Below are 144179 nucleotides of genomic sequence, written 5' to 3' on the forward strand. Positions count from 1 at the left end.
TACAGAAAGGACAATAAGGACCAAGGCTCCTATTTTGATGGAACTCATGTTTTGATGGAGGAGGCGGATAATTTTTAAAAGTAGATATAGTGGGCTTCCCTGGTGGCACAGTGGTTGAGAGTCCGCCTGCCGATGCAGGGGACGTGGGTTCGTGCCCCGGTCTGGGAAGATCCCACATGCCACGGAGCGGCTGGGCCCGTGAGCCATGGCCGCTGAGCCTGCGCGTCCGGAGCCTGTGCTCCGCAACGGGAGAGGCCACAGCAGTGAGAGGCCCGCGTACCGCAAAAAAAAAAAAAAAAGTAGATATAGTAAGATTTAAGGGGTCAGGTGGTGGTAACTGCTGTGAAGAGCATAAAGCAGGGGGAGGGTCATAGAAGGCAGTGAGCTGAGGGGTGGGGACAGGTGTGGTGCCATCTTTTGTAAGCTGTTTCTGGAAGGTCTGTTTTAAGTGACATTTAGGTAGACCCCTGAAGGCAATGAGGGGCTTCACAAAGCCAAGAAGAGAGCTTGTCTTCAAGCTGCTCCCTTTCAAGCCTGGGAGGCAAGGACTTCTTGGAAAGGTCCAGGATAACATACAGAAGCCGGCACTCAAAGAGTTCTCATCTGTTCTTAGTTTTGCATTCTTGCAGAAGCTACACATGAATTGATATCTTAACAAGTTTGCCGTCCTTCTCTTATAAACATCTTTAAGTTTTATTGAATTGTTGATTTACAATGTTATGTTAATTTCTGCTGTACAGCAAAGTGACTCAGTTACACATATATATACATATATATTTTTCATATTCTTTTCCTTTATGGTTTGTCCAGGATATTGAATATAGTTCCCTGTGCTATACAGTAGGACCTTGTTTATCCATCCTATATATAAAAGTTTGCCTCTGCGAATCCCCAACTTCCAGTCTTTTCCACTCCTGCCCCGCTTCCCCTTGGCAACCACAAGTCTGTTCTCTATGTCTGAGTCTTTTTTTGTTTCATAGATATGTTCATTTGTGTCGTATTTTAGATTCCACATATAAGTGATATCATATGGTATTTATCTTTTTCTTTGTCTTATTTCACTTAGTATGATCATCTCTAGGTCCATCCATGTTGCTGCAAATGGCATTATTTCTTTTTTATGGCTGAGTAATATTAAACATTTTTAATAGACAAGGCTAAATTTCAGATATGGTATTTACCCTCCTGTGGAGTGAGTCAGTCCTGTTTTATTTTCTTTTGCGGGGGGAGCTGGACTTTCTGCTTTACTCACAGGCCTCACAGAGCAAGCTTTCTCATTTGGTCGTTGGATGAGGGTGTGGTGTATGCCTTCGAGTTCTTTTCTTGGGTTATGATCACAGCTAGTGTTAAACTGCTACATGCTGCCTGATCCTACACGAGGATTTGGTCATCCACGTAAACGTGATGCTGTTGTGAGTTCACTTTTCTATTTAGGGAAGCATGTCAGCTAGGAGTCCCTCCACCTCATTTCCCAGACGCATGCGTGCTGAGCGAGTTGCCAAAATAGCCCTTTGAGTAAGTGGCAGCTTTAAAAACCATCCAGCTGCTGACTTCAAACTAGAAGGTCAGCGGAGGAAAGTGGAAGTTGGATTCTGAACGGTCAGGGTGCCCACAGAAATTTACTAGGGGTCGGGATTTGGGAGACTTGAACAACTAGACTGGGGCTTCTCCTTGGATTTCTTACTTGTTACCTATCTTTGTCTTCTCTCTTCGGACTTCAAGATGAATGTGCAGGCTTGCTCCAGGTGTGGGTACGGAGTATACCCTGCTGAGAAGATCAGCTGTCTAGACCAGGTCAGTAGACTTTTCTTGGCCTTTGGGAATCATAACAGACATGAGAAATTTATCTTCTCACATATAGCTTTATCTTCTCACATGTGGGTTTTTTTAAACCACCAAAATAAGATGCTTTCCCCACCTTTCTTCACTTCTACCCATTTCTAGCTACATCTCCTGTATTGCCTCAAAATTTTTTTTATTCATTTATGTATCGTAGCCGTGTGTGTGTGTTTTATCACCATTTTATCACTAAAGCTCATTTTTTTTACCCTGAAATATATTAAGAATCCTGAGTCTGAAAAAAAAAGGTAATTTTGCTAAATCTTTTCTGTTTGATTTCTAGATATGGCACAAAGCATGTTTTCACTGTGAAATTTGCAAGATGATGCTATCGGTTAATAACTTTGTGAGTCACCAGAAAAAGCCATACTGTCATGCGTAAGTGTTTGACGCCTCCTCCCACCACCTCTTGAGTTGTGTTTATCTTTTTTTTAACAAGCAGCCAACCGGAGGTTCAAATCACACACTCCAGGGTTAAATCCAAGAAATGCCTTCTCAAAAGTTTTTACTTCCATACAAACTTCCATACAATCATTACAGAGACCTAAGACGGGATTTTATGCAATGGACAGAAAGTTGAAAATTTCAGATTTCTTATAAGTAAAAGATCAAATCTATTCACTACAACCTCATGTCAAATGATTAAATATTGTGCAGAACAGTGTAATTTCCATGAATATGCATGAAGCTTTAAAACGTTTTCTCTTAAATAATTTCAGAATCCTTTTCTATTCCTTCAGAAAGTTTTTAAGTGATCATTTCTAGTTAAATTTGGTCTTTAAGTTAAATAGGTTGAATTTATTTGATTAGCCTTTGTTTTCTTTAAGACGCATTGCCTGGAAAATCTTGAATTTAGTTATTAGGTTTTATATTTTTGATTTAAAAAATGACTCCACCTTTAAGAATAGTCAGTCATCTTGGATAAAGTACAGTTCTAATTTTGGCTTATATCTACTTTTTGTAGCCATAACCCCAAGAACAACACTTTTACAAGTGTCTGTCACACTCCGTTAAATCTAAATGTGAGGAAATCTCCAGAGGCCATTTGTGGGGTAAGTTACTTAATTTTGAATTTCAAAATAGCCTTTAAAGAAGATTTCTTAGCTCAGGCACCTGTTAGGATTTTAAGTGTCTCTGCCTAGATGTGAACCTGCCCATTTTCTCCACATATACAAGCAAAGTATATTTAAGTAACAAATATTGCTATTTGCCCTACCACAACATAGAGGCCAGTACACAGGATAATCTAGCTTGAATATCTGAGATCCTTGAATCTATTTTAATCTCTCTGTGTCTGCCAGCTCTGGACAGCTTGATGCAATAGGCTGTGCATACACTAGGTGCTTAATACATAAAACAAAGTTTATATAGTTGGAAAGTATTACAAAAGCCTTTCCTTTCTTTCCCCATGATATTTTGGTACAGACATTGAAACCTCTGGTTCAGTACTCTTAAATCTCTCCTAATTCAGTAGTGTTTCAGTTTATTTGCAGTGTTTAAGATCTCTTTCTCTATGGGTAGCGGTAGGTCAAAGATATTTCTATTTGGAACTGATGTTTGGATAGACCAGGAGGCCATATTGATAAACCAACCTCTTTTGAAAAAACAACAGTAGAGTTTTGTCAAATAACTGTTGATTAAATGCTTGCATTTATTAAAATGATGAATCATTTCACTTCCCTCCCCCATGCTCCACAACAAGTTGTTTTTTGGGATGGAGCTAGCAGCTTTCTAAAATTAGAAAGTGACACACGAGGTGGAAGGCTCTCTAGTAATCTGCCTTCCTCATGTTACCTCACCTCATCCTGACTCTCCGGCCTGCCCAGGCCGTGTCCTCCTCAAGAAAATGGTTTAGATTGAGCTTATCATTATCCTGTCGCTCTCTACACAGACTGCCAAGTAGCTTATTTCACTAAATGCTTTGCACCAACTGTGAGTTTATTATTTTTACAAGCTTATATAGTATTTACTGTACAGTCAGTTCATTTAATACATTACAATCCAATAAAGTAAATACAATTATTATCCCATTCTACTGGTGAGGAAACTGAGGCTCAGAGAGTTGTTCATATATCATTGATTTCTAAGGATTAAAAAGCCTTAAGAATTCACAAGCCTAGATTACTGAGAAGGCGAATTCTTTTAGGATTTTGCTTTCGTCTCTGTTTGTTTGGTTTTCGTTGTTGTTTGTTTTCATCTCTTTTAGTCTAAGGGCAACTACACAAAATTACAATCAATACCGAATTTAGCTGTCAGTTCGATAGAGTGCCAGACACTCTTTGAGGCCCGTTATCTGTGTGATCTCACTTTTTCTTCACAAGAACCCTCTGTAATATTATCATATTACAGTTGGGGAGGCTGAGGCTCAGAGAGATTAAGTAACTTGCCCAGTTTTACCCGGCTAGTTCAATGGGCACAAATCCAGATCTTTCTCACTCTGGGACCTGTATCCTAAACTGCTCCATTAGTCTACTCCCATGTGCCTAGGGGGTGGCAAACTCTCTATGAGGAAAAAAAAATAGCACTTATTTATGTTTACAAACATCCAGATATTTCTGCAGTTCTGGGGCCAGAGTTTGACAGATTGAACACAAGGAGACGTACTTATACATCAGAGTACTATTTGTATTTATTACAAAAGATCCATAATATCTGTATCTTTCATCCTATGCGAGGTGTCAACTGGCATGGCCCCCTTATGCTCTTATGACAGGTCACACAGTATTTACCTTTTTTTGAGGTGGTAGTGGATTCGCTTTCTTTTTTTCTTTTTGTGGTACAAGGGCCTCCCACCGTTGTGGCCTCTCCCGTCGCGGAGCAACAGGCTCCAGACGTGCAGGCCCAGAGGCCATGGCTCACGGGCCCAGCCGCTCCGCGGCACGTGGGATTCTCCCGGACCGGGGCACGGACCCGTGTCCCCCGCATCGGCAGGCGGACCCCCAACCACTGCGCCACCAGGGAAGCCCAGTATTTACCTTTTTCTGAGGTGATAGCGGATTCACTTTCCTTTAACTTGTATGACAGGCCCAACCTGGAGCAAGATCATTGCTGGTTCTGTTTCCAGCCACAGACAGTGATGTGAGCTTCTCAGGAAGCCTGTGTGTGTGTATTTGTTCACATCTATGTAAACATATGTGTATGTGTATAAAAATGTATGTGTGCATGTGGGGAGTGTATGTATGTGTGTATGTAGGTATGAATATGTGTACACGTGTATACACATGTGTGTACATGGTCCATACGCATGTGTATGTATATGTACATGTGTATACATATCTGTGTGCACATCTGTGCAGGTGTGTGTATGTGTGTTATCTGTGTGTGGTGGGTGTGTGTTTACATGCATGTGTATGTACATGCATATGTGTGTACATGTGTATGTGTGTACACGCATATGTGTGGGTGTGTACATACATATGAGTGTGTACATGTGTGTGTGTGTGTGTGTGTGTGTGTGTGTGTGTGTGTACTGAACAATTGACTACTGAGACCCCTTTCTCCTCCTTTCCCACCAGGGAAAAAATCTAATGGACAAAAATGTCCGTTCTAGGCCCCGGATTTTTTTTTTTTTAATAAATTTATTTATTTGTTTATTTTTGGCCCTGTCGGGTCTTGTTACTACACACGGGTTTTCTCTAGTTGGAGCGAGCAGGGGCTACTCTTCATTGCAGTGCGAGGGCTTCTCATTGCGGTGGCTCCTCTTGTTGCGGAACACGGGCTCTAGGCACAAGGGCTTCAGTAGTTGTGGCACATGGGCTTAGTTGCTCCACAGCATGTGGGATCTTCCCAGACCAGGGCTCAAACCCGTGTTGCCTGCATTGGCAGGCAGATTCTTAACCACTGCACCACCAGGGAAGTCCCCAAGGCCCCAGATCTTATAACCATTCTAGGGAGTGTGGTGGATTACTTTCTTACTCCCTTTTCTTCTCTGAGAGACTTTGCCAATTGAATAAAGTACAGATTCATGGTGCACATGCTAAAATTTAAAAAAAGGAAAGAAAGGGATGCTTCAGTAATGGTGATGAAGGAGAAAAGTAAAGATTTTAAGTTGGCATTTGAAGCAGGCTGACATTTTTCTGGTTTTAAAATGTCATTCTTTAAAAAGTAAATGAATAAATAAATATTTACTAAGACAAAATTTCCTGTTTGGTAGATGTGAATGGAACTTTTAGCAAAATAGAGCATCTGGGTTCCCTTCTATTTGGAGAATGAACTTTAGCCCTTAATGCTTCCTTACCCCACTATTAACATTTATGGCTTTTTCTCTCTTCCTGCTTCCTCTGAATAATCACGAGTCCTGTGAAAGGTCTCTGGGGAGGCAGGCATGGCCCCCACCGCCACCCCCCGCCCCATGATGGATTTGTCCTGTGAGACGGGGCAGCAAATACGGCTTCCTGTTTATTTTGGTCATGTGATTCTGATTCCGTAAGTCAATGGCTCTCAAGGAGGGCAGTTTTGCCCCCCAGGTGATGTCTGGGTACTGTTTTGGGGGTCAGAACTGGGAAGGTAGGAATACTATTGGCATCTGGTGGATAGAGACCACCTATCCTGTTCAGCGTAGTGCCATGCACTAGACAGTCCCCCCCAACAAATAACGAACTGGCCCCAAATATCAGTGGAGCTGCCAACAAGAAACTTTGCCTTGAGTCTGTGTAATGTTTGTGGTAGTTTCTCAAAATCCAAGGGAAAAAACATGTTAAGATCTCTCAATTTATCTATTTTAAAGTATACATATTAGTGCAACGTTAAGCAAGCCCAGACAAAATGCCCTTGACAGGGAACTAGAATTCCTGGATTGTGAACCTGGCTCTGCTAAATCATTGAATGATTTCAATAAGTTCATTTCTCTTCTCTGAGCTTCTTTCCTCACCTGTAAAATTAATGAGTTAAACTTCAGCTTGTTAAAGTTGCAGGTTTCTGGGCCCCATCTTGGATCTCATACATTATAATATCTGGGTTTGGACTTAAGACCTGATTTTTTTCTTTTGTTGTTAGTTCCTTTTATGTTCTCCTTAAGAAATCTTTGCCTATTCCAAAGTCATGAAGATATTGTTAGATGTCAGTTCTCCTCAAATTGATCTACACATTCAATGCAATCCCAGCCAAAATCCTGGTGTTTTTCATAGAGATTGACAAACTGATTCTAAAATTGATACGTACATACAATGATTCTAGAATGGCCAAGAAGTCTTGAAGAACAAAATCAATGGACTTAGGTTACCAGATTTCTAGACCTACTATAAAAGTAGTAGTAATTAACTCAGCATACTATTGGTGTAAGAATAGACAGACAGGCCAGTAGAAAACAATACAACATCCAGAAATAGAGCTGCACATATGTGGTCACTTGAGTTACAACAAAGGCACCACTGCATTTCAATGTAGCAAGAATGATCTTTAAATAAATGGTACCGGTGTGATTGGACACTTGCGTCGAAAAAAATGAACCTTGATATCTACCTCATACATAAAAATTAACTCAAGGTGTGTTAGAGATCAAGATGTGAAAGGTGAAATTATAAAGCATAGGAGAACAGCTACATGAATTTGGGGAGCCAGCATTTAACAGGCTCCCTGGGTGTACACAGGCTAAAGTTAAGAACAACTGCTCTAATGTCTAGTGTTTTCTAAGCTGAACACTTGGTGTTGTGTGATTAGCTTGTAGAGATGCTGCCTTTTTTAATTGCACTGCTAAATAGAGCTTTGCACACAGCAGGTGCTTTCTATGTGCCCTCTGGCTGGTGGTGCAGATGAAGCTGTGGTGACATTGACAGCTGTGGCTTGTACTGCAGTTAAGATGCTTTGCATTTGAGACTTAGGATCCCCGCCCCAGTCTAGCTGTATATTATTTGTTTCCTTTCTCTTTTCTGATGGAAACATTACTGATAATATCTTCATTGTGCAGATCGATGACCAAGACGATGGCAAACGGTTTAAATCGTTTTTTCACTGGGACATGAAATCCAAGGATGGGGCGGCTGCACCTAACAGGCAACCATTGGTGGATGAGGTGAAGGAAGAGTTATAAATGGGTTCGGAAACAGAGAAAAGAATGACACACTATGCAAATGAAATGTATTATCGGTATTACTTCTAGAGGGCATTGGTTATACTTTCTCTTATCCAGTTTGTAATTCCAGCTGTCTGCAGAAGACCCAGCACCACCTCAGCCAGATCTGCTCCAGTCCAAGCTCACTGACTTCTCCCTTCCAACCACTGTGTTTCTGTCACTGGGATCAGCCACCAGGCTGGAAGCCAAGGCTGCCCTTTCTTCTTCTGACCCTTCACTCAGCTCCACCCCTTCCCTCCCATTTCACTGTCCCAGCTCTGAGCCCCATCATCTCCTGCCTGGACCTTTGTGAGCACCTTCCCTCTCCTGGGTTTGCCCCTCTCCAGCCTGTCATATGACATTGGTCACACACATCTTCCTGCTTGTCTCTGATTTACTCTTCCCATCACCTGAGAATTTGTGGTCATTCTCTATTGATAGCCTCATCATTTCAAAATTCCCCATTTGTTTTTAATGATCCACATAAAACAGTCCAAACAGTGCAAAGCTAACCCTTTGTCCACTATCTCCAATCCCAGTTCCTTCTGTAGAGGTACCCATTGTTGTCAGTCTTGTGGGTATCCTTCCAGACTCTCTCTCCTCATTTACAAATTAATATCTATATAATTTATTTTTTTGTTACTTACATTTATATATGACTACTGCCACTGATTGAAGGACCTTTAATGAGTTATTTAACCATTCTTTTCTTTGGCTTTCTTTAAGTTCAATTTTTAAGTGAACTTCAAAGAGTTCCTGATTCACAGGACTATTGTAAAAATTAACAGAGTATATAAACGTAAGGATCTTAGAACACTGGTTGGCACAACAAATGTCAGCTAGTATTTCTTATGGAAAATTATAGATGTATATTTCTATTGAAATGTATAATTTTGTTTTTCCATGAAACAATATGCATTGTTTTACAACTTGCATTTTTCGCTCAACAAATACCCTGGAGATGTTTGTATGTCAGCAACCTTTTAAGCTGTTGTAGGTGAGTAGATCATGGGTGCAATCATTAAGAGAGGATGTATCATGCTTTCTTATTGATGGGCAGGGTTATTCCCATTTTTTTTCTGTTATGAATTTGCAGTGAACACCTTTGTGCAAGACCTCTTTTGGACACAGTGAGAGTTTCTCTAGAATAGGTAATGGAAAATGAGGTTGCTAGATCAAGAGTCTGTGCCTTTTTAATTTTAGTAGACAAACTGTCAAATTTCTGTCTGTACATTAAAATGGCTGTACGTTTTATATTCCCACAGGCAGAGTATGAGAATACCCGTTTCCCACAGACTCAGCAACACTTGGTATTACCAGATAAAAGTTTTAACAACCTGTATTTTGTTGTTTGAATTTAAACTTCCCCGATCGGGAGTGTAGTTGAGCATATTTTCACATGTGAATTATCTGTCTTTCCAGATCGCCAAAAGATGGTCTGTGCAACTTGCCCCACCTCCAGCCCACTTGTTTCCTCATCCTTACTCCCAATTCCTGTCAAACCCACCTCTTCATGGTCTTTCACATGAAGCCTATCACTGCCTTCATGCTTTTATTCGTGGCAGTCCCCACTCCGAGAATTTATTCAACATATATGTATTGAGTATTATATGCCAGGCATAGTTCCAGGCTACTGGAACACATCAGTGCACAAAACAGATAAAAGTCCCTGCCTTTATGGAACTGACCTCCTAGAGTAGATGTTTTTCTTCTTCCCTTTGCCTCATCTGTTAACTGATCTTAGCCCTGGAGGACCAGCTCAAATTCCTGTCCAAAACAGGAGCCATCATATACAGATTGCTTTTTCAAAACTCTCACTATGTTTTATCTTCAATACAGTACGTTTAATCACAAAAATGTTCTCTAATAGCTCATTGTTTCATATATTAGGTTTTTTTTTGTCTTATTTTGCGGTACGCGGGCCTCTCACTGTTGGGGCCTCTCCCATTGCGGAGCACAGACTCCGGACGTGCAGGCTCAGCGGCCATGGCTCACGGGCCCAGCCGCTCCGCGGCATGTGGGATCTTCCCAGACCGGGGCACGAACCCGTGTCCCCTGCATCGGCAGGCGGACTCTCAACCACTGCACCACCAGGGAAGCCCCCATATGTTAGTTTTATCTCCATAGATAGGTCACAAGTATATTAAAAGAGAAACTTTGATTTCTTCTTTCTTTTTTGATTTTCTTTTCCTAGTGTTAACTGCCTAATCTAATGCTTGGCACGCAACAGGTGGCAGGTTTGTGAAGCTTGGCTGAATAGTGCTGACTAGTCTTAGGTGGCCTGTCCACAGCAACTCCCCGCTGCCCACTTGGTGCAGTAATGAGCAAAGAAATGTTAAGTTACATTTGGAACTCTTCTATGATATGAGTGAATCTCAGAAAGTTTGGTTATTTAGGATATTAGGTTATTTTCTAGTTTGAAAAAAAATGAACATTCTGGTTAGGTGAGACCTACCATAAAGCAAGAGGAGTTTATAGTTTTTAGAGAATGTCTACTTTTTCTATCTTATATTGACAATGTATGTCAATGTATGTATGTTGCCGGGAGGGTGGAGTAGGTAGGGGGATCTTACCAGGCAAATGTGTGGGGTGTGTGTTTGTATACATTTGTGTTTTTCCTCTATAGAGAGCCTATTGGACTGGATATGGGGAAGGGAATGCTTGGTGCCCAGGAGCTCTGCCAGACGCTGAAGTCGTAAGGATGGCTAAGGCTCAGAAGTCACTGGGTGAGGTAAGGGCCCTGGAAAGTTACTTTAGCAATTAGTTTGAATATTCCTTTATTTTAAGATTGTGGTAGACAGAATACTGGCCCTCCCCGAAAGATTCCCATGTCCTAATCCCTGGAACCTGCATACATGCTACTTTGCCTGGCCAAAGGGATGTTACAGATATGATTATGGTAAGGATTTTTCTTGTTTATTGAAGGATAGTTGATTTACAATGTTGTGTTAGTTTCTGACGTACAGCAAAGTAATTCAGTTATACATATGCATACGTTTATATGTATATACATATATTCTTTTTCAGATTCTTTTCCATTATAATTTATTACAAGATATTGAATATAGTTCCCTGTGCTATACAGTAGGACCTTGTTGTTTATCTATTTTATATATTACTATATATATCTGCTAAACCCAAACTCCTAATTAAGGTAAGGATAGGAAGATTATCCTGGATTATTAGGGTGGACCAAATGTAACAAGAGTCCTTATAAGGAGGGAGGCAGGAGGGTCAGAGTCAGAGAAAAGATGATGTGACAACAGAAGCAGAGGTCAAAAGTGTTTGGGGCCATAAGCCAAGGAACGCAGGCAGCCTCCAGAAGCTGGAAAAGGCAAAGAAATGGATTCTCCACAAGAGCCTCCAAACGGAATCAGCCCTGATGCCCTATTTTAGGTTTCTGACCTGTAGCACCATAAGAGAGATCTTAGTAGGTTTGCATCGTAGAAAAGGCAATTTTAGCCCAGATTATGGAAATCCTTAGTGATGCACACACAGTACCCTCTAGTCCTCTCCATACACCCAGGGCACCTGCCCTTTGAAGAAACCACTCTGGAAAATATTGCTAGTCTTTAGTAACTTTTCTTTAGCAAATGGAAAGAAGACAACAGAAACACAATTGCTAAGGTGGAAAACAGACCATCAGAGATACTCAAAAGTTAGGAGCAGAAAAGAGCAGACGTTTCACTCCCAGTGCTGTAGAACTGTCTCTAGTACCAGAAAGTCTTCTGCATAGTAATTGCTGCATTATTATACAAGTCTTTGAGTTAAAGGGCATCCCTTGGGTTGTGCCAGGTTCCACATAGTTTAATATAAACATTGAAGGAGAAACCCTTTGACCTGGGAAATATGCTTTCTTCAGCCTTGAAGGTGTTATTTAAATCACCAAGTGAATAGCATTTTCAAATTTATTCCAGGTGACTGAAATATTTTCCAAGTATCTTATACATCCAATTGCATTGGTTCTGATGATGCTTGCTATTGCAGTTTTATTCATTCTCATTGGATTTCATATTGGTTCTCATGCTGACATTGGTCTGACCAGCAGGAGTACACAGAAGACCATGAGGAACAGCGGGGCAAGGGCAGCTTTCCAGCCATGATCACACCTGCTCATCAAAGGGCCAAGATTGCCAACCAGCTGGCCAGCCAAGTGAGTGTCTTACTGCTTATTCACCACTGATTACGCTAATGTTTGTCATTAGTGAACCCCCGGGATTGATTCAGATGAAATCCAAAAGGAGGGTGCTTTGGGGCAGTAGGTACCACTAGTGTGATATTATGGAGAAAACTATGTTTTTATCTTTTCCCTATCATTCACTCTCTGTGCCTTGTTTGGGCCACATCTATCACATGGAGAGAAGACCATGTAGCTCACCACAAGACTGGACCAAATAATTTCTTGTGGTGGCGTTAGCATTAAGGACACTGATTTTTATTAAGTGGATGGTGGAACCTCCTGAAGAGTAGCACAACTTGCTGGTTAAGAGCTCAGATTTTAGAGCTGGAATGTTGGGATTTGAACCCTGGCTTTCTCACTTAGTACCTGTGGGACCATGAGCCAATTACTTAACCTTAATGTTCCTCAGCTGCTCTTCGGTAAAATGGGAAACATCATAGTCTTGCCTTATGTGATTGTTATGGAGATGAATGAATATTTGTTAACGTTTAGAAGTTCCTGGCACTCTCTTGGACTTAACACATGAGCATTGATGCTTTTTGGAGAGGAGCCCGTAGAACAAACCAGAAAGATTTGCCATATGTTTGTGTTGAGTGTTGCCCGATGGTGTAGCTTCAGGACAGCTGCAAGGAGAGGTCCTACAAAGGCTGTTGGGTGTGACCTTGACTCTATGCTGTCCCCTCACCAGGTGGATTACAAGAGAGGGCATGACGAACACATCTCCAGGTTCAGCACAGTGCTGGATACCCCTGAGCTTCTCCGGGCCAAGGCGGCGGGACAGCTTCAAAGTGATGTAAGAAATGATGGAGGCCAGATGCAGTGATTCTCGTTTAAGGTTCCCCATTCTTTCCTTACGTGGAGGAAGAGACAGGGAGAATGCAGGCGGCATCTCAATCCTGAGCGGGGGCCAGGAAGAACATTCTAAGGTCAAGGATGGTCAGGTCAGATTTGGCAGCTAGCACAGACCTTGCAAAAACTTTTCCTTAGAGAGAAAAGTTTACACGGTATTAGTAACAAACCAGGTATATCTGATTAATCTTAAATAAGTCTCTCCTTGTCACTGCAAATTGTAGAAGATCATTTCCAAAGAATTTCTTCCATTTGCCTTTTCATAGCCCAGTTGCTCCACGGCATACTAAGACTGGGAACTTAGTATTGCTCTGAGTGGGAAGTTTAAGCACTTCCCACTTGAATCCAGGTTCAGCTTAACAAGTGGCTTCCACTTGACTTGGGTTGAGAAGCCTCTTTCATCTCCCAGACTTGACTGGCAGCTCCTCGAGGGCAGAAGCCTTGTTGCTCTGCCTGGCCTCACCCCCGGTACACAGCAGGTGCTCACAAGTATGTGTCGAATTCTACACTGAGCATCTCCATGTATCAGGCAGTGAGCTGGGTATTGGGAATAAAATGGTAAATGAGATACACAGGGTCCATCAAGCTCTAAGCCAACTACATCGCGTGAGAGCTGGGACGGGAGATGTGCAGGGCGCTATGGGAGCCCTGAGCAGGGCTTCTCAGTCAGATTGCCTGGGAGATGGTGGGATGGTGGCACGTGATTCTAAATTTGTTTTCCTTTTCCAGGTGAGATACACAGAGGACTATAAACAACAGAGAGGGAAAGGCAGTTTTCCTGCTATGACCACACCTGCTTATCAGATAGCCAGAAGAGCCAATGAGCTTGCAAGCGATGTAAGTGTCCAGGGCAATGTTTGCATGGTGGGGAGGGAAGCAGAAATTTACCTGGGCCTGGCGAGTCCAACTTCCTGTCTCCTTGTCTCCGTTTTTTTGCACCGTGGATACAGGAAGTCGCTTTCCTACATAGTTTTCAATCAGTTTTACCAAGACAACGATCAGGCACTTTTATGTCTAAGACACATTCCCTAGATCCAAGCAGAAAAAAAACATTCCACAAGATATTCATTTTTACTGTTCTGACCCCTGTGCGTAAGAGGCTAACTTTATCCTTCCCCTTCAAATAGGTGAGGTACCATCAACAATATCAAAGAGAAACGAAGGGAATGGCTGGTCCAGCTGCTGGAGCTGAGGACACATTGACAAAGGAATATGTGGACCAGTATGGACAGGTACGTGATAAAATGACGTCCTGCGAGACCCTTTTCGATGGTCATTTCTCAGTTTGGCAGCCCTCTAGCCTGTGACACAGCCTATGACCATTTAATCAGGGGTTGGGCTGTGATTTTTCTTTGCCCTATTTGTGGAAGGTGGAATTTCCAAGCCTGAAAGTAGCAAACAAACAATTACACAGGGCTCAACTTGACTCACTTAGGAAAACAGATTCTAAGCACTTTTTCTTTCCTTTTTTAAAAATAAAGGACCTGTATCAAAATGGTGGGCTTGCCAGGAATAAAGCATCCTCATCTATTCATTGAAGAAAAGTCCCAAGGACGACGACTAGCTGTGTTTAACCTGTCACTGCATAGGCACAAAAGGGATCAAAATGCATGTCTTGAAAAATAGTGAGCACTTGACTGAGTAGCAGCATTCATTTTCTTAGAAAATGAATTTCTCGTCTAGGTTGCTAAATAAAGCAATATGCCAGAGAAAGTAACCCTTTTTCTCAATTTCACTTTTTAAATGAGCTGCATCTTGGCAGGATGTAAAAAGGTTGAGCGACAATTGCAGCTAATTTTATTTGCACGTCCCTCTGATTTTCTGGTACTAGACAGGTGTTGTAGGGGAAAAAGGGAACATTATTTTTTCATGGTTGTAAGTTAAAGAATGTTGGAAGACCAAGCGTGTGGCCGGAAGGGTGCATTCAGTGGGCTTGGGTGATATTTCTTTCTTAATTTGACAGTTGTTTAAACTTTTTGGCACTGGGTAGACTTTACAACCTATGTGACATTCAATATACATAATTTATAAAAGGAAACAAATAACTTATTTCTCTTCCTCAGAAAACCAAGTTGCTTATGTTGGGGATATATTCATGTGAAACTTAAAATGCACGTGAAGATAGGTTTTGACCCTTTTGCAAATGTCTATCTGAGCAAAAATGTTTGGCTTTGAATTTAAAAGGCCATTTTATTAAATTTCACGATAAGTCAGTTAAATGGTCTCTCAGTGCTTAAAACTCAATGAAAATACGTTTTTATTGGTTTCATGTTGTAAATATGTTGTTTAGAATGCTCAGGACAACTTTTAAAAGTCAGTTTAAAAAATATTTGGCTTCCATATTTAGCAAAAAGTATTTTGTTCTAAATTTGGACTATCCTATCTGCCACTAGTTGTGACACACGCATATCATTTCATGTGTGTATCTGGACCTGTCTATACACAGCGATGAAATGTAACTTCGTAGTACCATAGTGGAACCTTGATTATTAGGACATTTTGATTGAAGTTTCCAATCATGATAATGACAAATACAAGAATCAAAGTGGGTGTCATTCGATAGCACTGCCAGCAGCTGTCAGTCAAGAGGACTCCGTATCCTGTGGCATTTCACTGTGATTTACTGTGACTCACCAGGGCGAGAGTAGGAGGGAGTGATAGAGAAGCAGGCGGACAGTCAGATACACTATAAATATCTGTAGTGCCTAAAAGACCAAGCAATTCATTCTTCTTTTTGTTTTTAAATAAATTTATTTTATTTATTTATTTTTGGCTGCGTTGGGTCTTCACTGCTGCGCGCGGGCTTTCTCTAGTTGCGGGGAGCGGGGGCTACTCTTCGTTGCGGTGCGCGGGCTTCTCGTTGTGGTGGCTCCTCTTGTTGCGGAGCATGGGCTGTAGGTGTGCAGCCTTCAGTAGTTGTAGCTCGCGGGCTCTAGAGTGCAGGCTCAGTAGTTGTGGCGCACGGGCTTAGTTGATGCACGGCATGTGGGATCCTCCCGGTCCAGGGCTCGAACCCGTGTCCCCTGCATTGGCAGGCGGATTCTTAACCACTGTGCCACCAGGGAAATCCCCATTTTTCTTTTTAATGAGTAGCTTTTTACGTTAATGGACTATACCGTGTAATCTATTATTTGTAACCTGTCAACTCCCCAATAGGATTAAGGGTCTCAAAAAGATTTACATACACAATATATATTCACATAAGCACAGAAGTTAAAATGAAGCTACAAGCCAACTCCAAACCGTAAAGCAGAATGGGCAAAAGGAGGTTACCAAAGAATTTGAGAGTCTTTGTTGTTATTATCTTTTTCACTTACTACGTTTGGCCCAGAACATTCTGGCAGCCAAGCATAAAGGAGCACTCAGGCTAAACAGTTGTCATTATTGGATGAAAAGGAAGCCTGGACATTCTAATTTGACCCAACTATTTCATTTAAGAGAGTATGTGTGCTAGACTCTGAACCATGATGCTGGAGCAGGGAAGGCCCCTGCTTTGGAGGAGGCCGGAGAGAGATGGAGTCATGAGCCCAAGGGGGCACACTAAGGGCTGTTCCAGATTTGTGGGAACACAGATGAGGAAGCAGCTGATTCTGCCTGGGGTGGGGCTGGGAGTGAGGGAGGAGTTCCCTGGAGAGAAGGTAGCATCTGACGGAGTCTTGAAGTACCTCTGGTTGCTGGGGAAGTTTTACACTAGTAACGTGATGACAGTCCCGTGAGAGAGAAGGTTCTCCTTTGTGGGAGAGCCTGGGTGATGGGAGGAGGAGGAAGGAAGAAATTAAGACTCAGATTGTTAATACTTAGTCTGAAATATATATTTGGTCCCAGCTGAGATCGTCTTATTGCAGTGTGAAGTCTTTTCAGCCAAATTACAAAACTTCAAATAGTTACATAATATCTCTTTCTTGGTAAATGAAATGAATCCATCACTGCGGGAGACAGTATGTGGAATATCAAGGTGTCTTTGCATAGATCTGCTAAGGGGCCTGAGAACGGTGGCATTCGAGACTACTGGAAGACAGAAGGACTTTCCAGGTGTCATTTAAGAAATGAATACTGCAAAATACATGAGCCTAGGAGACTCACAGAGTATCTTGATTTGTCTGACGGAAATGATGATGCTAACGATAACAGTTACCATTTATTTAGTGCTGACTGTGTGCTGCGTCTACCTCTAGTGTCTACCACCTTAACGACCACGCGCTACTGCTCTTAGGGGTGATCACAGGAATTTCCAAGGTGGGCGGGCCTCCATGGGAACAGGCTGTAGGAGAGATCATTGCTAATCCCCCACCCATCCCAGGAGGGGAGCATTACTGATGAAACTTTTTGACTGACCCAGCAGGATTACTCAGAAGAGTACGGCGAGCGCAGAGGAAAGGGCAGCTTCCCGGCCATGATCACCCCGGCTTATCAGAATGCCAAGAAAGCCAACGAACTCGCTAGTGATGTAAGTGCCACATTGGGACGACCCACAGAGTCACGGAAGAAGGAGAAATGAGACTTTGAAGGCTGTGCTTACTGAAACCTACGTACAGTTCAATTTATCAGAGCTGAGTCAAAGCAGAATGTTAGCCCTCAATTCCCATCCAAATTCCCGACATCTGCATTTTTAGCTCATGCTGTTAGGTCACATTTATCTGCTTCAAAGGAGATTGACGTGGACACAAGCCACACAGCTTACTTGAAGCCAGCTGAAACAAGTGCACATACCGGCCCAGCTAGATAAGCTGGGGTTCGGAGAGTCTTTGCAAAATAACCCATCTTAGAAATTGAGCGCTTCAGAGGAATAGCTGATTAAAATAAACCGTATGATTATCAAACTCGGTGTAACCCAGTTGATAAAATGATTTTTATTTGCAGAATGTTAGCCGGTTGGCAGTCCTTGAAAGAGAAGCTATAATTAAACTTGGTAAAGTGACAAGCTCACTGCAGATCTTACACCAACTTGAACTTGGTCTATAATCAGAAGCCCAGCATCCATGTCATACCCCCTTTGCCCTTCTCCTTTACTTTGTTACTATTCAGTTATTACCCATTTCCTTAGAAGAGTGCACTTTGCCCTGAGAGGGGAAGTAAAGGACACATTCATCACTGGAGGCTGGATGAGAAATGATTGTTAAAACCAAGGGCAGAATGGGTTTTGGATTATACCTTTAGGTATGATCATTTTGAGACCTTTCTTCATGCAGAATTAGAATGTAAAGTGTAAAAAATGTGAAAGGGGGCAGTAAAATGTTAATATAAAAGGGACTAAGTGGTTTATGGACTTCAGTGGAGGAAAAACCCATGTGATTATTTTTTCCTCCAGAAAATTCTATTAAATAAATGTTGACATGAAATGTGAAGTAAGCGTGGAGTAACTTCTCTCATGGAGCATGAAAACAACAACTCCAGATGCTCTGTGTGCTTCTTTCAGATAAAATACAGGCAGGACTTCAATAAGATGAAGGGAGCCGCACATTATCATTCCCTCCCAGCCCAAGACAACTTGGTTCTTAAGCGGGCTCAGAGCGTGAACAAGCTTGTGAGTGAGGTACGTATGGGGACATTTTCACCTGTGTGCTGTCACCTCCTTTATCTCCGACAGACAGTGAAGGGGCGACCCAAGAATGAAAAGTTCCGTGTAACACCACATAAACTACACATGAGTTACCAGTTCCCAAAGAACTAATAGTCCGTAAAAAGCAATTCACAAGAGAGCCTAGGATCAAACTAATTAAATCCTTCTCTGATGGTTCAAAAGTTTCTTCCCAGAATTCTCACAGGGCTACAGATATTCCAGAGTTCCCAGCAATAGATTTCTAGTTGCCAGAATACTGGAGGAGACAAGCTTTATAACAATATGTCATTCTTATAGAGCGGAAAACAAAGATGGGAGCGTTTTGAACGTGGAACCTCCCTCATTCTCTCATTATTGTAGTCAGGTTTCTGAGAAGTTGTGTGTACCATGTGAATTCCCCTCGCCTTAGAGGCTGACCTGGCTGCCAGAGACTGTGTTTTGTTTGGCCTACCCAGTGGTTACGATTTTTATAATTGCTAAGACTGTTTGGCAAGGAAATCTCCCCTCTAGCTCCCCACATCCTTTTTAAGTCCTGGAGTTTCTTCATAGCAGCTTCTCTGTTTGCATTGCCTGTCGGGACCCTGCAGGCATTTGAGTTGTCAGCCTCTTGGCAGGCTATTCACAGGACTCACCTAGCAAGTTATCTGAAACTCAGAAAAGGATATGCAAATTTCCTAAAACATTTTTCTTCTCTAACCCCTAAGAGTCAGTCTTTTACCCCAACGTGTTCCTTAACCTGTGGTGCTCTAATTGCTCAGAATCACAAGGGTGACATTTCCTGGACCTCATCAGCAACCTCAGATACTTTGAAGTAGTAGATGGGTGCCGAGCCCTTGGAACCTGCATTTTAAACAAATATCCCACATGATTCTGATGCTGTAGGCCAGAGGTCAGCAAACTATGGCCTGAGTGCCAAATCCGGCCCGCAGCCTGTTTTTATAAATAAAGTTTTATTGAAACACATCATATTATCGCTGGCTGCTTTTGAGCTGCAAGAGTTGATATAAAGATGGGATGTTCCGCGAAGGGGCAAATATTTTCCGTCTGGTCATTTACAGAAAAAGTTTGCTGAAACTTGCTTTTGACTCAGAGAACGTTAGATCTAGATGGGATCTTTGCAATCTCTAGGCCCTCGCTTTGTCATAGGCTTGGAAAAGTAAAGTGTCTTGTTCTGGTTCAGATAGACTTTTAGGGACAGAACTAGAACCAGACCGCTGATAATGTAGTTCTACCCAGGAATAACACTGTTACCATTTTGACCTCTTTCTATGTGAATATATCATAAACTAATATATGGATATAAAAACATACATTTGTAGAATTAGAATTCAACGTATATACAGTTTTGTGTTCTTTTAAAATTTTATATCGTATTGTAAGCATTACAATGCATCTTGCATACTTTATTTTTTTATTTATTTATTTTTTGCGGTACGCGGGCCTCTCACTGTTGTGGCCTCTCCCGTTGCGGAGCACAGGCTCCGGACGCGCAGGCTCAGCGGCCATGGCTCACGGGCCCAGCCGCTCCGCGGCATGTGGGATCTTCCCGGACCAGGGCACAGACCCGTGTCCCCTGCATCGGCAGGCGGACTCTCAACCACTGCGCCCCCAGGGAAGCCCGCATCTTGCATACTTTAAAAGTTATATTCCCACCAAATGTTTTATAAGATATGATAACAAGTTGCATTTCCTTTGGTAAGCGGTCACAAGGGAACCTTCCATTTCCTTTTGCTCTTATGTTTATCTAGTAAGACAAACCAGCCAGGCCTCTATTAATGGTAACCACCCTTCAGCTGCCTTCTCCAGCTACCTGGGATGACTTGGAGTCTATTTAGTACCTGTGGCCTCACACCTTATATCTAGCTACCCAGGGGAGCTCAACTAGCCATTTAAAATTAGAAGACACTTTGCATCTGTGAGTGGTCCCATTTATTACACTCTTTTGTAAAGTAACATTTTTGGTTAAATTCTACTTAAGTATACATACAGAGAAGTGCATATATCATAAGTGTACAACAGGAAGAATTTCCACAAGTGGACACGTCTGTATAATTAGCACCCAGATCAAGAAACAGGACATGACCAGAAGTCCAGACACCTGTCCCCAAGAGTATCCACAAAATGGTTTCTAAAACCATTTTGCCATTTTTTTGAGCTATGTGAAATCTTAAAGTATTTACTCTTGAAAGGGGCTGTATATTTTTAATATTCAGAACCAAACTGATTATTTATCACTATTTGAAAGGAAAACACATATTGTTAACCTACAGTATCCTATGCCTGGTATTTTAAAATCTTGGGTTGAAAGTTTTCTAAAAATATCCCAAGTCGAGTCCTGGTGACATTTTCAAGAGTGACTTCGGGTTTGGTTCTCTTGTGCATCTGGTGTTTTGGTTTCCAAGGTGGAGTATAAGAAGGATCTGGAAAGTAGTAAAGGTCATAGTATCAACTACTGTGAAACACCTCAATGCAGGAATGTGAGCAAGATCTCAAAATTCACCAGTGCTTTGAGTTTATAATGCCTACACGTCTGTTTGGGCTTTTTTTTTTAACGACCTCAATTTCTAGGTCTCCTAAGAGACCAGTCTACGTGAATGTATCTGGGTGTCTTGGAGAAGCATGGCGTCTTAGGCACAAATACTATGAGTTTTGATAGAGATTGCCTGCTGGGGCTGGTCCATGGAGTGTTAAATCCCCTGGCATGCACCTGACCTTGAGCCCTCAGGACTGTACTTGTCCTCTTGCATCCTTCGTGTATAGTAGTATCTGGCTCCTACTGGTCAATGCTGGCGAGGGAGCCTGGCTGAGCATGCAACGTCCCCTCTCAACTTGACTTTGTGCTTCTTCAATTAGTACAAGATCTCAGTTAACCTGCACAGTCACCTAGGGAGCCAGGTGTTATTTCCCCATCTTACAGGTGAGCAGATATATGCTGGAGTGGCATTTGCAGATTTGGAAATTCTCAAAGTCTGGGGATGTATCCTTGAGAACATCAAGGACTGGTTTATATGATTTTACTTCTTTTTTTTTTTTTTGCCCTCATTTTTACTAATTCCAATTTTTTTCACAACTCACACGCACACACTGTATTTTATTTTTACAAGAGATAAATAAACTGACACCAAGCATTGTAAATGGATGACCGCAACAAAAGCAGCAATGATTGCAATTACCAAACACGAAACACGCTCATACTATGTCATGATATTGATGTTCAGTCCAGTAATCCTCCACTGTAACGGCTCCTTTACTTTGCAGAGAAAATCGATTTGTATATTTTTTCCTCTGAGTCCTTGTGGGATTTTTTTTTTTATTCAAACAGAAAGTCACAAAAATTATAATCATCCTCATCAGTTCACTCAGTCCCATGTAATTAATTTTTTTCATCTTGATCTTTTGTTAGCACTTTTATGAATTCATCAGTTTTCCATTAGAGCTCTGAAAATGCTTATGCATTCAGTTCAGCAGTACAGTCAGTTACCAAAAACCTATACTTTTCAGTCTTTTCCATGAATTCCTTGAAGATGAAACCCTTTTCTAGGAACATTTTTGCGAAAGCATCACAGTACACCCAGAACTGTCTGTAAACGACAAAAGACTTAAAAATGACCACGGTTAAAGATTTGATGAAAGTTCGTAATAATGCAATTGACAAGGAAATTTAGTTATTTCTGAGATATACATTTTAAAGTAATAACTAGAATTATGACTTATAACATTATACCAGAACATATAAGTTTTTTAGAAATTTCATGTAATGTCTGAAACATTTATATTAACATATTTCCATACAAATAACCCAGAGAAAGTTTAGTATTAGTTGGTTTTTTTTATAGTGCAGGTTCTTATTAGATTTTACTTCTGCTCAGCTGCTGCGTATAACAGTAGAATTTAAAATCACTTGGGACTTCGTGAGGCTCAGTAAGGAATGTCTTCTGCATAAATACCATGGTTAAGAGCACCAGCTTTGGAGCTGACGGACCTGGCTCCACAATTAGCCAAGTGGCCGACTCCGGGCACGTTAAGTTCTTGGAGCCATTTTTCCCTCTGTAAAATGGGAATGATAATAATTCCTCCCTCCTCATAGAGCGCTTGTGAAGATTAACAGAGATGAGTAGAACTGTGTCTGATGCAGAGTAATAGTATTCTGTTGGAATACTCTCAGTGCCTGGAAACTCCGTGGCCTCCCAGGGGAGGTGACTTTAATGTAGCTTCATTAGAAGCTACCCACCTTTTCTTGTTTATGACTTCTTGTCCTCCTGTTTTGTCCTTTGTTTGGTAAGCTGCACTTGGGACATAACATCGTTATTTCACATGGTTGCGGTAGTGACCAATGTGTCATGTATAAGTCACAGATTTTGGCAAAGCTGGGGTTTTATTCCTCATATATTTAGAACTGGAGGTAAGAGCATGCAGTGATGTGTACTAGCCCCCAGCATGGGGCTTGCATGCAGCCCCTGTACGATCAGTGCTTGTCCTTGGAAAGCTCCACACCTGTGCAATGGGTTTTCACATTGGAAAAATCTGGTATATTTACAACTGAAAATGTTAAAAAAAAAAAAAAAATCAGGTCCGTTTTGTGCCGTCTGGGTGCATCAGATCTTATGTTTTCTTGTGTGCTTGTCTCACCCGAACTTCTTGAATTTTAAGTTATTTTTTTTTAAGTTTGTCTTATTTTTAATTCAGAGACACACTGAATACTTAAATAGGTTCTATTTAATCATTTATGTTTTGGATTAGTGCATTCAGATGAGTAGTTTATCTTCAATGAGTTGGGGAGAGAATGCTTTTGTTGAAGGTTCTGTGTTCCCATGTAGAATAAATATAAAGAAGACTACCAGAACCACATGAGAGGCCACTATGAAGGAGTTGGGATGGACAGACGGATGCTCCATGCTCTGAAAGTTGGAAGCCTGGCAAGCAACGTGAGTCCTATTGTGAAGGGCCTGCAGGTGCTGGGGGTCTGTTGGTGTGGAGAGTGGTAGGGCACAAGGAATTCAGCCAATTCTTTTTCAACCTCCTTTTTAAAAAAATCAGTGTTTTGTTGTGTAGAGATTGACCCAAGAGTTTGTAAATGTTAATCAGTGCAACCAAGGCGAGGTAAAAAAAATCTTTGAAAAATTTTAAAAGCTTCAATTTATTAAACGCAACTTTCTCTGCTTTGAAGAGTACTTAGAACTATTGTGATTGATCCAGTGTGAGAAAAACTTTCAGTTTCTGAGAGATAAAGAGAAATGGATGAGCATAATTCTCGTGTGAAATGCTTCAGATTTCCAAAGCATTGCGATGTATTTAGAATTGGTTGGTTGGTTGGTTGATTGGTTCATTCATTCATTCAATCTTAGTGTTCATTGAAAACTTCCTGTATCCAGGCACTGCTCAAGATACTGGCATAACAAAATAGATCAGGACCCTCTTTTCCCAATAGCATGTGATCTATTCATCTCTCTTTGGCTTTGTCAATTCAGTTTACAGGTTTGCAAATGCCAAATTGTAAATCTTGGAGGTAAAGGACACTGAGAAGGAACTGATTTCATTATTAAAACATAAAAACATCAAAGTTCCTCTACTTGAGAATGTCAAATTTGACCTTTAAAAATTTTTTTAAATACTCTGAAGACTCTTGATTTTTCATTGATTTTCTGGGGGTTAGCCAAGAAGTTCTTTTGTTATATACTTGTCTGCAAATGCTTCTTTTTAACAAAAAACTACAAGGGGTTCCATGATTAATAAGAAATAAAATAAATGTGCTACAGATGACATTAACTAATTTTAGATTAATTAAGAAGAAGAATTCAAATTAATTAAAAACAAAAGTGTGAACATAATTTAATTTTCCTTAGAGGTGATGAAACTGAATTAATTTTGTTTCTGGTTATTTTTAAAAGATGCTTTCATGACATTCAAACAAGGTCAAAAGAGAGAGGGGACTAATTTCTCTTTTCTTGTTTTTTGCTTTGTGTTTCAGATTGCCTACAAGGCCAATTACAAACATAATGCTGTCGACTACAACTACCCAGCCACCCTTACTCCTTCCTATCAGACAACAATGAAACTGCTTCCCTTGAAAGACGTATGTCCTTTTCCAATCGTCCTTTCTGCTTTATTCCTGTCGCTTCCCTCCAGTAGAGTGATTCTTTGTTTTGGCTGCTTTGGGTCTTCGTTGCTGTGCACGGGCTTTCTCTAGTTGCAGTGAGCGGGGTCTACTCTTCGTTGTGGTGAGCGGGCTTCTCATTGCTGTGGCTTCTCTTGTTGCGAAGCACGGGCTCTAGGCATTCAGGCTTCAGTAGTTGTGGCTCACGGGCTCTAGAACGCAGGCTCAGTAGTTGTGGCGCACAGGCTTAGTTGCTCCGCAGCATGTGGGATCTTCCAGGACCAGGGATCGAATCTGTGTCGCCTTCATCGGCAGGCAGATTCCTAGGGAATCCGAGCCACCAGGGAAGTCCCAGTGGAGTGATTCTTAGGCAGGAAGATGGAAAGAAACAAGATACAACAGTTCATAGGAGATGGAAGGGACTGAGAAAGGGGAACTCTTTTCTGATAGGAAGTCCATATAATCTAAGAGTTTGGAAACTCTTAGATTTCCAACATAAGGCGGGGACAACTCTGGTTTCATCTTGAAAATATCCTAAGGTTCCATTTCACCTCTTAGAGTTTGGGGACTATGTCTGCTGCTGGGCACATTAAAGTAATTATTCCCTAACAATGATCATCTTTTTCTTTAAAGTTTTGGAGTGTGGTATGTTTAAGGACCAAAGGGAGTAAACTGAAATAGCTATAAGTTGAGAGGAAATGGTAACATTGACTTAAATTTTTTCCCCAGGAGCGCTCGGGAAATATGTGTGGAATGATATGTATCACTAATTTATTACAGCAGTGATTTTATTTATCTATAGTTTGGCTTGTCTCCAATGAAATATGTATAATTAATTACATTTGTTGTTTTCTAATTATAAGAATTTTACTACGTGTTTATTACAGAAAATTTAGATAATACAGAAATGTACAAAGAAAAAGGTAAATGTTATCTACTATTTTAAAAGTACATAAGGTGGTTTAGAACTGAGTTGGTATCATGGTTGTCAGTGAACGTTATCTCCAATCAATCAATAATTTAATGTATCATTCGACATGTTAATTGAATGCTCAGGGCTACTTTCCTTCACATTCCTTTGGGATCAGCACAGCTTCAGCAGCTGACTTGGGCTTTGCTATTGGTAGATCAGTCTCTGCATCTTTCCCTTTTGCTCAGAGTAGGAGCAGTGTCAGGTTCAGCCAGGCATCTCCAGCGTCTAACAGTTTACAGGACAAAGAAGGCCAATCGTTGGCAAATGATTGTTTGATGGGTGAAAGGGGCTTACCAAACGTGTGATAAGGCAGGGGATGGGAAGTAGAAGAATAGAAAGGGCCTACATTTTGCTTTTCCTTTTCCCAGAAAGTTTGCTCGAGTTGACTTATTCATTTCACCTTAATGAAATTCAAGGTCAAACTTGGCTACCAAAGCCAAGTTTCTCTTTTGGCTGCGTACGTTACCTGGGAAACTGGAGGGATCAAGTGCATCTTGTAAAATTTGAATGCCAATTTTCACAGTAGAATTCTAGAAAAAAATGCTTCATGGCGCAAACAAAACAGAGCGCTCTACAATTTTGTATTCCCACCATAACGTGACTTGCTGTTACGTTTGTCTGTATAAGACCGTGGATCAAACCAGGCACCTGGACTATAGTCAGCTCCTGGGGAAGTCGGAGAGGTGAATTAAACTAGGCTGGATTAGAAATATTAATTGGAACCAGAAGTAGTTTCCACACTGGCAACCCATGAGCCAGATCCAGGCTGCAGAGGTATTTTGTTCGGCGACACGGTGTTGAAAAAAACTTGGTTTTGAAGCAATATGTAGAAATTGTGAGAGTTCACATAGGGACTGTGGTCCTAGTTCCTGCATTGCAGCAATTGCCTGGGAACGAGTGGCAGCTGCTTTTATCACCTTCATCTCCTTTATTTTCCCGGCTCCCGTGTGAATTTGAATTTACCACCCTTAATGAAGGGACTTTAGTATTCAGGGAGTTTGGGGAATCCATTTACAAGAAGATTTGTGGTCTCTATTTCTGTCTGGTAGTCTTAAAGGTGGTCAAGTAGCTCTGAATTTAAATAAACAAGCACAGGTCCTTCATTAGAGAGCATTCCCTTCAGATGGATTTTATAAACACTAATAGCATTAAAAATGAGACTCTACCCTCAGCAAAGGGACCTTTCAGAAAGTAGACTGAAGCAATGACCAAGCATCCGTGATGTTGCAAAGATATAATTAACCATGCAGAGTGTTAATTATGTCCTGCAGAGGAAAGTAATTGTACTCTGCAACATACTTAATGTAACATTATCAGGAAGGAACGTGCCATTTAAAAAATACAGTTTTGTGACATTTTATCGTGCATAATTCTGAATTCTAATAGACTCTATTATGAGATGATAATTTTCCCTCTAACTTAATGCATTAGGAAGCTACTGTAGTATAATCTCGTTAATGATTAACATTGAAATGACTTCATATTTCCTAGTTTTCTTAAATACCCCGTGTCCAAAGCTCAGAATGTGCCAAACCTTTTCTCCTTGAATCATTAACTAAAAAGCTTGAAGCAATGCTGTCCTTTTTCTCCAAATCCAACAAAAGAGTCTGTGGCCCAGTATCTGGAACACTCTGCTTTTCCTAGATCTTGTTCTAGAAGCTAATTTGTAAGTCTTTTTTTTTTTTTTTTTTTTTTTTCTAATTTGTCAGTCAGAATCCATTTCCCTCTCTAAACAAAGTTAGCTCTGGCTATAGGGAACACCTGGCCCATCTGTAAGATAACAAGTAACAGTTCCAAGCACACCAGCTTTGGCAAACCACATTTATAGTGGGTAGACTGGGAGCCACTTTGGGAGGCCAACTGCTGGGATTTAAAACCTAACTCTGACACTAGCTGGGTGACCTTGAGCAAGTCACTTCAGGTCTCTGTGCCTCAGTTTTCATGTTGTGAGGTAGGGATAATAACAGTGCCCACCCCACAGAGTGGTTGGGAAGATTAGATGCATCAGTATGTGTAAAGCGCTTGAAATAGTGCCACGCACATAGTAAGTGCTATTTTTTAGCCATAATTATTATTAGCTGATGTTGGGACAGGCAAGAATGGAGTGAATACAAGGAAGAGATGCAGTATCAACTGGTCCTTGGGTCTGTTTCACTTGGGTCACTGGGTTTTAAAATATTGAACTATTTTTGAACCCATTACTATAATATTGAACCCATTTTCCAGCATTTAAAAAGTGTAAGAATTTACATAATAATATAGATTTCTGGTTTCTTTGGAGTAATTGGACTGTCTACTCTGAACCCCACTTTGATGCAGGATTACCATCTCCTAGAGCTGAGTGGTAGCTGCTGCCCTTCGCCCCAGTCCCCACCACTCCTTACTACTTCCCCAACAATGAGGCCAAACACTGACTAGTGCCAACCTAGTGCCATCCAGCTAGTGGTCTGTGACTCACTGAGGTGGGCTGTCACCCAGGGAGGTGACAGCAGTCAGATAGAATGGCAAAGACATCAGAGTCTAGTTTAGACAGACAGAAAACAGTAGGGAAATACAGTGCTGGCTGCAGTGCTACCCCTGTGAGGGCAGAGCCAGCTGCCAGAGGAGTATGGCCAGAGGCAGTAGGTGGAGGTGTGGACAGAGTTGGCAATAGCTAGTAGGGATGCAGGGAAGGGGTATGGAGGTCTTAGGCAGAAGCTAGGCCTAAAGAAGCTGCCACACTGTGTGGGATACTGGGAGAGGCCCTGGGCTTTGGACAATTAAACAGAGCCATGAAGACCGTGCATGGGGTGTTTGACGGTGATCTGACTGCTGCAAACAGAGAGAAAGCCTAATTGACTAAAGGGCCTAGACGGGAGCCTATAGGTTTTAAAACACCTTTCTCTGATTTAACGATGTGGATGAACACATTTTCCTCCGTTCACCAGCCATTTAGTTGACCTCTTTTATGAGCTGCCTGTTCAAGTCACTCAGTCTTCAGTGGACTGTTTTTCCATCTGTTGGCTTGGAGTGTCTTTTGGTCTCCAAATGGAATCTGATTCTTTCTCTGCTGATTTGAGAATCATGGCTCTGTAGGGCTGAGCGGGAGGGAGCTAAGTAAATCTTAGAGTAAAGTACAAATGACTTCTTGTGTCTCTTTGCCTCTTTTCACCCAGGTCAACTACAGGCAAAGCATTGACAAGCTGAAGTACAGCTCTGTGACCAACACCCCTCAGATTGTTCAAGCCAAAATCAACGCCCAGCAACTGAGTCATGTAAGTGACCTGCCCCTGCCCAGCTGGATATGGGGGACTTGTAATTGCTTTACAGGGTCTGGATATCTGGTTCCCCAAAGATTTGACTTTCATTGATGGTGACATGTGTCCTATTACAACCATGAGACGACTCTCTTTGATTTAAATGTTTTATTATACAAAATTTCAAATACATTCAAAAGTAGAAAGAATATCATAATGAATCACCAGGTACCCATCACTCAGCTCAACTACTATTAACTCATGGCCAGTCTTGCTTCTATATGCCCATCCACTTCCCCCCTCCATATTATTTTGAAGAAAATCTTAAGTATTGTATAATTTAATCTATAAATATTTTAGTACGAATCTCTAAAAGATATCAAGCTCCAAATAAGGTCCACACTTTGTGATTGGTTGATATGTCTTCAAGACTCTTTTCATCTTGAAGTTTTCCTCTTTATCACTTTTCTTTTCTTGCAAGTTGTTTGTTGAAGAACTTGAACTGTTTGTCCTATAACATTTCCCACATCTGAGCTTTGCTGACTGCATCCCATTGTGGACTTCATGTATTCCTCTGGCCTCCAAATGCCTGTAACATAGTAGTTGGATCTATAGGTTTGATCAGGTTCAGGTTTAATTTGGGGGCAAGACTGCTTCTCAGATGATGCTGTGTTCTTCCACTGAGAATCATATAATGTCTGGTTGGCTGTTTTTGTGTGTGATTTAAGATGGCTTTTATCCAATGGGGGCAGGCATTAGATAATTACTCTTTGAGTACCTACCCTGCACATAGCAAGAGGTTCAGAACTGCCGCAAGTTAAAAAAATAAGTTTCATACCCTCAAGTGCTTCAGAGAACAGTGGGTGAGGTAGCCACAGGGAAATTTTTTGCAAACTCATAACTTTGAGCATGCCTTTGAGTTGTCTGACTTTTCATTTGGTCTTCAATCTGTTAATTTAAAACACTCCTAAAATTACAGGCTTCCTTGTAAAAGGCCTTTTCCGGAAACTCCTTCTCGGCTACAGGCCTACAAAAAGAAAGTGAAGAAGAGAGTGTTCTCTCCAAAGTTCTCCTTCTGCCCATGTAAAAACCATGCACTTACCCTGCAGGTTTATTTTAAATCCAACAGGTGAATTACCGTGCTGACTATGAGAAAAATAAGTTGAATTACACATTGCCACAGGATGTACCTCAGCTGGTGAAGGCCAGAACCAATGCCGAATTGTTTAGTGAGGTAAGCGAGCAGCATCGGTGAGATCGTGGTGAGGGTTACTCACAGACGTGAAAATGAAGATGCAAGGATGGTCCAGCAAAACAGGGACCAGGGCCTATTCTGTCCGTGGAGAGGTTCATCAGAGGCGCCCATCAGGTTATAATTTTGAATTTTGCTGTCTCATGGCATGTGGTAGTTCACGGGGCTCCATGGATCCTAGCAATTGAATTCTCACTGTATACGCACATGTATGATGTGTGCTGGGACACACACACACACACACACACACACACACCCCTCATCATCAGTATCATTATCACCCTGATGACTTCTAGCTGGTGCTTTGCTGTGTGGGTAAAATTTAAGTTTTAAGAAGAGCAGTCTTAATCACCAGCTTCTTCCGGGAGTCACAACTAGGCTATGATTAGGCTTCTCATTCTAGATGGGATTTGTAGGGCAGGAGAACGTAGAAAGGAACTAACCTTGGATGGGGAGAGATCAATTAGGAGTTTGGGATTAACATATATACACACGACTATATATAGGATAGGTAAACAGTAGGGACCTACTGTATAGCACAGGGAACTATACTCAATATCTTGTAATAACCCATAATGGAAAAGAATATATACACACACACACACACATATACATCTAAATCACTTTTCTGTACACTTGAAACTGGCACAACATCGTAAATTAACTATACTTCAATAGAAAAAAATAAATAAGAAGGAATAACCTTTTCCATATGCTTATTCTGTGCTGGGCATTGGGATAGGCACTTTACATATGGAATTATTCAGTTGTTATAACCCCTTGGAGGCATTTACTACAGAGACACAGTTGGTGGCCTGGGCTTTGGTATCAGATAGAGAGAGTCAGGTGTTACTACCATGGCAATAATAATAACTTACATCTGTGTTGCACCTTACGTGCTTAGGTTATCTGTTTTCGTGTATACAATTTATTCTCACAGCCACCCTGAGACAGATAATATAATATTGTTTTTTCAAATGGTAAACTGAGGCCCAAAGAGGTAAAGTGATTTGTCCAAGGTCACATGATCAGGAAACAACAGCGCTAGGATGAACCCATGGGTCTTCTCTTTGCCCCCTCCCATTAGCACTGCCCCGCATGACCCTACAGTGAGGGGATCAACTGTGTTAATAATTGATGATATCACTTTGATAACAGCCAAAATTCTGGTCTGTAAACAGAAGAAGACTTTGTTATTGAAAAAACAAAATTCTGTTCAACTTTTGGCAGGACTCTGGATAGCGACTCCCATTCACCTGCGTTCTTGTTTGTCAGGTTAAGTACAAAGAAGGCTGGGAGAAGACAAAGGGGAAGGGATTTGAGATGAAGCTGGATGCCATGTCTCTGCTGGCCGCCAAAGCCTCCGGAGAGCTTGCTAGCAATGTAGGTTTTCTCTCATTAACTCAGAAATGCATGAGAAATTGTTCCGGTGAAACGTCAGTGGTCCCGCAGAAAAAAATAATGACTGTTAACATTGTAAACATCGCTATACTTTAATCTTCCACTGGGTTTGAGAAAGACTGGGAGGTGTTTTTTTAGATTTGTTCCCCTCGCACTTGTTAAACCATAGCCCCTTAGATGGCAAAGTTTCTCTCTCACAGTCGACTTTCCTCTTTCTCTCAAGATTAAATACAAAGAAGATTATGAAAAAGCAAAAGGCAAAGTCCTGGGAACTGCAGACACGAGGCTTCTGCACTCCCTGCAGGTTGCCAAGATGAGCAGTGAGGTAAACGCTTTTCTACCCCCCCGAAGCTTCACTGAGTGTTGTGCTGCTCTGAAAGTCTTCCCCCGGCCTGCTTCACCGGAGACTGTTATTTTTTCCACTTCCGCTTATAGTTTCTTTCCTGGCTTGCATGAGAAGCGTTTTCTCTTTCTTTATTTTGGCAAAGGATACTGTTCTTTTAAAGTAGATGAGAAGCATGTGATCCCTAAGGGTGACCGGCATCTACTGTCCACGGCACAAGGTGATCGGCCACATCTATTCACTCTGCGGGTGTTTACTAAACGACTACTGTGCGTGAGATACGGTGTGAGACACTGGGGCCGTAAGAACAAACAGCACATAACTGGTTCCTCCCTAATGGAGCTTAATTCTACTGGGAGAGTTAGACAGGAGGCATCCTGTTTATGGAGGTGACGTCCTGGATGAATCCTCTCGTCCGAACACACACGATATTCAAAATGTTTAGCCACCAACTGGGGCATCCAGGCTCCAACCACTCAGAATGACACTGCTTGTAAACAACTGTAATGGCTGGAGGTTAACTTTGGTAAATGTCACTTACCAGAAGCCTTTGGGGAAGGAAAGTTCTGCCAGAAGGTCAGACTTGGTTTCTAATTAAGACTTCGTTGTCAATGCCGAACAGGCAGAAAGGAAGCACGGGCATTGGTTTTCTGCTTTACGATGGCCTGCTCTAAGCTGTGAGGTCAGCTTATGCCGCTCTGATGATGCAGTCAGATATAATTACCTAATGAGTCATGAAGGACCCAGGGCTTGAAATAGAATAAGAGTGTTGGCATCTGGGTCACCATTGTGGTTGTGCCTACAGAACAAGCCCTATGATGTACACAGTCATGAAGCATTAGGCTTCAGTTTAGACAGAGAACAAATTGGTGTTTCCCATTTGCAGTTGGAGCAAATGGGGCCAAAAAAAGATGGACTTGCCCAAAGTCATATAGTAGTCAGTGGTAGTGGTGGAGGAGTGGAGAATTAGACCCTAGAACTCTTACTTACTGGCACCGTGCTGCTTCTACTGTACTACCTTTCCTCACCATCACACCATCACCACACCACCATCATTATCACCAGAAACACCATCACCACCATCATCACACCATCCATCCTCATTGCTAACATTTATCAAGTGTTTGCTCTATGCCATCCCTGCGCTAAGTGGGTTTGAGCTACTCTTTTGTTTACTTATCACAATAGCCCTCCAAGGAAATTGAGCCATTAGAGAGGTAATGTGACTTTCTAGAGGTCATCTAGCTGACAAAGGGCTGATCAGATTTGAACTCAAGCTTGGCTGGCCCTGGAGCCCAAGCTTTGTTATTTTGCCTCTTAAAGTTTCTACAGAAACCACGGGTAGAGCGTTCTCTTCCTGGAGCAACTGGGGAAAAAGAGTTAGGAGGCATTCCTCCCAGAGACAAAGTAGTGTGAGACCTCAGTTTCCAGGTGCCACCACCTTACAGAGCCAAGACTTGCATCACATCCTTTGGACAGACAGGTGCCATCATCCAGAGTGCCAGTTCCTCATGGAAACCTGGCCTACTTTCCGGTGTTTTCACATCACTCCTGCCAAGGCAGGCTTCACGTAATATAGCGTGTTTTGGTGCGTTCAAGGTTGAATACAAGAAAGGCTTCGAAAAGAGTAAGACCCACTTTCACCTCCCCATGGACATGGTCAACCTGAGGCACGCTAAGAAGGCCCAAGCGCTGGCCAGTGACCGGGGCTACAGGAAGAAGCTGCATGGATACACCACACTGCCTGAAGATATGAAGACTTGCTGGGCCAAGAAAGCCTATGGGCTGCAGAGTGAGGTGAGCCCTGGCCCTTTGCCAGCTCTCCCCACGCATCTCTTGCAACTGGATACAGTGACAATTTCAGAGTGATTTAGAACGTGTGCATGAGTCTATTAGGTGACTCAGAGGACTAAGAAGAATTTCTGGAGATGTGCCAGGCCCAGGGAGGATGGATGGGGAGGTAGAGATGGAGAATGAGTCAGGACGGTGGAGACTAAAGGGTGGAGGATTGGGGCTCAGAGCTATTGCGAAAGTCAAGATGTGTCGGTAACGGGATGAGCAAAGAGGAAGCAAGTGTTGAAAATGGTAAATCTGGTAAATGTTAAAAAGTACATCTGGGAAGTGTAGCAGGTTGGCAGATAAGATCCTTAGGCGAAAAGTCTGCAAAGCCCTCTCTTCGGTAAGGCAGTGAGGTGTTTCAGAGTTAAGGTAGAACAGCCTCTTCTGATTACAAGGTGAGCCAGTGGCTTCACCCCCAAGCAGAGCTCTGCTCGACTATAACAGAGCGGAGAGCAGCTCTTCCACAGAGACAGATACAGGATCGAGGGCTTTCCTAACTCGCCCATTAATTTCGCCCCATCTGCATCCACGTGTCTGATTAGAGCTTGGTTTTTCTCTTACAGCTGCAGTACAAGGCCGACCTCTCGTGGATGAAAGGCGTTGGGTGGCTGACGGAAGGCAGCCTCACTTTGGAGCAGGCCAAGAAGGCTGGGCAGCTGGTCAGCGAGGTAACCTGAGCCCAGACCCCCAGCTTCTAGTCTCTCTCAGCCCAAGTCACCACCGAGAGAGCCACCTTTCCCTCTGATTCCTCCCCCAGCCCCACGCTTATTTTGAGTGAGACTCAGAAGAGCACTTCTTCATTTTGCACGCATAGCACACCCTGAACTAACTTTCATACCCTTAAGCTTCCCGGGGAGGCATTTTGTAAGAAGCCAACTAAAAGTAGGAGTTGGATCCAAAGCCTCGTTCGGAACGGTTGTGATATACAGTTAGTCACGTAGGAAACATGTTTGTTGTGTAAGAAGTGTGTGATTCCTTCTGAATCAGAGAATCTGGTGTTTGGAGGTCGGCATTCTCATGGTGCGTGTGCCTTAAACTCACTGCAGACTTCGGGCAAGTCACTCAACACTGCCAATCCTCTTTCTCTCTTATAAAAATGAGAACGTTGGAAAGGATGCTCTACAAAGTCCCTGCGGCTCCAAGCCTGTGCTTCTCTTTATACCGTGTAGAGCTGGCGTTGGCAGCAGGCAGAGGAGGACTTTTGAAGGACATTTCTTTTGGAAATGGGACTATTGCGGGAGCTCTGTTTGGGATCTTCAAAGGGGTTTCTTATTTCGGTGCCAGGAAGGCTGAGTTGACATTTCTCTCGCGTATGGTAATAATAGTGACGATAACAGCTGCCATTTATGGACTGGTAATAATTATGTAACCACTGCTATCATTTATTGATGACTTTGAGTGTATTACATACCTGTTGTTCATTCGTTGCTCACATTTACTATTGCTATGTGAGTAGACACTAGTTTCTATTAATATCTCCATTTTACATTTGCAAGTTAGAGTGCATAAATAAGGAGGGTTCTCATTACTTAACTTCTCTGAGACCAACTGAAATCCAGGTGGAGCAAGCCGAACCCCATTTGACTTGGATGGGGTGCAGTAAGGGGACCTTCTGCCTTAGGAATGCCCGTTCCTGTCTCACTTCCTATACTGACTAATTTTCAAGCTCCTCAAGCTCCTTTGCCTTTTTCATGTCCCTGCTCTGCCCTGGGCAGGGTGGGTTCTTGGTTCCTCCCTACACACTTATGATTTGACCAATGCAGAGGCTGGGATGCCCGGGAATTTCCATCCATGGGAGGGGCACTGTGACTTCCTTCAATTACATAGGGAAGGAGTTTTCCCATTCAACACACTGGAATGAGAAAGAAAAAGTACAAGTCTCTTTGGAATATTTTTTGCAGATTCATTTTTTTCCCGAAGGGAAGAAATTTTGGAGTTTTCCATATTCCAGTCCCTATTTTGGGTTCGACTAGTATTGACAACCCTCTTGCTGACAGCACTGGGGGCTCTGCTCGTCTCTGATCTCCCCACCACGTGAAGCTTTTGCTTCCATAAGCCATTCTCAGCAGCTTCCTTTCCCATCAACTCTGGCAACTCCAACAGAAAAGCCAGAGGAACCAGCCTCCGGGAGGGACAAGAAGTCCCCGTGGGGGGACAGAATTAGCACATTCAAATTTTGCCAGTTGCACTGTGGCTGTGAGATGGCAACATGATGAAGACAAGCCCAGTGATCTGGCACACGGAGAGCTGGGAGGGCAAATCCCACCTTGCCACCCACCTGTTGAATGTGACTCTTGGTGTTGCCCTTCGTTAGAGCTGATACTTCCTGGGTCATCCTGATGGCACCGTGAATAACAGCGATGGCGAGCGTAGTGAACACTTACTCTGCCCAGGGACTCGACTCGTGGGAAGTGTGGCATTGAAGCCTCTGCACCACCCTCAGTGAAGCAGCTTCTAGTGTTTTCCACACTGTACAGTCCAAGCCCGAGTGGCTCAGGTGATCCAGTGATGTGCCCAAGGCCGTGAAGCCGAATAGGTAGACGGGAGATTTGGACCTTGGGATTCATGGTTGCAAAGTCCAAGTTCCCTCCACCTCGCTGTCCTATGTCAGATCTAGGTTTATAAAACGGATCCATCCCAGGGCTCATGGTAACATACAGGGTTCACAGAAGGGAAAATTCGAGTCCCCTTTCAGTAGTAGCAACTAAAACCAGCTCACCAGGGCTGGAAGTCTCAGGTCTGCATGGTCCTCTTTAAGCTATAGGACCAGCTGGAGCATCCCCCCTGGGGAAATGCTTGGGTCACAGAAGGTATGCGTGTGTATGCATGTGTGTGATGGTGGGGACAGCCCGATCCTAATGCCATGGGGTTCCTTTTCTTTGGAAACAGAAAAACTACAGGCAGAGGGTGGACGAGCTGAAGTTTACCAGTGTGGCCGACAGTTCCCAGATGGAGCACGCCAAGAGGAGCCAAGAGCTGCAGAGCGGGGTGAGTCCCAGGCTGCCCTTTCTCCACCGGGCTGCTGTGTCATGGGCCTGGGAACCTCTAGGGACAACAGCGGGTGCTGCCCATGCACGATCCAGGGACCGAAGAGCCTTTCCTTTAAATAGGCTGGACCCAGCTCTCTATGGGCTTCCAGGCCTCCCTGCCCCACCCCACTACACTTCTCCTCTGGTTGTTAAGGGCAGATGTCAACTGACATTATTCCTTTTCAGCTTTCAGTCTTTCCTAGTTCCTTCTTTCTTTCTCCTTCTTTTCTGTCTTATCAAAGACTCCATAATTCTGGAGCCAGGAGAGAGGAGGATAAAATTTGCTTGTGGGATGTGTGCATTTCATGCCCACTTGAGCTCAAATGTGGAAGGTGGGACAACGAAACACCACATGTTATTTACATGTTAGTGGTCAACAGCCGAACAGGTGTAGCTGCTACCATCTGGCCAGGACGTTCCTACCTTTCCTTCCTAGAGGTCCAGGTACACCTGCCAGAAAGCATGCAATCAGCATAATTCAGAGTCAGCAGGAAGCCACTGCATGGAAACTCAAGCTGGGGAGTGGGAGCGGGTGGAAGAGAGAAAGAGCAGGAGTGATATGGTTTCCACAGAGGAGATGTTCACTCATGTTGCCTTTTTGGTTACTGTTCACTTTCCAGGTGTCAGTACCTGTGGAAACATTAGGTTTGATTATGGGGTGCAGGTGACAGGGGATGCTTCTTATTTTTCCCACCTGGGGAGTCTGTGCTCATCTGAGCTCTCAGGTGGGTTACTTTTTGTGGCCATGGACACTGTGGATGGGAACAGCTTGGGGAAGTCGACGCCTCCTCAAGGGAAAGGTGTGAAAATGAAAACCTTAGAGGGGTCTCAGGTTGACGCCCCGGCTACATTCTCCTCCCAGCCCCTCACCGCTGCTGCTCCTTCCTGCATCACCTCTTCTGCGTTAATCCTCGCTTCCTGCACGCTGCCAGCAGCACCAGGTCTGGTTGGTCTGGTAGTGGACTTTCCACGTAAGACACAGGGAGCTGAGCGGCCAGCCACCTCCTCCCTTGCCTCCTGCTTCTGACCCGGTGCTCTCTCCCTACAGGTGGTCTACAAAGCAGGGCACGAGCAGTCTGTCCATCAGTACAGCATCAGCAAAGACGAGCCTCTCTTCCTACAGGCCCAAGCCAACGCTGCCAATCTCAGTGAGGTACAGCCAGAGGGAGTGAGCAGCCCAGGGCTCTGCTTCCCTGCGTGTAGGCGCCTGGTCCACAGAACCCACTGGCCATGTCGGTGTGTCTGTGTCAGCTGAGGCTGCGTACGTCTGGTCATTGTAAACAGCTCGTGACCAGTATCTTAGGGGGAGGGAAGACCAGCCTTTGGTAGGAATGAGCTGGTGGGAGATTTGAACCCCTGACTCTAGGATGGGGTAGGAGGAAGTGGTTATTCCGGGACTGGAGTTAAAACAGCGTTAAGAGGGGAGTAAATAAGAGCTCAGACATTAGCTTCAAACTGCCTGGGTTTGATCCTTGTTTCTAACACTTACTAGGTGTGCAAGCTTAACCAGTTTCTTCGCTCTTGGTTGTCCCAAAACGGGACATGAGGGCACTCCTAGTCTCCTCGACATTAGGTCGCCTTGAGGCTTCAGCGAGCTGATGTATGCAAAACACTCAGAGGAGCGTTCACAGGGCAGTTGTTCCTTAGATACGAAAGCTTGCACAGTTCCAGCTTTCCTTCTCTGTCTTCTAAGGAGGGGCCTTTCTTGGCTCTTCTGCTTGGCTCCCAGGTCTTTAGGGTCCTGATCCGAGGAATGGGTAGAGGGGAGAATTAGAAGGAGCAACAGAAGAAAGAACTTGAAATCTGGAGGTGGGGGGCAGGACAAAAAATGGGAGGAACAAAGAAAAGACCCACATGGACTAGAGGCTGGGCTCGGAAAGGAAAAGGGGTGCAGCTGGAGCAGCTGCTGGGCCGGTGGGGTGTGTGGACAGAGACGGAGAAGAGAATTTTCAGACATGCTGCTGTGTGTTGTGCAATGTTATTCCACCCGTGACAAGTCATTAAGACTTCCATGAAGACGCCTAGTATTTTCCAAGTCTTCTGGAGTTCAATTTCTGCCTCTTTTGGCCAAAGCCCTGTGTGGCAAGAGGCCTTAAGGCAGGAACAAGAAGGCCTGGTTGTATGCCAGTTACAGGTTTCTCTGGCTCTCAGGGTTTCTACAGAAGGATGTAATAGGTGTTTGCCTCTTGGAGAGGTCATTGAAGAGTCTAAGCGAAGCCCTCTCACATGAGGATGATCTCTTTTCTCCTAAATCCCCTTAGAAACTGTATAAGAGCAACTGGGAAAAGCAGAAGGCCAAAGGGTTTGAGCTGCGTCTTGACTCCTTGGCCTTCCTGGCAGCCAAAGCCAAGAGGGACCTGGCCAGCGAGGTAAGCCAGTCCCCAGCTTGTACTCGACACCACGAATCCTGACATTTACATCTGGGAGGGTCTGAAAGTGTCCTGGCAGGTTTTTAGTCTCTCTGAGCCTCAGGGTTCTAATGTGTAAGATGTAGATAAATATGACCACCTTGCAGTGATAATCGTTGAAGTGTCTGGTACGCTGCCTGCTGCACCCTGGTTTTTGGTAAGTCGTAACTGTTATGAGCAGTAGTTGTGTGAGTGGTAATCCAAATCACTCATTTCACAGATAAGCTGATGCCCAGAGACATTCCATGACTTTCTAAGGTTGCAGAGGCCTGCTGACGGTTAAGAGTACAGGCTCTGGTGTCGGATAGACTTGGGATAAAATCCCAACTCCATCACCTACCAGTTTGTGATTTGGGGCAGGTTGTTTAACCTTTCAAAATCTCAGTTAACTCATGGGTAAATTGGTAATTGCAAAACGGTTATGAGGAAATGAAATGAATTGAGGTACATTAAGTGTTCTGTAGTCCAGTGCTGTCTGTTATGAGTCTGATGTGAGATGAGGAGCCTAGGACAGAATGTAAGTCAAACTCTGCTTCCTTCATCGAGAAAGTCTTGCTTCCAGAAAAACCCCCAATATATATACATGTATATATATATATACATATATATACATTCTGTATCTATTGTGTATATATATATATATAGTACATATATATACAGAAAATATATCCGTAAATGTATATAGATATCAGCTGAACTAAACAGTGGCTTGGCAATGTGGTTGATTTCCGTTATGACACAAGCCTCTTATCTTATCAACTGGTAACATTTTACAAACCAGCACTTGTCTTCAGATGCACTTTGAGTGACACAGATTTATACCGTGCCTGGCTCATCGTAAGTGTTCAATAAATTGTGGCAGATATTAATACCGTTGTTCTTGCTGGCAGACTTGAGGGTAGAGCCCAAGTCTCCTGAAGGCCACGGTAATGATGATGTTGAAATGATGCCACACGCCAGTATTCTGTTACAGTTTTCAAAACACTTTTATATTTATTCTTTTTTCGGATCCTCATTACTTTTGGCCCAGTGCTTTTTCAGGCCAATGTGCTCCCTTTTGCTCCCCATAACTCCTAAATATTTATATGTACCTCAGTTGTCTTTAATTTGAGCTTCTTTCTGAAACAGCAGTTGTTGTCTTTTTCATTTTGTGATGACTTTCTATTTATAATATTCTCACTGTTACCAAAAAAGATTATAAAGTGGCTTTCATGAAGGCAACAGGCCACTTAAAAATAAACCCAGAAATACATAGAGACAAGATGGAATTTCACCAGGAAATTGAGAAGACTGTTCTATAGCTGAACTTTCAGTTTAGCTCTGAGCTTTCTGGCAGTCCAGGTGTAAAAGGAAATAATGAGTAGTAATATTTGTTTTCACTGTTTGATCAAAGGAAATACATCAGTTGTTCTAAGGAGGCAAGCTTTTTATGACACTAATTCTGATAGGATTCTGTTGTATGGCTTTGCTTTAACCTTCTTGCATGGCTTGATACTTAATTCCTTTAGGAGATGCTAATGTACCCCTGCTCTCTTCCTCTCATTTAGGTGAAGTACAAGGAGAACTATGAAAAGTCCAGAGGGAAACTCATTGGGGCTAAGGGTGCCCAGGGGGATTCGCAAATGAGCCACTCACTGCAAATGTCCAAGCTGCAGAGTGAACTGGAGTACAAGAAGGGATTCGAGGACACCAAATCCCAGTGCCACCTCCCCCTGGACATGATCCACCTCGTGCATGCCCGCAAGGCTCAGCACTTAGCCACAGACATAGGCTACAAGACGGCATCCCATCACTTTACAGCTTTGCCCACAGACATGAAAGTGGAATGGGCCAAGAAGGCTTACGGTTTACAGAGTGATGTAAGCTCTGTGTGTGGGTTTATGTGTGTGTGTGCTGGTGTTGGTGCCAGGGTTTTCCCAAACCCTTCAGGATGTCGTTTATTCTCTGAGATACCTGTTTCTGGATCCCTAAGTGGAAACATTTTAGCTTCCTAGTGCTTTAACTTTTACTCAAACTATGCCCATTTTAGATTCTATACTACCCCCCAAAATCATCCAGTTACTCCTTTCTTCTTGGAATTCTGATCTACATATGTTTTCCGTATTTCTTTTTCTTGCAGGGTGGTGGCGACAGTGGGGTGGGAGGCATGTATTTGTGACCTTAACTGTGGCCTGCTCTGGGAGAGCATCCCTGGTACTCATTCTAACGTTGGTAGTCCCATTTTTAGAAAGGGCACCTTGCTAGTCGTCAACAACCCTCTCCCCTTTCTCGTTATATTCTTTCATCTTCGGTTGACTCTTGCAAGAGAAAGTGGGTGAACCGAACAGGCAGGTCAGTTGCAACCAGACTGTCACACGTGGGCGTGGGGTGGAGGCAGCGCAGACACACCCTTCCAGGTAGAGCTCTTTCCGGATCGAGAGGTGATATGCTAGTTTTAGAGACGTGTCCACTTAAATGGCTTTCCATTAAAAGTACTCCTTCAATGGCAAGGGAAAAAATGAGAAATACCCCCCGCCCCGCACCGAGCTTCCTAAGAAGGAACTGGCACCGTGGGAAGCCTCGAATGTCTTGTGATATTCCCTCAAATAGCTCCCCACCTGGGTTCTGTTGTGAATTCTCATTTTCTTCTCCCCTGCATGTCATTTTAAACAAGAGACCAGGCAAAGCAGACAACGAGGACGGGCTTCTTCCGGAGGTCTGCGTGGCCTGTAATGAGGGATGCGGCTCATTTGGCTCCTGCGGCCCCACCCCCAATGGCGTCGGGCGGGGCCAAAGCCGCTGGCAGCAGGGCGGCTCCAATTAAGCGGGAAATTAATTTACATTTTGGAGCCCTACCTGTGACTGTGCAGAAATAGATAAGACAAAAGTGGCATCTAATTTGACTCAGCTGGCACCAAGGCGACATTGGGGAGCTGTTAACAGCCCTTTAAATGTCCGCACACCAACAATGGCCTGCCTTTTTTTTTTTCTTTCCTTTCTCCTTTGTCAGAACCAATACAGGGCAGATGTGAAGTGGATGAAAGGCACGGGCTGGGTCGCCACCGGGTCATTAAATGTGGAGCAGGCGAAGAAGGCAGGAGAACTCATTAGCGAGGTGAGATTCCCTGACAGCGTGCAGCAGGCCTGGCTGCATTAGGCGTGCGGCATTTCTGTATAAAATTAAAATAATTTCCACTCAAAAGGCAAAGAAGAAGGCAAAGCTACATGAAAGGCCTCAAAACCCAGACTAAGGCTGGTAATTAGAGGGAAACTACATACCAAACACACCCCAGTAGGGGCCCAGAGAGCCCTGGCCAAAACAAAGTGGGTGACAAATGATATTATGAATAATAATGACAATCAAACAGAGCTCAATTGCTACCCACCAACTTACCTTTTTAATGACGCAACACGGGACAGATGATAAAAAGATACATTTATTGCACCTAGAAAGCCCTTTTGTGACTTCACGCACGTTTTCTCCCTCTTTCTTTCTGCAGCAGGCAGTGTAAACAGTTTTTGAATATTCATGTGGTGTCGAACACGTGACACGGTTCTGGTTCTTTTTTGTTGGAGGGTCTCATTTCTATTTGAATCTCACTCCCGTCTACTTGCAGCCACCCTCGCTGGACCTGAAGACTTATGAAAGGAGCCCTTTCCTCGCATTTTAGGGCAGTATCCCTGAGCAGATCTTTTAAAGATTAGATCAGGGTTTCTCAACCTTGGCCCTGTGGACGTTTTGATAATTCTGTGCGGTGGGGCTGTCCTGGGCCTTGTGGGATGTTTGGCAGCATCCCTGGCCTCTACGCACTAGATGCTAATGGTACCGCTTCCCATTATACACATCACTTAGACTTCGAGATGATTCCTTCATGCATCAAAGTCTGGCATCCAAGGGATCTTTTTGGAACCATTTGTCCCATGGTGGTCTTAATCTTCTACCACATTTTGCAAACTTATTCAACAGATTTGCTTATCTTCCGTGCTTTATACTTAGTCCTCAAACTTCAGGAAGGCAAGACATCTTGCAGCAACTTTTCCCAACCATCTCATTCCAGTTTGGCACATTTCCAGTTTAGTGTCAAATTGGATTGGCCTCTAAATTTTCAGACAGAATGCCAGGCACCGTGAAAGAGCCACAAATGCACACACACCTGTCATTTAAAGCAGGAGTTAGCAAACCTTTTTTTGCAAAGGACCTGATGGTAAATATTTTTCATTTTGTGGGCCACACTGCTTCTGTTGTAACTGCTCACCTCTACCATTGTAGCATGATGCAGCCATAGACAATACGTAAATGAATGGGCACGACTGTGTTCTAATAAATCTTTATTTACAAAAACAGTTGATGGGTCAAATTCAGCTGGATATTGAACTGTCTTCTTAAGACAACCCAGTATACAAATATCCAACCCAATAAATAAGGAAGTGTTTCTAAAATAATTGTTTGATTGGAGAAAAGATATACTTCATAATCCCGTTAAGATAGCCACTGTTTTCAGTCTACTGGAACTGTAATTTAAAAAAAAAAAAAGGAATGAATTGAAGCATAATTTTCAGAATACTTCAAAATTGGGTATCTAGGACTTTGTTAGCATTTGTATTTCTTGTAATTTTTTTTTTGTTTTACTCAGCCTCTTTCAAACTGTATGATGACTCCTTTCAATAATAGCACCCTTTTTCTTATAACCCTTATAGAATTATTGTGTATGTTAACTGAACCGGTTTCTAAAGTGATTAGATAATGTACAGTCACTGACTTAAATGCAAGGGTTTTGACTCTGGTAGTCTCTGCCCAATTCTTCTGTGGAAGGAAAATAGAAAGCTTCAACTGATAAATGTAACTGTGAGTGTTCTTTCTTGCTTGGGAGACCCGAACTAAAATATGTAAACAACTGCAAGACAGTATTTGAAGGCTATATAAAAAAATCCTTTACTAAGTGTGTATCCTCTAGTATTTTACTGGTATAACCTAATTTTGAGATGTTTTCTTTGCACCAGGTAGAAATCCTTTAATGTTAATTGACACGAGGTTATTCTTAAATTGAAACAAATATTAACCTGAAGGCACCTAGGATATAAAGATGGAGGAAGCCGAATAATAATTATGTTCACAAATTCACTCTAATCTCAGACAACCTATGATTTTCTCTTTCAAATGGCATGAAAGAACAGCACAAAATTCACAGCTTTGATCTTTTTCTGCTCAACAGAAGAAGTACCGTCAGCATCCAGATGCTTTGAAGTTTACCAGTATTAAAGACACTCCGGAGATGGTCCAGGCCAGAATTAGTTACACCCAAGCAGTGGATGTAAGCGATAATGTATATACATTATGACTCTAAGAGTGGGCTCTTCTTTCAACCCTGCGATTGAAGCCCAGGGGTTCTTGGCTTGCTCCTTCTGTTGTTCTAAGGATGAAGGAGCTTCTTATCCTTTGTTGAGGGCTCACCTTAGTGGCGGGGCCTCCTCATCGGGATGTAGATGGGTGTTACTGCTGCTCTTAGGATACCAAGGAGGGCTCCACCACCCCACTGCCCCATGCTTTCACTCCTCCCCATTTGCATGTCTCCAGGATTTGTCTGTGGTCGAGGTCTTTTCCCCTCTCCTTTTGTTTTGAAGCATTGTTTTCGGACATGGGACTTCTGGGCGAAATTCTTGGTAATTATAACACCTAGGAATTAGAATGCCTAGGGCTTCTTGGGACACACGGCAGGAATTCTTGCTTTCCGAATTCTCCCAAAGACTTTGAAAAGGATTTGGGTCTGATTTATGTACATTAGACTAACTTTCGAGCCATTTCCCATACTCCCTTTATAAAATGAAGCCAAGATCTGGCCTTTTGCCCTCCCAGCGCAGGGTTCCTTGTAAACTAGACGGAATGATGAGGTCCTCTAAAAATTCATGTTAAGACATGGATTAGCCCTGGTCGGCTGGTTCTACTGAGAGGGGCCCCCAGGTCATTGCGCAGGGTGGACGTGCCTTTTAAATATCTTCAGACCATTTAACTTGCCATGAGGGAAATTGACAAAACTTGGTGGGGAGGGCTTTCAAAATGTCTCCCTTGCTTCCCAATTGACCAGATTATTCCTGTTGGGCCTTATTCGACAGGCATTCTGAGATGGCTTGAGTGCCTGTCAGAATATGTTATGGGATGATTTACAAACTTACGGGTTTAGAAATGTATAATTTCTTGACCATCACCCCTTCAGAAGCAAATTTAATTCTGAGAAACACAGATGGTCAAACAAGAACTTTTGTATGGAAAAAAAAAAAAAGAAAATAGCTGCTTTTTTCCTTATCCTAACCAACTCTAGGGGGCACTGCTGTGATACGTAGAAACTTGGACACATCTAATAAGATTTGGGATGGAAAAGCCTGGTTTAGAAACTTTCTCTGGTGGCAGATGCCAACTCCATGTGTCATTGCTAACTACTAGAATTATCATAAGCCCAGATAAGAGTTCTAGATGAATAGCACCCCAGACCCACCCAGGAAACGTTTATTAGCACAAGATTCCTTGAGGTGGCAGGAGGGGAGGAGGGTAGACGGTCCAGAGAAAATCTCGCCTGTGGAAGAGCCATTTTCTCTTGTGCCTGCTGAATTTTGATGTCCTTTCCTAGCTTATAGTTAATAACGAAATTACTAGATGTTAACCAGCCATCATTTTCTCATTTGACACCCATCTCAGCAGTGTGCTACAAGTGGAGTATTAACTGAGAGGGAAGTTTCAGCCTGTCATGTTCTGGGCTGGGAACTAGAACTCCGGAGGGAATGAAGTACATGTCACCGCGCTTAGCCGTACGAGCCAGGGAGAGGCAGGGCGCCCAAGATCTTGTCTCTGTGCTGAGATGGCAGCTGCAGTGCCCTTGTCTCCTGGAGTGTGACTTGGCTGACGGCTGTATGGGGGAGGCTTCTGGGTTTAATGCAAAACCTCTCTCCATCCACAGAGGTTATACAGGGAACAAGGAGAAAACATAAAGCATCATTACACACAGACAGCGGATCTCCCGGAAGTCCTGCTGGCCAAGCTGAATGCCATGAATATCAGTGAGGTGAGGCTGATGGAGGGGGCGGGGGCTGGTTTTAATTACTGGAGGTTCAGGGACCTGCACAGTTGTACTGCATCCCATGCTCAGAAGCGTCCTGTTCTTCCACACTTGGTTTAATGCTCTGCTGTCACCATGTTGAAATTTGTTGAGATTTCTGAACAAGGGGCCCTATGTTTTCCTTTGCACTGGGCCCTGCAAATTATGTAGCTGGTCCTGCAGAAGATTCAAGCTCATTGATAAGGATGAGACTAGGAAAACTTCCTGAGTGCAAAGGACATTTGTACTGAGGGGCTGGAATATGGGAGCATCGGAATATAGACATCCAGCCAAAGAGAGACTTGGGAGACTTAACTCTTCCCTTCCATCCTCCCTATCAGCACCCGCTTTCCTCTTCTTCAGTAGAGACAGTCGTTCATCTTTATTCTCCATCAAGAGCTGTGCCCACGCACCTCATGCCTGCTTCTTCCCATCAACTGCTGCTCAGAGCGATCTGGTTCTGACTCCAAAGCTCTTGCTTTTTAAACCCACCCCCATGGCTCTCCCCTCCAGGGGTGGACATAAGGCAGGATCCAACACTTTGTTGGTTTTTGCTAAGCCACAGTGATCTCTCACTGGGGGAAAAAAACTCCACAAGAAACCAGATTCTCGTTTTGATAATGGGAGTTCTGGAAACCACCAGGTCACGGGAGGGTCTTTATTGGTGTACATCTTCTCGACAGACGCGTTACAAGGAATCCTGGAGCAAACTTCGAGACGGTGGCTATAAACTGAGATTGGATGCCATTCCGTTCCAGGCGGCAAAGGCCTCTGGTGAAATCATAAGTGATGTAAGCCTCCACCTCCATTCCTAGGACAATGTTTAATACTCACCAATTTTTATTCCCTTTGCCCCTCACCCCTGCCTTCTTTTGCCTGTGGATAACATCCTCTGCTCTCCCAACTGACTGTGAGAAGGAACATGCCTTACAACAACAGCAAAAATCCCCCAGCCAGGGTACAAAGCTGATGCTGGACTGTAAATATGGACCCCCGGCAGATGAAATGCACCCTCCACCAAGCGCTTTCCTAAAGCAAGTCCACGTGAAGAGACTGTTAACAATGTACCCACCTTCCTCCAGTGTGGGCGGCCCAAGCGCTCTCATGTCCTGCCATTTCATATCCCAGCCCTTTAGTCATTGGGAGGCTTGCATATGAAAGAATAGGCCTTTTGACGACTCCCGCGCCTTTTCTTTTAACTCACCCAGTTACTGTCAAAAGAACAAAACATTTTCACCCAATACCCACCTCTTCCATTCCGTGTCCCTTGTCCTCGAGCTGTTACTCTCTCCCGCTCTCTTTCCCTTTAGTACAAATACAAAGAGGCATTTGAGAAAATGAAAGGGCAGATGCTCGGCTCCCGGAGCTTGGAAGATGATATCAGCCTTGCGCATTCAGTGTACGCGAGCTCTCTGCAGAGCCAAGTAAGTGGGAGAGAACGCAGTGGAGCTGGGGGCCCCCCACCTAATGACGCACAGCCGACAGATATCCTGTGTCCTTCCGGTTGAGGGTACTGGCTCTGTCCTAGCTAGCTAGGTGGCGTGGTCAGGTCCCTTGGCCCCTCTGGGTTTCAGCTTCTTCCTCAGTCAAGTGAGAGATAGGACTACTTGACCCCTTAGCTCCCTTCCAGGCTGGACATTCTAGGATTTTGACCAGTGACCACACATGGGGGCCTGTGGGCTGGATTTGGACTGCAGAGGTGTTCTGTTGGGTCTGCAGAGCGAATTAATCGCAAACCTTGCAAAACGGAAAACTTTACATAAAAGTTTGAGACTTCTGTGCAGAAGCCAGACCTGGATTCCTCAAGGCTACTGTTGAAGTTGATTACTGAGAGCCCCATTTAGAAGGGATCTGTACTCTCCTAGTCATGCAGCCAACCCCTCCGCCCCCCGCCTTCCTCCTTCACTCATTTATGCTACCTGTCTGGTCTCTGGTGGCATCTGAGTTTGCACCCCTTGATTTGATCCCCTGGGTGCTGGCACATGTGTGTATACAGTATCTCCTTGCCCATACGTGAGTTGGCTAATGGCTGTGATGAAATCGAATATGTGTCCAACATGTAGCAGAGGACTAAGCATTTTACATGCAGTGTCTCATTTAATCATCAGCTTATTTCTAGGAGCATCACTTGTTCATCCTGGTTACTGATAAGGAAACCTAGACTCTGAGTGTCTCAATCCCTTGCCCAAGGTCAGCTTGCAAGGGCCAGACTAGAACGCGCAGCCAGCTCGCCATCGCGTGCTCTTTCCACGGTTTCACACGTTCTCGTCTCTTTTGTTCTCTGCCTCAGTTTCCCTGTTTCTAACACTTCTCTCCGCTTTCGGTACTGGGGCGGGATTGGACATGAATTGTCCCTGGCTGTATGCTAGGGGTGGGGAGGGTGCGCGGAGGTGGGGGTCGGAGGTTAGGGACGAGTGGCTGGAGCTTGGAGGGCAGTGGGAAGGGTGGAGGAAGAGGCGGCGCTTATGTATCTGACTCCCCAGAAAGCCCAGAGTGAGCTTTGTGGACCATCAAACGCTCCTCCGAGGACTGGGGCAGAGCCTGAGGTCTGGAAATGGGCCTCTCCCTTCCTCCCTCAGGATGCATGTTGGGCTGTCGGGAATACCCACCCCTCAGAACTGGCTTTTCAAGCATCTGCCCACTGCTCCTGGCTCCCAGATTTACTGGGATGTCATATGATGTTTGAAGAAGCTCTCCGTTACCTAGCATGAGAGGAGAGCCCCTGGTGTCTCAGTCTGAACTTGAGAGGGTGATGGGGAGAAAGCGTGTGGAGCGGGCGACGGCTTAGCCATGTGTCTTCTTGCCTCTGGAAAATGGGAAGATCGAAGGACTTGAGCAAGGGAACCACTGACATTATATCTGTCCCTTGAACTTCCGTATTTTCCCCAAGTAGGGGAACCATGGGCCTTGATCATCCAAGAGCTGGAGATGGTGAGTGGCAGGACCTGGAGACGAGCCCTGCTTGTTAAGCCAGTCGCTGCAAGAAAGGAGCCCTGGCCCTGCCAGGAAAGCCTCCTGGGCTCACCTGGGACAATCACGTCGCATTGCTCTCCCTCATGGTCCCGATGCAAATGGCGGCTTTGAAATAGCTGCTCTTGATCTGTCTGCCCATCTAGGTGAATTACAGGAAAGACTTTGAACACTCAAAGGCACAGTTCCATCTGCCACTGGACATGGTAACACTGGTGCATGCCAAGAAGGCTCAGACCCTGGCCAGCGACCAGGACTACAGACACCCACTCCCCCAGTATACTTCCTTGGCCGAGGACCTGAGGCTCAGCTGTGCCAAGAAAGCTCACAGGTTGCAGAGTGAGGTAAGGGGACCGGGCCTCTCTCTCCAGGCTCTTTTCCTCTTAAATCTGACCGTGAGGCAGTGACCCACAAACTGCTGATGGCTCAGTGGGGCTTCCGGAGATGAGGAACCCCGTACCTGGGTTTTCTTTTAAAGCACCTACCCTGCTTGTTCCTGCCTAGCTCTTCATAAGCACAATTGCACGAATCTGTTAACAGCAACGACAGCAGTTTATTGAGTACTTCTGCTGAATTCCGAGCATTGTGTTTTCAGGCATTATCTCATTTAATCCTCCAAATGACCCTAGATCGGTACTCTTTATCCCCATTCTACAGAGAAGCTATAGTGAGTCTCAAAGAAGTTAAATAGCTCGTGCAAGATCATAAAACTATAAATGAGAAAGTGGGTGCTGGGACTCGGATGGTGTCCAAGGAAGACGCTTTCAAGGCTTATGGTTTTGCATGTTCAAGACTTGCCAACGGTGTTGCCTCTGGCCCCAGCTTGAGCTGGGGGTTCTTCTTGGTGCATCGTATGTTCCCGGGCCACCCAACTTCGGAAGAGGCCTGAGGTCTGCTGGGAGAGTTGCTCAGAGCCCCTTTGGAACTGACCCACTTCGGGCAGAGGGGAGTGTTGGGCAGAGGGCAGGGAAATAAGGGTCCCAGAGACCCTTCCTGAGTCCTCCCAAGGGGTCTTGGAGGCCTTCACGCCCCCCACCCCCACCCCAATGAGGGCATTTCTAGCTCATGCCACCTGTTTTCTGAAGCAGGCAGGCCCGGGAGCGTTGGGAAGCGTTGGAGGATTTCCTCACTCCCAAGGAGATACAGAAGGTGTCTTCCCAACAGGCAGCAGCCTCCTTTTTGGTACCCGCCTCATCTCCCAGCTTGCCACCACGTTTCCGTGCCGGGAGATTTGCAAGTAACCGGCCTCTGCTGGAAAATAAAACAGCCCCCCCAAAACCCGCTTTCTGGTTTGGCAGAGCCTGAGAGCTGAGCGGTGCTCAGATCCGGGTTACTGTTGTCCACTGGAGTTTTCCGCCTGTGTACAGCGTTTACTAAGTGACGTAAACTGTCAGGAACCCGACAGCAGGTGGAGGAACGAGGGAGCAGCCACGCTCAGCTCAAGGGCCCGTTTGTCACTTGAGCAGAGCCCTGGCTTCCCCTGCCTCTCGTTGCCATAGCAATTGGAAGGCAGCACGCACCGGGGCGCCTCGGTGGCCGAAGGGGAGCGAACTTGGGGCCCCCTTTAAACTGTCAGCCCAGACCCCTCAGGTACACACACCGCCTCCACCCACACAGACTCGGGCCTTCGCCAGATTATTCTGGATTCATTTATTAGTTCTTTCTTAACCCATGATTAATTAATGCCGCCTTCTGCTGCTGGGTTTTGTTTTGAAGACCCATTAAACCATTTCCACACTTGCCCCAAGACAGCTGACTTTCTAACCACAATCCGCTCCAGCGTTTATTTTTTGATAGCCCACATTAAAATAAAAATCCGCCAAGCATCCCTCTAACAGCTACGGAGACAAGTGACAGCAGAATTATTTTCTTCTGACCTACATTTTTGTCTCCCTAATGAGCATTTAAGTAAGAAGCGTGTGTGTATTTGCTGAGTGTGATGTATCTGGAGAGACTGCCTTGGCCTTGAGTTCTGATTACGATGCTGTCTGTTGTGGGTCCTTCCTCATTCTGCGAGCTTGGCTCTTCTGATTCCTCGTGTTGTTCCTTGTAGAATTTGTACCGGTCGGACCTGAACTTCATGCGAGGCGTTGCCTGTGTCATTCCAGGCACGTTAGACATTGAAGGGAGAAAGAGAGCATCTGAACTCATCAGTGAGGTAACCAGAGACCAGGACGGGTTGGGGGTGTCAAGTATATTCCACGGTAGAGGTTACACAACAATCTGTTTGTTTCTTACTAAAGCCAGTTAGATGCTACACTGTTAGCAGTGGTAGCTCACCCAGCCTCTCTCCTTACTCCCTTCTCCATTCAGACTGGATGCCGTTTAAGATAGCTTTGCAGATCTCGAGCCAGTTCCTACATTAACATATAAGAATTATTTGCTGGATCCTAAGATGTACTTTCCTAGGGTCCCTTTGAAGAGTGGCTTGTGGTACAATGAAAAGAGGGCGGGCTTTGGAGACACATGTAGTGACTGAAATTCCAGGCCAGTACTCATTTGCTGTGTGACCTCAAGCCAGTCAGTCACCTGCCCTCTCTGAGCCTCAACCTCTTAATCAGTCAAATGGGAATGCGCAGACCTCTCTCATTTGGTTTTTCTGAGGGTCAGCGCTAATCTAAGCCCTGTGCTTCTCTGGCGGCTGTATATGAAATGGTGGCTATAAGCTTGGTGATAACTTCTTGGTAAATTACCGAAGTCTGGAATTCTAAGCTCTTTGAACTCCCTGAGGAATCTTGCCCACCCCTGGGAGGGCTCTGGGATTTCCATTCACGGTAGATAGGCATAATGGAAGGCACCGCAAGCAAAAGGCGATCAGCATCCAGCCCGGGTGCCTCAGAATGGCTTACGCATTGATTAGAAGCTCTGAGCAAGCGGAATTGGCCTCACTGTGGGAGTTGAGATTTAATTTTGTGCTTTGCTTTTCCAATGAAATCTCTAAAGCGAGTGGTTTCTAAACCTCATGGTGCATCAGAATCCCCTTTGGAACTTAAACAAAGTACAGAGCCCACTGACGATTTCCTGAATCCCATCCCCTGGAGTGGCATACAGGCATGTGGATTATTTTAAGCCGCACGGTTGTTTCTGGTACCCCCCCCCCACCCCCGCCAAAGCTGAGGAGCCCAGGGTTTCCAGCGAGCAAAGGAAATTTGGGAGCAAAACGTGAATTTCTATAGTCGTGTTCACATTCGTAGCAAAGGACTAGATCTCCCTTTCCCATTGATAAGTATCTGATTCCATCCGTCCTCTCCTCTCTGCTGCTTCATCCCACTGGGTTCTGAGGTCACAAGAGCAGGGGACGGACTGGATTCTGGGCCACAGACTAGCAGCCTTTGCAAAACGAGGTTTTATAGCCAGTGCTTAATGAGCACGTTCTTCTGCTGCTTTTGCATCTTACCTTGTCTTCTTATTGCCTCTTGTGTGTGAGCTCAGAGTAAATATCGTCAGCATCCCCAGTCATTCAAGTACACGGCCGTGACAGACACTCCCAGCCTCACTCATGCAAAACTCAGCAACCAGATTACAAACGAGGTAAAATCTTCGGACGGCTTTGGGATGGGCTTTTTAAAAACTGCTGGATGGCTAAAAAAATATGTGTGACTATTTGTGGGATTGGCGGGGGTCGCGGGAAGGATGGGTGTTTGCATGGAAAGAAAAGAATGTCATTAGATGGAGCCTCAGCAGTTTCCAGAAGGAATAAAGGCCCAGGAGGAAATCTGGTTTAGTCTGTCGTCTCGCCCCCCCCAAATGTGGTCACGGACCGACGGCATCAGCATCCCCTGGGAGCTTGTTAGAAATACCAAACCTCAGGCCCCACCCCAGACCCACCGAATCCACACGGTCATCTAACAAGATCCTCACGGGTTTCCTGTGCACGTCAAAGTTGGAGACGTGCTGGTCTGCCATTCGTCTCTTCTGGCTGGGCACATGTTGGCTAATCATTTCTCCGCTGTCATTCTGATGATGATGACGGGAAAGATTTGTGGTTGTCCGGGGACAGTGATACAGTGTGATGTTTGCCAAACTTCTTAGTTCTCTGCTTCCTCTTCTCACTCACCACTTACCCAATTATCATTTTAATATTCTAGCAGAGGGGTGGGTCCCAGGGGAAAGAATCTCACTCCATAAAATCATCATTCCAGCTCTACGTCTTCTTAGTGGCCCTCTGACAAGTTTGAAATATCGAGTGAGCTTGGCAGAGAATGAAATTTCGTTTTTAAAATTCTCCTCCTGACTCTGACTTTTCAAAGTCAGTGGAGATTTGGGTATTTACACATTAGTTCCAAGCTTGGGATAAGAAAATCCAAAGGGCTGTGTAGCGTGACATGATCAAGTTAAAATTCCCACTGAACCTTTCTCGCCTGCTTTGTCGTTGGGGTGCTGAGGGGTAACAGTGCCTCCTGCAGTGGCCTCTGGGCCCTGGAGGACTCAGCAACCACAGATCCAGTTCTAATCATGAGAGCAGATGCTTTCACAACGGCTGAGGCCGTGCCGCGCGGCAGTGGTGTGAGTCTGCCCATGGGAGGATCCCGGGATTTTAGTAAAGGATGCAGACTGGGGTTTGGGAACCTCCCTTCCAACCGGCAGAGCTTCTCCTAAATTTCCCAGATCTTAGTATTGTCTTTACACTGTGTCCTCAGCAAAAAAAAAAAAAGTCTGCAATGGGAAGAACCACGATAGTATTCTTAAAGGTGTTTTTCTTCCCTCGGCCTATTATTGAGCAAAGTATAGGGAAGGGGGAAAATATGTTTTCTTTTACCCATCTTAGGTTGTCGGCTGGGGCTCTGTAACAAAAGATAGATTAACAAGAGAAAAGCATACAAATGTATATAATATAGGCTTTAGGTGGTGCAGGAGTCTTCACAAGGAAATGGAGTCCAGGAGGGAGGGACGGTTAAACCTGAGCGTTTTTATTCTAGGTTTGATGAAGAGTGGACAGTCGTGGGAAAATGTGTAGGGCAAAAGGGGGTGAGCTAAGGGCAGGGAACTGGGGGACACTTAGCGAGGTCTGTTTGCTCAAATGCCTCTCGGTCCTTCCGAGGTCAGAGATGAGCTTGTTCCTTCCCTGTGTCAGAGGGAGGGCAGCTCCCACAGGAGGGGAGAAGGTCAGAGAGAGGTCTTCCATCTCCTGCTGCTTCCAGGTTCCTTCAGCTTAAAATACGCACTATGCCAAGGTACCATATTTTGGGGTAACATGTCCTGAGCCCCATCACAAGCAACTTGCAGTTTTGTCCCCATTCCTTTCACAGCACTCAATTTGACTCATGAAGGACTATCTCTATTGAAAAAAAACATCTTCTCCAGGCTGAAGGTGTACCCATGACACAGCGAATGGCCTTTTACAAACGTATTTCCCAATTGCAAAGGAGGGAACTCCAGCCCTGCAGAAATGCACAGCACTTACCTTCTTGCCTTTTTTTTTTTTTTTTCCCCTGCCCAGCGCCTCTATAAAGCAGCAGGCGAGGACGCGAGACACCAGTACACAGTGACCCTGGGCCTGCCCGAGTTTGTCCGAGCGAAAACAAACGCAGCCAACCTGAGTGATGTAAGCCTTTCCCGTTGCTGAGGTTGAGATGTGCTCCAGGGCCACATGTGTCTGTGTCTGTGACGGGACCTAACAGTGACCCTGGTGACTTTCACAGAAACTTTAAACAATGTATCCTGTAGACACTCATGTGAAATATACCTTACACAGATGTGTTGATACCTGCGTGTCAGAGCCCACTTCCGAGAGGGTGCTAATGAGATTTTCTTTGCAAAATCGAAAGCTTTTGCTTGTCAGGAATTGATTCTGGAACACCACACTACAAATAAAAGGGGGTAGCATTTGTTCTTTGAGTCATGTAATTTTTTTTTTTTTTAAAGAAGATCTACATGTGTTCCTACCGTAGGCAAAATACAAGGAGTCTTGGCGGAATCTCCGTGTTCAAGGCTACAAGCTGACAATAGACGCCCTCCCCTTCCAGGCGGCTCGGGTCTCTGGAGATATAGCCAGTGATGTGAGTTGAATGATACGACCTTCCATCCGGCCTAATTTCTGTTAACTTCATGTAAAACAATGTCTACGGCTGATTTTCCTGAATTAAAGCAAATCTACCACCATGTGAGACAGGATGTCACCTGCAGAATATATTAGTCACGAATGAGATTCTTTGACGGAGAGAGGGAAAGAAAGGCCCTGTTAATCAGAAGCTAAATGCAGGCAAAAGTCTCTAGCAGGAAGAAGATTACGATTTATTTCTAATTGCAGTGTCTAGGCAACGATCTCCCCGTAATGTGTGAACTGTCCGTTTTCTAGCTCCACCCAGAATTAGAAAGAGAACTCGCGGTCGAGATTGTGATTCTGCTTCTCTGTCGTTTCCCGCGTCGGCGGTAGCATTTTCAGCTGTGTTTCAGCCACTCTGTTGATAGCATCCATAGCTTTGGGACATGAAGGTGACTTTCTGTTTCCCACAAACAAATCGCAGAAAATGTAGACTTCAAATAAATGGATCCTGTCTTTGGGGTTTGATGTTTTTACCAAGTGCAAGGGGATAAAGCACAAGTTTCTCTTTTACGCTTTTTGATAAATTCCTTTTGGGCACAGGACAAGTAAGGGGAGTGGGCCCCTCACTTTGGTTCTAAAGATCTGGTTTTAATTAGATGGGAGGAAGGGAGCAGTGTTTCTCCCCCAGGGAGGAAGCCGTGCTCTCAGGCCAGCCTCACTGTGGTTTTTCTTATAATCATCTCCTCCTAGTGTAAGAACAGGTGATTTTCTTACAGTCTGCAAGGAAAACGCATAAATGGAATGTAAGCGTCCCAAATGCCAGCCCCTGACTGCCTGGTCCCCCTCCTTCCAGTTTCTCTACAGGCACGACTTTGTGAAGGAGCGAGGGAGGCTGATCGGGGCCCAGAGTGTGAGAGACGACCCCCGGCTCCAGCACTGCCAGCGGATGGGCCGGCTGCAGAGTGAGCTTCAGTACAGGAGGGAGGCGGCGGGCAACAGAGCCCAGTGCCACCTGCCCATGGACATGGTGCCCCTGGTCCACGCCAGGAAGGCCCAGGCCCTGGCCAGCGACCGCGACTACAGGACACGGTGCCACGAATTCACGGCACTGCCCGAGGACCTGAAGATGGCCTGGGCCAAGAAAGCTCACGCCCTGCAGAGTGAGGTAGGGGTGGGGGGGGGGGGTCCGTGGATCACACATCAGTCCCCGACCTTCCTCCTCCCACCAGGCCTGCGTGTAAATCTCTGCTTCTTCCTTAGCCTTTCGGATCCCCCAAATGATTTGCTTGGTCTGTGCCATCTAGGTTGGAATGGTTGGAATTATTCAATCAATCAACAAATATTTGTTGAGCACCTACTATGTAGCAGGCATCCCTCAAGGCCCTGGGGATACCGCAGTCAACAAAAGAGTCTAAAAATACAACAGTCAACAAAAGAGTCTAAAAACTCCCGGGGTCATGGAGCTTCCGTTCTGTGGGAGGGAGATAAAGTATAAGTGAGGCGTGTAGTATGCCAGATGGAGACCAACAGAGCAGGGAAGTTGGGCAGGGGGGTGTGAGTGTGTGTGTGCGACTTAAAATGGGGGTCAGGGTAGCTCTCACTGCAAAAGTGACATTTGAACAAAGCCCCTGAGGGGCAGCAGCCTCAGCGTATTTGAGGCTGGAGTGAAGCAAGTGTGTGGGTGGGTGAAGAGGCTGTCGCAGGGGATGGGGATGGGGTCCGAGACAGAGGCTCAGGGCTAGACTGTGTGCAGTAGGCGTGGTGGTGAGGCGAGGAGAAGAATTGCCCCCAGAGCTGACACTCACTGGCTGCTTTGCCAGTACTGGCACCCTCGCTACCGCACTTTGGGGTGGGGGCCGTTGCTGCTCCTGTTTCACAGGCGAGGTCGCGTGGGAGGGGCCGAGGCAGGACTGGCTCCAGGGCCCACACTCCCAACCCTCCTGCCACCCGGTGCAGGGGAGTCACGCTTCCTACGAGGCAGGTGTGGACGCTGAGGCCCAGAGAGAGGAGGTCCTGGCCCACGCAAGGTCATCAAGCCTGTAGGTGGGTAGCACCAGCCACTGCCCCCGTGGTGGAAGGCTCTGGAGTCAGTCCCAGGCCCCTCCAAGCCTCGGCTCCCTCAGCCGGGCCGGGGCCGCGGTGAAAATGTGGTCACGGTCAGCACTTACCGGGCGCGTGCGCGTGGCAGGCTCTGCACCACACGGGCGTCCCTGTATCGTCTCCCCAGCCCCGTGGCTCCCCTAGGAGGAAGGCGCTCTCACGTTAGAGCAGAACTCAAGGGACTGTGGTCACATCAGTCCTTATCATCCATATCAGGGTTTCCCAGCTCAGGAGGCCCTTTTGACCTTTGGGGCCGGATGCTTTGTCGCGGGGTCCTGTCCTGTGCACTGCAGTGTCCCTGGCCTCTACCCTCTACATCCCACAGCACCCCCTTAGCGTGACAATCAAAAATGTCTCCAAATATTGCCAAATGCACCGGGGGACAAATCTGCACCCGACTGAGAACCTGGTTCTCAGTTGAGGGCTGGTCTATATGATGCACTGAGCACGGTGCCTTGTCTGCAGGAACACGCCAGTGGGTGTGAGCATTTCGGGCTATGTTCTCCACCAAGCCTTCCGACTCTGGGGGCCTTCAGAGAAGCGGCTGCTTCTAGTTTGGTTCTGTTGTAAACACCTAACGGATGATTGATTGTGAAACCGATGATGTGACTTAATGAACGTCAGGGTCATCTAATTATGCCTCGAGATTTGCTGGAACTGCAGTGTCGTGTTGGGCACCAACCAGCAGAGTGTAGAGCAGGGTGAGTTTATCGGTCCCCACTCAGGGCACGTGGTCACTGAAGCACAGCCCAGGACCCACTTAGAAAGCCCTCCGCTTGCTAGAAGGCCACCCTGAGGTCCACGAAGAACTCATAGCATGACTTGGTGCCCAGCCCGGGACCCTCTTGTCGGTGGCCTATTCCTGGGGAGAAGAGAAACCTCCTGGGACAGGACAGGTCCTGAGGAAGTTACAGAGGCCACCGGGGAGAGGTCGGGGCCCAAGCTGGAAGCTCAACTTCGTCACTCACTGGCAGTCCTTCCACGGCCACTTGGCTTTCTAGGCCTCCATGTCTCCACTGGAAAAGCAAAGAGGTTTGATTTAATTGGTGATCTCAGATTTCAGGATTCATAGATTAATGTTTTTTAAAATGCTGGCATCAACATAATGTCAGACTATTTAACTAAGTAAGGAACAATACCAAAAACCAAATCCTCCCTCAGGCTACCATTTATATCACTGTTACTTCTGAAAAGAAAGGATAGTCTAACACTAAAAAAAAGAAAAAAAAAAAAAGCCGAAGAGGAAGAACAAACTAAGACAGAGGATCCTTCCCAAGAAACGCTAGTTGGCAATCTTAGACTGACATTTTACCAAAAGGCAGATGTATTAGAATGACGTGTGCTGAGAAATTATTGCCTAATTGAAAAATGACTGTGTTGTGCTTCATGCATTGTTTTGAAACTTCAGGTTTGTTAAACTGGGGGGTCTTGGACTCTAAGGTGCTGTGAACAGTAGCCCCGCACAGTGTCCACAGATGGTTCTGAGGCTTTAGTCTTCTCAGAGTCATCGCTGAAAGTCCAATTCCATGTGGTTATGTTATAGCGAAAAGGAGACAGAGGCTTAATACGAGCTCACTCAGTTCAGCAGAATGTAGGGTAGGAACAGTAGCCCTCAGTAGCCTTCAGCCGTTTCTCCTGTCCTCTTCCGCCCAGGCCAGAAAGAATGCTGTGGGACTAGGGGCTCACCCCTGGGGAGAAGGTCCTCAAGGCCGTGATTGCTCAAGTCACGCTAACCTCAGGGATGTATCTGAGACGTGTGCTCCGCCCAGGCCACGCTCCACCACGAATCGGTGCTGGTTCAGTCACCTCTTAGTCTTTCCCAATCTGCCAGTGCACACTCCCTTCCGTGATCTCACGCAGGGGCTGCAGGGCATCCTGCAAAGAACAAGCAGGGACAAAGGGACGGTCCTGGCCCCGCCCTTTATGGCTACCCAGCCTCAGGAGACTCCTTAAGCTCTCCTAGCTTCAGTTTCCCCACCATCACAAACAACAACAACAATAAGAATACCTAAAAGGTATGGAATGCTTATCCTGGGTCAGGCGTTTGTTTAAATATCTTGCGCGAACCATGTCATGTAGTATCTAGGTAAGTACTGGCATTACTCCCATTTTTACAGTTGCGGTAACTAAGGCACCTGTAATCTTCAGTAACTTGCTTAGGGTCATAAGCCGGCAGGGAAATGATTTGCTCAAGACCATACGGCTAGTAAGAGGCAAAGTGGGGCTCTGGGCTCCCGACTCTGGGTTCGGTGCTCTCTGGCTCCCCCTGGTGGCTAGATTAGGAACCCAGGTGCCCTGGCTCCCGAGTGTTCTCTTAAGGACCACCCATGCAGCATCCCCACAGGACAGCAGCTGGTGACTCTTCTGAGAATCCGAACAAACATTTAAACCCCGACATTGTTCTGTAGATGGGAATAAGAGCTCGTCCTTTGAGAATGGCGCAAGGGCTGAATGAGATAATGAGTCTAAAGCAAACCACACCCTGTGCAAGGTAGTGGTTATGGTGATTCTTTTTAATATGACGAATATACCCCTTCCCCTGGCCGCCTCCTGGGTGCACCTGCTTATGTCATTCCTGTTAGAACTCAGGGGCTGAAAGCTGCAGCTCGTGTGTCTGCTGCACTGTGCTCCAGGATAGGGGTGCCGGGAAACCCCACGTGGGACTGCTCCGAAGGTGGCTTCTAGGCCTTCATATATACAAGGGCAAATAGTGAGGCTGCCATGCGGGGAAGCCAAATTCAGCTGGGCATCCTGAGAAGGTCTCTTATTATCTTAGAATCCTTCTTTGAAACGGTCTTTGGGCCGATTCTCCTCGACTCCCCTCCTCTCTCTCCCTGTTTTATCGTGAAGTCTGGGGCAGGCGTGTTGTTTTTAGGGTCTGCGTGAATAGTCAAAGCTGGGCTGGGAGCAGAAATATCAATAGACAATTCATTTATAAGAGAGTCTAAGGCGCAGTCAGATCTTTGGGGAACCTGCGTCTTGCCTTCTGACTCACCTGCGCTCGCACTGTTCAGCTCCACAAAAGGCAAGTTGAAAGCGTGCTCCCCCGCTTCATCTCACTTATGAAAGGAGCAAGGCCTGGCTGTGAAGAGGCCCTGTAGGATGATTCTCTCTAACTTAGAAATTTATCCAATTTTCTCTGTTCTTTATCAGAGTGGAAGGCAAAAGCTTTGCCGGTGTAGACTGAAAGATCGCGGTATAAAAAGCAATCTCCCTGACATGGGGTTTTGAAACGTGCTCTGGGACCTGAGTGATGTCTCCCTGCACCAGTTGGAAAGCAGAGTGGAATTTGCACAGGGGCCTCAACCAGCAGACAGTAGATCAGAAACGGACCCTCTTTGAGGCCAGCTGTGAGGGGCACTGTGATTCCTGAAATGAAAGAAAACTAAAAAGGCCGAAAAGGCTGATTTCAGGAGTGGGTGTTTTGCGTTACAGCAGAGCTTATATCTAAATTAGAGAAAGGCTAGCAACTTCGTTTAGATCCAAATTTCAGATTTCCTTAGAGAGTCTCCTTCCACCTTTAAAAATGCCTAATTTCCATACGGAGAGGAAGAAAAGCAACTGTCTCATCGTAGGTAATGGTGGGCAAATCAAAGAATGGTAATTAGATTTATCATTTTAGGGGACTCCTAATCAGACCCACTGTCTTTTGTTTTGTTTTGAAAATGTCAGAACTGAGTTCATTTGATGCCTTAAGTTTCCCTTTTATATACACAGGTGTTAAAGGCTGCAGGTTACATGGTCAGTACCTACTACGGACCCATTGTCTTAAAACCGCACTTACTATTTTCTCCCCAGAATCGATGCTGTACTCCTGCTCTTTTGAGTCCTTAAAAGGAAGAAGGTGGATAAACCTTAAGCCCATTTGTGCAATATAAGCAAATCATGAGTAGAAGCAGGAGAAGGGGTAAACCGAGGCATAGAAAGAGTAAAATGGCTTGCACGCCATTCGCCAGGTGTAGCCAGGTTTGTTCCAGTTTTGAGAGTCCCGCTGTAATCGTCTTCCCCTCCCCCCCACCACCGCAAGAAAAAAACAAATCTAACACATAGAGTGGCTTTTACCCCTCAGGACTCTCAGGTGTTTTCATGAGAACAGAGGGGTTGTCATGACCTTCAGGTATCACAGAGAGAAACTGAGTCACATTTTGGTACAGAGATTTGCTCCGAGTCACAGCAGGTTTGATCCAGAGCTCAAAGCCCTTTGATCAACTGAAAGTGTATAAAAACGTTTCTGTTTAGGCAGGCGGTCAATCGCCTCACTGCCAGAATGAAACAAAATGACGGGGGCTGATGTGTGGGCTGGGGTGTATATCTCAGGTCGTTCTTAGGGATCGTTCCCGCAGGTCAGTACCTTCTGCTTCAAATCCAGCCAGTTTACGGGTGGGACCTTCCTGTATCGTACACTGGACCCGTTATTTGATTCTGGACAGAGTGCACAAACTCAAACAGTTTGACTCGATGACATGCAGAACGCACCTCAATGAAGATGTTGAAATGTTGCGATGAAGCATTTTTACAAACGCCCCACAGTCTTCGACCCTCTCCTGATAAAAGCCAATGATTTTCTTCCTGCAGTTGCACTACAGATCAGACCTGATGGGCATGAAGGGGACAGGATGGCTGGCGCTGAGTTCCCCACAGATAGAGAGTGCAAAGAAAGCCGGAGAGCTCATCAGCGAGGTACCATTAATCTGACTCTACCACAGACGCAACCTGGCGTTTATGTCCTCCTGACGAGGGAAACTGCAGATGGACTGGAGATCCCAAGAGGGCCCCATGGCCACTGGACTCCTGATATTTCTCTGGGGCCATTTTCAGCCAAATCCCGAGACAGAACAAGATTTCCCTCCCAGTGAATTCACTTGCGGGGGAGTTAAAGGCATGTTCCAGTCGGGCAGTGAAAGAGGGGTGATGCATTAGAAGATTCTCAAGAGAGGCGTTAATGTACAATTGTGATCTAAGCTGGCCCATTATCTTTGGGGAGGCAGGGAGAGGGTTTGCCACCCATCTCCTGAGTTTACTCACAGAGTCCAGTGTCTGGGGGTCGTCTGACTTCAGAGGCTGTGAAAAGTTGCACAGAGATGGTTACGTTCACTGAACTCCCCGCCGTATTGATGACCTAGAGAGTCTTGCCCTGGGAGCTCGTTGAGGGTGCCACAGCTTTCTTCAGTTCCTTAATGACAGAACCTACTTTTATAGGGTCTGAGCAGGGCCACCTTGTTGCTGGATCCCTCCCTTTATTGAATTCCTTTATTGTGATAAGCTGTGGCATTTTGCAGCCTCTCTTTTCAAGAATGTAAATACCCGGAAAATGTTCCTTATCACAGAGGCAGCTTGGATCTCTTCCGTATGCTGGTGAGGTGCCCACCAAGAAGAGAGACGTGTTTTCCAATCACGTCATTGGCACATTTGGTACTGAGTAGATGGGGTGAAGCTGCACTCAGAAAAGTGCATGGTGTTTGATTGTTTCATGAGAATCTTGGTCCTTCTCTTATAGACCAAATACCGTAAAAAACCAGACACTATCAAATTCACCACGGTGGTTGACTCTCCAGACCTAGTTCATGCCAAGAACAGCTACATGCATTGCAATGAGGTGGGTGTTTTCTCTTCACTCATCCCAGGCCCAGGAGTGGGTAGTGCTGTGCAGTGGTCAGTGCTTAAGATGTGAGGGCAAACCTTTTGTCCCTTCCCCGGGCGATCTTGGGTCAGTTTTCTAATGTCTTCTAACTCCGGTTCCCTTATTTGAAAGGAGGGTAATAATAGCAACCATTTCGTAAGATTGAGTGAATTAAATGAGGGTTAAATAAATAAAAGTACGTGAAGCTTTTAGCAAGTATCGGAACATAGTAAGTCCTCAATAAATGTCTCTAGTTTGACTCATAATCATAACAATAGTAATACTAAGTATTATTGACGATTCCTTACCGAACACTAGATCAGATACATCTTAATTGTTGATAAATGATAATGGAGTTAAAAGCTTAGCATAAGCCAATTAGGAAAACAAAACAAAACAAAACGGCTATATCAAAAGCTTCTTTCTGCTTTTACTCTCTATATGATTTAGCCCCATTTCTTCTCTCTGTATTAATTTCAAAGAATAGGAAGTTACATATATATTTTTTTCTCTGAAATTGTCCAGGGATTGGATTTTGCACACTGACAAAGCTGCCCCATGTTCACAGAGCCCAAATGTTGTACTGACCAGTTGACATTTGCAAAACCCAAATTGAATTTGGGAAAGGGTTGGAATATTAAATATTATATTTCCTCTCTAAAACTGGATGAGACTCAACCGCTTCCTAAAATTGTTTGCAATTCTTAGATCGCTGCCCTAAAAATAGCAACTAAGATAAAGCTTGAGGTTTGTTTTTGTTTTTGTTTTTGTTTTTTTGCGGTGTGCGGGCCTCTCGCTGTTGTGGCCTCGCCCGTTGCAGAGCACAGGCTCCGGACGCGCAGGCTCAGCGGCCATGGCTCACGGGCCCAGCTGCTCTGCGGCATGTGAGATCCTCCCGGACCGGGGCACGAACCCGTGTTCCCTGCATCGGCAGGCGGACTCTCAACCACTGCGCCACCAGGGAAGCCCAAGCTTGAGTTTTAAAATTGTGTCTTCTTGGGACACAGGGTGGACTGTGAAAACTTGACACTTCTGAACAGATATTAAGGCATCTAAGACTTTTTAGCTGTTGTGTCTTTTTATTATTACTATTAGGGTTAAGTAGCAGAGGTATGAAGGCATCTTGTCACTAGTAAAAAGCTTGAGCAATGACCGGTTGCAAAGGTTCTCTGAAATATCCACCCACTTTTACTGTTAGTGAAACACACAGGTACAGCCAGCCAGGGTGATGGTTTGTGACCCTTTTGGGGCAAATCTTGATGAATATTTTAAGCAGGGTTTATTTAAAACCAACCCCGGGGGCTTCCCTGGCGGCGCAGTGGTTGAGAATCTGCCTGCCAATGCAGGAGACATGGGTTCGAGCCCTGGTCTGGGAGGATCCCACATGCCACGGAGCGACTAGGCCCGTGAGCCACAATTACTGAGCCTGCGCGTCTGGAGCCTGTGCTCCGCAACAAGAGAGGCCGCGGGGCCGCCATAGTGAGAGGCCCGCGCACGACGATGAAGAGTGGCCCCCGCTTGCCACAACTAGAGAAAGCCCTCCCACAGAAACGAAGACCCAACACAGCCAAAAATTAATTAATTAATTAATAAACTCCTACCCCCAACATCTTCTTAAAAGAAAAAAAAAAAACAACCCCGCCACCGCCTGACCCTGGCCACATGGGCCCCTCCCTTCCTGGGTGGCTTCTGGAGGGATGCTCTCCATGGGCTTCTGTGCCCTGGGCGAGGGAGGGGCAGGAAAGGGAATCGGCCCCTTCTTCACCTTGGCTGCAGCAAGTGCGGGTTTTCCATTTACTGTGAGCCTTCTTCCCCACAGCGCCTGTACAGGTCAGGGGATGCCGAATCCCGGCACAGATACACCCTGGTCCCCGACCACCCCGATTTCACTAGAGCCCGCCTCAACGCGCTGCATCTGAGCGATGTAAGTGAACCAGCGGTTCGTGTGGTGTGTGCCTGTTTCTGTAAAATGATCTGTGTCCAAACGGGATTTTATTTGTTAAAAAAAAAAAAAATGTCCCAGGAAGGGAGGCTGGAGTGGAAAGAACCATGGATTGAGAGTGGGACAAGCGACATGTGTGACTTTGAGCCACTTTCCTCGCTGGGCCTCAGTTTCCCAGCTGTAAAATGGGGCTGGAGCTGTGCTAGCCGATGCCTGTGGTCCTTCTAGCTCTCAAATCCTAATGCTGGGCATGGCTCCAGAGACCTCAGTCAGGTGCTGGGTTACGGCCAGAGCAGTGTTGCCGGTGCCCTGGCCCCGCGGGTGTAGACACCTGCTCTGTTTGTTCTTTGGACACCTCTCCTTAGCCATTCAGAGCAGTGTAAGTTTGGAGACAAAGTGGTGCTTTCTCTGCTTTCTGCCGTTTAGAAAGATGCTGCAATTGTAGTCCATCTGGTCCAAACACAATCCGCTCCTTTGTGTGTGAGGCTGTAGACCCCAACACGTCTGTTTCCCTTGGATGTGTGCCCTTTGCATGCATCACGGAGATGCTGTTTCCTAAACCCAGGCTTGTTGGCAGGGGTTGGAGGCCCCTGGTTGTAATAGAATAGGCGGCCGCTCTTCCAGCAAAGCTGTGATCCTGGGATAACAGGTATCGAGGCGGCAGAATCAAAAGACGCTGTCAGATCAGAATAACACAGGCTGAGTGTGTCGGCCTGGGGCAGCGCGGGGCCTCCCAGAGTCTGGCCATTCTTCCCCGCCCTGGCCCGGCCATTGTGTCCTGGGGCTCCGTGAAGATCAACAGGGGGTTGGCGAGAGGCGCCTTCTAGTTAGCGTGTGTATTAGTTTGTTGCGTTTGTAAAGCCCTGTGGGATCCCACACAGTGAATGTGATGGTGCTTTGTAAATATGAGTTATTATGACCATTTGATGCTTTTGAGGGCTGTGGGAGGGATAATTTTAGAACAGCAGCTCTGGTGGGCTGACCTCCATCTGGGGAAGCGGGACCTCCCCTCCGCGGAGCTGGTGGGCTGACCTCCATCTGGGGAAGCGGGACCTCCCCTCCGCGGAGCTCGGACAAAACATCCATCTCATTAATGCGGCAAGGCCCCCATTAGAGGAACTATTGGAGGCCCATGGCCCTGGAAACTGGGATAAAACTACCAGCCCATCTGGGGCCCAGCTTAAGGAGGACAGCCACCCCAGGCTGGTGGCAGAAGCATCTCTCCTCCCACGAGGGATGCCAGTCTGCCGAGTTCCGGAGCTGAAATTAGCCGCCAGGGCATGCGGGTATGGAGAACTCATGGACCTCTTTTGAAAGAGCACTTCTTCGGGGGCGTGGAGGATACGCACAATTGGATCAAGTGCTCTGTGAGGATGATGTGGAGGGAAGGTGACCTTCCTGGGCAAAGAAAGCCACTGAGATGTGTAAGGCAGCCGAAATAACTAAAGAATCAAATGACTCTAATGTGTGAGGATGAGGGCAAAGCTGTGCCCACTGTGATAAAGAAGAGGAGCACCCAGGGTTCCAAATCAAAGCGCCTGCGAAGTCTAAAGGCTCCCAGTGGCAAGGCAAGAACCTCAACAGAATAAAAAAAACCCGGGGAGGAAGTGATGACAATCAAGCAAATAGTATATAGGGAGACAGGAGACGGGGGTCCAGCACCTCTGGGAGAACACCAATTTGGGCCGTGCCCTGGAGTTGACCCTCTGTTACAGAGCCTCAGAGGCTGGGATGCGTTGAACACCAGAGTGGGCTGACCTCGGAGTTTGATTATGTGGATGGGTCGGTGTCATTCCCTAGCCCAGATCTGGCATGGAGGCGCTCATTAGGAAGGCACCGCAGCAGACCCCTTTCCAGGGAATGATAAGGGCTTTGACTCGATTTGCTAGTCTAACATTTGCGGGACCATCAGAACAGGAAGCATAATGCTGGAGGGGCTGGTTAGTCTGTCATTGTCTGAATGCCCCTCCCCTTCCTCATACCTCTCGGTCCCGCCGGCTAAACTCAGTAGTGACCCAGGAAATCTAATCCTTTGGGCCCTGATTGTGATCTGTCCGTAAGGTGATGACCCCAGCGATGATTGGTTCTGTACTTCTCGCTGCTTGAGCAAAATAGGCGTCTGGCTCCTGGTTTGTTGTGTTGGGGCCAGAGGCGGGGATGAAGGTGGAGGTGGCGACCAGCAGCAGGGAAGAACGATGAGCTCCACCGCGCTTGGCTCAAGCTTTCCATGGTCCCCGCTAGCTCCAGGCCCGGTTGTGGGGTGGCGTGAGGGCACTTCGCTTTTTTTGTGCCACTTTTCCTGGGCTTAATCCCCCGAATCCCCTGTAGAACAGAGCCTCAGCCTTGACCTCTATTTCCAAGTGACAAAAGTAAGGTTCTTAAGGGCCCCCTCACCTGCCCTGGCTCTGGGAATGAGTGAGAGACCGACACGCTCTGGGGCTGTCACTTTGTCATCTGTTGGCGATGTGCCTCGCCTGCTGTCTCCCTTCTCTGTGGCGGAATAAAGAACAGCCTTCCGCTGGGATCTCCAGATGACTCCTTTCATGGAGCCATTCCCTTATCTTGAAAAAAAAAAAAATTAGCTACATGAAGGCACGGGAGATTTTGATGCCTCCATCGGTGATGTGGGTCTACCTGAGGACTGAGAGGATGTGATTACAGACTCCCCGAGGGTGTGTGAGAACAACTTGAAAAGGGAAAAAAATGAAAGAGGAAGATGTGACATACGGGGGTCAGGAACTCGGGCAGGTTCCTGACAATCAATTTAATTCGGGGGAAGGCTCTCCCCTCAGTGCAGGCACCAGGGGTGCATGTGGGATACAGCATGCTTCATAGGGATGCTGTGACATGGCATCAGAGGTAGCCCAGGGGCCCCCAGGAAGTCAGTGGAGCCAGTGAACATGTGGGTGCCAGGACCCAAGGAACAGAACCTTCGGCATGTGGGAAGAAACAGGGTTCTTGAACTTTTGAGTTTGGGCATCTAGAAGCTGCAAACCTGAAACACTGAAATAAAAGCAAAGACAGAAAGAAGGGGGTCAGGGGCACCTGGTACCAGTGGGTTGTAGCAAATGAGCCAGACCCACAGACCCCAAGACCCACCAGAGCAGGGCCTGATGCTCAGGCTGGGGGCTGAGAGCCGAAGCCCTTTGTGGCCAGAGCTGGGCAAGTCCTCAGGATGGATGTGGGACCACGGGCTCTGCCATTCTGGGCACCAGCAAGACAGAGGGTGCGTGTTTAGGAGCCACTCCCACTGAGAGCCAGCAACATTCCAGACATGGAGCTCCTCACTCCCCGCTCACTCATTTCTTTGTTTCCCCAACTAGAAAGTCTACAGAAACTCTTGGGAACAGACCCGGGATGGTGGCTATGACTTCAGGCTGGACGCCATCCCGTTCCAGACCGCCCGGGCATCCAGGGAGATTGCCAGTGACGTAAGACCTCACATTCTCTCCCTCTTCTCTCTCTCTCTCTCTCACTGATAGGTTTTGCTCTGGTTTTCCCAGATCTGTTGAAAGGCAAACCACCGGCAACCAAAACTGAACAAATATTTCAAATGAAAGAAAAAAGTTGGCCTTATTTTTTAGCATCTTAGCCAGAAATTTGGAATTGGGGAGGGTTGTATTCCCACTCCCTCTGTTTTAAGAGAGGCACTCTTAAAGGTTGATGCGTGTGGACAGTACCTAGAAGTCAATTAACGTATGGTTGATTTGTTGACCTTTAATTGAGGGACGATTTTTTTTTAGCTGAAGTGCACTGTGATGGGATAGAAAGAGATTGGGTTTCCCCCCTAGATTGGCTTGAGTTCAAATCCTGACTCAGTCACTTAGGAATTGGCTCTATGGTCTTGGGCAAGTTGCTTAAATTCTCTGAACTCAAATATCTCCATCTATGAAATAGACATCTAATACTGGTCTCCTAGGATTGATGTAGGGATGAAACCAAAAGGGTTCATAGTGTCATGCACAGAACATGACAAAACACGGCAGCTTCCGTTACTGAATAGGAAGATATCATTAACTAGATACGTCATCATTCACGAGTGGCTTGTTACTGGTCCAAAGTGAGATAAGTACAGAAATCAAGAGCAAGCATTCAGAAACGTTCTTAGCAATTAGACGTTATGACCTCCAAGCCTGTGACTGGTGGACTTCTCTGGCTGAGCAGAGTAGAGGCCAGTTTTTATGTGTTGTCAAATGTACCTGGTACCACTACATACTAATCCCAGGCAGGAGGACTGCATATCGGACTTTTGACAGATTGGAAATTTTAAAAATCGAAACAAAATGAATCCTGTCCTTCACTATAGATGGTTTGAGGAGCATTGGACTGGGTCCCTGCAAGCTGGAAAGAATCAAAGGATGAGCGGCTACTGAGAGAGTGGGCACATTTTTCTTGCTGTTGGATTATTAACCATTACAGCAGCAATAATACCAGCAGCCAACACTCGGTGGGCATATGAGCCTGTGCCAGACATGAAGCTCAGCCCCCACTGAATCCTCTCAATGTCCCATGGGGTGGAGGTTCATTCTCCCATTTTATCAGGTGGGGAAACCAAGAAACCAGAGAGACTCAGTAACTGACCCAAGGCCACACAGCTAGTAGGCAACAGAGGGAGATCCAGATCCCAGGTCTACTTGAATCCAAAGCTGTGTCCTTAACCCACGGCTGAACCTCCTGCTGAGATCCTGAGGACTGGTCCTAGAAGGGAGGTGGGCACCCATGACCCCCCTCTGCACCTCTGACCTGCACTCCCGGTACAGAGAGGCCTCCCTGCGGGACTGGGGCCTGCCGACTGGGTACTGCAGCATCCACGACGACCCGAGGATGAAGCGTTTCCTCAGTGTCAGCAAACTCCAGAGTGACAACGAGTACAGGAAGGACTTCGCTAAGAGTCGGTCCCAGTTCCACAGCCGCCCAGACCGGCCTGGCTTCCTCTAAGCCAAGAGGAGCCAGCAGCTGGCCAGCAGTGTGTGCTACAGGCAGCCCCTGCCCTAGCCCACCTGAGACCCAGAGCAGCCGGGCCTGAAGCATGCCGAGAAGGCCCACGAGCTGCAGAGCGATGTGGGCTGCCCTCACTCCCTGGCCGAGGCCCGGCCTCTGGGGCCTCTTCATAAGAGATGGCCAGAATCCCATGTCCCATGTTACCTTCAGGGAGGACCTGGGCTGAGATAGAACCCAGGAGACCTAACTCAAGAGTGCCAGAAGAAATGACAGGAATTGCAATGTACTGAGTCCCTCCTGTGGGCCAGGCTCTGTGCCGAATGCTTTCTGAGCGCCGTGCCACATAGCTCTCACAACCAGCCCATCACTGCCCCAGTTCACAGATGGGGAACCTGAGGCTTAGAGAGGTGAAGTAACAAACTCAAGATCACATGGCAAATAAGTGGCGGGCCTGGGATCTGAGCCCCATTTGGTCTGATGCGAGAGCACAAGCTCTTCATTGCTGTGCTGTACTCTTTCCAAGGGATCTTAGTAGTCGCCTGGACCGTGACCTTTCTCTGGGGGGCAACTGAAACCCAAAAAAGGGAAATGACTTCCGTAAGGCCACAGAGCAAGTCAACATGGGAGCTCGGCCTTGAGCCAGGTCTCTGACCCTCCACCCCCGTTACAGCCCCATCACTTGAATGGAAAGATGCAGAGGACAGCGTTATGCTGGCCCAGCTCCCAGCACACAGGGTCCTCGATGCCAGGGAGCTCCTGCTTAAGCTGAATTGCCTCCCTTGACGGGGCTTCACTGACAGCATATTCTCCAGGGCAGGCTTTTTAAGCCTCCCCGCAAAGCCTGCTGACCTATTCCTCTTGCCTCCCTCCTCCCCCCAAGGTTAAGTACAAATCAGACTTGAACCTGACCAGAGGTATTGGCTGGACACCTCCTGGCTCCTACAAAGTGGAAATGGCTCGGCGGGCTGCAGAGCTGGCCAACGCGAGGGGCCTGGGTCTCCGGGGAGCTTACGTGAGTAGCGGGCTGGCTTGCAAGACCATGGGGGAAAGGCAAACTCATTGTTTCTTTTCAAACTTTATTTTTGGCCAAAGGTCAGCTGGCTCTAAAGACATGTGAAATGCAGCTCAGGCAAGGTGCCTAATTTCATGGGTCTGAGGTGACCAGGAGGATGACACCCGGGTTAAACTTCCTGCAGGGTTTTCTCTGAAGTCACAGCCATAAGTTCTTCGGAGACAAAACGTGCCGGGGCTACATCAGTAGCAGCCGCGGCAGCCCAGGCTGTGCTGTTTGCTCGTTACATTCACGGAAGGGGTCAGGGACTTGCTGGCTACAACAGTCTGGGTTTTGAACCCTACTTTGTTCGGAAGAAAGATGCCACGTCTAAATGAGAGATTGGCTTTACTTCTCTCTCTTTCTTGCCTTGAGGATCCTTCTTCTTGGGGAGGACGGAGGAGGGAGAAAGGGAGGGGAGGGCCAGCATTTTAGACAGCTTGTCCTACGGGAGCAGGACAGAAGGTTCGTCTTAACTCAGGGAGGTGTGTTTGATTTCTGCAGGGGGGGCAGGAGGCTGTAGAGACTGGAGATGATCAGAGGGGGGATGTGAACCCAGATGCCACCGAGATTCTTCACGTCAAAAGGAGGAAGGCCCTGCCGTTGTGAGTGGGCGGCGTCCACCTGGGATTCTTGGGAGAGAAGCTGGAGAGGAAGTTTGCACGCCAGGGACATACATGGCTTCAGTTGGGGCCAACTGTGAAAACAGCACCCCAGCCCATGCTCCGATCCTCCTTTATTAAAATAACAACCCTCTGAAAGTGGGTGGAGAATGTTGTATTTTGGTCCCGTCAGACACCTAGAAGTGGGTGGCCCTGTTGCGTGCCTTGAGTGTCTGGGATGAGGAATAAAGATGTAAAGGTGACCCCCACTGAGGCTAAGCCGTCTGAAATCTCACATTTGCAAATGTCCATGTCCGAGGTGAAGGCAGTCGATGAACACTGATTTTCTAGAAGCTACAATTGTTGGAAGGGAAGCAAACATCATATACTTCAGGTTGAGTGTCTCATTTCTGGGTTTCCCAGGAGGGAGCCTGAGGATGTGGTGGCCATGCTGGTCCAGGGCACCCCAGGCTGGGCAGCAGTGGTCTCTGATTAGAGCCTGGATACTCGGAGGCGTCAGGGGCTGCCCACGGCTGCCCGTGAGGCCTCGCCTTGGCTGGGTGTTAAGGAGGATGGGCTGTGAGCTTTGGAAGACACCTCAAAAGCTAGCCTCCCTTTCCATGGTGGCTTTGATCCAAGTCAGGAATTTGGTCACTTGGGTGTAGACTCCTGGCTTCTTCCCACACTCCAGGCCCCAGCTCACGATCCCATAGACGTAGTAGGTACCGTCCTTCTCACAGGTCAGAGGGCCTCCAGAGTCACCCTATGGGAAAAAGACGCAGGAGTCAGCCTTGTGAATAGGAATACATTCAGAGACAGCCCCACCCTCCGTGAGGGGATGCCGGGGGTGGGGGTGGGGCGGGGGTGGGGGGAGACTGCTGGCCAGCCCTGGGGAAAGTAGCAACAAGGCTCTTCCAATGCCTCATGTGACGCAGTGCTCTGAAGGGAGAGAAACAAATACCGACCTACGTCCTGAGTCAGTGAGGGCTTCCTGAGTCAGAGAAGCCACGGGGCCGGGGCCCAGTGCCAGGCCCAGCCCTACTTCCTGACCCGCCGTGACTCTTAGTGATACAGGTATTACAAGGGGCCCTCAACTTCTCATTCCAGCAGGGATCTGGCGTAGGCTGAGAGGTGCCCTGTTTGGATAGAGCCCTTCCAGGGCCCACAAGGGCACACACATGGCAAGGAGGATGGGGCTCAGAGGCAGCATGACCTTGATGTTTAACATGGTCCATGGAGTTAGATCTGCTGGGCTCCAAACCAGGCTTACCGCCTGCTGGCCAACGGGGCCTCGGTTTCTCACACTGTAAACCGTGGATAGTAACAGAACCCCTGCCCCGCCCTGAGGGTCATGTGAGGACTAATGTTTGTAAAACACATAGAACAGTGCCTGGTTCATATTAAACCCCCAGTTACACACACACACACACACACACACACACACACACACTGCTGCTTACGCACCGCGACTGGTAGGATTTTTAATGAATTGTCTCTTTCAATCTTAGCTACAATCTGCTGATTTTATGGATACACTCTTTCCGTTTTATAGATTAGACACCTGAGGTTGGAGAATTATTTCGGTGCAGTGGGTTGAATGTTTATGTCCCGCTGCCCCCAAATTCATATGCTGAAGCCTAATCCTCACTGGGATGTTATTAGGAGGTGGGGCTTTGGGGAGGTGATTAGGTCATGAGGGTGGAGGCTTCATGCATGGTATTAGTGCCCTTATAGAGGAGACCCTAGAGAACTAGCTTTCTCTCTCCACCATGAGAGGACACAATGAGGAGTTGGCAGTCTGCAACCTGGAAGAGGGTCCTCACCAGAACCCACCCATGCCGGCACCTGATTTCAGACTTCCAGCCTCCAGGACTGTGAGAAATAAATGTCTGTTTTTTAAGCCAGCCACCAAGTCTAAGGTAATTTTTTATAGAGGCCCGAGCTGACTAAGCCATTCAGTGATTGATAAAGGTCACAAAGTAAAGGATAGAAGCAGCTTTCAAACCCATGACCATCTGCTTTTAAAGCCTACAAGGGAAGCCCTTGAAATACCTAGAGAATTGAACAATCTGTTTTCTTATTCGTCTTCTAGGGACTTAGGGAAAATCAATCCCATCTGCCCACACGCCTCCTTTGATTAGGCGGATATCTGTGGCTCCTTGGGAAGGGGCAGAGGGTCACAGTACAGCCACAAACCCTGGGGAGAGTGATTGTGATTTCCCATCCCCAAAGGGGCTCGAGGCTGGGAGATCATTGTTGGGTCCCTTTGTAGGGAGGAGCTCAGATTTGAATGTGCCCATGCTGGTCCCCCAAAGTCCTATATGGTGGCTGGTGTCAGGCAGGTTCTAAATTGGCTCTGGCCACAGAGAAGCCGCTCAGCCAATTAGTTTATTAGGGTTAAATCACCCTCCCCCTTCACACACACACACACACACACACACACACACACACACACACATTTAAACCCTAATGGTTAGTCAATATTATCGTGAATCCTCTGGCGTCTCATCTCTCTCCTTCCAAGCACTGGTCTTTGGGACTGTTCCCTGCTTATTGGGATTCGCAGACAAGCTGCCCAGTGCTGAGGCCATTTAAACGCAGTGGAGCAAATTCCTGCTCTGCCACTTGCCACCCAGGTGCTATAGGCCAAGATGGTTTCTCTAAGCATCTGTACAATGGTGATAATGACATCCCCTTCACCAGATGGTTGTGAGAATTAAGTTGGACAATGTGGGCAAAGTGACAGCTATGGTTATCATGCTGGGTCGTCCTGGTTTGATGTGGACTCAGATTTGCCAGAGGACAGACGTGTCCCCTCTAGCTTAATGGCAGGTGGGTCTCTGAACCCACCTCCCAGCCCAGGGTTCTAAGGGCCCTCTGTGCCCGGTGTAAGGTCCTGTCAGCCCCTCCTTCTTCAAGTACCATTTGGAGTCTCTGACCTGGCAGGAGTCTTGCCCAGGCTTCTGGAGGTTTCCTGCACAAATCATACTGTCATCGATCATGTGGTCATACAGTCGGCGGGAGTTGCACACAGTGTTGCTGATGAGCTTGACTTTGGCGTCCAGGATCTGGTGGGACCCGTCTCCTGAGGGGCAGAGAAAGGAGGTTGCCACTGCAGAGACCAGGCTGGAACCTGCCCCACCAGAAGCCAGCAGCAGTCAGAAGAGGGCCACCAGACCTGAGCTCGGCAGGAAGGGTTTTCACAGGAGATGGGCAGAGCAGCCTCATCTTTCAGGGCTGGGGACTCTTCGCTTTCAGCCTTCACGACGGTTCTACAGACCTTCAGTGCTGTGCTTATCCCATGCAGCAGAATCATTTATGCCCTCCTCTGTCTCCCCAGCTAGACGGTGAGGTTGGGCAAGCAGGGATGGTGTCTCAAACCTATTTTTAATTTCCCATGCCTGACAGAGGGCTGCACGTAGTAGAGACTTCATGATGCGTGAAGTGCCCTGGTTGATCACCTAGAGTGCCTGCTTCCCAGAGAAGACGTTTCCTTGCCTAAAGAACCTCTGTTCTTCTCGATCTGCTCTCGTCAGCACCACGATGCTGAAAGGTTTACCTGGACTCCAGTGAAGTTAGCTACAAAAATGTTGCCTGGTTAACCCTAAATCTAATTATCTATCAGAAATCTTCTTTCCCAGAAGCCTTCTGACAAATGTGTGTATTACATTTCACTTTCTTCATGAATATGGGCCTATTTAAAGTGATTCTTGCTTTCCATTATTTGGAACAAGATTTGGGGGGAAGAGAAATCTATTTTGAGTATTTGAGAGAGACTTGATATACACTTCTGAATTTCATATGTGAGAGGATGTAACCTTGTCAGTACTATAAGAAAAGTAGCCCTTTGGTTACTTTTTAAGATCAGACCAAATCCTAGAGATAAATCAATAGCTTGACTTAACAAAAATTTCTAGAATGCTACTATGTAGAGAGCCTTGACCAAAGCACCGTAGTAGAGTCAAAGGTGAATGAAACCTGACCCCTGCCCTCCAGGGGCTGACTTAATGAATATATCTGGAGAATTCTATCGTCTCTTGTTATCATGATTCCAAACCTAGGATGTTATTGGGAAACCGAAACTCAGCTGTCCAAGTCAAGTGAGAAAGCCAAGAACCTAATACAAGTCTGTCTGACTCCAAAATCCATCTTCTTTCTAATTTATCCTCTTTCCAATGTACCTAGGAAAGGAAAAAGTTCTCCATGGATACAGGATCAAGGCTTGTTGAAAGTCAAAGATCTAAGGGTTGGGGCCAAGGACAGATATGGAGATCAGAGAAGACTCCTTGAAGGTGATGAGATTTAACTGGAGCTTGAGAGATGGGGCAATCCCTTTCTTTGGTTTATACATTTTGAATATAACACTGATATCTAGTTCAGGAGGGCAGTTGAGTGTAACCCTTTCTTGTCTGGTGGATGTAACTCACCTGGGCCTCAGGAGAATGCATGGCCAGACTCACCTGTTTCTGTAACACCCCAGCCGGAGATGTGACACTCAGTCCCAGGGGGAAAGGGACCATCAGGCAAACATACAGTTTTCACATATTTGGATTCCAGAGCACAGTGACCATCCACTGGCTTTAGCTTGAGCAAAGCTAGGTAGAGAAAGGGGAAATGGGCAATGATATCCTCTCTGTCAAAGAAGCATCAGCTTCAACTTGATTGGAAGGTGGACCTAGCAAAGCCCCATTCCCAATAACTAAAAGGACTCTCCGTTGGTCATTTCATTCTTTTAACTTTCAATTCGGAGGAGTAATAACACTTCAGGCTGAGTTTTAAATTACTTCTAATCCTTGTTTTTAAAAAAACAGGCTTTAAGGGGGAAAAAACGATATCGAGGAAGCAGAAGGAGTGAGAGGTCTGTGAATGGAGAAATAGGGGACAGAACTAAGCAGGAGGCAGATCAAGTACGTCATTGCCTACCAGGTGCCAGGTGTGCATGGGGATACGTGAACATCACGTCGCTTAGCACACAGGAAGTGGAGACTGTACATCAGTGTGCCCGTTTTACAGCAGAGGGAATTGAAGCTCAGAGAGGTGAGCCAGCTCTTAGTTCAAGGCTGAGCTCTCTCCACAACGCAATGTTCCTAGCATCTCTTCCCCTCAGTTTAAGAACTTGTGCCCATGTATCTGCAAAGCTAACACAGATCTTGAAGAACTAAAACACTCTACCTTACAGGGTCTATGAGGGACCAAGAAGGCAACAGCACCTTCTAGAACCAAACCTCAGCTTTCCATCAGTAGAGAAACCCACCCAGGACAAGACCCATGGGAGAGCCACGATAGAAGAGACTTGCCAATGTCGTTGTAGGGAATGTCGTCTCTTTCGTCATAGTGGCTGTACTTGAATATCTTCTCCACCCCAAAGCTCTGCTCGTGGAATTCTGTCTTCGTCAGGTCCTGGTCCCCTAGCACCACTTTCAGATATTTGGCTTTTAAGCTATAAGGGAAAGTAAGATGATCAGGAACTAGCCCTGGAATTTGAGAGCCTGGAGCCACACCCTGGCTCTGCTCCTGGTCAGCTGTGTGACCTTTGACAGATGACCTGACCTTCTCGCACCTCAGCATCCCCATCTGTAATCATGGTCTTGCTAAAGAACTCTCCTGCTCGTCTTTAAGTAGCTAGTTTCGAGGCTTGCATGTCATAACACATGTAATGCACGTGGTGAGCATTCTACACATGGGAGCTCTCTTCTATCTGGTTGTAAGGAAACATCCTTTTGCCCTTGGAGCAAGATCCGACCCCCAGGTCCTGCCAGAGTTGCCAAGATGCTGCTCAGATGGGGGGAGAAGAACACCCCTGGAGACTGCAGCCACCCTAACCTCTGCTCCCAGCAGGCACCTACTCGGTGCAGTGGGCGGCAGTCAGCACCCAGCAGGGGTGGATCAACGTCCCCCCACAGAAATGGCCCTGGGGCATGGAGATGGTCAGTCGCAACGAGGTCTGCAGGGACGCCTGCCATGGGTGCTTGCCCGCTGTGCTCTTAAAGCCGCCGTAGATCCTCTTGACCTTCCTGTCTGCTGTCTCAGTCCTCCCGCATGAGTCAAACTCGGGAAGTTTGGTCAGGGGCTCTGAGTTGGCAACATCTGTGAAGCACAAGCAAAATAAATCACACTTCTCACCCTCCCTGCAGATCCTCAGAAGGACCTTGTCAGAGGTATGGCTCTGCATCCGGACGCTTAACTAGTGTCCAGAGCTAAGAGACTATACTGGTGCATATAGGATAGGCACGTGTGCAGTTAGCATTTGTGGAATACATTGATTAATACAAAGCGAGTCTATAGGATTAATGATGAAGATGTTGCTTTTTCCTTCTTATTCTGACATGTAGACAGACACATAAAAAATGTTTATCACTTATACGTGGAATCTAAAAAATACAACAGGTTAGTGAATGTGACAAAAAAAAAGAAGCAGACTCACAGATATAGAGAACAAATTAGTGGTTAGCAGTGGGGAGACAGAAGGAGGGAGGGGCAAGACAGGGGTAGGGATTAAGAGGTATGAACTATCAGGTATAAAATAAGCTACAAGGATATATTGTTCAACGGGGGAATATAGCCAATATTTTATAACTATAAATGGAGTACAACCTTTAAAAATTGTGAATCACTGTAGTGTACACCTATAACTTACATAATATTGTACAGCAAATATACTTCAATAAAAAATGTGTGTATAAATATATAACTCCATCTCTGGGTATGTATTTAACTATTTGTTAATGCACACATATATTCTGGAGGCTTTTTTGGTGCCTAGGGGAAGATATTCAGATGAAGTAGAGCGGGGGAGAGAAGACATTTGCACACATAACTGTCATGCAAAGGGGAGAGCAGCAAGTGTTGCATGGATGGTGCCCAATCTATTCCATGCAGTTTGTAAGAAGGGAGAGGTAATATTTCACTTGGTAAATCTTGGAGGACTTCCTGGAGGAGTGGTTACTTGGGTTGATTCTCAAAGAATGGTTGGATATGAACAAAAGCGGGTATGGGACACAGTATTACAGACAGAGGTGACCATAAGAGCAAAGGCACAGAAATGAAACTGTCCAGGGAAGTAATTCCATTGAGCAGAGGGAGGGTGCATTGCTTCAGACGTGGGTAGAGAGGTGGGCTAAGGCAGCGAGGCAGGAAGACTGTGAGGCTGGAATTCAGTCCATGCTGTATCCTGAGAGGCTGTGGAGACCCAGCCACTGTTTGATCACCACTGTACACGGAAGGCCTGGCATAGCGCCTGGCATCCAGCAAGCAATCGATCAGTATTTGCTGAGTGAACTGACTGGGAGTCAGGAAGCCTGAGTTTACAAAGGTATCCAAGTCTGCTCGACCTCCCGAGAGGGGAGCAGAGGGTTGAGCAGTTGGGTTGCCACTGGGATGGCAAATGGTAAAGCAGGAGTTGTGGAAGGACCGGGGTAGGACAGAGAGGGAGTTCCAGGAACATCTGTCTATGGCTCTGCAACCTCCCCACTACCCGGGCCTCCAGACAGCCACAGACTTACCTAGGGCTGAGCAGGCGGGGACATCACAGTACTCCCATTTCACCTTTGCATTGTTTACTTTAAAGAAACACCAGGGCTTTTGGTCTTCATCTGGGTTTCTAAAATTAAAAAAAAACAAAGTAAGCCGGAGTCAAGGCTTGGTGAACTCGCTGGACCTCATTAAAAGTCCTTTGAGTAAGAGAGCACCAAGCTCTCGCATCCCCCTGGGACCACATTCCATTCCATTCCTCCAACAGGTTAGCAAACCTTGACATATTAGGGTGGTTATAATCTGGGGGCCAAATCTTAACTTCCAGAGGAGAATCTCAATAACCAGGGAGTAGTTCACGAGCTTTGTGCCAGGTCCACGGGACATATTACATTGTTTGTAGGAAAATAAATGAGATCCCTGTTGAAGATCCTTCTTTGTCAGGAAAGTGAAATAACTACAGAAACATGGTGAGAGTAGGGCTCCTCTGCCCAAACCTTCAAGTTCTGTGCATGGGAATTCTCTGAGAGCGGCTGCTGGGGGTCACCCTGAAGACAGTCCCATGGAGGGGGCAGCTCAAGGTAAGTGAAAGTAGAAGGAAAACTGTGTCTTGTGCTAGGGAAATCCTCTTGCTTAATGGAACCAGTTTAAAGCCATACAAAAAAATCTCTGTTTCTATATGCAGACCATGCATGTCCTTGGTCTTGGTTAGACAATGAGCTGTGGGAGGAAGCCAACAGGATGGTCAGGAAGACGGGGAAGAAGGTACCAGTCATCACCAGGGATAGAAATGGCATTATTCTTATTTGGGAAAACCTGCACATCCTTGTGTCAGAGACCGTCATGCTAACCAAACATTCCATTTTCCATTTATCCCTTTGAAGTTCCATTTATCCCTTGAAGTTGTGTGAGACTATATGACTATTTCCGGCCAACGAAACATGTGTGGTAAGATGATGTGTCACTTCTAGGCTGAGGTGGTAAAAACCTCACGCTCCATGTTCCAGTCTCGCCTTGCCCTTCCTGTGTATTTGAGTAACTAAGTGAAGCTAAGAATACCCGCTACCTCCACACCCAACCTACATGACACGCGTAGCATTAATGGGAAATTAACATTGATGTGCTCAAGCCACTGGGATTTGGGGGTTGTTCGTTACAGCAGCATAACCTAACCTATCCTGAGTTGGAAAATCTTCCTAGAGAGAAAGCTGATGAGTTTCAGTGTTCCGTTCCAAAATTTCGAAGCTGGCCCAGGAGAACTAGGAGCAGAGGGGAGGGACAAACAAATCCCTCCATTGACAAGTGGCCAAGACGGAGGACAGGGAGGATGGTAAGCTTTACCTGCAGAAGTTGTGCTCCCCAATCCCATGGGCCTCAGCATCCTCCATAAACATGTTGTAATTCTCCTTCAAGAGGAGGTGGGAGTTCCAGTAAAGGCATGAGTGCTGGTTGATTGTCTTACTCACTTTCCCTCGGTAAGAGTAGCCATCACCAACATAGCAGTCATCAGAACCTTGGAGAGAGCAGTTGGGAATGTGAGAACTGAGACCAGCTGGTGTGCCATGCCTGGAAAGGACTTGGCAGGTATATCAGGTGGTGAGAGGATTGGGCCTGAATGCTGATCACCCTGAGGTTTCACTACGAGTTCCCAGAAATAAGGTGGTTTGAATGCTCCACATTCAACCCAGCTTAAAAACAAGGAATATCATGGGGGTGGGGGTGAGAGCTGAGTTCTTTAATTTTGGCTCAAACAAGAACCAGTGGTAGGTAGGTTGAGGCCCAAGGATACCCAGGAGTGCTTGACTTGCCTGCGCTATATCCCAGTTTATGACTTCCTCTACATGGAGCCAGACATACCCTACGCCCTTAGGCTGGAAGGCCGAGGCAATAGCAGAGCTTGGGAATTGACTTGAACCCTGTTCTGGCAACAAAATGCAAACAGATAAAGGAGTCCAGAGGCCTCACACGTGTCCCTGAGTTTCTGATGAAGTGGTACTATAGACCCATACCTATTTCACAGAGTTTCCCCTTGAACTGGTCAGGACAGGTGCAGGTGAACTTGGATCTCCGCCTATGCCGGGAGCAGGTGCCGCCATTTTGGCAGGGATTTGGCCTGCATGCAGGAACCGCTGTGAACACAGGAAGTGGGTCCAGGAAGGCTCTTTAGAAGGAGTTGCAGCTACATCTGAGCTGATGAGGAGGTATTGGTGGCACTTTTCTGGTGTCCATCCTTTCACAAAAATGGGTCACCAAAGGGGAAAGAGAGACCCACTGACATGCAAGAAAACATACACACAGACCTTAAGAACATAAGCAAACATGGATGAAGCAATATGATGGAGGCCAGCAAAAAAGAGTCTATAAGTAGATGAGTCGCTCAGTGAGGAAAAACAAGATGCATAGACTGAGCAGGAATTTGGGGGCCAGTCTGAGCTAGGTTGAAACTTAGCTCTGCCTCTTGACAGCTGAGTGACCATAAGCAAGTTAGCTAACCTTTCTGAACTTCAATTTCTTCACCTGTAAAACTGTTTCTTGTAGTGTTTTGGGGACAATGTGAGAGAGAATGTAAATCTCCTGGGACAATGCCTGACTCATAGCTGTGAATAAATATACATGGCCCATTCTAGGAAAAGACCAGGGCTTACTTCCTAGATGAAATGAGTTTCAAGATGATTATTTTTTGTTGGGAAGAGACACAGACAAGTCAATTCTCACTGGACTTTCCAGAGGTAATGAATCTTAGAAAGTCCTAGTTAAAAGGGCCATCTTGGATGCCACCAAAACATTGGATGTATCTGGACTTCCACACAGGAGGATATTGACATCCCAGGCACAAGCCACGGTAGAGAGAGCTTAGCATAGAAGAGGCCTCCAGCACTTACCTGTGGAGCAGTCTTCACCCCTGTAAGGGTGTTTACAGGCACAGCGGTAGTAAGGAGAACTCTGAGTAATGAGACAGTCTCCTCGGCCACATGGGTTGTTCTTGCATTTGTTTTGCACTGTAGGAGATCAATAGGGAAGTAGGGACAAAGTACAGGACATTATTTGGGGCACATTTTACTTTGAGAGGTACCTGTACAGTACAATGTTCGGGAGGGGAGTGTGGGGGCGTGGGGAGAGGTGGTGTTGGTGAGTGATAGAGCATATGCCCCCTGTCCATGGTTCTGAAACATCATGCTCCCCACCTAGACAAGGCTTCTCTCTTGTCCTTGGGTCGTGGATGATTGCTTCCCAGTTCCTTATGAGCTTCTAGGGCTCATAGTCTTTATTATGCGATTTTTATAAACACCTTGATCATTTTTACACCTTCAGAAAAGTGGAGCTGCAATTTGAGTTTCTCCATTGTATAGCTGATTTTATATTCCATTTACAATTTTGTCATTCTTCCAAGAAGTTGAGGGATAAACCCAGTGACTATGTTTGTGCCTGATATCCCAAACCATCTTAAAAAATTTATTGAAAGATTTTGTAGGATTGAAAATGGTAGGAATAACTGAAGAGGGCACAGAGAAAACAAGTCAACCACAAAACCCTCACTTCCTCCCCCACCCCACTTAGATGGTTGCTAGATGCGACAGAATCCAGGTTCTCTCTAGGGGTGCAATTAGCCTGTAAGAATTCTATTCCCAATACCTTATTACATAGCCTCATGTTATGCCCACAAGAGGTCACTAAAAGTGGACACACCGTTTATCAGAGTCTCCACGAGTGAGGATGGCAGGAAGAGAGAGCATGGGGCTGGGAGTCAGGCACCAGGTCTCTAATTTCTGCTCTTCTCTTAATTAGCTGTGTAACCACAAGCAAGTCCCCTGTACACTCTGGGCTCCCTTTCTCTAACAAGGTTGAGCCTTATGTGCCCTGAGAGCCTTCCTGCTCTTGTATATGAACAACATTTCTCTGTTGAAGTTGGTCTAAACACTCTTGGTCAGAACCCAGCTATTATCTCCTCTTACCCTCAATGTTCTTATCTGTGGAATGGACATACTAGTCCTATCTAACATGTAAGGGTGAGGACTCAGTGAGATGCTGCCTGTGACCATGCTGAGGAACCTATTATGCACAACATAATATGTGTGATTGTCAGCCTTTTCACGGGATTACTGAACCCTTCTTTACCCCCTAGAATTGGAGGAGAAACTGCCTCTTGTTCAACACGGAGGGAAGGTTGGATCCAGTGAAGGTCCACTCACCATTCTGACACCTGTTTCCAGAGAAAGGGGCTGGACAGCTGCAGGTGAATGTGGCCCCGCTGATGAGACAGTCCCCACCATGTGCACAGGGGTTGGACAGGCATGGATCTAAAACACGTGGGCAGAGGTCAATGTTGCAATGAACAGCAGGCAAGAAGCCCCCTGTCTGCTCACTGAATTTCCATCTCCTGCCCCAAATGAGAGAGGAACTGCCTAGCCAGTGATTGGGGAAAGGGGGAAACATGCATTGACCTTAAAGAGCTGGGAAAACTGCCATCATAAGACCAGAGGGAGGGATTCAGGTTAGTAAGAGGAGAGGCAAGAAGGAATCGTGACTGTCTCCCTCAGCCTGGCTTTGGATGGGGCCTTTCTCGTTGAGTAACTCCCCTTTCCCGTCATCAGTGTCTCTCTCCTCCCAGGCTCGCTGGGACTGCCACGGGGTCTGTCTCTGATGCCGAAGGCATTTCACAAGCCTGAAGACCTCCCCTACTCCCAGTGCCCAGGGGTGGAGGTCAGAAGTGGGGAACGAAATCCCACCCCTAATGAAACACAAGCTTTCTGAACATCAGGAAAGAAGACCAAAGGCAAGAGGGGGACAGAAGAATTGACGGCGAGGAGGAAATGACCCAGTGGCCTTCATCTTTCTTCAACTACTTGTTCAGTTAGATTTTGTCATATTTCATCTGTGCCTTTGGCTTTTCATGGTTGTCTGAATGGATCTTCCCTTGGGGAATTCTTTATCCTTCTGTTCACACACATTGTTCTTTGGTTCAGGAACTAGGATCCCTGGGCCTGGCTCTTGTTTTGATGGTCCCTTCTGATGTTCCCCTGATGCCCCGTATCTTGGCCCTGCCTTCCAGGCCACTTCGCAGTTACACAGCTTTTATTCCAGCTGCTAAGTGCTTTCCATTACTTCTACTGATTTAGTCACATGGCTTTGCCTAGGCCCAGCTTCTCATTTTCCTTTCTGTCTCAAGAAGCCACAAAAACAAAAACAAACGTGGCCGAAGCACACATGTGTGAGCGTGTGTGCACACACACACACAACTGTGCAAATCTTCTGAAGAGTGAAAAAGAGAAAAAAAAACCAGCACAGCACAATGGCAAATTTGTGAATGCTACAGTTTGATGCCTAATGCTAAGACAGACTCTTCTGCATAATTAGGACTACCTGTCATGAAAGCTCTGGGGATGATTTTGAACGTGACTCTAACCCACAGTGTCAGGAGAGCTAGATGATGATGCACTAACTTGCTGAGTGACCTTGGCTAAGTCAGCTCCTCTCTTGGCCTCACTTGCTTCACCTGTCATTTGAAAGTGGGAGAGATGGTCTCTAAGAACCTCCCCAGTATTCATAGTATGTAATTCTAACTGAAAAAAAGCCAGTCTAAATAAATTTTTAATACCTATTTTATGATGCTGGTCAGAGAGGAAGAGAAGAGAGAGCCCTTGCATGTGGTCACGCATAAACTCCCCTCCAGGTGTGCTGCTCTCCTCCCAGGAGGGCCCCCCCAAACAGCTCTGGTACCTACCGTCCTCCGCGTAGTACCAGTCAGGATTCTCGGGATGGCCTAGAGCGCTGCTGGCATTCCCTTCCTGGTCGTAATACTCTTGGCTGTACTCATAGTGGTCGAGAGTCCAATCTACAGATGTGGGAACAGGACAGAAGCAACCCTAATCATCAGACCTAAAGAAGTCACCATTTTATTTCACTGAAAACCCCCTTTCCCAACGGTTTCTAGGTCCTGAAGGAGGGTTCATGTGTCTTTCCAGCTCCTGACGCTGACGGGGCAGATGGAAGGGGTCGGGCACCGTGAGTTTTCATTTGAGGGGGCTGTCATGACCCAGTGAGCCAGCGCTGGCATTTGGCAGGGTCAAGAGTACGTGATTGGAAATGGCTTTTCACTAACCGTGACCTTGGACAAGCCAACTCTATCCTCCGTGCCTCAGTTTTCTCACCTGTAAATAGCAGGAAGATGACTGGGGTGCAGGGAGCCTCCAAGGTCCTGTATGAGATCTGCCCAGGGTCAGATCCAGTGGCACTTGTGTGCCTTGTTGGGTGGTTCTGTGAATGAAGTTTCTCAGTGGGACTTTATCAGTCACCTTAGCTGAATAAAGTCAAAGAAACTTGTCCCTTTTCTTTCAGCTTCAGCATCAAACTACTCCCGAGTTATTTATATAGAATCGTCGTAACTGTTAATATTTACTGAGTCTTTACTATGTACCAGGCTCTGGACTAAGCATTTTACATGAACCACCCCATTCCATTCTCATAAAAATCTAGATGTATTATTATCTCTACTTTAAGCTTAGAAACCTGAGGCTCAAAGAGGTTAAGTAACTTGTCCAAGGTCACATAGCTAACAAATGACAGCATAGGAGCTAAGGCAGTTTATCTCCATATATCCCTTAAATTGCACTCCCTCAACTGCTTCAGCGGGCCTCTCATACTGCCTCAGATAATTCACAGTTACCCTTGGGAAAGGGGTCCTATCAGTCCCGTTGCATATCCAGCCTGCTAATTAGGGATTGTCCAAGGACAGCCTTGAGAAGGTTCACGGATCTTGCCTACTGAAAGAAAGGGCAGTATATGGCGTTGCCCATGGTTGTAAACCTTACACTAGACCAATCCACTAGGAAGAGCAGGTGTGTGTAAGCCTGGACTCAAGCTCTTTGTTGTCTGGGGCCTTGGAAGATGCTGATAGCTCTGTGGCTGATGGAGAGGAGTTTGGGATTTGAAGAAGGTTGGGTTGACTTTGCTCTCTCCAGCTGGCAGGAGTATGGCAAGTCAGCAAGTTGAAGCTGTAAGGAAGCTGTCCAGAGATGCATATGATAATGAGGCAGGAGCAAATGCAGATAGCCGGCTTGAAAAGGCGCTCCCACGGAGCCACAGCGATGGCCCGGAGGATGGCACCTTACCTACGCCCGATTATCAACCACATTATCTTATTCGTCTCTCAGTCATTCCCTTATAGTCTTTATCTCTTTGGCTTTTGAAAAATCGACTTTTGCACAATGGCTGTTTTATATTTCCCATTAAAATGGAACTATCTTTTTATTTCCTTTTTGAATACGCCAACTCTGGTTCCTTGCCAAAGTTTCACCTCATTTATCACAGTGTCAAGTCAAGACTCCCTTTGCCTCCTCATTATTTCTCCCGAGCTGCTTTTCCCCACTATGAAAATGCTCTCAGAGGAGGCCACCTTTCCAGGCATGAGGATCTAGGTTGAAGATAAGGCCATTGTCTTCCTGGAGCAAATAAAGTTTCTTTCCATCTAGCATGATAAAGCAGAGAAAGGGTGAGAAAGTAAGGGGAAAAATTTTTTTTTCTGAGTTTGACATGAAAGATTTCAAACAGACATTTGGAAGAGACAATGAGTTTGGTAATGAGATGATTGCCCCATTTCTTTCTTTCTTTTTTCTTTGGAGAATTGATTTTTGTTTTTCCAACAGGTGTTTATAGATAAGCGCCTTCGAATCGCTCCTGTAATTTCTCCCATCACTCCCACAAGTCGAGGGTCAGAATGGATAATCTTGGTTAGACCGTTAAGAATCATTTCTTTTGCAGATATTTGGAAATGAGGGAAGATTTTTCATAAAGATGGAATAGTATGATTTTTCCAGGTGACAGAGGATGGATGAAATGTCTGTTGGGTTTTGATTTGAATCCAGCCCTATTTACAAGGTCTGTTCACCTCTCAGTGAAGCTAAGGAGGGAATAAAACACATAGACTTTGAGTTACATTCCTGCCAAGTGAGGCCTTAAGTCCCTACTATTCTCCAGGGTCCAGGGCCCTTGGTTGAGGTGGGATAGAAGAAGCAGAGGCTCAGTGGCCCCAGATTGCCAGAAGCCATCAGTTGGAAGACTGTGCAAGGGAAGGCCAAGATCCTTGACATTTGGGGTGGGTTGCAATATGTTTTGAAAATGCTTTTTAGAAGAGTCACCTGGGAGGGTTTCTCTACCTCCAAACTTAAAGCTTGTTTTGTCTTTTCTATTCTATTGGTAGTTCATCCCATTGCCTATGTAAGAAACATGTATTGTGCACCTACAGTGGGACAAGTATTATGCCAGGTGCAGGAAGGCTTTGGGAACAATGGAGAATTATACAAAAAAGAGTGGGATGTGGCCTCCAGTCAAAGGACCCTCGAATCCGGGGTGGATGGGGGAAGAAAGCCAGCCAAGGAAGGAGATGAAAGGGTAGTGAAGAGGCAGGAGAGCTGGATGTGGCCAAGTCTAGCTGACAGCCTCAAATTCCACATTGGTACTCTGGTGTGGTATGAGCCAATCTGATGAAATAAATGAGACCTGATTCTTCACCTCTCCCTGTGGCCATGCTTATTGCAATGTGCCTTTGCAGCTCCTCTCACCAAAAGATGGAGTCACAAATCAATAAAATTAGAGATGAAAAAGGAGAAGTTACAACAGACACCACAGAAATACAAAGCATGCTAAGAGACTACTACAAGCAACTCTATGCCAATAAAATGGACAACCTGGAAGAAATGGACAAATTCTTAGAAAAGTGTAACCTTCCAAGACTGAACCAGGAAGAAATAGAAAATACAAACAGACCAACCAATCGCAAGTAATGAAATTGAAACTGTGATTAAAAATCTTCCAACAAACAAAAGTCCAGGACCAGATGGCTTCACAGGTGAATTCTATCAAACATTTAAAGAGCTAACACCCATCTTTCTCAAACTCTTCCCAAAAATTGCAGAGGAAGGAACACTCCCAAACTCATTCTATGAGGTCACCATCAGCCTGATACCAAAACAAGACAAAGATATTACAAAAAAAGAAAATTGCAGAACAATATCACTGATGAATATAGATGCAAAAATCCTCAACAAAATACTAGTAAAAGGAATTCAAAAACACATTAAAAGGCTCATACACCATGATCAAGTGGGATTTATCCCAGGGATGCAAGGATTCTTCAATATATGCAAATCAATCAATGTCATACACCATATTAATAAATTAAAGAATAAAAACCATATGATCATCTCAATAGATGCAGAAAAAGCTTTTGACAAAATTCAACACCCATTTATGATAAAAACTCTCCAGAAAATGGGCATAGAGGGAACCCACATCAACATAATAAAGGCCATATATGAAAAACCCACAGCCAACATCGTTCTCAATGGGGAAAAACTGAAAGCATTTCCTCTAAGATCAGGAACAAGGCAAGGATGTCCACTCTTGTCACTATTATTCAACATAGTTTTGGAAGTTCTAGCCATGGCAATCAGAGAAGAAAAAGAAATACAAATTGGAAAAGAAGAAGTAAAACTGTCACTGTGTGCAGATGACATGATACTATACATAGAGAATCCTAAAGATGCCACCAGAAAACTACTAGAGCTAATCAATGAATTTGGTAAAGTTGCAGGATACAAAATTAACGCACAGAAATCTCTTGCATTCCTATACACTAATGATGAAAAATCTGAAAGAGAAATTAAGGAAACACTCCCATTTACCATTGCAACAAAAAGAATAAAATACCTAGGAGTAAACCTACCTAGGGAGACAAAAGACCTGTATGCAGAAAACTATAAGATACTGATGAAAAAATTAAAGATGATACCAACGGATGGAGAGATATACCATGTTCTTGGATTGGAAGAATCAATATTGTGAAAATGACTCTACTACCCAAAGCAATCTACAGATTCAATGCAATCCCTATCAAATTACCAATGGCATTTTTTCACAGAACTAGAACAAAAAATCTTAAAATTTGTATGGAGACACAAAAGACCCCAAAGAGCCAAAGCAATCTTGAGGGGAAAAAATGGAGCTGGAGGAGTCAGACTCCCTGACTTCAGACTATACTACAAAGCTACAGTAATCAAGACAATATGGTACTGGCACAAAAACAGAAATATAGATCAACAGAGCAGGATAGAAAGCCCAGAGATAAACCCACGTACTTATGGTCAACTAATCTATGACAAAGGAGGCAAGGATATACAATGGAGAAAAGACAGTCTCGTCAATAAGTGGTGCTGGGAAAACTGGACAGCTACATGTAAAAGAATGAAATTAGAACACTCCCTAACACCATACACAAAAATAAACTCAAAATGGATTAGAGACCTAAATGTAAGACCAGACACTATAAAACTCTTACAGGAAAACATAGGAAGAACACTCTTTGACATAAATCACAGCAAGATTTTTTTTGATCCACCTCCTAGAGTAATGGAAATAAAAACAAAAATAAACAAATGGGACCTGATGAAACGTAAAAGCTTTTGCAAAGCAAAGGAAACTACAAACAAGACGAAAAGACAACCCTCAGAATGGGAGAAAATATTTGCAAACAAATCAATGGACAAAGGCTTAATCTCCAAAATATATAAACAGCTCATGCAGCTCAATATTATAAAAACAAACAACCCAATCCAAAAATTGGCAGAAGACCTAAATAGACATTTCTCCAATTAAGATATACAGATTGCCAACAAACACATGAAAGAATGCTCAACAGCACTAATCATTAGAGAAATGCAGATCAAAACTACAATGAGGTATCACCTCACACCAGTCAGAATGGCCATCATCAAAAAATCTACAAACAGTAAATGCTGGAGAGGCTGTGGAGAAAAGGGAACCCTCTTGCACTGTTGGTGGGAATGTAAATTGATACAACCACTATGGAGAACGGTATGGAGGTTCCTTAAAAAACTAAAAATAGGCCTTCCCTGGTGGCGCAGTGGTTGAGAGTCCGCCTGCCGATGCAGGGGGCACGGGTTCGTGCCCCAGTCTGGGAAGATCCCACATGCCGTGGAGCGGCTGGGCCCGGGAGCCATGGCCACTGACCTGCGTGTCTGGAGCCTGTGCTCCACAACAGGAGAGGCCACAACAGTGAGAGGCCTGCGTACCACAAAAACAAACAAACAAACAAACAAAAAAACTAAAAATAGAATTACCATATGACCCATCAATCCCACTACTGGGCATATACCCAGAGAAAACCATAATTCAAAAAGACACATGCACCCCAGTGTTCATTGCAGCTCTATTTACAATAGCCAGGTCATGGAAGCAGCATAAATGCCCATCGACAGATGAATGGATAAAGAAGAGGTGGTACATATATGCAATGGAATATTACTCAGCCATAAAAAGGAACGAAATTGGGTCATTTGTAGAGACGTGGATGGATCTAGAGACTGTCATACAGAGTGAAGTAACTCAGAAAGAGAAAAACAAATATTAACGCATATATATGGAATGTAGAAAAATGATACAGATGAACCGGTTTGCAGGGCAGAAGTTGAGACACAGATGTGGAAAACAAACATATGGACACCAAGGGGGGAAAGTGGCGTGGGGGATGGTGGTGGTGGGATGAATTGGGAGATTGGGATTGACATGTATACACTGATGTTTATAAAATAGATAGCTAATAAGAACTTGCTGTATAAAAAATAAATAAAATAAAATTCAAAAAAGGAAAAAGATGGAGTCAGTTTCTCCATCCCTAGGGTCTGGGCTGGCCTTGGGACTTGCTTTGCCAATAGCTTCTAGTGGAAGCATTGTGTGCCAGCTCCAAGCTTCTCTTTCTCTCTCTCATGACTGCCGTGTGAACAAGTTTGGACTCTTCTAAGTAGGATAATGGAACATGTGAGGCAGCCTTAGGCCCCAGCCAAGATCTCAAACATGTAAGAAAGCCCAGCTAATCTCCCAGCTGACTACAGACACATGAGGAAGCCCAGCCAAGATCAGCTGACCCTGTCTAGGCTAGAAGAACTGCCCAGCTGAACCCAGTCCAAATTGCCAACCAGCACAGTTTGAACTGCAGACATGGGTCCACTTACATGTGGATTTTTTTTCAGTAGATACATACGCACATGCAGTGTAAATGTATTTCCTCTTCCTTATGGCTTTCTTACTAACATTTTCTTTTCTCTGGCTTACTTGTAAGAATACAGTATATAACACATATAACATACAAAACTGTGTTGATCGACTGTTTATGTTATCAGTAAGGCTTCCAGCCAAGAGTAGACGCTTAGTAGTTAAGCTTGCGGGGAGTCAAAATGGATTTTTGACTACATGGGGAGGTCAGGACCCCCAACCCTTGAATTGTTCAAGAGCCAACCATATCATGTAGTAATAACAAATGAACACACATGACTTAATATTGAGTTGCTGGTGGGATACGAATTTTAGATACTAGAATTCCTCAGTGGCCCGGGTGGTTGCAGAATTTTAGGTTTCACGGCTGGATCTCAGAGGGCACATCTCTTGAGTTTTGTATTTAACTTGGTCTATCTGATTTCTTTCCTTCAACTAGACAGTTGGTTTCTTAAGAGAAAGGGCCATGTCCATTCCTCTTTCTACCCCACAGTGCCCGGCACAGAGCCCTATATGCTGTTAATATATGTGTTGGACAGATCAACCTTTCCCTCTGTGGCCAAGCCTCCCTTCCTTCTGATTGGCTGGCACACAGTGGGCACATAGCTCTGCCAGTGAAGATGGTGTCTGCCTGGTACAGAGTAAACAGGGAATTCAGGGAAAAAAACTATTTGAGATTTGGGTCATAGATATTTGGTGAAGAAAATGCCTGATGAGCTAATAGGAGTATAGAAATTTGTCCAAGGGCTTTCCTGGGGAGACAGGGACTGCATGCAGGCTGACATGAAATTTGGTTCCATTGGTAGATTTTTTTAAAGTTTTCCAGGTTCCAATACAGACTACTTGAGATTGTCTCTAGGCTATAGAGAAGGAGAAAGCTTTGCAGGATGAACAGGGGAGCTGTCAGAAGCATTTCATATCAGGTATAAAAAGAAACCCTTGTGGATTTGTCTAATTATAAGAGTCTGTTTTTAGAATTTATCAGGAAGAATGGTAAAGAATATCCCGAGTTAACTCAAATATTCCACATAATAGGTTATTATGTACTGAGTATTTTCTATGTATTGGTGACTATACAAAATAAACGTGGTCACACACAACCTTATTTAACTTTAAAAAAACCTCTATAGCATAGGTATTATTATTCCCATTTTACAGAAAAGGAAAAACTAAGGCAGAAGGAGATGGTATCAGAAGCCAGGTCTACCTAAGTCCAAGTCTGGTTTGCTAGCTTATGAGCCCTGGAGCCTCTTGTGGGTTTGTGTTTCCGGAAACTCCATGGGTTTTGGCTTCCAGGAAGTAACACCATTGGGAAATCTCTGTTGTCACATCCTCCAGGTCCCTCAACCAGGATTATCGTGGTCCATACATGGGGTCTCTCGGAAAAACTCAAGAGTTCCTGGGATGGGGTTTTGCAGCTGCTTGGGTTAAAGAGCTTGCCAGATGTGTGGAACAGAATAAAAATCCCTGGAATGCCGTCCCTGTTGGCACCATCCATCACTGTGGCACAGACAGTTCCTCCGAGGGCCTCCCCCAAACCCCATCCCTGTCAGCCTTCATTTGATGCTTCCATTCTGGCTGACAGGGCAAGCCCAGCAGAGACCCTTGCTGGCAGGCATCAGGACAGCTGATGGATGGGCTCAGCCTGTGTTGCTGGGCAGAATCTAGCTGGCTTTGAAGAGGCATTTCTGCAGGCCTGTGGGCTGTCATGTCACCTGCTTTGGGGAGATGGGCAGAGTCTGTGTTGTTTGATGGTCACCTCCTCTGCCACCCATTGGGGACTGTGGCCCAGGCCCATCTGCTCCAGCCAGGCCCTCACCATGTACTGTCTCCAGCAAGACCAACTACAGTAGCAGCTTGCCCGTGGACTTGAGCACAGCGTTTCCCTGGCCACACTGTTGTCAAAGCCGGCGGGGAATCTGACAAATTCCATCAAAGTACAACCCTCAGGTGAAATTAAATCAGACGCGAACAGGGCTGTTTTTAGAACCTAACCTGCTCTTTGCAGAAAGACCCAGCCACTACATCTCACCCTGTTCCACAGCCAGAGGCTGACAGAACACCTCGAGATGGACTCGGGGGCATGCATGTGGCCTGTTCCAGGATCCCTTCATCTACTTAACCAAACTATCAGAAGCCCTTGGCAGGGTTCTTATAAAGCCCAGAATCTCAGTATGTTAAATCCCACATTTTCTACTCCTTACTAAGTGGTTTTTCAGCCTGTGCTCGAATACCGCCAGTGATGGAGAACTCACTACCACTCAAGAGCCCAAAAGCCCATTCAGATTTTTTGACAACTATGATGATGAGGAAGTTCTTCCTGTTTGCAGATCAAATCTGACCCTAAAGTTTCCAATCTATTTGATTGAAGCTGAAGGCCTTATGGACACAAAGAATGTATCCACTCCCTCTTCTGTGAGGTCTGCTCAGCAGGGCCACTGCATACATTTGTTCGTGTTGTTCACTGCACAATCCAGGGTGTCATAAACTCATAGTCATTGTAGATGTCTTTTGCAACTTTCTGGCAGGTGGCAGTAAAGTTTCTTGAGGTAAATACTCCTGTTAACTCCCACAAAGCCCACCTCGTGGACTAGGGGTGGGGCTGTTTTTCTTTTTTTTTTCTTTGGCGGTATGCGGGCCTCTCACTGTTGTGGCCTCTCCCGTTGCGGAGCACAGGCTCCGGACGCGCAGGCTCAGCGGCCATGGCTCACGGGCCCAGCCGCTCCGCGGCATGTGGGATCTTCCCGGACTGGGGCACGAACCCGTGTCCCCTGTATCGGCAGGCGGACTCTCAACCACTGCGCCACCAGGGAAGCCCGGGGCTGCTTTTTAAACACTTGAAGAGGGTGAGGTCCCTTGAGTGTTAGATGTCCTGTTTCTTCCTCTGTGCAAGCCCGCAGTTCCGAAGCTCTGTCTCGTTGGCACCCAGACCAAAGCAGCCCCTTCAGTGGTGCCTGAGAAGTTCGCGCTGAAGGCTGGGGAGGAGGCAGCTCTTCCCATCTCTTGGCCTTGGACCCACCCTGGATTCCATGTACGCTGCTGGTCTGGCCAGCTGGGGGAGCCCCCTGAAATACGATTCTTCCAAGCAATTGAATTATATGTTGTTGAATTCAACACTCTCCTTTGCTTTGGGGAAAGACACAGATCCTTTCCCAGTCCCCACACCATGCTCATGTACATTTCTATCCAATTCCACAAACATCCCCTGCAGGGCAGGACAAGTTCCAAGCATCGCTTGCCTTGAGCCGGCACAAATCTGTCTGCCCATCCAGGGCTTTGCTGCCGGAGAATATTGACTGTCAAGCTGAATTTGACCCAGTTATCACGTTCTTTGCTCCGAAGAGACCCTTGATCCAATGTTTAGACGTGACTGTGATCTCCATGTGCCTGGCTCTTGTCCTCTGTGTGTGACCAACACAGGTCGTTACCAGTGGGGGATGTGTCCTCTGCCCCAGTGAAATAATCAGTGGAGTTTTCTCCTTTGGGCCTCAGAGCAGCAAAGGGAGACTCAGACCCAGAGACAGAGACCGAGAGTTGGACGATGTGGCAGGAAGGAGCAGCTCTGCTCAGCCCAGGCCTGGCTGAGGGCACCAGGCAGAGGAAGTGGGACAGGTGAGAGGTGGCAGGTGTGTCTGTGAGAGAAGAGCCTGTGTGGAAGACCATTGAGGAGACACACCGGGTGGAGGAGCAACCCAGTGGGGGTGCTGGTGAGAGGCCATCAGCAGCGGTGGGCCAGCCGGGGGCTGCCTGCACGGCACCACCCTCTCAGCACAGAGGGGCTGGCTCCCCACCGAAGTGGGTGGAGAGAGTGGGGTAGCACAGGGCTGGCCTTCCTGGAGCCATTGTTCAAGACACCCTCACTTTGCCTTGGCCTTTTGGTCTCATTTCAGACACTAATGGGCTGTGTGACCTCGGGCAGGATGCTTCCCCTCTCTGGGCCTCAGTATCCTTCTGTATAAAATGAAGGGGTTTAACGGCTTCAGCAATTCTTCCCTTGGGGTCATGAGACTGGACATCAGGGATGTCCACAGGCAACTCAAAATTGTGTAAAGCACTGTGTGTGTGTGTGGACACACAAATACCCAGGAATGCATTTCTCTGGGAAGATCTTCAAAGCGGTCCGTGACACTTCTGAACCATTGGAACCCTGAGGTCACATCCACACTCGCATGTACGGGCCCCCTTTTCTCCATCCCAGAACCAGCCTGTGGGGTTGGAAGCCCCAGGGGGGTCCGCACACTCACCTGGGTCCGGGTCGGTGAGTAAAGACAGGAGGGAGAACTGAAAAACAAAATGACACAGAGCAGAGCAAGGTTGAGTCCTCTGAGCAGGCTGGGTGCTTTCCTGAGCTCCCGTGAGCTGAAAGGAGCCTTCTCGGAGTCATAGCTAGGACACAGGAGCATGGGGTACTTCCTGATGGCTGGAGCGGTGGTGTCGTGGATTGGAGAGAGAGGGGCTGCGGCCTATTTGACGATGCTCCCCACTCTTCCTGTGCTGGCTGAGTGATCCAAAGCATCACTCTTTCTCCCCGGGGTGGATGTGTAGTGCTTGCACTTACCTGTTCCCATGCTGGAATCTGGCCGCCCAGGTACTGACCGTCTTGTCAGGTACAGTGATCAGCATGTATTGTGCATCTCCTCTGGCCGACTACACATTGCTGCATTTAACTCTTCTAACGACCCTATGAAGAGGCTTTATGAGCCTGTTTACAGATGAGAAAACTGAGGCTCAGAGGTCACACAGCCAGCCGTGAGAGGATTTGGATTCATGCCCAAGTCTAGTGATTGTCTCAGGTGACAGTTCCTTAAGGTTGGAGATGGACAGATGCTTAAACTCTCCAATTACTTCCCACTGTTCTTGGAATAAAATACAAACACCAACTATGACCTGTAAACCTCCTCCCATACCCCTCTCTCCTGCTGCTCTTCACTAATCTCCAGCCACACCTAGGTTCAAAATGACACTAGCCAAGCTCTTTCCACCTCAGGCCGTTTGCAATTGCTGTTCCCTCTGCCTAGAAAACGCTCCACCCCACCCCTCCAATGACCATCACTGGGTCTCAGCTTAAATGTCATCTGCCCCGACTCCTCTATCAGTATGACATGCCCCCATTGTTTTGTCTCTGCACCCATTCATTTCCTCCATGGTCCCCATTACAGCTTGTAGTTTTGTATGTTTATCTGCATGTTATCTGTCTCTCACATCAAGCTCTGCCCTCACAAGAAAGTCGAGGCTCTTGTCTGTTTCATCACTGACGTATTTACCTAATATTGAGCACGGTGCTTGGCACATGGCATGCCTCAAAAAGTTTTGCATAAAAAAGTAAATAATGATAGGAATAGTGTTTTTTGGTGGTGGTGGTAATGTTTTTTGTTTTTTTTACAATGCAGTACTTACCAGAAAAAGAAAGTTTTACCTATTTAATAGCTGGAATATTTTCTTTCACTTACATCAGATGTCAGCAAACAAAGGTCCTTGAGCCGAACCTGGCAGTTGTGTTTTTGCCAATAAAGTTTATTTATTTTATTTTATTTTATTTATGGCCACGCCCACCTGCTTACACATTGCCTGTGTCTGCCTTTGTGCTGCAACTGCAGGGCATTTGTTGACACAGAGAGTATAGTCCCAAATATCTCCTATCGGGTGCTTTACAGACCAAGTTTGCTGACCTCTGACTTGGAAAACAAGAGTTCTATCTCCTGACAGGGTTCCCTTTGGGTGGGTCTCAGTGACCAGGAAGCGGCCGTCAGTGTGATGTATCTTCCTCATACCCAGTCTAGGCAGTTTGGTATATTTGCTTCCTCTACCCTCAGCAGAAGTTTTAATTTTCTGTTTTACTGTAGCCTCCTCAGTCATTTTTGGGTAAAATGGTAAAAAGAAAGACTGCATCCCGACGTGATGTACGCACAATAGGGCACAACATCAACTTGTAGCGTTCTGGACAAAAACGCTTATCCTAAATCTACTCACGGGGAACGTGACAGGCCCAAGTTGTGGGCTTTCTACAAAATAACTAGCCTCGATTCTGCAAGATTGTCAGTGTCACAAAAGACAAAAAAGATGGGAAGACTGTTCTTTATTAAATGAGGCTAGAGACACCTGACAACTAAATGCAGCGTGGGTTCTTGATTGGATCCTAGATTTAAAAAAAAAAAAAAAAGAAAAGAAAAGCCCTAAAGGATATTATTGGGACAATTGGGAAATCTGAATATAAACTTATGTCAGTATTATTTCGTTAGTGTTGAATTTCTTGAGAGTGATAATGGTAGTGTGGTTTGTAGGAACACGTCCTTATTCTTAGAAGATGCTGAAGTAGGGAGGGAGATGTCTGCAACTTAGGTGCAAACGATTCAGAAAACCAACCAACCAAACAAACAAACAAACAAAACAAATGTATATATCGGGTTGGCCAAAAAGTTCGTTTGGGTTTTTCCCCAATGCATAAGAGATCATGGCAGAAAGCAACTATGGCAAAGGTTCTGTGTTGCATCTATCTGGGTGAATGATATTCAGTGAATTATTCTTTCCAGTTTTCTGGAGGTTTGACAAATTACAAAATAAAAAGTTGTGGGGGAGAAAGTCATGCAAAGAAAGGCAGAGGGGGCTTCCCTGGTGGCGCAGTGGTTGAGAGTCCACCTGCTGATGCAGGGGACCCGGGTTCGTGCCCCGGTCCGGGAAGATCCCACATGCTGCGGAGCGGCTGGGCCCGTGAGCCATGGCCGCTGAGACTGCGCGTCCGGAGCCTGTGCTCCGCAACGGGAGAGGCCACAACAGTGAGAGGCCCGCGTACCGCAAAAAAAAAAAAAAAAAAAAAGGAAAAAAAAAAAAAGAAAGGGATAGATGCCATCTGTTGTCTGGACAGTGACTATTTAAATGCATCACTATTGCCCTGCCCTGTTTCTGCAGGAAATAGACAAGGGGTGGGGATTTTGTTTGGTGGGGGTTGGTAGTGGCAGGCGGAGTTGGCAGAAGAAGGGCAGGTTCAGGTCTTAGGGTGTTTCTGGGGCTGCAGTGCTTGAACAGGGAGCAGCTGACATTGACACCTCTGGGCATGAGTGGCAGGCAGGTGACAGAGAAGAAGCATGAGGGGACCCTGAGGACAAATGTTACACTTCCTTCAGTCTCTCCCTCGTCACAGCCAGTCCTGGTCCTTTGCCTGCCTCATCCTCCCTCCATAAAGCTTGTGTGGACGTCAGGGCCCGTCACTCTCTACCTGTCTTCATCCAGCCCTTCAGGACCGGAGCCAGGGCGAGACCCCTTAGCTGGAAACTGGAGCTTGAGGGAGAGTCAGGTGCTGCGCTGCCCACAGCCAGCAGGTGGCAGACGTGCCCTTCCCAGGAGTTGGAGCTGGAGCTGGGGCTCAGACGGAAAGCAAACAGAAAGAAAACAGTACCTTCCTGGCCTGGGGGCACCTTCAGATCCCACAGGCTCTCAGGGGGTCTGAAGCAGCTGCCGCCCAGCTGTGCAGCCTGGGCTGCATGTCAGGGTGTCCCAGGGGTCGGAAGCAGACCCACTCATTTTGTGGATCACTGGATCCACCCTCAGAAAGCGGCTGTGGTGAAATGTGGGCACCGGCAGCCCAAACACCAGGCTGGATATTGGGGGACCAAACCAGAAAGGCTAGGACAATAGCCAGTGATTTATGCCGTATACCTGGATCCTGAAACTAACCTGGATGATGGCGGGGGGGGGGGGGGGGGGGGGGGCTGAGGGGGATGGATAGACACAATATCTGCCTCCTTTCATCCCATTATTCCATTCCAGTTTTCAAAAGAGACAGGGAAGTAAGAACTCCTATGCCTGGGACTTGCAAATCTAAAGAGGAAGGTCATCGATGCAAAAGAAGTAGGAAGAGGCGCAGGAAGGGACAGCTGTGATCTCAGCTCGCATTTATTAAGACCCGACAGTTGCCAAGGACTGTGCTAAATGATTTATGTGCATTTTGTCTCTTTCATTGCACAGAATCCTTGATAATTGAAGTACTATAATTATGCCCATTTTAGAGGTGAGAAGACACATTTGCAGAGATTAAATTGCCCAAAATAACTCAGCTAGTAAATGATAGAGCCGGGCCAGAAAAGAGCCAGTCTAACACCAGAGCCATTGCTGTGAGGGATGAGGGACCCACAGCCTGCAAACATGGTGTTGAAAAGATGGAGAAGGAAATGGGAGAGCTACTTAATGCTAAGAGAAGCAGGATATTGTGCCCGGTGAAGAGATTGGGTCCTTATTCTTGGAAACCTTTGGGAAAATCTTGTCCAGAGTTGCCCAGGCCTGGGAAGACACAGAGAGGGCCACTAGGTCCCATGGACATCTGGGGAAGGGACAAAAGTCATCTGCAGCCTCAGCCAGTCCACTGTGACAAACACATCTCAGCAAACATCTTCACCCGATCAGAAGGCACACGAGCCACTGCCTGTTTCGTCCACCACATTTATTCCCAGTCTCACCAGGGATGAGTGGTCACAGCTGCCTCAGCTCCTCTTAGAGGGCTGGGAATAGCAGCTTCTTGCACATGGAAAGGTAGCTGCTTTGCAATAGGTTCAGAGAGACCTCTCTAGATCCAATTGCTGGTCCATCTACAATCGGGCTTTCACAGTGGACCCGTGGCTCAGGACTTTGGCCTTCTCCAGTTAGAAGCAAATTATTAGCAATGTTAATATCCCACCCCCCAGCCCAGTCACCAGGGAGCATGTCTCATGATCTGGTGTCTTCTAGGCTCAAGGTGGTTGGTGGGCAAGGCAGGGAGGGGCAGAGAGAAGGATCCTGCTTACTGATTACTGAGTCTTACTGATTTACAGTGTAATCTCCTTGAGGGTGGAGGGAGTTGAGGTCTCATCTCTTCTGTCCTATCTTTATTCTAGTAATTATTTCAACTCAGTTTCTTCCTCTACCTTTCACAATTCTAGACCTTCTTGAAAACAAAACAAAAAGGCAGAGGCTAAAACCTGCCTTGATGGGTTCCAGGAATTAACTGATAGGAAATATTCTCAGAGGACTGGGAAGCAGTAGAGGGGAGAAGTGGGGCTAGACCTGACCTTTGGGGCTAGAAGCTTGACTTAGAATGAACCAATAGCAGAAAAATCTTTCACCTGGTAAGTAAGACATTGGGACTCAAATTCCAGCCATCTCTTTCTCTGCAGTTATTCTACCATGACCGGGTGGTAGACCAGATGTCACTGCACACCAGGAAAAGATTTGCATTGCTCCTAAAGGTAGCTGGGGAGGAGAGAACTCTGCACTGTGGCCAGGTGAGGGTGAGGCTGCTGGGCTGGAAGGCAAGCCAGGGACAGGACTGCACAGCTCAGCAGAGCCAGTCCCCACTGCTGGACACAGCTCAAGGTTAGGGTGAGAGGCGGAGGTGACAGAGGACAGGGGTTGCCAGTATCTCAGGCACCATCCCAACTGCTGCCTCACAACATCCTCCCACTCTGGCCCCTCCTGCAAAAAGCTATGTCATGAGATGAACGACTGTGCAAAGCCTCGGTCATTTTTTTTAAATTGTAAAATACATGCTACACGATATTTTTCATTTTAACCATTTTTAAGTATACCATTCAATGGCATTAATTACATTCACAATGTTATGTAACCATTACCACTGTCTATAGCCAAAACTTTTTCATCATCCCCAGCATAAACTCTGTACCTATTAAACAACGACTCTCTTCCTTCCTCTTCCAAGCCCGTAGTAAGCTCTATTCCACTTTGTCTCTATGACTTTGCCTGTTCTAGGTACCTCATATAAGTGGAGTCATACATTATGTGTCCTTCTGTGACTAGCTTTATTTCACTATGAATAATGTTTTCAAGGTTTGTCCATGTTGTAGCATATCTCAAAAATGTGTTCCTTTTTATGGCTAAATAGTATTCCATTATATATCACAATTTGTTTATCCATTCATCTGTTGGTGGATACTTGGGTTGTTTCTATCTTTTGGCTATATGAATAAGACTGCTATGAACATTGATGTACAGATATCTGTTTGATTCTCTGGTTTCCATTCTTTTGGGCCAGTACCAGAAGTAGAATTGCTGGGTCATATGGTAATACTGTGTTTAACTTTTTAAGAAACCGCCATACTGTTTCCGCAGTGGCTACACCATTTTACATTCCCACCAGCAATAAATGAGGGTTCTGATTTTTCCACATCCTCACCAATACTTGTTATTTTCCTTTTTTTTTTTTTTTCGGTACGCGGGCCTCTCACTGCTGTGGCCTCTCCTGCTGCGGAGCACAGGCTCCGGACGCGCAGGCTCAGCGGCCATGGCTTACGGGCCCAGCCGCTCCGCGGCATGTGGGATCCTCCCGGACCGGGGCACGAACCCGTGTCCCCTGCATCGGCAGGCGGACTCTCAACCACTGCGCCACCAGGGAAGCCCTCCATTTTTAAAAGGTTCGAGGCATCCTAGCAGGTATGAGGTGGTGCCACTCAGTCCTTTGTAATCACAAGGAATCTCATCCTTGCTTTAGCACACAAGCTGTGCGACGCTGTCCCAGGATCGGCAGCTTCACTGTGGCTTTGCTTTAATCTGAAGCTCAGGGTGAGGAGGGATGGCTCTAACGGGAAAATTCAGAGGCCAAGGGAGAGGCACCAGCCAGTGGTCCCTGTGGGTGGTTTCCTTCTCGAGGGCCTGGATGAAGCTGTTCACAGGACCACAGCGATGAGCCAGGAGGCACTGTGAAGAGGAGCTGGCCTCGACCCTTTATGTGCAAAGGAGGAAGCTCAGGCCCAGCAGGGTGACATGGCTCCTGTAAGGACGCGAGTGGATTGGGCCAGGGAGGAATTCAAGGCCAGGTCGCCTCCCTGTGAGGCTGATCCCCCGTGCCTGGCTCAGAGCCACCTGTACAGACCTCTGCCCAGTTAACTGGAGACTGGACTGCAGCTTCATGCGGTGAGCCGGGCCGGGGCAGGGCAGAGAGGAGAGTCCCGTTTGTAGACCCTGGGAATTTCCATTTTTATCTGGGGAGCGTTTGATAAGAATTCAGATCCCTGGGCCCCACTTGCAGGTTGTGCTCCCATGGGCCTGGAGTGGGCCCAGAACATGCATTTTCAATCAGCCCCCAGCTCACTCTGCCGTTGGCCACGCTTCGATTTTACCTCTCTTGGGCCTGAAGCTCCTGGCCAAGGAGACAGGTGAGTCTATCTTTGCTCCCGTGCAAATTGTTGAATCTCTTTGTGCCTCGTTTCCCCAGTGATAAAAGAAAGAATTCCCTTACCCAACCTGACGTTTGATTCAGGGGGATTTGTCTGCTCAGGGAGAGCACAGCATTTGCAGTGGGTTACTCTTCAGGTAAGCACTTAGTGAGAAGTATTGGTACGGATGGCTCATCCCAGGACTTGTGGGGAGGGGGCTGAAGGATTGGTGGTGAGACCATCCAGGATAAGGAGACTGGATAAAAACAAACACTCATTTCTGGATGTGACCATGCACTTCAGAACCCTTTGAAAAGGCAGGTGTACAAAAAAAGAAACAGAAGGGCCTGTGGGGGTGGAGTCTGAGGCCCACCACATGGGCACAAGCCCCATATTCACCTCCTTGGCCAGTCGGTTCTCAGGAAAGTAACTTCCCCATTGATGGGCACCAACTCCACCCCTGAAGCTGTCTTTACTTCTGTGCTTTCTCTGTTGTGGGACATGAACCGCTGCTGGTACCCAAGCTGATTTGGGTGGTGCCTGGCCAGGGAGAGTCATCACATCAAAACACAGCGTGAGAGAATCATTCCCTTCTCAGTTTTACTGTCATCTCTTCCAATCCCATCACAAAGACAGACTGGGGTGGCCCTGGTAAGTCCCTCCCCTCTACCTCTTGCTCCTAATAAGGAGAAAGCAGGAGTCAGCTCTGCGTTTTAGCGTGACAGCTGCAGCCGGTTAGAATTCAATGGCATTGTTTCATCTTCTTTGATTTTCCCATTTATAGTAGTGATGGTTTCCTTTAAAAATATATCTATCTAGGTAGGCAAAAAGTGAGTCTGTTCAACAAAAGTATTAAGAAACTAGTCTGGGCTTTGGCAAAATTTCTGAAGATGGATTCATTCATGACTAAAGTTTTGAAAGCACTGAGCTAGTGGGTTGCCATCTAGCAAGACTTGATCCTTCTGGTGTTGGAAAGAAAAGCTCCGGGGATTGTTGAAGGAGCCTCCAGATGGGAGTGGCTTTTCCTCCCGCCTGAAACTGGAGTCTGAGGCCACTGTCCCCCTGGACACCTTCCATTCCACATTGAGAGTCCCAGTCGTTTCGGGGTAGTGCCCAGCATGGCAACCTCTAACACAGTGGTTATGAGCATGGAACGGGCATCAGGCAGACCTGGGTTTGAATCCCAGCTCCGTAACCTCGCGGGCGGGCCATTTGCACAGACTACTTAATTTCTGTAAAGCTTAGTTTCTTATCTGTAAAATGAGGATAACAGTGGTCCTTAACTCATAGGGCTGTTGGGAAGCTTTACATGCGATAATAAACATAAAGCACACAATACCTGACATGTGGTAAAGATTCGATAAACTTAATAAATACTTGCTGCTATGATTATGATTAGCCACTGTTGTCAATGAGTTTGAATTTTTTTTTCACATTATTAAGTGATTGAGGGGAGCTCACTCAGCACAAACTCTTCCTCGAATTTGTTCATCAAGTCACAAGCACGTCACACCAACCCCCTCCCCTCATTTTTCCTGGGATCTTTGCCAAGTCCTAAGCCAGGAAACCTTGTTATATTAATTATGAAGAAAAAGCATGTTTTATTTAAAATCCTGGCTGCCGAATATTCTGCCATGCTGTTTCTCTGCTTTTGCATTTAGGAAACTATAATGAATTGAAAATATAAATATATCTGTGCCTCCATACACAGGCGATTTCCTGCGACCTGATTTCCCTAAATACCAGAGTACACCGCCAAAGCTAATGAGCTGGACTTGTGCTTAGGACCAGGTTTCTTTAAAATCTATAAGAACATGCAGTACAGTTCAGTCCCTCTCTTTTCCAGAAGACTCGGAATGGGTTACAGCAGGAGGAAGTGATGCCTCCTAGGCCTGAAAGAGACTCTGACATTCCAGAGCCTCGACACTTTGAAAAAGGTGGTTCGTGTTATCCCATCCATGGCCTCGTTTGGTCCTGGGGGCCAGGTAGATTTGGACACTTGAATTAATCAGACACTGAGCCCTGTTACCTGACCATCCAAAATTGGCTCTAATACCTCAGCACCCACAGTGTTGCTAAACAATAACTGGACAAGCAGGCTCTCTCTCCATTTCTCTCTCTTTCTGCCTCTCTCTTTCCAAGGTAGAATGAGGTGGATAATGTACACCTGTCAAGCAGAGAGGGTGTCAGAAAGAGAGGGTGCTGGGGCCTGTGGGATCTGGGAGGCTTCAGCTTCTAATATAAGCTTCTAATTCAGCTTCTAATAAGCAATAGTTCCTTCTCCCCTTGGTGCCATGCAAGAATGGGAGCCTGTGTCACTAGAATGCCTGATTTTCAAGAAAAGCTGGGGATCTGTATTGTTATGTGAAACGTTCTGATTCTCAGATGTCACCCAGCAATTGAAAGGAAATGAAAATACTCTTCAGGCTGAACTTCTACCCACCAAATAAAACTCAGGCTGTGAGCAGGATGTACCCCAAGCTGCCAATTTGCAACCTCTGGTCTGTGCAGACGTTTTTGTGACTCTCTATCTAGGAGGATGCTGGAGTTCTAGAGTTCTTGGACTCTAAACTCTAGGGTTTAAAAAGCTTAGAAATGGGAGCAAACATGCATCTTAATTGTAAGGCCGCTGTTGCCATGGGCTGAGATAAGCAGGGCGGGCCCGACAAGCTTGTCCTCTGGCTTATGACCCTAGAAGAGGTCAAGTTACATTATGGCTGAGGCCAGTGGCACCTCAAATCACCCTAAGAACCACAGTAAGAAGAGATGTCCAAGCCTTGGGGACGGGGCACATACAGTTGAGCGGGCCTCCTGTGATGGACAAGGAATTGGACGGAGCTGGGTCTTTGTCCCGGCTGGGAAGTTAGTTCAACGTCTTTGGGCTTGTTTCTCCTTCAAACAATGGGAATAACAATACAAGACTGTGCTGGGGACAGGTGTTCAAAACTGACAGGTAAGGAAAACAAATCTAGACCAGACCAGGAAGGCACTAAGAAGGATTCCCTGGAATCCACGACAACTATATTTGACTGTACCGTTTTTGGATCGTGGCTATCTGAATGAAAACCTAAGTTAAAGACGAGCCTACAGAGAAGTCTTCATAATTTTTGTTGCATGATCTGACCTCATGGGAGGGTCTCCAGGCACCTTTCCAATGGGCAGCAATCAGAGACCCTTTGCTTTAAAGTTTCAGAGGCACATGGAATCTGTTACACTCCACCCAGGAAAGAGGCCCCTGGTCCAAGTGCCTCCCATCCCTACAGGAAGGACAATGCCCTGAAGCTATATGGACCAAAGAAATCTCATCCTTAGCCAGGGCCCCAGGCAAGAGACCTTATCCAGACAGATGGACACCAGCCATAGTCTAGGACTCAGCTCTGCCACCTCCCAGCTTTGTGACCTGAGGACACATTACCCAGCTCCTGATCTGTAAACTGAGATCAATAACAGTACCTATTTCTTAGGATCCTTCTGGAGGACCCAAAGACCAATGTGTCAAAAGCACAGAGCCTGGCACACAGGATTTTTCATCAAATGGTAGCAGTTGGTTATTATTTTTAGCTACATGGGGCAGGAGAGGCCACCCTGTCCATCGGGCTATGTGGCCCCTTCCTTCCTGGTGTTGCCTCAAACTCTAGACATCTGAGTGAACTGGCCACTTTCCCCTGGATGTCTGTGTACTGGCCTATGGGACAGAAGCTGCCCTCCCGACCACCTGTCTGGCATACATCTGGAGTAAGAAAACATTCCAAAGCCCTGAATCCCCTCTTTGGAATTGACTAATCTCATTGCCTAAAGGCTATCTCTCCTATTTTCTCTTTTATCCATTATTGACTTATATTTTCATCGCTAACCCTAAAAATTCACTGGGGCTTGCAAAAAAGGGATTTGGGGCGAGCATTACCTTTTGGTGAATTTCAAACAGACTGCATCCACTCTCTTCCTTGCCTGCAAACTTTAGGATCTAATTCTTTCTGACTGGTACTTTCTCCGGGTCCCTTGTGAACCTCTGATAGTTTCCGTCGCTTTTCTCTAGACTTGCGGTATTTCTGCAGGATCTTGGCCCCAGACATCCAACAACAATCAGTGATGTAGGGGGTTTGATAACAACTGGTCATTGTAGCCACACACACCACACACACACACACACACACACACACACACACACACACACACACGTCATCTCTGGAAAAGAAAACTCTTCCAGAGGTGAGTCATTGGCAGCTTAATATGGAACTAAGGTAGATGCCTGAGTACAGCTGACCAAAAGGGGAGGAGAAGCTGTTGTTTTTAAAGTGTGCTAATCAGAAAACCTGGAATTTAATCTGCTGCTTGCAGGAAAATCTCTATGGAGTGAAATGGAAAATAAGATACAAAGGTATTTAATGAGATAAATAGGTTATGACTGTTATTTCAGTTCTCAGCCCTTTCTTGTTCTCTATTCAAACCCCCTCCACTCCAACAAAGGGGCGCATTCTCTGATTTTTATAGAGAACTCATATTCACTTTGGAAATCTCAAGGGAAAAGAGCTAACATTTATTGAAAGCCACATACATTGCCCCATTTAATCGGTCTCGACCCTCCCCAAATCTGGGGGAGATTATCACTAGGTTTGCAGTAGAGGAAGCTGAGGCTCATAGAGACGATGTTACTTGTTACTTGTTCCACAGCTAGAAGGCGGCAAAGCTGAGATTCAAACCCTGGCTCCCAAGCCCACACTCATGCCTCCAACCCATCCAAGAGGCGCGAGGTCTGGTGAAGGCCCTCTCTCACATGTCCACAGAGACCCAGCTAACACTCTTGGACCACAACAGCACACAGCAGGGGCCGACACCTCCACAACTCACCTGCTCCCGGATGTCTTGAGTCCCCCGTGTGAGAACCCCTGATGTCCCTTTCCTTCCATTCTCACCATGACCTTCCTGGGGCCCCTGCTCCTCTCTGCCCCATTCACTACAGCCATGGTTACAGGGTGATGGGAGAAAAAGTGCTGCCCACAAAGCTTCTCTCCAAATCTAATCCATCTAAGTAAACCTGTTGCCAGCCGGATTCTCCTCTAGAGCCAAAGCACAGGGGTGCTTACCCTAGTGTCACCTGAAATAGCTGGAGAACACGTATGTGTGTTGGCATGTACAGAGAGAGAGTTTGTAGCTTTCGGCAGCTTCCCAGAGGGATCTCTGAGGTCCATGCCAGATCACAACACACTGCCTTAGCAGAGTTTCTTGCTCTGATCTCCTTAGTTGGAAGGTGTTCATGGAGACTCTGCTCCAAGAGGGCTCATGTCAATTGCATGGCTTCATGGAACTGGCCCCTTAACAGCAACCAACATGCCAGGCCTGCATTAGCCCTTGAAATCAGGACATATTCCACCTGGCAACACCAGCCTTTCACGACTAAAGTTTCTCATCACTCCTGGCCCAGCTGGTTTGGTCCTGCTAATAACCTCAGAGTCTCTCAACTACAGATATTTGAAAAGAACACTTACCCCGAAGGCTGTCTCTCCCGCCAGAAACATTAACAGCAGAACATGGAGATCAGACATTCTGGCAAACATCTTTGTAGTGTAAGAACTCTTGTTTTGCTCTAAAAACAATTTCTTTTGTTGTCTATGCCTTTAGGGGGGAAAGTGTCAGTCTCCAAGGATTCAGGAACAAATGAAGAGGATGCAAATTATTAACTAGGCATCAAATACTGTTTAATGTTTAATGTTTTGCAAACCAACTATCTTGATTAAACAAATGGTAACTTTGGGGCTGGGCTGAGCCACGGGGGTGGTTTGTTTTCTGGAGAGAAAGCAGCAAAGTGGCCCTGGCTCCTGGGGTTGGGGGTGAGGGGGTAGCTGCTGAGTGTTCGGCGCAGAAGGCCCGATGGTCCCTAGCATCCCAGCCACAGGGTGGGAGCCCTAATAGGGTGAGACTCCTGCCACAGGCCTCTGACATTTGCTGATTGAACAGAATGTTAATAGAGTTTGGATTCACCAGATCTCAAACAGAATTAAGGCATGGATGGGCTCCTAATAACATCACGCTTTATATTCATGAAAAATAAATTAAAGGATGCAAAACTGCTATTGACAAACATTGATTCTGGGCCCTTTGAAGCCTTGCCCATGGTTGCTTGTTGGCTTCAAAAGTTTTCTTTTAAATTTCATTACATAAGGTTTTAACTTTTTAATTAGTTTTTTTTCCCTCCTTTCATTGGAGTCTTTCTTTGATCAAGAGGGGGAAAAAAACCCATGGTGTTCATATTCGGGGCCAATTGTTTCCTACGTTCCTTTTATAGCTGCACTGGTTACAGGTAGCAACACGTAGAGCAACAGTTACCTGTGAAGTGTGGGTGCTCGTGGGTACAACTGATCTCTTTCATAGGCATCACTGTGAGCTCCCGTAAACACCTCACTGCGCACAACAGTCTATGCGAGGGCTCCAGGAATCCTCTCACCTGAGTCCTAAATCCAGGTTCTGAAACCCTGCTGCCGACTGAGACGGGTGCTCACCTGGGCCTCCTGTTCACCCATTTGCCATCCCTACTTGGCACGTGTACTTGGACTCCTCAGTGGCTGCTTCCACCTTTGGAGGCCAGGTTGCTGGTCATGAAGGGCCCCAAAGGTACCAGCCCAGGAGAAGGCCAAAGTCAGTGCCCCAGCCACCAGATAGACAACCCTTGAAGGACAAACCAGGTCCTGCCACTTTACCTCCTAAATTACCCCCAATCTGTCCTTTGTTCTCCATTTTTTTTTTTTTGTCTCCGCCCTCATTTAGGCAGCCATCAACTCACTCTTGGTCAACATCCATCTGATCCCTATAATACATGCACACTTTTCTGGAAAAGGTCTCCTCTAACCTTCCTCTATTCTTCCCCTTATCCTTATTCCACCCCTAACTCTGTTCCTAACTCTAACCCTGATCACTCTTTAGCAAGTTCATTTAGATAGCCACCTAGTTGATCCATCTTTCGGATTTCAACCCAAACATTACTTCCTCAGAAACCCTGCATGAGTTTTTCCTTCATGGCACTTATCAGGGTCATACTTGCATACCTGTATAGCTCTTCCATTAATATCTGCTTCCCTACTGCCCCCGATGGACCGAAAGCGCATGAGGTGGGCGCTCTGTTTTGCTCACCATTGAATTCTTGGCAGGGATGCCTGGCACATGGCTGGCTCGTGATAGGTGTTCAATAAATACATCATGAATGAATGAGCAAAGGAATAACCACTGTCTTACAGTGATAGTTGGATACTTTGTAACCTGGGCGCCTTAGATAGCATAGCCAACTCAATGTGAAAAGGAAAACTGGGTATGGAAAGCTAAAGTATTTGTGCACTTGTAAACTCCCTTCAATTTATTCACAAACACTACATGAATATTGATTGATTATCCACTGATGATCTGCTGTGAGCCTGGCATTGGCAACACCAGGATAGAGGAGGTGGACGTGAACTTTGCTCTTAAGGAACATGCATTCTGGTCGAGGGGGAGTTAGGCGGACCATGAAAGAGTAAAGAAGTTAATTTTAGTTAGTGATAAGTCTGAAAAAGAATGAAGCAAGGTGACGGAACAGAAATCCTTGTGGGTGGGAGGCTTCCGTAGACTAGGAGGTGGCGAAGGTGGGGATAGTGGCTAAGTGGGTCCTTGGTGGGGCGCTGACACCATTGCTGGTTATCTGGTCATAGAGCAAGGGTCACAGAGACAGCGTGCACGACGATGTTGCTATTTTCCAGATTCAAAGCTCGAGCCCTCGTAGCATCTGCTCAGCCTGTAAAAAAGTGGAAATGGAAATTCCAGGCAAGTCAAATCACTGAATCAGCCATGCGACTTAGGCATCTCTTTTAGCTTCCAAAGCCTTGTGTGAACTAGTGACTGTCTAACTTTGTGGAGAGATTCCCAGAAAACAAACCAGAAGCTTTTCTTCCTGCGTGAACAGGAAGTGACCCAGTGAGTCTGTTGTTCTCCTTTAGAATCCGGATTCATTTCCCTGACGTGTAATCTTCCCTTTATCTCTAGCAAAAAGTGAACACTTGTGCTCTTTGTGTAGTAGCCACAGGTCTCTCACACATTGTCTTATGTCCCTAAAGTTGAATAAACGTCTGCACGTAGCCCCAAAAGAGAGAATTCTCTAAAAGATGCTTAATCCTTTTAATTTGGAAGGACAAAAGACTAGTTTATCATGTGATATGGTTTTATCTGGGGAGTTAGAACAAACCTACCTGGGATCTCTGTTTTTTAAATCCAAACACAGAGACTTCAGCCTTCACCCCAGCGGGGGTTTCAGATGTGATCAAGTCAATCTATTCTCTTGAGCTCTGGGGGACCTTTTCTCATGTGTAGGGTTACATGCTGCAGGAGAGAGACTCTGTCCTGCCTCAGGAGGCCTTGGGAACTCAGGTTCTCTAGCAGACTGATTCTTCCACCCTAAGGGAAGACTCTCTCACAATGTCCTTGCTGGAGACCCAGCCTTTGATGTACTGGATCACATGACATCTGTTGGGCCTGGACCAACCTGCTTCATGTTTATTGCTTATAACATGTTACAGAAAAACTCGAATGAACTTTTTGGCCAACCCAGTAACAGCAGTCCTCTTCTTGCTAGGCCTTCCGTACGGGGAGGTAGCAGAGGGGAGGGCCTAGGAACAGCAGCCCAGACTCAGAACTGACCTGGGGTGAGCCCCGGCTCCACCACACCCCTGCTGTGGATAGCTGGCCAATCGTTTACTCTCTCTGAGTCTTGGTTTCCTTGTCTGCAAAATAGAGATGCTGTGGTTCCCACTTCATGGCGTTACCTCGAGTTATATGTGAGAACATAAAGGTAAGGGGCTAAGTACAGCAGCTGGTGTGGAGCAGACTTTGCAAAACACACTGGCTTTGGTATCAGGGATGGTATTTCCTGAGCCCCCAGACCCTCACAGATGAAAGGACCTGTGTTCAGTGAGTCTAATCTCCAATCCAGGAACAGGAATGACTGCCTTCTTGGGGGGACCCTTGCCTCACTTGTTCTCTCTAGAACAGGGGTCAACAGACTTCTGAAAGTGCCAGGTAATAAAAATTTTAGTTTTTTCTGGCCCTCCAGTGTATGTTGTGAGTCCTCAGTCCTGCCATTTTAACACAAAAGCAGCCACAGCTGATCCATTGGGCACTCCATATCCACGCTTCTGCATCCGCAGATTCAACCAACCACGGATCAAAAATATATTTTGAAAAGTTCTAGAAAGTTCCACAGAGAAAAACTTGAATTTGCTGCATGCTGGCAAATATTTACGTAGCATTTACAACTATTTATGTAGCATTTACTTTGTATTAGATATTATAAGTAATCTAGAGATGATTTAGAGTATACAGGAGGATGTGGTGTAGGCTTTATGCAAATACTACACCATTTTATACAAGATACTTGAGCATCCATGGATTGTGGTGTCTGCGGAGGGTCCTAGAACCAATACTCCCCAGACACCGAGGGATGACAGTACTTATGCCAATGGCCTTGGCTATGTTCCAATAAAACCGTATTTGCAGAAAGAGGGCCATAGTTTGTGGATCACTACTCAAGGAGAGAGAGCTGAAGATGTAGCCAGAGCATCACGCAACTTGAGGGGTCCTGGAAAACAATGGAGACACATTGGGGAACACGGGAGGAGGCCCTGGGCTGATGATGTAGCTGGCCTCAGAGTGTTTACCCAGAAACTATGCCCTCCAAACCCCAGAATCATCAGAACTTCTTTGTGTGGTGGGGGGACTAAAGATCTTTCGTCATTCTTTCTACAAGGATTTATTGAGCACCTACTATGTGCCAGATGGTGCTGTTGGGAATACAGATGACAGACTAGGTGCCAGCCTCATGGAGTTACCTTCCCATGATGATCCTCACTCAGAGTCACGTGGCTGGTCTTTGGCTAAATTGTTCAAGCCATCCCTAATCAGAGATGACATCATTGTAGGGACATGTCACTGCTCCTTCCCGTTGTTCCCAGGGACCTCTGCCTGATCCATTCACTTCCAGGGGCACCCTCTTTTGGGGGGAAGGGGAGATGGCTTGTTAACTTGGCGTGGGGCAGTAACCTTTCCCCAGTCTACCTCACACACACCCCCCACCAACCCAGCATGGTTCAGTATGCTCAGATCCATTGTACCACACGCCCCAGTCTCTGACCTGGAAGATACTAGGGTGCCCCTCACCCCATGTTTGCGAAAAGAAACCAGCATTTATGGAGCAGCTTCTGTGTTCCAGGTGCTTTTACAGTTCTGAGCTCATACAGTCTTTGCAACTACCCTGAAAGGTGACTTGGCTCATTTAACAGATAAAGAAACTCAGAGGCTCAGAGAGGTTAAGTAAATTGCCCAAGGTCACAGAGCTTGAGACAGAGCCAGGTTTGAAGCTCTTCCTACTCTACTGCATGGACTCGAGAGCCTTGGGGTGGTGGTTTTGCCCTTTACCCCAAGCCACCTAAGAACTTATTGAAGGAAACAACTTGTCTAAAAGCAAAGATTGCCCATTGCGTGACCAATTTCCCTGTTCTCGTCTTCCTTACTATCACTTATTCTTAGGGGTGGCAATGTGCCCAGTGTTTACAGAAATCGTGTCCTCCAGCAACAGCAGCCACTTGTTTTAGGCTGGGTTTCCTGGGAAACAGAGATGCTGAGATTTGTGGGCTGGAAGTTTGTTGGGTAGTACTCTCAACCAACACCCATGAGGGAGGGAGGGAAGCAGGGAGGGAGGGAGGGAGGGAAGTTGGTATTCTCAGGACCAACACCCATCAGGGAGGGAGGGAAGGAAGGCAGTCACAACAGACGCCCATTTCACGGAATATTCTGGAGCTGGGATGGCCTTCAGTGTTGTCCTGCCATGAGCCAAGGCGGGCTGGGACTTTGTACTGGGACCATCTTGTCACTGGTTAGGGACTCTGCCTGTGAAAGAGGTGTGAGTTTGGGCAAGGCAACCCTGGTTAAGAGGAACACTCAGAGAGGAACGCAGCTGAGAGCCCCTAACAGCCAACACCTGGCCGCTGAGAAAAAGAGGGCTTCATTTGTGAAGAGGGGATCTGGTGGCACACCCCAGAACATCCCCTCCAACTGTTAACTGGGAATTTACCCCACATCCCTTAGTTCAAATATCCAACTCAGGAAACCTGAATGGCATAGCCAAGTTTTGAATGAACATCCACAGTCAATACTTGGTCTAATCAGAGATGGCTGGAGCCACAAACGTGGCCAGACTGCTCCAGGTCCATGGCGCAGACAGTGACAGATGTTTAGTTGAGGTAATCAATATCAAGGAGAAAACCAGAATGCTATTATGAGAATCATAAACTCGACATAGTTGTTAAGCAAGCCAAGCTACAAATTTATAGCTAAGCTCCCTGCTGGCCAGAGGAAATTGAAAACCCTGATCGTTTGGCATGATTTTCATTATATTTAAGTCAATTTTACAAGAAAAATAAAGATTTTTTTCCAATGACCAATTCCAGGTCAATTTTCGTCTTTTAAACACCTTATGATCTGATGAGCACAAGTTGGAGCTGAGTAAACAGGAGGGGGAACCTTGCGGACACACTGGTGATCCTGAATTCCACGTGGTACCTCAGCATCATCCATGAAGGGTCTCTGTCTCTCAGGCCGAGTCAGGAGTCTGGATGAACCTATGACACAGATTTGCTTCTTTTTCTCAGAAGCAGGTGTTGAGTCTCTAGCACATAGTAGATGCTCAAGAAATGCCATCTGGAGGATGGGAAGAATCAACAGCTTCTTCCAATCCTCTCCATCTTAGAAAATGGCACCAGTATACACATGGCTTTTCAAGTTGGAAACCTGGAAATCATCATTTGACTCTTCCTCTCCTTCCCCAAAGCCAAATTATCAGCACGTTTCCACCTCCAGAATGCATCTCAAATCCTTCTAGCACCTTCCACCCTAGTTCAGGCCCACATGATATCCTGCCTAATCTCTTGCAATAACTCCTTCACTGCTCTGCCTCTTTTCACTCCTGCCTGCTCTTAAATCCATTCTTCACCGTATGATAGCATTATTGGCGAAAAGCCTAATCTTATTATGTCATGCCCCAGCCTAAAACTCTCTGACATCTTCCTTTTGCACTTAGAATGAAATCCCAAATTCTAATGGAGATCCCGTTTGATCTGGTCTCATTGTGGGTTCTTCTCAGATATGCAGTATTCTCTGTAAGACCAGAGACCTCGTCTGTTGCGTTTACTGCCCTAACTTATCCCCTAGCCCAGGGCCTGGCATGGAATCTCAGTATTTATTTGTTGGCTGAATGGATGAACAGATGCTTGGTTGGTTGGATAAATGGATGGATGAAGGGACAGTGGGCAGCCGTGTTTGATCAGACTCCAGAAGCCTCTCATCCGGCAAAGGGCTCAGCACGGACTCCAAATTCAGAGCTGTCTCCCTCTTGCCAAAGTGATCCCTTCGGTCTTCGGTCATTGGTAGCTCTGGCTCCTGTGATCTATGAAGCCTGGAAAAATATAAGAACCATTGATGCAAAACAACTGTGTAACCTCCAAACACAACGCAGCCCAATGTGAATTAAACACCTCAGGATCTTCACGCGATAATTGATGTGACAATTTGTGCTTCTTTCCTTTCCTTGGTCCTTCACTGCAGCTTCAATCTTCCCTCTTTCATTTTGAACTTCCTCTGTTCGGTGGTTGTCTATGGCAGAGAGTGTATTTTCCCCCCCCAATCTCTCCCATCCCATCAGTTCTACAGAAACACAAGATCCCCCTTGGATCTCCAGCCTCACAAAGAGCTATCACCTGGGTTGTGTGATGCTTCTTGTTCTAAGTGTGTGTTTGATTTATTAAACTTTTTTTTTTTTTTTTTTTTGCGGTACTCGGGCCTCTCACTGTTGTGGCCACTCCCGTTGCTGAGCACAGGCTCCGGACGCGCAGGCTCAGCGGCCATGGCTCACGGGCCCAGCCGCTCCGCGGCATGTGGGATCTTCCCGGACCGGGGCACGAACCCGTGTCCCCTGCATTGGCAGGCGGACTCTCAACCACTGCGCCACCAGGGAAGCCCTATTAAACATTTTTGAATAAAATTCTACATACGTTTTACATGTTGGAAAGTTTCCCCTCCAATATAATAGAAAACCTGAAAGAGAGGAGGGATCTTGAGATTTAGGTGTCCCTTTCTGTCTAGACTTGTGGGTATTCTGAATAGAAGGTGCAGTGAAATTTTCAAAAGCCTTTTCTCTTTTGGGGAAGGCAGACCTCTGAGCGTTTCTCTAAACTGTACATTTTCTAGACACTGCCTGACATTGACATCATCTTTCCTAAGCGCATTTTCTTGCTGCCTCTGTGGTGCAGTGGCAAGAGCCAGGGTTGGAATCAGAAAGAGCCAGTGGCAAAGCTGTTTACTTGCTGTGTGAGCTCGGGCAAGTTGCTTAACCTCTCTGAGCTTGTCTTAAATATGTGTTTTGTGTTAAATGAGAATATATATGTGAAAGTGCCTAGCACACAGCATGCACTGGACTTGTGTTCATTTATCTTTCTCCCTTTTTCCATTCCATTTCTTCGTTTAGTTGTCATTTATTATGGAAACTGTACATCTTTCTTCAAATTGGCATGATAGTCAATGAAGCAAGTTTTTATAAAAAGAGCTAGACAGAATTGGAAACAACAGCACACACACACACTATGTGATTTGTCTTCCTGAATCATGCATCCTTTCATTCATTTTAGGAGACTCCATTGAGTGCTGGGTGCTATGGTAGCCTAAGATGCCTAAGAGACTTCTGTCTCTGTTGAGAAAAGACCAAGTAGGTCAATCTGCAGACATCTAGGAAAACAGGTCCTTGCGGAGGCCAATTCTGAGCCGTGGAGATTGGAGGAAAGCATACTAGAAAAATGATAAGTGCAAAATGGGTTCCATTAGTCATTACAGGATAGCTCTCAGCTAACACATACTTAATCACCCACTCCAACCTCAGGCCGCTCAGTAAAGCCAGTTGCCATATGGGTGACTCCTATCTATCACCAACACATATTTCTTGTGTGTCCAGCACTGGGCTTAGCTCTGTGGATGGAGGTTGGAGGACAGACCCCCACAGGCTCACTTTCAAGGTCCTCACACCCCATCTGGGGAAATATTCCTTAACTTTTCTCTGTGACTCAGTTTCTTCATCTGGGACATGAGGACAATGTTAATAGGTACCTCGTGGGGTTCTTAAGATAATTAAATGGGTTATGACGTGTCAAGTTCAAAGTGCTTGGCATCATTTCAGAACATAGTGACTGCTCTAAGGCCATTCATTAAATGACCCACCCTCCAGAGTGTCTATGGTGGGGCTTCACATATTACTATGTAAGGCCGCACCAAAGGCTCAGTTAATTAGCATAAAGGATGTTAAATATTAAAGTTTTGTGGATAAAATGAGCGATATTCACGATAGATGGTTAATTGAAATAACGGAGCGGGCACCGCGGCCCTGGCGTAAACAAAAGTAAAGAATCTGGTGAAGCTGGCCGCCCAACACCTTAAGAGAAGAATTCCAGGTCTAGACCTCCTTTCAGTCTTGTCTCTGACTCCTGGTCCAACCAGAAGACCAGCACACCCTGCCATCCAGCTATGATTGCAGAGTGACCCTTTTCTGCAAAGTGGCGTCAGGGTGCCTGAAAAGGCAGAGAGGGGGGACCTACCCACACGTGGGTGACTTTAAGCCTCTTGGTACTTGTGGCAGAACTACTACTGTAACGCTGCCAGGTAGCAGGTTGAGAGGGGAAGCCATGGAGCTCCCCCTCCTCTAATTAGCAGAGACCCTGCTATTTCCCAAAGAGCCCGGCAGCTGTTGTATGGACACACGGCTTTAGGTCAAACAGCATCTAGGGTGTTTAGAGCATCTTCTGCCACATAGCCTAGACCTCAAATGTTAAGCCTTATGACAGAACTAAAGACGGGTCAAGTGTTAGACCACATGGAACAGATGACTTGAGTCACAGAATTTGACAAAAGGGAATCAGGACAGTGTGGCCAGAAGCTAAACTTGGTCTCCAGAGACCAGGGTTGAGTTCTAGATGCTTCTCATACCAGCATGGCAACCCTGGGCAAATCAGCAACTTCTCTGAGCCTCAGTTTTCTTAACTGCAAAAGTGTCCTTCATTCTTCCAATTTTGCCAAGTGGTGATGAAGGGCTGGAATGTTCCACAAGCACGATAACCTCCCCAAGGCAAGGCTTGATTCTTTTCTTGCCCGGGTTGATATCCCTCTTCCCTGAACTGTTAAATGTTGATTTTTGAGCTGTCGCCACGCCTTGCATCCCACAGCCATTTCTGCAGCTATCTGTGTAGTCTGTGCTTATCAGGGGGTCTTGGGTAAGCCCCCTTTCTCCAGAGTTTATTTTCTCCTCCAACCGGCCAGGGTCTGTGAAGTGTGCTTCTTCCAGCTCACAAGCTTAGTTCATCCCCCAGGCAGGGTCCCTACAAAGGATGCACATGGGCTTGTCGGTCTGAGTGTGCGCTCCACAAAACATCCTTCACATCTGTTCTCTCTGCTCTGCCCTCACCTCCACACTTGCGCTCACGCCCTCAACATCCCTGCCTGCACTTTTACAGTAGCATCCGGTTTCTCAGCCCAGCCCTCAAACCCACCTTTCACCGGGCCGGAGAGCCATCTTATAAAATGCCAATCCGGTCGTGTCACTCACCCACTTAGAACTCATCAGCAGTGCCTCATTGGCTACAGGACAAAGTCCAGACCAAGTAGCATGACACAAGAGGCCCTCCTAAGCTGGCTTCTGGTGACTTGCTTTCCCTTCTCCCCACCAGCTCTGTTCCCAACTCTCATCCCACTCCCCTGACGTCCACCCTAAACACCTACTTTAAGCTCCAGCCACAGGCCTGCCCGATGCCTTCATTTATTTACAATTGTGGTTCCCCTGCCAGAGAAAAGTCTTTTCCCACCTCTGGTGCCTGGAGAATTCCACCCTTTTCTCTCTCTCTTTTTTTTTTTTTTTTTTTTTTTTTTTGCGGTATGCGGGCCTCTCACTGTTGTGGCCTCTCCCATTGCGGAGCACAGGCTCCGGACGCGCAGGCTCAGCGGCCATGGCTCACGGGCCCAGCCGATCCGCGGCATGTGGGATCTTCCCGTACCGGGGCACGAACCCGTGTCCCCTGCATTGGCAGGCGGACTCTCAACCACTGCGCCACCAGGGAAGCCCCCACCCATTTCTCTTTTAAAAGGCTCAACAGTACTCCTGGGAGAAGCTTTCTTCCCCTAGAAGTTGGAGTCCGCTTTCTACCCTGAAGACTCCTATGGCATTTTGAAGTTTATGACCTTACGACCCTGGTGTGTTACTCTTGGGAACGCTTTGGGGCTGAGCCTATGATTCTCTCATGTTTGGATTTCCAGCACGTGGGACACAGTAGGTGTTCAATAATTGTTTTCTGAATGAAGTGGATGTGTATATGTCACCTTAGGGGCATGTGAGCTAACAAGGATCTTGGAAGAGGGAAAAGGAAGGCAAGAGAGAGGTGAAGGCAGGCTTAGAGACCAGCAGTGGCGCCCTCGGGAGACGCTACGCCCCCACATCTAGTCTGAGTCTATTCATATGTTATTCTTGACTCCCGTCTCTGGAGTTGAGTAAATGGAAGCAGCAGCAACAACAAATAAATAAATAAGGGAGCATTTGTCAATGGGCCCCTGGGAACTGATTCTTTCAGAAACGGGCTGCTCTTGCCTGTCAGTACTCATCCTCCTGCCAGTTCTGGCTTCAGCCCGACCCCTCCCACTGGCTCTTATACAGATGTCTGCTACAAGCCCATCTTGAGGGCGTTCACGTGCAGGGACAGTGGAGCTCGAGTTCAGGGTTTAGATCCCAGTACGTTCATTTTCTGGCCCAGTGATCTGATACTGGCCAGATGGGACCAATAAGGCCAATTGAATCAGATAATACATGTGAAAGTCTTTGCACAGTTCCTTGCATGTAGTAAGCATTCAATAAATGCAGCTATTATTTTCTTGGGCTGCCTTAGAGCAAGAAATTCAGCAACCACAAATGAATGCACATATGACAAGAGAAAATTATTAATGTACTTTATATAACATCCTGTTGGTTCTTTTCTGAGGCTGGCATTCTTCATTTGATTCCTCTGCTTGATAATGTGTGCCCAAGGAAATCACAGTAACAATCATTATACATCTGAATTCGTTTCTAGAAAAAAAAATCATACATTTTCTAAAAACAAACTCATTTTGTGGTTGGATTTGGGACTTGGTGATCACATTGAGGCCAACAGACCACAGCAGTCTCTGGGTCTCTGGGTCTCTTTCTAGGTAGTTTTTTCCAGCCTTTTCTCACAAAACCAGTTCTCTGATATGTTCTTCTGTCTTTGAAACATTTACACTGGAGGTGGCACCAATCCCAGAAACGGACACACTTACACACAGGGCTATCAAATTTTCCTGGATTTTGAGAAATCAGTGATTCCTCAATGATATTTGGATCAATTAGTGAATTCTTCATTTTACACACAAGCAGTGGCATACTGGAGCTGACTCACACTGGCTCACAAGAGCTGACTGTCCACATCTCTTCCCAACTCTGCGTTCAATGACATCACATGGTAGCTTAAAATCCACCACGTGGGAATAGATCACAGAAGTTGGCAAATGCAGGGAATTCCCCAGTGGTCCAGTGGTTAGGACTCGCACTTTCATTACGGAGGGCCCAGGTTCGATCTCTGGTCAGGGAACTAAGATCCCACAAGCCACGTGATGCAACCAAAAATTTTTTTTAATTTTTAAAAAGAAAAAGAAAAGAAGTTGGCCAGTGTTTATAGATCAGGGCTTCTCCCTCACCCTCGAGAGCCAGCTACTAAACATTTACCAGCACACCATGCATCCAATGGAAATGTGAAACAGAGAGATCAAGTGACTCTCTCAAAGTCACACAGCACAGTAGTTTAGAAGAGAAATTGTTAAGAAGGACTTTTTAGAACACTTAAGACTTAAATTGGGCTTCTAAGATAGATGGATAGGATAGGATAGCATAGAATAGAAAGACAAAATAATGGCTCCCAAAGATGCCCATGACCTAATCCCTCAGAACTTGTGAATACATTACCTTATATCGCAAAAGGGACTTTGCAGATGTGATTAAGGGTTTGGACCTTGAGATGCTAAGATTATTTTGGACTATTGGGTTTGCCCAATTTCTTGAAGACATGAGTACTTAAAAGAAGAGAACTTTTCCTGGCTGGGTCAGAGATATGAGATAGAAGAAAAAGGAGAGATTCAAAGTGCGAAGGGAGTTCCCTGGTGGCTAGTGGTTAGGATTCTGGTCTTCACTGCCATGGCCCAGGTTCAATCCTTGGTGGGGGAACTAAGATCCCGAAAGCTGCAGGCAGTGGCCAAAAAAAAAAAAAAAAAAAAAAAAAAAAAAAAATCCCCAGAGTGTGAGAGAGGCCAGATGTTTAAGATGGAGATACGGGTAGCCTCTAAAAGCTGAGAAATGGTCCTCAGCTGATAGCCAGCAAAAGAATGGGGATCAGCAAGGAATGTAGCCCAGCTGACACCTTGAGACCCTCTGAGACCACGTCGGGTATCTGACCTACAGAACTACAAAGGAATAAATTTGTGTCGTTTAAACCACTAAGTATGGTAAATTGTTATGGCAGCAACAGAAAACTAAGAGTGAGGCTAACATTTAGTTGCTGAAGGAAACATAGGGAAAGCATGGATGCAGTGGAAATGCCTAAGCAAAGACTCGGAGGCAGGAGGGGCAAAGCATTTCAAGGAACCGAGAGTAAACTACTTGTCTGCATGGAGGCTTCCAGTGGAATCAGAGTGGGAAGTAACTTTGGGAGGGCAGGTCAGGGGCTCTGTGTGGCCCCATGGGAACTACTGGCAAGTGGCAAAGACAGAAGCACCGGCAGCAACAGGAATGAGACTGGGGCTACTAATGTAGATGCCTGCAAGGGCCAGGCAGGTAATTTGAGATGAGTAGAATGGGTGACATGTAAGGGAAACAGCCAGAGGATGGCGATGGATGGTAATTAACACTCAGCTTCAGGGTGGTGGGCAATGGGGGTGGTGGAGACTGGGTGAGCTGGGGATAGCCCCACCCAGTGTCAGCATCCTGTCTCTGCAGGAATGTGGGCTTGAGAGTTAGCTTTTTCAAGAGAAGACAGAAATCCTGAGTTCTGATTTCTAAACGTTGAAAACTATTTCATTGATTTTTTTTAACCTGTGATGGTCACTGTTGTCTGTGTCCCCTTAAAGCACACGCACAGACCAGCTTTTGACCTTTGTCTCCTACTCCCAGCTTTTTCTCCTCCTAGCTTTTGGATTCTGTGCTGATTCCCCCTATGAATTGAGTAAGCTTCCGGGATGATTACACAATTCAATAGTGGGAGGGCTCAAGGGGGGCAGACTCTGGTCTTCCTGTTACTACGGGCCCAACTGATTCATTATTAAAATGACATGAGATCACCCCTTCCTCTCCCCATCCCCTTTCTCCCCCCAAAAAGGAAAACAAAAATGAACAAATTTTGCTGGCCGACTTACTAAAGACCTGCTGACTCCATCTCAGACCCATCTCTTTTTTTTTTTTTTGGCGGTATGCGGGCCTCTCACTGTTGTGGCCTCTCCCGTTGCGGAGCACAGGCTCCGGACGCGCAGGCTCAGCGGCCATGGCTCACGGGCCCAGCCGCTCCGCGGCATGTGGGATCTTCCTGGACTGGGGCACGAACCCGTGTCCCCTGCATCAGCAGGCGGACTCTCAACCACTGCACCACCAGGGAAGCCCTCAGACCCATCTTTGATGCTGAGGAAGAACAGGCCCAGCTGGGAGCCTTGCACTTTGGGATGACAGGAGGGCTGCTGTCCTCCCTCCTCCCCGGACCGTTTCGCCCAGAACCTGCCCAGACTTATCTGGAGCCTTGGGGAGGGGAGGGGGAAAGGGAGGGCAATTATTTGGATTTCTTGTCAGAAACCAATTTACACTGCATTTATCTGAACAGAATTCAATATTTTTTCTTCCCCAGAGCAATCACTTATTTATTTATTTTGGGGGTAATTGATCCTTCTTACTTTTCCTCTGCTACCAGATGGAGTGTTGCTGAGGAAGCAGTTTTAAGTGGTAAAGCGCACAGAGATGAACCAATGAAAGCAGGAGGAAGGCTGCCCTGGAGCATTTCCTGAAGGAGCAGGACCCCTGTTCCTGATGTGGGCCCTTTCAGCCACTTCTCAGTGCAACGGGACCCTGGTCTTGACAGAAGGGGGAGCCCGAGCTCACTCGGGGGGCTGGGTAGTGCGGTGGCTGGGAGCTCCAGCTCCGGGTAAGACCGACTGGGCTACCGTTCTGGATTCACTGCTTACAACTTGTGTGATCTTGGGTAAATCAAGCCCTCGGAGCCTCCGTTTCCTTATCTTACAGGGTTTGGGGAAGATTTACTAGGGTAGGTTACGTAAAGGGCTTTGTTATTATTCCTTGCTGTGTTATATTATGAGTTTGCAACCCAGACTGCACATACCCCAAGTGTGGAGACACGCACACGTGCGTGCGGATGTCTGTTCGTTCTCAGAACCATTTCCTGTCCTCTCCCTGCTTTAGGAGGGAATTATTGATCACCTCTCTTGCCCTCTGGCTTCTGGGCAGGTTTGGTCACCAGGGGCACTAGAGAAAGATTGGAGGGCTGAAGGAGGAGAGAATCTAGGGAAAGCCTCCCCTTCCCTTTGTTTCCTGTGGCAAATCTGGAAACTTCTGTGTTTTCTCTACAGAAAACACCCAGCACCCACAGAATCTGGTGGAATTTCACTGATTACACTGCAGGGAACCTCCTTGAATACTTCCATGTGCTAAGTGCTTTACATGTAGTTTAATCTTATTTCATCCTTTCAGTGCCCCTGTGAAGAGGATGCTACCGGCATTAGCCCCATTTTACAGATGAGAAAACTGAGCCCCAGAGCAGTTAAACTGCCTGTCGTCCGTCTCACCGTTAGTCACTGGTGTCGCCAGGATGTGAACGAACAGTCTGACTCTCGAATCTTTGCTCACCAAGGGCTGAGCCTTATACAACGGAGGGCTGGCTCAAGCCTCACTTTCTTTAGCCAGCCATGACCCTAACCACCAGGCCCACAGGTTGACATCAGCCTACGCTGGGCCTTTACAAGTGACATCTGCTGCACTACAGCTCCAAGAAGGGGAGAGCTGCCTCCAAAGGCTACAGTAGTTGAAGTTTTGACAGACTCCACTAGCTGGGCCTGAGAAAGGTTCTGCAGCTTTGATGGGCGACAAGATCCCATCCAGGCAGCTCCGGGAGACAGCTTTGCTCTGAACAGATAACTCAATATAAAGAGAGGAAAAAGTGAAGAGGTGGAGGGAGGGAGAGGAAGGAGAGGGGGCGGGGGAGAAAGTCCCCGATTTCACAGAGCCCAACCCTGACCAGGCACCCTCTGATGACCAGGGGAAATGCTTTGAAAAGTGGAGGGGCAGTGCCTCAAACCCCGTTCCCTGAAAGGGGGGGTGGATCCTGGCAGAAATCACATGGGGACCCCTGCTGTGGAGCCAGGGAGACCGGGAAAGAGTTCAGGTGATAAAAAAAAAAAAATGTTAATAGAGGACTGCAATGCGTGTGGCTGTAATTCCAGCCTTCTGATTCCCAGTCTGCAATCCTGGGGAAAGAAGGCTGTCAGGCTGCTGCCTCTCCTGCCCAGCAGACTCCACTCACCCTGGGACGATGCCACTCAAAGCTGGCGCGCCTTTCCTTGGTTCGTGATGTGAGAGTCGCCATATTAAGTGTAGCCAAGCAGCCACCTTGGTTTGAACGGCTCTTCTGTTAAGCACCTTCCCTTCTCCCAGATGCCTGAACCACTTGCTGGCCACCGGTGGAAACATCTGGAGGGGAGATGGACCCCTCGTCTTGAGAAAGATGGAGTGTCCATGCCCCTGGTTGGTAAAGAAGAACCCCATCGATGCCTCCAGTCCATTCTGCAGAAAGGACATCGTATGGCACAAAAATGGGGTCACCTTGCTTCCCTGCTGAAATCCTTCAGTGCCTTCCTCCTGTGCTTAGAATACAGTCCAGACTCCTTACTTTAACCAGGTCCTCCGTGGTCTGCCCTTGCCTCCTGGCAACCTCCCCTCGGACCATTCTCCCTCCTCTGCTCCTCCTTACTGCCACAGGGCCTTTGCACATTTACTTTCCTCTTCCTGGGCCCCCCTTCAGGCTGCTCTTTACAAAGTTGGCTCCTTTGTGTGCTTTGGTCTCAGCTTTAACGCCTGGTGGCATTTCTCTTCAGAAAAGAGAAGGTCTACCATTTTCGATCTTGACATCCTTTATGGTATTTTTATAATATGCAATTCGTTTATTTACTGGCTGTCCCTTTCACTGGCCTCTTAAGCCCCGCTCCCAAGGGGAGGTTCAGGGGCCTTGTCTGTCTTGTACACACCTGTGTTCTCAGTGTCTAAGCACAGGTGGCTGCTCAGTGAATATTTGTTGAATCCATGCCCGTCTGAGGAGGGCAGGAAGCAGAGAAGCAGAGCTGGGAACTGCTGAAGGGGAGGGGGCTTCCCGACTAGTCTGTGGGTGACTGTTCCTGGAGGGGATGGGACACAGACCTAAAAATTAGGAGCTGGCTGACAAAGTGGGAAGATTCCAAAAGCGGGTCCACGCAGGCAAGAGGAAGCCTGTGCTGATGTGCCTCCCAGGCCTGGCAGGTGTGTGTGTAGACAAAAGTGGGGTGGACCTTGATCCCTTCGTTTTATCTGAGCCAGTTTCCAGAGCTGGGAATGCCAGCTGCTCCAGCGCATCGCTTTCTCCTTTTTGCCTCCCTGTGCGACAGTAACAAAACTGTGAGTGGTAATTCCACCCAGCCGACCAAATTTTGTTAACTGTTTTGAGATCATGTAGTTGAAGACATGGTAAAAGAACTGACAAAACAGAGGAAAGAAAGACACAGCCGCAGATACAGACAGATACGTGTGTGTAAATAGTACCTATTTTTAGATGATACACATTTAGACATTTTAGACCAATTTATTATTTAGACAATGGTGACCAACAGAGGAACCAAGAACTGTGATTTACTCCTCCTGGAGAGAAGGAAGGAGGAGAGACGGGTGAGTGTCTTGAGTGAATCCAACCCTCATTTGTCCAAGTAGAAGCTCAACAGATAAAGTGCATAATCCATAAAACAAGGAGTGGTGATGGAAGCAGAGTATGTGGAGAAGATCATCAGAAGAACTAAAAACAGAAACAATTTTAAAGATTAAAAAGAACTTGCGGGCTTCCCTGGTGGTGCAGTGGTTGAGTGTCTGCCTGCCAATGCAGGGGACACAGGTTCGAGCCCTGGTCTGGGAGGATCCCACATGCTGCGGAGCAACTTGGCCCGTGAGCCACAACTACTGAGCCTGCGCGTCTGGAGCCTGTGCTCTGCAACGAGAGAGGCCGCGATAGTGAGAGGCCTACGCACCAAGATGAAGAGTGGCCCCCGCTCGCCGCAACTAGAGAAAAGCCCTCGTACAGAAACAAAGACCCAATAAAGCCAAAAATAAATTAATTAATTAAAAAAAAAGAATCAGATTGATATTTTATTTATTTATTTATTTATTTTTTTCGATACGCGGGCCTCTCACTGTTGTGGCCTCTCCCCTTGTGGAGCACAGGCTCCGGATGCACAGGCTCAGCGGCCATGGCTCACGGGCCCAGCCGCTCCACGGCATGTGGGATCTTCCCGGACCGGGGCACGAACCCGCGTCCCCTGCATCGGCAGGCGGACTCTCAACCACTGCGCCACCAGGGAAGCCCCAGATTTATATTTAAAAAAAAAAAAAAAAAAAGAAGCTGCCTCTGGGCTGAGAGAGGAGCGTTGTTCCGCATAAGCCGTTGAGCGCTATTTTTCAAATTGCATACATGTCACTTTGAAACAATTTTTAAATTTAATAAAACATTTTAAGTGTGCGTTTCAGTGGTTTTGATAAACATTAAAAATATTTTATATTTTCTAGAATATTCATGTATTTTTTTTCAAAAGATAAAGACAGGTAAAATTGCAAAGGGGAAAGGGGACTAGGTTACAAGGAATGCGCTGGAAACCCAGTTAAGCCCGTGTAACTCTCCATCAGCATACTTCTCCCCAGGTTCCAGGCTAGCTGCACAGACCGTTGCCTTTTCTGGCATGTCCTGCAACCCCCCCACCCCCACCCCGTCCCGCTCTCACCTCGTGCTCCCGGGGATACCTCAGATCAGGGGCAGGGCTGCAAGCCCTTCCTCACCACACGACCATGGGTGGGGAAAATTAATTACAGAGAAGCCCAGGACCGTGAGCCGGGTCAAAATGCACCTGCCCTGAGATTTCCAAACCCCCATCAGTGGGCGTCCTGCTTTGTGCTCCCAGAGCCTGGAGGAGCTAGGACGGGGGAGCATCTCGGGTCACCTTCCCCTCATGGCCCTTGAGGTGACACTCCGGGTTCTCTCTTCCCTACAGCCCTGCCCAGACCCGCAGACCACACTCCCATCTCCCAGTGTCCATGTGGGACCCCTGGACGGGTCTGAATCCCACCTGGCATTCCTCCAAGCCTCAGACAGAAGGGGAAGGGAGACAGTTCTTCTTGTAGCCAAGAGCCATCTCCCTCCCCTCTGCCCACTACTGTCCTCCTCTTCTTTCTCGATTTTGGGTCTGGTCACTTGTGCCGCCTTCGGAGCCCCTTTCCCCGCCAGCCCCGCTCTGCAAGGCCCTTCCTGCGCAATGGGTCCTGTCCTGTTGCTGCTGCTGACGGCTAGGGCTGGCAGGCTCCTACCTGCAGACGTGGCAGTTCAGTCCTTATAGCTGTGACTGTGAACTCGTGTGACTGTTATTTTAAGTCGGCAACACCTCCAAAGGAGCGCTGTGCTCTTGGAAGTGCCCAGATCTCTTGGAAGTCCCAGGGCATCACTCCTGTTTGGGTCAAGTGGCATCAATCCTGTGGGGACTCACCTTCAGATCCTTCATCCTGTTAGCCTCTCTGATGGCAATCTTCTGCCTTCAAGCCGGATGGATTTCTTTGCAGCTGAAAGCTGCCTCCCCGGAAAAGGCCAGGGTCTTGGGGTCAGAAACCAGGCACATTGCCGGAAGGGGGTCGCTTCCTCGTGCCATGTTAAGGTCCTCTGCGAGTGCCCTTCTGCAAAGCGAGCCACCCTTGCCCTCGGCCTTGGCAGAGCCCAGTGTTTGTGCTTTGTATGCTGTGTGAACGGGCAGGTCGGTGACCCCCAGGTTGAGAAGGAAAGACACCTCGGTGGTTCGACAGAACATTCGAGTATCGTGCATGTGGCCGCTGTTCCTTCTCTTTTCGCCCGCACTGCCCCCGACGGTCCTCAGGAAGCTCCCATCCTCTATTCGTCCTCCACGGGCTTGTCTTTCTGTCCTCTGGCTGCAGGGGAAGGACGCAGTCTGCGTTTCCACAAACAGCTCAATGCTGGGGCTTTGTCGGGGGCCTTTCTCTTATCTCGGCTCTCCTTTCTCAGAAGGATGTGCAGGGCCAGTTTCAATTTGGGGATTAATCTCACCAAAGTACAGAATCTCCTTCTCTGCATGGAGAACGCTCTCCACGCTGTTGTTTATCTGTCCTCCTCCCACCCACCCCCTCCCTGTTTCACCCTAATCTTTGGAGCTTAAAAAGGCTTAAAATGCTTCTCAGGCCTGGAATCGTTCTTAGGAGGAAACTATCGATGAGCTAAACAGAAATGACTTCAAAACTTAGTGTGTGAACTTTCCTTCGTGACTGCATGGCCGGATGTGGAGCGAAAGGCGAAGGAGAGGGCCATCCTGTTGTCTTGTGTTGTCGGATATTTTCTTCCTGGGGAAAGGCTGAACGTCAGGATGTGCAAATACGGAAGCTTGAACCTGCCGTGGAGGCGGCGATGCAGAGGGGCCCCCTCTCTTCTCCCTTCACCCGCTCGGCTGATGAGATAGGGACTCTCGGTGTGGTGGCCTCATCCTGTCACAGACCAAGCCTGGGGGAGGAGGAGCTGTTTCCCTTCACATCATCCTACTGCTTCTCGTTTCATCAGTTCACAGCAGAATGACATATCAGAGTAGAATCCTAACATCCAAGTTGCCCCTTGCAGTGTGAAAACTGCTTTCACATGCATCGCTTTATTTGCCTCTCACCACAACGCAAAGACATAAGTACAATGATTCCCATTTGCCAGATGAGAAGACTGAGGCTTGGAGAAGGGAAATGACTTGCCCAAAGAATCTCAGTTACTAGGGTGTAACATTAGGTTCAAACCCAAGATTCTGACTCTGCAGCCCTCCTGCTGCCCATTCCTGGTCCAGCTGTTTCCCATAGTGATGGGTGAAGCTGCAAACTGAATGATGATGGGTAACTTGGGCAAGGTGTGAGCCCCTTATGATATTAGAAAAAGAAAGGTCCATGGATCATTCCCAACTCAAATCAATTGGAGGCTCCATGCAATAGGATGGGAAAGAAAGGACCCAGAAGGAGGTATCTCTGTGCTGAAATGAACACACGACGAGCAATTTACCTTCACGATTTGAGGAATTAGAATCCAGTGACCTTAAAACCTACCACCTAGGGGCTTCCCTGGTGGCGCAGTAGTTAAGAATCCATCTGCCAATGCAGGGAACATGGGTTCGAGCCCTGGTCCGGGAAGATTCCCACATGACGCTGAGCAACTAAGCCCGTGCGCCACAACTACTGAGCCTGGGCTCTAGAGCCGGTGAGCCACAACTACTGAGCCCGAGTGCCACAACTACTGAAGCCCACAAAGCTAGAGCCCACGCTCCGCAACAAGAGAAGCCACCGCAATGAGAAGCCCACGCACCGCAACGAAGAGTAGCCCCCGCTCGCGGCAACTAAAGTCCGCACGCAGCAACAAAGAGCCAACACAGCCGAAAATAAATAAACTAAAAAAAAAAAAAAAATCCTACCACCTAGAGCATGTTAGAGCTGACCCCGCACGTGGGAAGAGGGTGCAGAGAATTAAGGGCACAGTCAGGTGATTGAGGGAGTGCTGCCGGTTTCTCAGAGGAGCAGAGGCTCGAAGTCTGTTGATAATTCTGTGCCTTTCCCCTCACTCTGCTTGTGTAGACCGGCTGAGCTGACGCGCAAAGAGAATGTCTGAAACGCTACTTGCCTAAGCAACTCCATCAACGCTGATTTCAGAGGCAAACTGCAAGCACCAGTTTTGAGGTAGAAACCTTTGCTACTGACACTAGCTTTTGAATCTTCTATTCACATGGTTGAGAAAACAGTACGTTCGATGCTTCCGATCTCTGTCTATCCTCCAGCTGCGGAAGGACAAAATTGACAAGAGGTGAGAAGAAGGAACTTAGTTATAAGAAGAGATGCACGTATGGAGATCTGTGGGCATTTGTCCTGAGTTCTGGAGGCCCCCGGCTATCTTGCCTAAATCGCCCGAGGAGGAGCATATGGTATCTACTCAGAGACTCCTGGAAGACCCAGTGGTATCCTAATGAAATAATAATGGGGCACATCTTCCTCTCCAGCATTTCTACAGGGAAGACTTATCGTTACTCCAGACGGGGATTAGGTCTAATAAATTACACCTCAGAATGCAGGATGCGCACAGAATGTCAGGGCTGCGTACACACGCAGATAGCCCCGGCACAGAAAATTCATCATCCTCAGGGTAGACACACAGCAGGCGCCAAGCAGCAGGAAGTGGCCTGGAGTGTGTCCCCCTGAAGTGGTTCTTGGAGCTGAGAAGGAAATACCAACAGCAATCACTGTTACTATGTGTGTGTTGCAGGCGGGGGGAGGACTCAGGGCCCGAGGGACATGGATGCTGCCTTTGTGGCTCCCTGCCATCTTCCTAAGAGAATACTGCCCATTCCTGGGCCTACACCCGGCTTTCTCAGCCTCGGCACCAACCGTTGACTTCCTAGGTCGGATCGTTCTTTGCTGGTGGCGGAGGGGCTGTTCCGTGTATCTTAGCATGTTTAGCGTTCTCCCTGGCGCCTGCCCACTAGATGCCAGGAGCACAACACCAAAAATGTCTCTAGACAAAACGTCCCCAGGGTGGGGCAAATCGTCCCCAGTTGAGGACCACTGGTCTATACTAGGAGAGACAGAGTGATTGTGTTTTTCTGTTGGGCCACCAGAACCTCCAATGGCTTCCGGTCTCACTCAAAGTCCACCAGGGCCCCCAGGCTCCTTCCTCATCCACCGATCCGGCCTCACCTGACATTTCTTCCCCCGCTCACCCCACACTTGCTGTTCCTCGTGTGCCCCCAGCTGTTCCCTTGTTAGGGACTGTGTGTTTGCCTTTCCTTCTGCCTGGAATGCCCTTCGCACCTCCCCGCCTCCCCAGTATCCACCTAGCTCATTTCCTCACTTATTTGGGTATCTGCTCAAGTGTCACTTACTTTGAGACATCTTCCCCTTGACTTTTCAACTTGAAGAGCATCCCACTCCCGTCACTCTCTAAGCCCTTATTCTTTATTCTGACTTCCCCTCCCCATAGCTCCATTTTCTCCAGCCATTCCGTATCTGCTGCCCGTCTTCCTCATCCAAACTCATGACACTTGAGGACAGGACCTTGTCTGCTAGGTCAGTTGCTATAGTCCCAGAACCTCCAACGGGGCGTGGCCACCATAGGTGCTCAGAAACCTGTTGACTGAATTAGGTCAGAAGTTGTGCCTGTATTGGTCACCAACGTGAACTCAGTGCCCACAAAATGTTAAAGAGGGTTGTTGAGTTATGGTTAATGAATTCTTATATGATGTCCTCTCTTATAGGTGTGAGGTGGGGATCAAGTGGAAGTCAGAAATAACCAAGCAAAATGCATATGGAGCTGAGAGCTTAGCTTGAGCTCAGACTGACCTGTGTTCAAATATGTGCTATGCGTCCTGGTGAAGACGTCACACGCTGGCTGTTGGACCTTCGGCAACTCTTCACTTCTCCAGGCATCAGCCTGCTCATGTAGACAGTGGGGATAAGAGCACCCCCTCCTGGCCAGGCTGTTGCGAGGAGAACGAGAGCTGATGCTGACAAATGATTGGCCCATCCTACTGAGGTAGATCTGGCTCCCAATCTGGCCATTAAACCTCTGTGAGATTCTGCCTGCCCCTCAAAGCAGAAGCACGGCAGTTCCCTGTGTCCCCTTGTTCCCTTGACCCAGTGTGGTTTGAACAGGTTGGGTAATGGTGGGAACAGGGGAGAGAAGAAGGAATGGCTCTACACCTTCAAGCTGGGCAAGTCCCACCCAGCACATCTGCCCAAAGCTTCCTGAAGATGAGCAGAGAAGGGGGGACTGGCTGAGCTCGGGGCCCAGGGTCGTCAGGCAGTTCACTCAGGGGGACCCCAAGTGGTGCCTCCGTCACCTCCCTCCCCCCAAACCCTCAGTGGAGTCACCTGGCCAATGTCATCCCAGTGGGGTCAGCAGGGAGGAGCCCCGTGGATTTCTGAGCTTCCAAACAGCAGTCTGGAGCTGTGTGGGTCTCCGTCCGGGGGCCTGAGGTCTGCTCTCTTCCAGACTGTAGGCTCCCTGGGGACTGTGTCCATTTGGGCTTTGCGGGCATAGCTCGTGGCAGGATCCCTATGTGCAGAATGAATGAGTAAACCATGAATGATTGGACTCAGTATTTCATTCCTGGTCTGATGGGCTCAGTGTGGACCCAGGGATAGGACAGCACTAGGAGGTCTCTGTGGATTTATTCTCCAAAAGCCAGTGTGACCCGAGATACCTTTCCATATTTCTGTCTCTGCCATTTCTACCTGCGGTTCGTCCTAAGACTCTAAGGGTCACCATCGTACCTTTGCACCAGTGACTGCAAGAGAATATTGTTACAGATGCTATTCTTTGAGTGTCCCCTAGCCAGGAAGGAACCTTTCACTCCTACTTCTGAAGCTGGGAGCCTGAGTGCCTCATTCCCTTCCCACCACTCCAACCCTGCCTCCCCTCCTCAGTGGCTTCCTGAAAGCAGAGGCAAAGGTGGGAACAGGGGTCAAGCCCTTGGGTTACACTTCCAACAAGGAGTCATTTAGCCATGCCCCCTGGGCCGTCTCACCAGGTCCCCGTGAGTTGGGAGGAGGATGGTGTCACAGGGAACTTCTAACCTTTCCTGTTGAAAATTGTTGGGGGGGGGGGGCTTCCCTGGTGGCGCAGTGGTTGAGAGTCCGCCTGCCGATGCAGGGGACACGGGTTCGTGCCCCGGTCAGGGAAGATCCCACATGCCGCAGAGCGGCTGGGCCCGTGAGCCATGGCCGCTGAGCCTGCGCGTCCGGAGCCTGTGCTCCACAACGGGAGGGGCCAAAACAGTGAGAGGCCCGTGTACTGCAAAAAAAAAAAAAATTGTTGGGGGGCGAGAAGATCATATGAGTAAATATAGGAATTGGAGAAATTCTCTGTGTCCTATTTATCCCCAGGAAAGGAACAAAGAAAAGAAAGAACAGGGGCCTGAGAAGAGTCCAGCAGCTTCCTGGGGGTGACTCACCATCGGGAACATCTGACAGAAAGGCTGTTTATCCGGCTGCCTGGCACCGGACAGAACATTCCACCGAGGTGGGCTTAGGCCTGGGCAAACCGCACTAACAGGCGATTTCTTTACCATCGGAGCCTTTCCTCAGGAAGCCGGGCTTCGACTGTGGCCCTTCCCCTCCCTCAAGTGTGGAGCCCGGCCCGGGACACAGCTACAGCACAGTGGTTAAGAGTACAGGCTCTGAAGTCAGACTTCCTGGGTTCAAATCATTCTTCTGCCACTTAGTAACTGCAAGATCTCGGAGAAGTTTGTTCATGTCTCTGGGCCTCAGTGATCCATCTGTAAAATGGGGATGATAATTTCCTCTTAGGTCATGGTGAGGATGGAGCGAGTTAGTACATAGTTCAGACAGTTCCTGGCACATAATAATTGCTCAGTAAATGTTAGGTACTGTTATTATACTGCAAGTTTACCCCTCCTACAACAAATTGCCTTTCTACCCTAAACTCTAACCTATGACCTGGAACCTTCCAGAACCTGGCAGGTTTTTAGTCTGCCACTGGCCATCAGTGGTAGGAATTCTCCAAGGTCTCCACAAGGACAGACCCGGGGCCAAGTAAGGACCCTGTCTTTGCTCACTGGCCTAAGTTCAAGGACATTCCTTTGGGTTGGTAGGGCATTCCCACCCATGAGTCAAGGGAGCCATCACACAAGTCCATGTGACCCCTCAGGAACTCCTGTGTCATGTAGACAGTGGTGGAAATGAAAAAGGACACTGGGGAGCAGACAGCAGAGCCCTCCAGACCCTTGCTGGGGCACAAGCCCACGGAATGTGGCCAGTGAGGTGTTAAGCTCCTACAGAATTCCTGAAGCCCCTCCCGTTGTGTCGCTTTAGTGGACGATGCAATGGATGAAGAAATGTACCCTCCTGGTTCCTCTCAGTGGTGTCTCTGTGTCCCTCAGAGGACTTCCCAGGACTCACATCAGCCATGAAAAGAATCGCCGCTTGTTTAAAATCAGTTCCTAAAAAAGGTGATAGGATAAAAAGATAACTCTCTTGTGCATTCAATGCTTATTACATGTCAAGTACTGGATCAGAACTTTATATACATTATTTCATTTGATTAGAACAACAGCCCTGTGAACTAGGTCCTCTATTATCTCCATTTTATGAAGGAGGGAACCAAGGTTCAGTGAGGTTAAGTATCTTGTCCAAGGTCACACAGCTAGGAAGTGGTGGAGCTGAGGTTCAAATCCAGGTCTGTCTGACCTTCGAGCCCAAGTGACTTTATTTCACATTCGGAAATGGAGTCTCCTCATAAAGAAATCGTTCCTCTGACCTCTCTTCTGATTGCTGGGGTATTTCAGTTAAATATACACTTTCTTTCTTAGCAACGGGGACATTTGGGGTCCTGTGCATGAGACCTACTGTTCCCTATTACCAAAGAACACTTTTTTCCTACTCATTTTAGGTGATATTGTGAAAAGGACACTTGACCCAGATACGCAGAATCTTTTGGAATAACCGGATTGCCGCAAAAGCCTCTTAATTAAGCTGTGACCTTCACCCAGTTTATCTTTTTCCTGAATGCATGTTCTCTTTTTCTACCCAAACTGCTTTGAGTAAAAACGAGGCTGGACCTATAAAGCATTAACCTTTTTCTCTCTTCCTTTCTAATATCTGCCACTCGAGCTCTGGTTCCCATCTCCCATTTCCAGCTGCCCACAGGAAATTGCCTCTGGTGGTCCCAAAGGCACCTCCAACTCCACTGCCCCCCAAACAAAGCACATTCTCTCCTCTGTGCCCACCTCTTCTTCTTGTTGGAGGTGCCATTGTGCTCCCAGCCTGCAGAGTTCAAGGTCAGAGAAGCAGCTTTGATGGCACTATCTCCTTCATTTCTGATGTGCCAGGAGTCATCAAGCCCACAAAAACTGCCTTCCCAGCATCCCAGGCATTTGCCTGCAACAGCACCTTGTCCTGAGTTCCAACCCTCCTCACCTCTCCTCAGGACTCAGGCCATTTTACAATCTGCCTGGCACAAGCTGCTAGAGAGGTCTTGCATCCAAAGGACCATGATCACATACCCCTGCCCAGCAGCCTTCAGAGATCCCCTTTGCCAGCAGCTGCAATCAGCCCAGAATCCCAGGGCTCTAGAACGCGGCCTCTCTCTACTCCCTTTCCCTATCAGTTCTGTCTTCTCACTCGTAATTTAGCTTACTTTACTCCCTCTGGCTAAGATGCCCTCCCCCTCCCCTATACATCTTTAACTACCCACGTGTCAAGACCTGGAAAGGTAAACTAGACTGTTCACCATTTTCTCACTCTGCTTAATTGTTGTAACTGCCTGGAGCTCTGTAATCATATACTTGGTCTATAAGAGAGAGAGAGAGAGAGAGAGCGTGAGCACTATGATTTATTAGTGATGTCTGCCATGGGAATGGAAGAAGAAATGAATGATTAGTGATGTCTGTCATGGGAAAGGAGGGAGAAATTGAAACCAGTGGACTCTGGCTAGAGTCAACGGATAGCCTGACTCTTCCAGGAAGCCTTGAGACAAGGCAGCCCTACGGGTCATCTTGCCATTGATACACTATCATATTAATAAACACCTTATTACAATGGGCTCCGAGAATTTAAAAAACGAAGGAGATCTACCTTTGAGAAGGCCATGGTTAGGAGTATATTTATTCCACTCTTTATTACATCCCACCCTGTTCTCTGTCTGTACTTGACAATTAAAAATCTTACTTATAACCTTAATGGCTAACGCGTATGGGAATTGCTCTGTGCCGAGAACCGTGCTGAGGTCTTGACATACACCATCTCACTTAATCATCATGGCTCTGTGAAGGAGGAAGGCTTACTAGGCTCATTTTGCAGACGAGGAAACTTCCAAAGTGGTGAAGCAACTTGTTCAAGGTCACCTAGGCAGTAAGTGGTGGGACCAGGATATACACCCAGGGCTATCTGATTCTGAAACTTGGCTGTCAGGTTGACAGGTATTTTTACGATTCTTTTTTAGTGTATAGTGTCCTACAGTGTCACCCTGAACTACTTACTTTTGGTGAATGTGTTACAGATAGACTGCCAGGTCTTTGAGGGCAGAAATCTGCCACACACATTGTCATTTCCTTCCCTTCCATAGCCAAGTACCCAACACCGTGCTAGGCCAGAGCTGATGGACACTTGGAGTCTCTGATGCTCGTTTTAAGGCTCATTAGTTATCTATCTAGCATCGTTTTAACATATTTTCAAGGCACTGGAGGATCACAGGTACATACAGGGTATGTGGGACTGGATCAAAATGACTCAGGGATCTGAAAATCACTGTGTTCCATGAAACAGAAACATCTCCCTCTCTGTGGCCACAATGAAATCTGCTTTTTCACGTGACAGCAACATTTTTGGCCACAAGAGGGCAGTAAAGACAAGGCTACCAGGACCGAATTACCCCAGACTCCCTCCAGGCCTCAGAAGCGAGTGGAGACCTCGGTGGCAATCACTGTTTCTTTTATTACGGCCACTGTCATAAATCTTCAGATGAAATGCACCACAACAGGCTGATGTGAAGATCTAACTTATGGCTTCATAAACTAAGCTAAATGGGCTTGTATCCATGAATGTATTTGTTCCACTTGCATTTATTGAGCACCTACTGTGCTGCTACTGAGGGTGACAGAAGTAAACCGACAGGTTTCTAAAAGGCACCTGCAACCTCCGAGGAGGCGCTCACCATGTTCCCGGAAAGGTCTGGCATGGCATCTCAGAGGCGGTGACACTTGAGTTGGGTCTTGGAGGAGGTCTAGGAATTCCCCAGATAGAGAAGGCTGGGCAGAGGGCATCTCAGGCAAAGGGAACAGGAGAATGGGAGCTGCACAAGTCACTGACGTGGAAGTGGATTTTTGCTGCTCGCCAGGGGCTGGAATTTGATGGCTATTTTCAGATTCTTGAAATTCTCCTGTCATTTTTGGTCGGGTTTGTAAACATCCACAGGAGCAGAGAGCTATAAGCTCTGGCTAAAGGGTACCAGTGGGAACCATCTTTTCTAGACGGTTCCTATGGTTATATTCCTCCTGAGCAGATTCGTGGGAGTTCCCAGCAAAGTCATCACGATCTTCCTCAGGAACAAGCCCCAAAGGGACAAGGTGGGAACCCCTTGGGGCACTCCCACCCGCACTCCTGCACCTGGCTAGAGACGGCTGAGGGCCTAGTTCTCAACTCTGGAAAACAGGCCGCAATCCCAGCCCCCGAGAAGCTGGATTTCCAGCCCTGCGCTTTCTCCCTGAGCTCTTTTTCCAAAATGGTCCTTCCCCCCTTTTCTCCTGCTTTAGGCCAGATTCTGTGGCAAACAACAGCTGCCCTGGCGGTTGATCTGAGCCTCTGGGTATAAGGTGGGGTAGGAGGTCATGACGTCTTTGAGGTCAGCCCTGAGCTCAAATCTAGGTCATGTCCACACCTTGGCTGTGTGAGCTCGGACTTGACACTTAGCCTCTCTGGGCCTCCATTTCTTCATCTGGGAAATGCGCATCAAAGTCCTTTCCTCCCACAGTCCTTTCCTCACCTGTGGTGAGCAGTTGCAGAGGTAAATGTGAACTGGGGTCCCAAATTATAGCCTGGGCTGTGGACCCCAAGATGCCTGAGCATTTTGGGGGCAGTGACTGGGCACGTCAGGGTGTCAGGAGTACCTGAGCGAGGGCCATAGCTTAATCTGCCCAGGAAGCCCCCTAGGGCAAGTTGGATGCCCTCCCTCCCCCAGCAGAGGGAACCCCAGTGAGGAAACGACACCCAGAAACTGTTGGGAGAGGCCATTACTGTTGTCTCCCCGAGTGCTGACCCTTAGCCAGAGGAAGCTGGGAGCTGAAAGGGGCTGAAATGGATGCAGGAGGGAGTGCAATGAGGGAGCTGACCCTGGGGGTGATGGGGGGAGAGTCACAGCCTCCTCATCCCAGAGCTGCTTCTTCTCAGGGGAGCCCAGGAGAGGACAGGGCTGGGTGGGAGCAGGTGTCACTGTCAATCGCAGTGTCAGAGCTGCACCCGTGGCCAGGAAGGGGGGCCTCAACCCTGCAACTAGGGAGCCAAGAGGACAGGGCGGCAGGGCCTGGGGAGAATGTAGAAGATGTGACGCACTGGAAAGAAAGGTAGGAGAACAGGAGGGCACAGTGCTGGCTGGCCTCCAGGTCTGTGGGGTACAGCAGCAGCAGCATCTTCATCACCGTCACGACCGTCATCACCATCATCACCATGACAACATCACTACTACTACTAAGAGTAACTTTAGTTTACTGAGCTCCGACCACACTTCAGGCATTTTCCACACGCGAAATCCTCACAACAGTATTTCCAGGTATTTGTCGTTATTACTCCAATTTACTGATGAAGACTCTGAGGCCCAGAGAGTCTAAGGAACTTACCAGCTTGCTAAAAAACAGCAAAAGCCAGGATTCAAACCCCGATGCACCTGACTTCAGAGTTTGGCCACTCTCCACTTCCCCACTGCCTCTCTGAAAGAATGAGTCACTCTTGAACCAAAGGACAAAGACCCCATGCAAATTTTCTTCAACAGTTTGGTTACTCTGAGTTAAAATGCATCAAATTCAGAGGCAGATTTGGAATATCAGCCGATGTTTAAGGGATGAGCAGTGACAAAAACAGAACGCTGGGTGCCGAAAATGGCCTGTGGGGAGGTACCCCACAGACCTGGAGGCCAGCCAGCACTGTGCCCTCCTGTTCTCCTACCCAATCCCATCCAAGAGCCCGGCAGACTGGGCCAGATTTTGCAATGCCCCCTCTCTGTCCTCAGGACGGGCTGAGAACATCCCACTCCCTGCAGGGATGGCGTTTCCAGCTCCTGCCCCAATGGAAGCCAGCGACTGAGAGTCAGGCGGACCTTGTATCAAGTCCAAAGAATGGCTGTGTGGCCTCAGGCAGGTCTCCTAACCTCTCTGGGCCTCAATTGTCTCATCTGTGAGATGGGCTAATACCTGACTTATCACATCTAAGATGCCCTCAGTTATAAGATGCAGCATTTTATTAGGTACTACCGCAAAACGGTTTCTTAGAATGCTGCCAATTAAAATCTGACTCACTGCTGAGATGCCATGAATACTCAGATACATCCAAATTTTGGTGATACTAAAATATGCAATGGATGTTTGTTTTAAAATTGATGACAGAGGCTGATGGTCCCCACATACAGCCTTCAGCACAGTGCCTGGCGCGAAGCCATCACCCAGTGAATGGGAGCCAGATGGAGCTGCGTTTTCTGCATTATCTCTTGTTTATAACGTTCCCACCAGAACTCCCTCCACCCTCGGGACAACTTCCCAGTACTGCCCCTCCCCCGCAGTGAGCACCCCGGGCTCCTCCCCACTCCCTCCCGCCTTCTCCCTCCGTCTCAGGAGCAGTTTCTCTCCAGGCAAGAACGTGGGCCCAAGTCCCTACAGAAATGGAGAGAAAAAAAGATGATTTTAAAAGTTCTCGGGGAAGATTTATTTTTCTCTCTCTATTTTCGGTGAGCCCGTCAGTCTCCTAACTGTTCTTTGAAAGTTAGAACATTAGCGGGGTCAGCAGGGGTGCCAAGTACACTGCAGAGCTTCTGTGCTTGGGCAAAGCTTTTCTTCCTGCTGCGGTGAGACTTGAGTCCTCTATTCCATCCCCAGCTCTCCTCCACCGGCTCTCTGGATAGCGGGGCTTTCTCACTGTCTTGAAAGATATTCACAATCTGCCTGAAGGGATGGACGTCAAATGTGGTGGTCCTCCAACTCCCTGTAGCCCGCAGAGCAGTCATCAAGGACCCACCAACCCTGTCCCGTGTCCCTGGGATTTACAAAGGAGCCGGCGGTCCGTCCATCAGCTGGCAGGACAGGGACAGGGAGGCCCCGGCCCATCACACACCCAACCCCTCATAGCTTTGGCCTGTTGGCTCTGGACCCCTTGCTTCCCCCTGGCCAGAAATTAGGCAGGTGAGAGCAGGCAGAGACCAGCAAGGATGCTTCTGTTTTTGCAAAGGAACTGACTTGGACCCCTGCTCAGAGCGATGCCCACTCTCCCTCACACAGACAGGTAGACTCAGCCCAGTCTCATCACCTAAGCTTTGCCAGGAGCCTTCACCTGGGCCTCGCCGGCAAATGCATCTCTCCTGTGGGTACCATGCATACCTCAGAGTCGGGGAGATGCCCGCCCACTTCTGCTAGCGCCTTTGATTTCTTTCTCCCCAGACCACTGTGGGCCAGGGGTTATTACATGTTGAGCTATAGTCTCTGTGTGTGGATGGACAGAGCTCCTTCCCTGCTGCCTTGGAAACACTGTTCAAGAGACATGGAATGTTCTAGAGCCACAAATAACAGCTCCCAAACCATGGGGCTCCCAGGCAGGGGAGTCGTAGGTATCTCAGTTTTTAAAAAATGAGCCATATTTTTGCTTTTTGTTTGCCCACTGATCTTCCTTCTTCATGAGACAAGGAGGAGGAAGCGGGTTTACATAAAGAGAGGGTAGTGCCGAGTCCCCAAACAGCTGGGGGACACAGGGGGGCGCTCAAGACAGCCAGAGCAGCCAGCCTGTGGCCCTGGAAGGACGCCCGGCCTCAGGGCCTAGAAAGGCCGGAACTGGCCGACCCTCAAATTCTGAAGACTGAGAAGGAGTTAATGGAGAAACGATTGTTTAAAATTAGAAGAGACTGAGATACAGAGAATGAACAAGTTTCCTTACCTGTCATGTGGGCCTTACAAGTACAGGTCTAAATGGCCTTCTTGTCATTCTGAAATCCCCAAAGCTCTGAAAACAGAAAGCCTCATCTTTTTCCCTAAATTTTTGGCACAAAAATTCATTAGTGGTGAAGTCTGACCTGAGTTAATATGAAGTAATGTATAACTTTACTTTGTCCCACCAAAGGTGAAAATACTCATGTATTTGATCAAAGCCCGCTACTGCTGATCCTATGGTGGTGGGGGGGGGGGCGGATCATGTACTGTACGCCCATATTATTCCTTTACTAAAATCTGGGGGGAAAAGGCTTAATTTTGAAACATATCAGACCCCAAATATTTTTGGATAAGGGCCTGAGGACCTGTAATACCTTCCTCAAAAGATTATTCTAGAAATCAAATGATATAACACAGGTAACACACTTAGCACAGGGTTTTGCACCTAGAAAGAAATTCTCTACCTGGCCCCTGCCCCCAAATGGCATCCCTAGCAGGTTTGGGCCTCGGATAGAAAAAGACAGTTAGACATTCTTTTGAAAAGGGATCCTTTCCCTAAGGGAGCAATAGGGACTTCCCTGAACACCAGGAGAAACACCAGGACCCCTCCTTGCTCCCCCAAATCATATTTCTCCCAGTGGATCAAGGTAGCCATGCCACTGCCTCCCATTTTGCCCACAGTTTCCAGAAAGAACATTTTATTATATGCGGTTTTCTTCCCTCAGCTGCTTTAAGTTGCAATACTCCCTGTTGGTTATGAAGTTGAAAAATACATTCACATCTGTCCTTGATCTGATAAGTCAAGAACGTAAAAACTCAGAAAACACAAAGACATTCTTCCGCACTCCTTCCTAAGGGGCAGTTTCCATCAACTGTGCAGACGAGTAAGAGCTGCTTTACATATGTTTTTGATGCTGAAACTATAACATTTGACTTCTTTCTCCTGCCCCAAAGTGTTAACCAAATAAATAAGAATTAGACGATGTTTGCGTAAACTCCGATACATGACCTAAGATTCTTGTTTCTCTTCTGACTTCAGCGTAAGGCTTAGCTACTTAATCCCTACACTTTAAAGCACGTGTCCTACTTATTTATTTATTTTATCAAATCCATTTATGCCGCGAATAACCTCTCCCTTGGCAAATATACAAGCAAGGAGTTTGTTTTGTATTCTCACCAAGGTGGAATGAACACTGGAGCTTTGTGGCTGCCTAGGGGTTGGGCCGCTTTACTTCCTTATCTGGGTCAATGTAGGTTATTTTCTGTCCCTGTAACCTTGGTCCCTTGACTTCTGGCCACAAAGGGGAATGGGTGTAGGGTGACGAATTGACTCTGCTTGTCTGAGACTGAAAGGTTTCCCAGGCGTGGAACTTTCAGTTGTAAAACTGAAAAAGTTCTGGGCAAACAGGGAACAAGTGGTTCCCTGGGCATGGGCGGGAGAACGGGTGCATCAAAGTAAGCTATCCCATCTACTGCATTAGAATACGTGTGCCATCTTTAATTCTAAAGAGGAGCATGGAACACATGGTCACACAAGAGGAGGCTGGGAGAGGATGAAATCTTCTGAGGGTGAAGACCTTGGCAGGAAGCTGCTGTGGGTCATGCAGGAGCCACAGTCCCACCCCAGCAGGTACCAGCCACCAGGGACCTTGGGATGGGTCACATCTCTGGAGCGCTTGGTGAAGATCCAGGGGTGGCACAAGGAGGAGAAGCCCATGGGACACAGCTCTCCTACAATGCCAGGATGGAACAGAAGCTGCCCCACCACTAACAAAATAACAAACAACAAGAAGGAACGGTGAGGCTGCCTACAGAGGAGGGCTGAGGAAGGTGATAAGAAAAGTCCAGAACAAACTGAGATCACATTCTGAAAAGACCAAAATTCGTCCCGAAGAGTTCATCTCAGATTGTTTTAAGTTGGAGATATTAAGAATGTCAAATATGAGGTTTTTATTTCTCTGTGGTGAGGAAGATCTCTGTGCCAGATGAGACTGACATTACTTAGAGGGAAGACATTACATTCTTGAGTCCTAGAGAACAAGTGTGGACACCCCCTCCCCCACTGGCTTTATAATTATGACAACTTCCATTACTTTTAGGAGAAGGTCCAAATCTCTACCACAAGATGCTGGATGACATGGCCCCTGCCTTGCCTCTTTTCCAATCACATCTGGTACCATTGCCTCTCCTCCCTCTGCATGCTCAGCACACTGACCTGCCTCCCATTCCCCACTGTTAGATTTCTTCCTGCCTCAGGGCCTTTGCACACCTCCTGGTCCTTCTTCCTGAACACCTCCCTTACTTCTTTTCCTGGATCACTCTTATTTTCCCCACCTCATCCCACATTAAATGTCTTTTCCTTGGGAATGCAATTCATAACCCCTGAAATTAAGCATCTCTGCATGCCCAGTACCTAGCCCAATGTGGAGCACATGGTTGGTACTTAAAAAGTAATTGCCAGACTGACATAAGTGAAAATGGCAGAGTGATGAATAAACTGGCCAAAACTTCCTCAGAATAACTTTTTTGGAATTCTGGAACTGAATCAGAAGCATACAGTAACAAAGAGAATTGTGGTTGCTTGTTTTGATCTGTCTGGTGGCTGCCTGGAGGAGTAGTTCAAAGGGCTTGCCATTATCTTGCCTAACTCAGAACCCTCCCAGTGCTGAGATGGTTATCCAAGGGGCATTTGTCAAAGACATTTAAGGAAATGCATTAGTTTCTGCTAACTGGACAATGTATAACAGTTGGGGCAAACAATAAACTAATCAAAAAATTGGAGAGGAAAATCTGGGAGATAAGATGCTTTGGGAAATAAGGGTTTTGAAAAGCTCTGGCATTTTCTTGAGAGTCTTGAAGGCCACATGCATGCCAAGTGGATCCATGCTAAGGAAAGAACTGAGAAGTCTCTAGGGTCTTATCACTGACTGACCTTCAGGTGTTGCACAAGCAAGAAGAAAAACCTAAGGCAGAGTTGTCAGCTGCTTGCCTGAGTGTTGAAGGCATGCCCCAATAGGTACCAGAGCTCATGTACAAAGACTGAGAGTTTTTGTTCTAGACATTTAAAGAAATCCCTTTCTACACTCTGGCTGATTACTAGGCCAATGGAACAGAGACTTCAGTGATCACAAATGACAAAGAATACAGGCTTTACAAAATTAGTCCAGAAAAGTCATTAAACAAACAATTACAAAACAACAACAAACCGTGGGAAGGAAGAGAATCTAATTTCCAGAATTGCCACATTATAATGTTCAAAATGTCCAGTTTTCAACAACCACAAAAAATTATGAGAAACAAAATGTATGGCCCATGCACAGAAAGAAAATAATCAATAGAAACTATTCCTAGATGTTGGACTTACTAGACCAAGATTTCATATCAAATGTTTTAAATATGTTCCAAAATCTAAAGAAAATCATGAGAATGATGTATCACCGAATACAGAATATCGATTCAGAGATAGAAATTATAATAAGGAATCAAATGGAAATTCTGGAGTTGAAAATTACAATAACAGAAATTAAAATTTCACTAGGTAGGCTCAATAGCACATTTAAGCAGACAGAAGAACGAATCAGCCAATGTGAAAGTGGATTAATTGAGATTATCCAGTCTGAGGTGCAGAAAGAAAAAAAGAAGGAAGAAAAATTAACAGCCTAAGTGACCTGTAGGAGACCATCAAGAATACCAACATAAGCATAATGGGAGTTTCAGGATTGAAGAGAGAGAAAGGGAAGTAGAAGGAATGTTTGAAGAAATAATGACTTACATTTTCTCAGTTTTGATGAAAACATGGATCTATACATCCAAGAAGCTCAACAAACTCCAAGAAGGATAAATTCAAAAATTTTCACACAGAGATAAAGTATAATCCAACTGTGTGTATAATCTAAGGCAAAGAGGGTATCTTGAAAGTAGCAAGAGAGATGTGACTTGTCATGTTCAAGTGATCCTCAATAAGACTAATAGCTACTTTCTCTTCAGAAACCATGGAGGCCAGAAGGCAGTGGGATGACATATTCAAAATGCTGAAAGGGAAAAAAACCACCAACCAAGAATTCTATAGCTTTCAAA

The 144179-nt window shown here is 46.6% G+C and overlaps 2 protein-coding genes across 2 annotated transcripts; one reads left to right on the forward strand and one right to left on the reverse strand.

Moving 5' to 3' along the window:
• Window positions 1–1722: 1722 nt before the first annotated feature.
• NRAP (nebulin related anchoring protein) lies at window positions 1723–71338 on the forward strand. The gene is given in 41 exon segments (XM_065894071.1): window positions 1723–1794; window positions 2123–2217; window positions 2804–2891; window positions 7745–7849; window positions 10515–10619; window positions 11937–12041; window positions 12757–12861; window positions 13647–13754; window positions 14045–14149; window positions 17260–17364; window positions 18334–18450; window positions 23295–23402; window positions 24446–24550; window positions 28700–28798; window positions 29910–30014; window positions 31308–31415; window positions 31657–31758; window positions 33376–33573; window positions 34179–34283; window positions 36505–36603; window positions 37693–37797; window positions 38906–39013; window positions 40600–40911; window positions 42042–42146; window positions 44245–44343; window positions 45982–46086; window positions 46803–46910; window positions 47430–47543; window positions 49236–49433; window positions 51143–51247; window positions 52522–52620; window positions 54530–54634; window positions 54981–55088; window positions 55929–56240; window positions 61751–61855; window positions 62673–62771; window positions 64615–64719; window positions 68061–68170; window positions 69489–69798; window positions 70559–70690; window positions 71234–71338. Coding segments are annotated over 41 exon segments (5088 nt in total).
• HABP2 (hyaluronan binding protein 2) lies at window positions 70738–107641 on the reverse strand. Its single transcript, XM_065894072.1, has 13 exons — window positions 107492–107641; window positions 95112–95148; window positions 84524–84634; window positions 82992–83099; window positions 81684–81800; window positions 80811–80930; window positions 80143–80314; window positions 78834–78931; window positions 77178–77418; window positions 76629–76771; window positions 75792–75926; window positions 74271–74416; window positions 70738–72094 (listed from the first exon to the last, which is right to left on the reverse strand). Exons 1-13 carry the CDS (start codon window positions 107558–107560, stop codon window positions 71930–71932), a joined length of 1662 nt encoding a protein of 553 aa, XP_065750144.1. The 5' UTR covers window positions 107561–107641; the 3' UTR covers window positions 70738–71929.
• Between the last annotated feature and the right edge of the window lie 36538 nt (window positions 107642–144179).

Source organism: Phocoena phocoena, chromosome 16, assembly GCF_963924675.1.
Source record: "Phocoena phocoena chromosome 16, mPhoPho1.1, whole genome shotgun sequence".
NCBI classification, from domain to species: Eukaryota; Metazoa; Chordata; class Mammalia; order Artiodactyla; family Phocoenidae; genus Phocoena; species Phocoena phocoena.

Excerpts from the sequence above, each read along its gene's own strand:
- HABP2 (XM_065894072.1), bottom strand. The coding sequence starts at position 107,560 with ATGTTTGCCAGAATGTCTGATCTCCATGTTCTGCTGTTAATGTTTCTG. Across the intron at positions 80,931-81,683 it reads GGGTGAAGACTGCTCCACAG|CGGTTCCTGCATGCAGGCCA; the intron begins GTAAGTGCTGGA and ends CTGTGTTCACAG. Across the intron at positions 72,095-74,270 it reads CTGGGCAAGACTCCTGCCAG|GGTGACTCTGGAGGCCCTCT; the intron begins GTCAGAGACTCC and ends TTTTTCCCATAG.